General features: G+C 41.3%; 1 protein-coding gene across 3 annotated transcripts; it reads right to left on the minus strand.

Moving 5' to 3' along the window:
- Window positions 1-1779: 1779 nt before the first annotated feature.
- Window positions 1780-118831, minus strand: LOC145343918 (mitochondrial glutamate carrier 1-like). Of its 3 annotated transcripts, none has more exons than XM_080190449.1 (10): window positions 118754-118831; window positions 69954-70096; window positions 55660-55785; window positions 47029-47084; window positions 37196-37286; window positions 21422-21540; window positions 14553-14739; window positions 7392-7546; window positions 5324-5399; window positions 1780-2606 (listed from the first exon to the last, which is right to left on the minus strand). In XM_080190449.1, exons 2-10 carry the CDS (start codon window positions 69971-69973, stop codon window positions 2453-2455), a joined length of 984 nt encoding a protein of 327 aa, XP_080046575.1. In that variant the 5' UTR covers window positions 69974-70096; window positions 118754-118831; the 3' UTR covers window positions 1780-2452. The 3 variants fall into 3 exon arrangements, with proteins under 3 accessions (XP_080046575.1, XP_080046576.1, XP_080046577.1); XM_080190450.1 differs by lacking the exon at window positions 118754-118831 and adding an exon at window positions 113254-113308; XM_080190451.1 differs by lacking the exons at window positions 69954-70096; window positions 118754-118831 and adding an exon at window positions 48620-48666 and having other exon boundaries at window positions 55660-55782.
- Between the last annotated feature and the right edge of the window lie 15674 nt (window positions 118832-134505).

Consider the following 134505-nt stretch of genomic DNA (forward strand, 5'->3'; position numbering starts at 1 on the left):
ATTCGAATAGCACATTCATCGGGAAAACCTTTTGAGGTCTCAAGTACAAAATGTAATTTTTGCCAGAAATGAGTCCTTTAACGGATGGTCCTTAATAATTGTGCTCAATACTTCCAGACAATCAACACTGACTTCAAATCCCTGTTCAGCCTATAAGCATACAATTTAATTGATAATTAAAACACAAGTGCACAGCACCTCCAAAAAGGATGGGGACTATGATCTGCTTGAGCCAAGTGAATCAGAGGTCAAGTAATACTGACAATCTAGGTATAAGTAGTACTGTACTTTAAAAAAGCAAACTTTACATTGCAGCAGCCCCAAAGGATTGCATCAGGAATTTTTAAAACATGGTTGTGAAAGGAATTGGTGATTAGGGGTTTGAAGAAATGGTTTTCTTTACAAAAATATTACTCTGTTCTTTTAAGAAAAACAAAACACTCCCAAGCTAAACCTATATGTTTTGTACCCGTGTTTTTTTCCTTTCCATTGGATACGAGCAGCACATATGACAACATGTATATCCAAAAGCCCCCTCTCTAGTTCCAGTCTACAGCAGCATCTTTTTAAACGTATCAGCCCCCAGACATTTAAATAAATGCACAGAAGGCTTGACAGACAGAAGATCAGATATTGGGACAGTGGATTACCTGGAGTAAAATCAATCATAGATTTCAGATATTGTCAAAAACATTTGGAACAAAGTTTCAGTCACTTGCCAGCTGCTAAACACCTGGAATCACTGCCTCATTGGTGCCAGCATTTTAAAATAAAATGGTGGACCTCTTAAAATTCTTACACCATGTCCACTTGAACTGTGCAAATAAAGGTTGCGCTGGAAAAAGTATTTTGAACAATATCGCACATGAATAATCTACTGGTGACTGCTAGTCAGACACTGTAGTATTGGGAGCAATTTGATTACATGAATTAAGTGTCTTAATGAAGTTTAAAAGTATATTGGTTTCTGTGGAATTTTAAAAATATTTTGTAACCATATGTTAATTAATTCTAATGGCAATACAGCTGCCTATAATCCCAAGGCAGATATCCTGTGTTTTGTACATAGATTCTGTTAGTATTGAATTGATGGAGGCTGCTTGTTCTTATATCACAAGCAAGTTAAAGTAACCAAATGAGACAGGTCCTCTCAAGCCATGCAACAGCAGACCCTATAATATTGGATTATTTTTGAGATTGAAACACAAGGGGAATGATCGGTTGTCAAAACAGGAGCACAAGGGCACTGAAGATGGTCTTTGGGAGCCAGCGATAAGAGGACATTGGCTCAAAGTGTGTCAGTGCAGTCTAGCAGGAAACCCCATCAACTCCCTATGCAGCTTCAGCACAGACAGCATACATTTGCAGTCAACACAATTCTAGAGCCACTTAGAAGTAAAATGGTGTGCTTCCAATGGTTAATTTAAGCTCAAAAGCTTTCAAGATAATTTCAAATTATTCATTGCTTGGCTTTTCTGAGCCATCTTGGGTGTCTCAATCTCCTTTTCCAGCTTTGGTGGCCAAAAAGCACATACAAACAAATGTCAGTCCCTAGCCACCGGCGACTATCTTGGCTCTCCACATTGTTTTATATAGATGCAAATTTTGCAATGCCAATTTCACTTCAAATTTACTTTGTTTGAAGTTACATTTTTAGAGCTGCAATGCAGATACCCAGACTCTTGGCGGGGTTGGGGGAGGGGGGGGGGGCATGGGGGGCTTGAAACTTGCCTTGGGTAAGGAACACAAAGCAGGTACTATCATCAGCTGGCTGTTCAATTCTATTGACATCAAGAAAACAGAACAGGAGGCAAATCACTTAACAGGATGTCACTGTCCATCTGTGTGCCCTCCCCCAAATAAAATTTTGTCCCAAGGTGCAAGAAGACCAAATGAACTGTTATCCCAGCAATACTATGTTCAAGGCAGCACCATAAAGGACAGACTCCATATAGTGTTTTTCAAAAAAAATACAAAGTCACCCAGCACCTGGACACAGAATTCCAACAAAAAACCTACTATTAACAAGACAGTTAACCATTCTTCTCCTATTGGAACTCCACCCAGGCACCTGCATTGTTCCATCTACATCCTACACAGGAACAACTAGATGAAGGGGTCTCCCACTTTCTGTGGAGCATTTCTGTTGTACTGATCAACGTATGGGTTACATAATTACAATAATTCTTATATCAGCTGGTGCTGGTTGACTGACCCCAGACACATTTTCATCTTAGTGTTAACAAATTAAATAAAAACAACAAAAAAAAATACTGATGGTCTTTAGGAATGATTGGGAGAATAAAGTTTTGTTTCTGTGATGAAGGTGTGGATAGGGGCAAGAAGGAAAAGGACGGTGATTTGAATTTTAGTCTCCAAAAACTGTGCTCTTCAAATGACATACTTAATCCTGTGAAACCAGGCCGGATATCTTGCAAAGGGGCTCCATGGATCAATATCGTCTGCTCTGAAGCATCTCAAACATGTTCTCTGCTATTCCCAGGAAGTAAACGACTTGTGCAATGCCAAAGAGAGGGGCAATAACCAGGGCTCTGCAGTATGCTCCCTTCAGGAAAGCTTTTGCTCCTTCATTCCTCCAGATTTTCCTATATGAGCAAAGACAATATAAAAATCAGAAGTGTCCCAAGATTTCAAACACCAATATGATTGTTGAAAAGCACTGCTCCTTGGGGACCAAGGTAGCCATTAAGCAAAATCAGCACATTGGCTGAGCGAGGGAGTTATAGCACATTCCAAGTTTCTAATCTCAGTCAGGTATCTGAATGACTAACCTGAGGCCTGGTACTTCCCTACAAAGAGTGGGAGTAATACTGGAAGGAGAGAGTCACATTCAACACAACTTATGCACTGAATACTTCCCAGTATTTCACCCAAAGACCCATTCTTCACATTTAAGATTACACTTTGTCAGTAAACTATTCAGCAATGGAGGCATTAGAGCAAAGCCAGAACAAGTCCTTGCCTCCACAGAACTTTTTCCAGTACTAGCTGTTGGATAACAATCAGAAGGCAAAATCTTTGCATCTATTCCCTCTGCCCAACTCAAAATGCTGAAGCTAGTTACTTTAAAAAAACACACACAAATGATATTTAATATTCCTCTTTACCAAGATGGAGTCTAAATCAAAAATATTTTTATTAAACTCTCATTTTATCTATGTATCAGAAGTTATTATATAGAGTACAGTAATACAGTGGTATTACTGGACTGGTAATGCAGAAGCCTAAATTAGTAAGCTGGAGAGATGAGTTCAAATCCTACAATGGCAACTGGGGAATTTAAAACCAGACAATTAAATACATCTGCAATAAAAAGGGAATACCAGCATTAGCCACCACATTGCGGTAAATCCCATCAAGAGGAATTCTACCCCGCGCATCAATGGATGGTGCAAGTCAGTAAAAATCACACAAGGGCTGAGAAGTTGGGATCATGCCTGATTTCTCAACTCTCATGGTCTTACGAAAGTCAGATTTCCAGCGAGGTCAGCTTCTTGTCGGAAATGGGCGAGAGGCTGAATAAATTATTTAAACATATTACGATGTTAATTTACATGTTTAGTGAGTCCGGCGCTCAATCTTTCCGGCTCACTTATCTTTATGGCTCCACCGGAGAGGAAAACACATGCTCCCCATGAACGGGGAAAAGTCCTGTTGGCCTTGCCAGTGGAACGGGAAGCCAGAGAGGCCAAAGACAAGGTAGGCATGCCCCTTGGGCAGTGCCAGCCTGGCACCTTGGCGAGGAGGACGTGGTCAGTCTAGGCAGTGGGATGGGGGCTAGATGCCTTGTGTTGTGGGGCTCACTTTCAGCTGCAGGCCCTTGCGATTGCAAAGTGGCGGGGGGGGGGGTCATGGTTCAGGCTGGCTCCAGCAGGAGGGGGCCTGATAGCTGTCTGTCAGACCCCTGCTGCTGAAATTGCACATGTGCAACATCAGAGGTCTGCACGTGCACAGTAGCTCCCTCTACAGACTGGCTGGCGAATTAAGCGCAGCCAACTGCCTGCGACAGCTAGAAACAGTCTACACCACTTTTTCAATGACTAAGTACATAAGAGTGGGTGTGAACTCTCAAACAGCACTGTGGGTATACCTACACCATGTGAACTGAAGCACTTCAAAACAGTGGTTCATCATCACCATTCCAAGAGCAATTAGACATGGGAAATATATGATATGATAAGGAGGAGGGGGGCTTTAGGTTCCTGGGACATTGCAACCAATTCTGGGGACAATGAAACATAATAAACTGCACATGGACAGTGATGGTTTAAGGGAGTGGGGAACAAGTGGTAAAATTAGATCAAACAAGATGCACAAAGTGGGGGAGACAAATAGCACTAAAGTCAGGAATAAGATGGGATCAGGGTAAAAGGAAATGCAATAAGGTCTATGTCAAGTTTACTGTGTACATGTGTGAATGCACAAAGTGTGGTAAATAAGGTTGATGAATGGTAGGACAGACAACCACACAGAAATGCCTGGCTCAAAAAGGGGCAGACTGGCAATAAATGTTTCTGTCCACAAGATGTTCAGGAAAGATAAGAAAGAAGCAGGGATAACAGTATTAAGGAGATTACATTGCTGAAAAAAGAGGTTATTCCAGAGAAATCAAGGCCAGAAATCTATTTGGTTAGAGCAAAGAAGCAATAGAAGTGCCATTGAACTACTGGGTGTATTCTGCATGCCACCAGGTAGTGGGAAATATATTAAAAAGTAATTTTTAAAATATATTTTTTCATGGGATGTGTACATCGCTGGCTAGGCCAATACCAACTTTATTCAGCTGAGAATTTGAAACTTTCAGACCGGAATATGCCAATAGTCTCCTTGCTGGCCTCCAAATTCCATAAACTTCAGTTCATCCAATCTCTGCAGCATACTGTGTTTGACTCACTGATTATCTCTCGTCACTGACCTACATCTCAGTCCCACAATACTTTAAATTTGAAATTCTTCTTAAATTATTTCTTGGTCCCAATTGCTCCTCATTTTTTACTTGCTATAACCCTAAAACCCTCACCCAACCTCCATTTCCAAGTTTTATAATTCCGACATCTTAAGCATTCCCTTTGACACCTCTGCCTTCAACAACATAGGTTGCAGTCTAAATTCCCTCTCCTCCTTTAAGATCCTCCATAATGTCCACCATCGAGCAAGCTTTTTGTCATCCATCCTGATTCCTCCTTTGCTTTGGCAGCGGTTTCTTCCTCACATCCTCGCATTATGCTGTGGACCTTATTCTATGTTAAACATATGATAGAAATGAAAAATGCTGTGATTAGGAAAATACACAACTTAGTACCTGGTGCAGTCTATTATTCCTGAGTACGAGTCTTCGTGAATTCCTCTTTGAAGAGATTGAAGTCTTGTCTTTATTACTGATGAGGAAGAAAAGAGGATGTCTCTTATTGTACACAGGAAAAGAAAGAATTTAGTGTACCAAAGTAGTTTCAGCCTCTTCTATCAGTATGCTGCCGGTGGCTGGTCTACACCCATGTTGGCCTGCTTTTCATCAATCAAAATCTTGGGCCTCTCCTGCCTACTCTGTTTTGCCAGGTTTTACGTCCACCCACCTTCATTGACTGAACAATTCATACATTCTCTGGGTCTCATAAACATATTTTATTTCTACATTTTCTCTTATCATGCCTCCTTTTATCTTACACCATCATGTCTGAAAGTCAAACATCTACTTTAGTAACCTCTGTGCGACTCATTCTCTCTTTTACATGCGTTTTTGCTCCTGCACCCTTAATCTGTTTTTTTTTGTAGCATCTCATTTGTAACATTTTCACATTCTGGTCAAGGGCTATGTCTGAAAGGAAAATTCCCATTTGTCCAAGGAAACAGGGGATGTTGGCTTGAATGTAAACCACAATTTATAATGATGTGGAGTTGCCAGCGCTGAACTGGGGTAGGCACAGTAAGTAGTCTCACAACACCAGGTTAAAGTCCAACAGGTTTATTTGGTAGCACGAGCTTTCACAGCGTTGCCTCTTCATCAGCTGAGTTCTGTTGGACTTTAACTGGCGTTGAGAGACTTACAATTTACAATGGCTAGTGCTCACACTGTCCACAACATTCTAAACTTCCTAGCATTACCTATCAAAAGCTTGAACCCACTCTGTGCTCAGGGCTCACTGCAGCATCCTTATTCTCTAGGGACATACAACACATCAGGCTGCATTTTCTCTGGTTTTCAAGCAAGATAATGTAATGGAGCAGTGCTTTAAGCTTTTCCCACATCCCAAACCCATTGCACTCAGAATGGAGGCAGGGCGTTGGTTTCAACTCTGATACTTCCTTTGCCATCCCAAGTTACTGAATGAAGTGAACTCCTCACTCTTCAAATTAGGTTTTTGTGAGGAAAATGTCCAGAAGAGAAAAGAGACCATTTACTTGGAAAATGAATGACAGCTCCAATAAGGGAGGGAAGAGCTAATGAGCATCTTCAAAAACCTCAAAGTTTGATTAAAAGCTGAAAACTCAAACACCAGTATATACTCTCTGTTCATAGTAGAACAGAATTTAACATGGTAGGTTACAACTTCATTACATATGACAAATTCTATCCATGCAGTAATTGTGTTTAAAAGCAGAACAGCTGTTTTTAATGTTATGAGGTTTTTAAAAACATACATAGAATTTCCAGTAATTCTGCCCTCAAGGAACGAATGACAATTGTGACAATGGAACAAATGATTCTTGAACCTCAGAAGCAGCACTTCTTGACAGACCAGGCACAGTCCTAAGAACTTTTAACACCCAAGTCAAACTGTGTAACGCATGCTGAAAGACCAGAGTTTTTATTGGGTACAAGCAATTAGGCAGGAGTTAGGACATCATTGTGGGTTAGCACACTGTTTTGCATCTCTTGAACACAGGTTCAATGTAGTCCAGATCAACAAAACAAGAATTATTATCCTTTAAGTACTTTCAAAACTTTTTTAATGCTGAGTGAAAATATAGGCACACTAGTCAACACAAGTCCATTGGTATCATTTCATAGGGTAGGTATGGAAGGAAAGTGGAGTAGATATTGGGACAAACAGATATACATCCACAGATAAATTTGAGTTTTCAAAGCTGATTGCTAGACTTGTTTGGTAAGAGTATCAAAGGAGATGGTGCAAAATTGGGTAAATGGAATTAAGGTGCAGATCAATCATGATCTACCTAACTGAATAGCAGAATAAGCTGGAGGGGCTGAATAGTCTACTCCAATTCCTATATTTTAGAGAGGTGAAAAGAGGGATTAATGGACGAAGGCAGATGGTTAGACTCATGGAAAGTGACGAGGCAGTTAGATATGAAAAAGTAGGTAGGTTTTCCTGCAACATTTCACAAAAAAAATGAAAATAGCACCTTACCATCACAAGGATTCACTGCTACAGCAGCTGTGCTGCCTGCAATACAGCCACTTATGAAGGATACATAAAATGGAGCTTTCTCGTCCGAACTCTTCTGCCCCAGCTTGTTAAGGTTAGCAAACAATGGGAAATAGACGATGGAGAAAGGAACATCCCTTTAAATAAACAGAATAACATTAAATAGAGTGTATTACACACAACAGCACTCCCACTTTTCATTTTAACGTATTCTTCAACTTACGGCTTATTTAAGTAATTTAAAAAGAGCCAAGCACCTAATCTAATTAAAACGGAAAACTGGAGAGTTCATGGAAGCATTTTGAACCCAATTTAAAATCTTGCTCATATAACAAGCAACGCAATTGTGACGATAGAGGACATGACAGCATGGTTAACATTTAAAAGATCTGGCAGGATGAAGCAACTGAGAGCTATAAATAACCTCCAACATCTACTGTAGTAAATCAAAATCAACGTAAAAAGCCACCAATAATAACAATAGTATTTATAGAGCACTTTTAATGTAATAAAACATCCCAAAGCACTTCACAGAAGCATGAAAACTCAAAGATGTAGGAGTTATAGCGGGCAGGGGAGCGGACCATGCAAAGGTACACTGACCTCAGGCAGGATTCTCCGGTTTTGAGGTAAGCCCGGCCGGAGAATCCACTCTTGACATCAAGCCACAATGAGATATTAGGGCAAATGACCAAACACTTGGACAACAAGGCATGTTTTAAGGAGTGTCTTAAAGGAGGTAAATAAGATAGAAAGCCTGAGAGACGTAGGGAATGATCAGTGTGTCAAGTCAAGAGTAGAAAATGCACGGATGAGGGTTTCATTAGCAGATGGGCTGAGGCAGGGGAGAAGTTGGCTGATGCAAGGAGATACAAATAGGTGATCTTAGTGATGGTAGGAATATGTGGTCAGAAATTCATCTAGGGGTTAAATATAGACACAAGGTAACAAACAGTTTGGTTTAGCCTCAGATGGTTGCCAGGGAGCAGAACAGAATTGGTAACCAAGGGAAGGGCGGGGGGGAATCTTACCAAAAAAATTCTACATCTAAGATGGGTGGGAAAACGAGAGAATTTTTCACCCGTTTTTTGGGTGAGTTCAAGTCCAGTGTCTTGTCCACTCAGTGCAGGAAAAAGTAGGCTAAACCATTCCTCATCTGTAAGAGATGGGGACGGGGCTTATGTTGCCAGCAAGCCTGCTGTAGCAGGAGAAGGTGCCATTGTGCATGTGCAGACTTCTGTGGCTCCACATGCACAATGGCAACCAGCAGAGACTCGACAGGTCTGAGAGAGACTCGCTTCTACAGCTGGCCTCAACCCTGCCCTCCCATCAGTGATTGTAGGGGCCAATGGCTGATCACAAGCCCCACCCTACCCAGAAAAATTGCCCTTCGTGCTCTCTCACCCCAGGTCCCAGGCTTGTTAATTACTTGCAAAAGCAGATTTAAACATACCTAACTAATTTATTCAGGCTCACGTCTCATGCCAGATATCCCACTCTAAGATTGCGAGAAGCGAGAAATCGGACTCGAACATAATTTCTCAGCTCTTGCGCAATCTTACCGACTCACCCCACCCATCAGCTGTTGGGGCACAACAGTAAACTCACCCCCAATGACTTCAGTTTTTATAGTAGAGAAAATTTCTGCTCACTCATTTATTGAATGCTGGATAAGCAGTCTGATAATTTAGCAACCTTGCAGGAGCTGAGAAAGATAGTGGCAATTTAGAGCTGGATGCCATCCACAACCATGTGGATACTAATAGTGCACTTTTGGCTGTCAACATGGTTTTATGAAAGGTAAATCAGGTTTGGAAAATTTGCTCAAATTGTTTGAGGATGTAACAGGAAGAGTAGATAGAGGGGAACCTGTAGATGTAGTATATTTAGATTTCCAAAAGGCATTTGACAAGGTACCACACAAGAGGCTGGTACATAAAGTAAAAGCTCACAGACTCGGACAAAGTTTGTTAGGATGGTTTGAAAACTGGCTGTTAGATAGAATGATGTGGGTATGCCGGCGTTGGACTGGCGTAAACACAGTAAAAAGTCTGACAACACCAGGTTTTAGTCCAACCGATTTATTTGATATTATCAAATAAATCGGTTGGACTAAAACCTGGTGTTGTCAGACTTTTTACTGTGTCAGATAGAAAACAGAGGAATAAATAGATCCTTTGCAGAATGGAAACTTGTAACCAGTGGAGTACCAGCAGAATCAGTTCTTGGCCTGCAATTGTTCACTATTTACATTAATGACCTGGAGGAAGGAACAGAATATAAGGTTTCCAAATTAGCTGATGATACGAAGATAGGTGGAAGGGCATGTTGTGATGAGGATATTGAAATTCTGCAATGCAATATAGATAGATTGGCTGAAAGGGTAAAAACCTAGCAAATGGAGTTTAATGTAGGGAAGCATGAGGTAGTGCACTTTATAGGAGGAATCAAAAGACAGATTATTATCTAAATGGAGTGAAACTGCAGGTGAGTGACGTACAAAGGGATCCAGGTGTTCTAGTGCATGAATCACAAAAAGCTAGCAGGTAGGTCCAACAAGTAGTTAAGAAGTCAAAAGGCATTTTAGCCAATATTGCAAAGGGGATTGGGCTTTAAAAATAGGGGGCTTTTGTTGCCATTGTGCAGGGTGTTGGTGAGGCCCCAGAATAGTCCCCACAGGATGAACATTTAGAGGAAGTTTGGCTAGTGGAAGTGGCAGATTGGAATGTCTCAATCCTAGTGATAAAAAGTCCATGAGCTCCTCATGTTGTTGGAGACAAACTGGAGTAGACAGTGGAAAGGGGTTTGCAGTAGAGAAAAAAAGCCAGGCATTATTTTTGCATTGCAGGTTGATCCTGGAATAAGATGAGCAGCTTTAGCAGATCAGTAGGACCTGACACATTATGTAGTTCAGCCAGTTGAATAACTAAACTAACTGCCTACCATTTCCTTTCATGACTGTGTACCTTGGGCTTAGAGTGAGAATGAGGGCTGTGCCAGGGTAGGACAGAGTAATTGCTTTATTGGAAACAAGGCTGAAACTCTACCACCTCGGTCTCCCCAGAATCGGGCGAGCGAGGTTCTCAGAAGGGAAATCTCCATTGGCCTCAGGCAGGATTTTACGATCTTGCCTGAGCAAGGACGTAAAATCCCACCTAAGGGCATCAAAGATGAAACAGTGTCAAGGGATGGTTCCAATGGCATTTACATGAGTCAGACTGCTCAATGCATTGTTACACTCCTAAATCTCTCTTCAGAAATGTTTTCCACTGACATGAAGTGCAGCAAGCTGTCATGGAGTGCCATGGATGACTCCACAATTTGGCACAGATATCTTTCTACATTTGGGGGGGGATGTAATCATTCCCCCTCCCCTCCCTACTCAGCCCTACATCAAGTAACTCAATTAGTGAACTCATTCACATGATGCCTAAATATATAACTGACAGACTCCTCTCCCACAAGTGAATTGACCAGTAACTAAGAAGCTCTTTAATCACTGAATTATAAGAAAACAGCACTCTTGGTCAACATACTGTATTAAAGATATTTTATTTCACTACCCTTTCGACCAAGATCTTGCTCCCAGGCCTTATCAAACATCATTCTGCAGCCAGGCAACAAGAGTAGTTTGGCAGCATTTGTCCAGACACTACATACACCCTTTGTAGGAAAAATCCCTCTCAAAAAAAATCTTTGTTTCCACTCAGTGCAACCCCAACCAGCTGGCTGAGAGTAGGCAATGTTTGAGACTAACTGACCCATCCTAAGTATTTTTAATGGATGGCAATGGATGAGCTCTGAACAGGTTTCCTCTGTGCTTGTTGTGTTGGCTATTTCAAAAAATAGCCCCGTTGCCTCAAAATAACACTTCATTGAAGCACGCGCATAATACTACAGCAGAAAACAACACTTACGCTACACTGCATCATCAAAATTATATACAGGCAACAATTCAATTTGTTAAATCAGACATGGTGTAATCTTTTAATTTGATTTATTATTGTCACATGTATTAACAGTGAAAAGTATTGTTTCTTGTGTACTTTACTGACAAAGCATACTATTCATAGAGAAGGAAACGAGAGTGTGCAGAATGTAGTGTTACAGTCATAACTAAGGTGTAGAGAAAGATCAACTTAATGCAAGGCCCATTCAAAAGTCTAACAGCAGCAGGGAAGAAGCTGTTCTTGAGTTGGTTGGTACATGACCTCAGACTTTTATATCTTTTTCTCGAAGGAAGAAGGTGGAAGAGAGAACGTCTGGGGTGCATGGGGCCCTTAATTATGCTGGCTGCTTTGCCAAGGCAGTAGGAAGTGTAGACAGAGTCAATGGATGGGAGGCTAGTTTGTGTGATGGATTGGGCTACATTCATGACTTTTTGTAGTTCCTTGCAGTCTTGGGCAGAACAGGGGCCATACCAAGCTGTGACACAACCAGAAAGAATGCTTTCTAGGGTGCATCTGTAAAAGTTGGTGAGAGTTATAGTTGACATACCAAATTTCCTTAATTTTCTGAGAAAGTAGAGGCATTGGTGGGCTTTCTTAACTATGGTGTCAACATGGAGGGACCAAGACTGGTTGTTGGTGATCTGGTCACTTGAAAACTTGAAGCTCTCGACCTTTTCTACTTTATACCCATTAATGTACACAGGGGAAGTTCTCCTTTACGCTTCCTGAAGTCGATGACAATCTCCTTCGTTTTGTTGACATCGAGGGAGACATTATTGTTGCCACACTCATTCTTGCACTCTGTCTTATCATTGTTTGAGATCCAACACACTGCGGTGGTGTCGTCAGCAAACTTGAAAATCGAATTGGAGGGGAATTTGGCCACACAGCGATAAGTTCTTCAACAATTTACTACAATCTTCAACGATTTATTACGAACAATTCAGCACTTAAAGAAAACACCCAGTTCCCTGTCTGCCTTGTGGGAAAATACCAAAAGTCACATACATTGGAAAGATCCGGTTTGATTACCAGTCTGTGTTAAATTTACTGTGTGCAGCCAGGGACATTCAGAACCCATGGTTGAAGCAATGGAAAAACTGGCAAGAGGTTCTACTCCTGGAGATGCTGAGCCTAAAAGAGCTCTCCTCTGGCATTCCCACCTTTCAGTCAGAAGGTGCAAGATTCAAACACTGTGGGTTGCCTATCTCCTTATCATACAGGCAGCAGGATGCCACAAAACCTTCCCACTCTATAAGACTGACCACCATATTGGCTGCTATAAAGAGCACTCATGTTAATCAGTCTGAAAATTCTTCCACTATTTCACACAACTCTCTAAGGAAATAAGAAAAACGATCAGGATCTGCTGGGATATTTCATACAGTCAAATAGCCAAACACCTGTCAGGGCTCATTTATCAAAAATGATCGTTTGAAGAAGAGAAGTTAGTATCCATGGGAACAATTCCAACAAGGAATCAGTGCTGCTGGGAAAATCAAGGAGAAAATAGGGGAGAATTAAAAGAAAAAGACAAATCTCCACAGTCACTTGCCATTTTAAAAATGAATCAGCTTCAAACTCAGGGCAGCACGGTGGCACAGTAGTTAGCACTGTTGCCTCACAGCGCCAGGGACCTGGGTTCGACTCCCGGCTTAGATCATGTCTGTGTGGAGTTTGCATGTTCTCCCCCGTGTCTGTGTGGGCTTCCTCTCTGCACTCCGGTTCCCTCCCACAGTCTGTAAGACGTACTGTTTAGGTGCACTGGCCATGCTAAATTCTCCCTCGGTGCACCCGAACAGCCGCCGGAGTGTGGTGGCTAGGGGATTTTCACAGTAACTTCATTGCAGTATTAATGTAAGCCTACTTGTGATACTAAATTTCTGCTGATAATTGAAAAATATTTTTGATTTAAACAGTGATTATTGATCAACACTGCTGGATGATGAGGGATTGTCTTGGGAAGCTTATTAAGTGCAATGCAAGGGTGTCTCATATTTGAAAAGTGGAGTTAACAGCTACATCTCAAGTGAATTCATTCTCCTCACACCATCCCAGCACTGACAGTTCATTGAAAGACATTTCTAATGCACCGTATTCATTTCACGTGTTCAGGTTTCAATGCTGATGAAATCTAAATGCTGGCGTGTACAACTCAGCCTTTTCATCAACTCTTTATTGAAAGAGTTTACTCATGGCACTGGTATCCAATGGCTGAAAAATAGAACTGTCAGTTGATCTTCAGCGTGACTGCATTTTATGAATCACTCAGTGAAGTATTTTGATGACCATCGTTGAACAGCAGCCATTTGGTGTACTGCTTACTGGCTATGCCTGCCAGGTTTTCATTGGCACAGCCAGGCTTTTGAAATTATTGCCAGTTGACTTACTGACCTACACTGTCACCTCAAATTTAACATTTTATCTTTGCGTTTAAACTCCTTCACTATTTCTGTAACTTCCTCAGTCTTATAGTCCCCTTTCCCCACCTTCCTTGGGCTTTGACTTACACTCCCTTCGCCCCACTTAAGCTGCAGGCTCTAGAATTTCCTCCTTCAATCTCTCCTAGTTTTAAAGCCCACTTCTATGGCTATACTTTGGGTCCCCCTGCCAACAGCTCTTCATTCTGTTCAGCCTGTATTTCTTTGATTACACTTCCATGTTTGCCTTGCAGCTCTTTTCTATGTTAAAGGAACGATATAAATGTCGGCACGGTGGCACAGTGGTTAGCACTGCTGCCTCACAACATCAGAGACCTGGGTTCAATTCTGGCCTTGAGTGTGGAGTTTGCACATTCTCCCCCTATCTGGTTGGGTTTCCTTCAGGTTCCTCCCACACTCCAAAGATGTGTAGTTTAGGTTGATTGGCCATGCTAAATTGCCCCTTAGTGCTGGGGGATTGGCATAGGGTTACGGGGATAGGGCATGGGTAGGATTGTTGTCGGTGCAGGCTTGATAGGCTGAATGACCTCATTCTGCACTCTAGGGATTCTATGATTCTCTTGTGAAATGCATCGCTGAATAAATCAGGACTAACCCAGTTGCTTTTGTTAACTCAATGATTGGTTGAGCTAAAACCTTGCAGTGTAAAAGTGTCACAGGCTTTGAACTGCAGTGATATTGGATGTCAATTTTTTGCATGTTGCAGTGATTAGTATGCACTATGTACATAAAATGTCACATGTTGCTGCTACCTTAGCAATGTTGCACCTAAGCCTTTGTAAAGACCAGCAATTCCTTTGCTCCTCAGCAGCTCTTTGGTGATCTGTGTAGCAGTCTGTTGGGATTTGTTGGTAGAGGTAGTGTGACTTGTGCTGGAGATGGGGCTCCCCATGGGGGAACTCGACACTGCCTCGGCTGCCATCAGCTTCTGTTGGGCTGCTGCATGAAATCAGATAGAGAAAGTAGGTCAGTTACAGCAAGCAGATTAAATAAGGCATATCATGCAGCATAGTGGAATACTTCAGTGTCAATGAAACAGGCCCAATTATTTAACCCTCCAATTTTCTTTTTGCTCCCCCTCTGACTTTCAAATCCCAGATACCAGTTTAAGTGGCCTGCAATATTAACAGGATGTTCAGAAGTTTCTTCCTTAATAAGTAACATTGAGACTGCTGTTATCTAAGACCGGAGGGGTCACACCTTGCAGATCTGGAGTGTTCGAAGTGTAAAAGATTTCTAGTGATTAATTATATTCTAGAAGAGGTAATATTAAGAGATCTGAGAAACAACTACCCCTATGGAGAAACTTTAAATATTAAAGTCCCAATACTTGTTATTCATTTTGGTAGTTTTTTTTATGTTGTTAAAATGAAGAGATAATTCTGCACATTTGATATTCATATGCAATGCTCTATGTTTGAAAGTTATAGTCTCAGTTTTGCTCAGCAGTAATTAGATGCACAGCAGGAAAGTTACTGGAGAAGTACAGGGCTCAAAGAGTTAGTTACAGTTGTGATGATCTTGGCAGTCTGCCATTATAAATACTTTATTCATTCACTCTTTGACCATCCACAATAAAAACTAGAAAGCAGCCCCCCACCTCAGCATCCCTGGTGGTATAGATTGCAAAGATCTCAGCTTTCATGGCCAGTCATGAGTTTATTATCTCAGCTAGGGCAATAGTGGCAGTTAGAGGAACAGCTATGGTTAGCTAACCCCATCCCAAACCAAAGGATCATTTCTGAGACAGCAAACGTTGTTGGAAAAACAAAACACTTTCATACCTATTATAATTTTTATCCCCAGTTGATTACAGCAATATCCAAGAGACTAATCTTCAATTTCAAGAGACTCTAGGACAACATTGGGACCTAGTTTTTTTAATTATTTGTGGGACATAGACATCACCGGCTGGTAGCCATGTGTCAATATGTGTGATTTTCTTGGTGATCCTCTCCACTTGGAGCCAGCTGGCCAACATTTATTAACCATGCCTTGTTGCCTTTGGCTAGGTCATTTCAGAGGGCACTGAGTCAACGACATTGTTATGGCTCTGGAGTCACATGTGGGCCAGACAGGCAAGCATGGCAGATTTCCTTCCCTAAAGGACATTAATGAACTAGATGGGTTTTTCCGACAATTGACAATGGTTTCATTTCTTAATTCCAGATATTTTTTATGAATTCAAATTCCACCACCTGTTGTGGCGGATTTCTAACGCTGGAATACGAGATAAGTTTCTGGATTAATATAATATAATTAATATAATATAAAAAAAACATAAAAAAGGACCACCTCCTCATTACTATTCTGTCAATTTCCCCACCCACCCTGTCCAGGCCTCACCCCATGCTGACATCATCACAGTCTGGCATGATCATGTCGCATGCAAACCAACCATTCTTAGTAATTCATTTTCTTTCCTTTAAAAAAACATGGTTTTTTGGTCAAAAATATTTCACTTTTCTGAAAACAGAAAAATAAAATAAACACCAAAAAAATTAAATACATTTATAATTTGTATGGGTGCCCCTAGAAACCTACCCTGTTGATCAACCTTTTGGTCACCTGTCTCTTTTTCTTTTTGGTTTGGTGTCAGTTTTTTTTCTCGATAAGTTTTAGTTGAAATATATAAAATGCAAATTCTTGGCATTGATTCATCCTCTTCCTATTCCAAAACATTGAAACTCTAAGTGAAATTAGGTATTGACATTGACTGATCGCACATGATCAGGTGCTATGTTGTATGTGATTGTTAAGCAGTCAAGTTACACTGAAGTAAGAAAAGGGGCAGACCAAATTTGTCTGCCACCTTTATTCAGAACAAACTTCCCTTCACTCGTACTCGTGAGACTGGCATCTCCACATCAGGTGGATCTGCAGACTTAACAGCATTTCAATACATTTTTGTTCACGGTTGCTGACAGCTAACAGAATACCTTACTGTGACCTGCATAATGCTTGCTGTGAATGTTAAAACGTTACCACTTCTGAAAAATTACTACTGCTGAATCCCGATGTTCATCCGTAGACTGGGCAGTCCCACTGATGGAGCGGGGCTGAGAAGCCATGTCCAGATTGGTGGAGCTTGTGGATGCGCCATGCTGTGATTGGTGAACTCAGCTGTCAGTCAGCGCTACATGAGGTCCTGAGTACTGGCAGGGCAGTGACATATCATCCTAGGATTGGTTTATCAAACTGTCAGTCAGGGGTTGGGTGTGGGCAGGAATTAATGAGTATATTTATCTCCTTCACGGCCTCTGCAGGGGCCCATGAGGAACGTCCCATTGAAAAGGCGCCACTTCTGAAAAACGTGCTCAGAGGGAGCAGTTGCTCCCCCTGCACAACCCTCAGTTACGCCACTGCCTGCAGGGTGTCCGGGTAGTGATCCCTGAACTGAGCAACTGCAGGCAGTGAAGATTGGCAGTTTTGGAGCAAAAGAAATCCTCTACATGCTAAAAAGAAAATAAACTAAGAAGCTTTTTAAAAAGAAGATAATTGTCTGGACTGCACAGCGTGGTAGCTACCAATGAAATTAACAGAAGAATTATTCCAGGAGAAAGAGAGATAAACAGACACTCCAGCCAGCCATAAGAAATAAGAAAGCTGCAGAACTCATTGTAGGAGTCTTCCACCTGCTAAAAAAAGAAGTTAAACAGTCTAATAAAAGTTCCAAAAAGAAGTTTTTGGCCTTGGAGGGAGTGCAGAGGAGGTTTACTAGGCTGATGCCGGAGTTGAGGGGGTTGAGCTATGAGGAGAGGCTGAATAAACTAGGCTTGTACTCGTTAGAGTTTCTGAGGGGAGATCTCATTGAGACGTATAAGATGATGAATGGGATGGATAGGATAGAGGTGGAGAGACTTTTCCCGCTCAGAAAGGATAATAGGACTAGGGGGCACAGCCTCAAGATAAAGGGGGGGGCGGTTTAGAACGGAGTTGAGGAGGAACTTCTTCACTCAAAGGGTGGTGAATCTCTGGAATTCTCTGCCCGTTGAAGTGGTGGAGGCTGCCTCGCTAAATATTTTTAAGATGCGGGTTGATGGGTTTTTGATAAGAGAGGGGATTAAGGGTTATGGGGAGAGGGCGGGAATGTGGAACTGAGCCACGACAGATCAGCCATGATCTTATTGAATGGCGGAGCAGGCTCGAAGCGCTAGATGGCCTACTCCTGCTCCTATTTCTTATGTTCTTATAAGTTAAACAGTCTAACAAAGGTTCCAAAAAGAAAAGGCCATAGTTTCCCACCAAAAGTCCAAAACTATGGGAAAAACTCAGGCACAGAAAGAAACAGCAGCTGTGGTAGTTAAAAAAAAAAGTTGGCAGTCTTAAAAGTTTGTGACCCTAGAAACGGCCCAGTTATATCAAAACGAAGGGGGAAAAAAACAAGTACTATGAAAAATGTGGAAGTTGCGAGGAAATCTGTTAGGGCCAGTAAGAAATTGCATCACATAAAGAGGACTGTAGACAGGGCTTTAAACTAATTGGGCGGGGGGGGGAGGGTGCGAGGGTAGGTGATGTTACGGGGTCTAAAGTTAAGGAGAGGGTACAGGTAAGGGAAGAGGCCGAGGATGTCCCAATAATAGAGGGAGTAAGGGGCGTGAGTATGGTTGGTGGCGTTACGGCAAATAGGTGAAGGCTGGGATGAAAGCGCTTTATCTGAATGCACGAAGCATTCGGAATAAAGTGGATGAGCTGGTGGCGCAGATCAACACAAATGGATATGATCTGGTGGCCATTACAGAGACGTGGCTGCAGGGTGACAGGGACTGGGAGCTGAATGTACAGGGCTATCAAGTGTTTAGGAAGGATAGGCAGGAGGGAAAGGAGGGGGGGGGAGCGTAGCTCTGCTGATTAAGGATAGCATCATGGTGGTAGCAAGGGATGATATTGGAGCCAAGGAGCAGAACGTGGAATCATTGTGGGTAGAGATTAGGAACAGCAAAGGGAGGAAGACGCTGGTGGGTGTCGTCTATAAGCCCCCGAATAATGATCTGGAGGTGGGGCGGGCTGTTAACGCGCAAATAAGTGCGGCGTGCAGGAATGGGACGGCCGTAGTTATGGGGGATTTCAATCTGCATATTGATTGGTCGACCCATGTTGGACGCGGTGGGCTCGAGGAGGAGTTCTTGGAATGCTGCCGGGATAGTTTCCTGGAACAGTGTGTGTTGGAGCTGACGAGGGAGCGAGCTATCTTGGATCTGGTGTTATGTAATGAGGCAGGTAGAATTAGGGACCTTGCGGTGAAGGATCCTCTTGGGGAGAGTGATCATTGTATGGTGGAGTTTCTGGTGCAGGTGGAGGAGGAGAAAGTGGGTTCCTGGACACGCGTACTTTGTTTGAATAGAGGGGAGTACGGTAGGATGAGAGAAGAACTGGCGAATGTGGACTGGGGGAGCGCGTTGGAGGGAGGGTCTGCTGAGGAGCAGTGGAGGATCTTTAAGGAGATCTTTCTTGGTGCTCAGCGGAAATTTATTCCGATGGTCAAAAAGGACCGTAGGAGGAGAGGTAATAAGCCGTGGATAACGAAGGAGGTGAAGGAAAGTGTTAAATTAAAAGCGGAGGAATTTAGAGTAGCTAAGAGTAGTGGGCGAGAAGAGGATTGGGAGAGGTTTAAATGTCAACAAAGATTGACAAAGAAGTTGATAAAGAAGGGTAAAAGAAACTATGAAGCTGGGCTAGCACTTAATATAAAAAAGGATAGCAAGAGTTTTTATAAATATATAAAAAGGAACAGGCTGGCTAGGGTGAACGTTGGTCCTTTAGAGGATGAGAAAGGGGACCTAGTGGTAGGGGATGGGGATATGGCTAAGGTATTGAATAACTTTTTTGTTTCTGTCTTCACGGAGGAGGACGTGAATAATTTGCCGGGTGTTAGCGATGGAAAGGTGGTAGGACTGGAGGGTCTTAATGACATTACTGTTACTAGAGAGGCGGTGCTCGACAGACTGGAGGGGCTGATTGTGGACAAGTCCCCAGGACCGGATGGAATGCATCCGAGGGTTCTGAAAGAAATGGCGGAGGTGATAGTGGATGCCTTGGCGGTTATTTTCCAGACGTCGCTGGATTCCGGGGAAGTGCCGGAGGATTGGAAAACGGCTAATGTTACGCCGTTGTTTAAGAAGGGTGCCAGGCAAAAGGCGGGGAATTATAGGCCGGTTAGTTTAACGTCTGTGGTAGGTAAAATGTTAGGATCTGTCATTAAGGAGGAAATTGCGAGGCATCTTGAAGGGAATTGCTTGATAGAGCAGACGCAGCACGGTTTCATTAAAGGGAAGTCGTGTCTGACAAATTTACTGGAGTTCTATGAGGATGTGTCTAGAGCAGTGGATAGAGGAGAGCCGGTGGATGTGGTCTTTCTAGATTTTCAGAAGGCATTTGACAAAGTACCTCACAAGAGGTTATTGCAGAAGGTCGAGGGACATGGAGTTGGGGGTAGGGTGTTAGCGTGGATAGAGGATTGGTTGTCAAATAGGAGGCAGAGAGTGGGGGTCAACGGGTGCTATTCGGATTGGCGGATGGTGACTAGTGGAGTGCCCCAGGGGTCGGTGCTGGGGCCTCAGCTTTTTACCATTTATATAGATGATCTGGAGGAGGGAACCGAGTGTAGGGTGTCGAAATTTGCTGATGACACCAAGACTGGGGGAACGGCAAATTGTGCGGAGGGTGTGGAGAGTCTGCAGAAGGATCTAGATAGGCTGGGCGAATGGGCCAGGAAATGGCAAATGGAATTTAATGTTGGCAAGTGTGAGGTGGTCCACTTTGGTAGGAAGAATGGTAGGAAGGATTATTACTTACGTGGCGAAAAACTGCAGCAGGCGACGGTGCAGAGGGACCTCGGGGTCCTTGTGCATGAGTTGCAAAAACCCAGCTTGCAGGTGCAGCAGGTGGTCAGGAAGGCAAATGGGATGCTGGCCTTCATAGCGAGGGGGATTGAATATAAAAGTAGGGAGGTCTTGCTGCAGCTGTATAGGGCATTGGTGAGGCTGCAGCTGGAGTACTGTGTGCAGTTTTGGGCGCCGCACCTGCGCAAAGATATTTTGGCCTTGGAGGGAGTGCAGAGGAGGTTTACTAGGCTGATACCGGAGTTGAGGGGGTTGAGCTATGAGGAGAGGCTGAATAAACTAGGCTTGTACTCGTTAGAGTTTAGAAGAATGAGGGGAGATCTCATTGAGACGTATAAGATGATGAATGGGATGGATAGGATAGAGGTGGAGAGACTCTTCCCGCTCAGAAAGGACAGTAGGACTAGGGGGCACAGCCTCAAGATAAAGGGGGGGCGGTTTAGAACGGAGTTGAGGAGGAACTTCTTCACTCAAAGGGTGGTGAATCTCTGGAATTCTCTGCCCGTTGAAGTGGTGGAGGCTGCCTCGCTAAATATTTTTAAGACGCGGGTTGATGGGTTTTTGATAAGAGAGGGGATTAAGGGTTATGGGGAGAGGGCGGGAAAGTGGAACTGAGCCACGACAGATCAGCCATGATCTTATTGAATGGCGGGGCAGGCTCGAAGGGCTAGATGGCCTACTCCTGCTCCTATTTCTTATGTTCTTATGTTCTTATTAATACCACTAGGCTATTGCCTCCCCATAGTACTATTACAAGCTACTGTTTTACAGCTACACACCAAGACGTCCTGCATCCTGCAATTGGATCTTCAGCATCTCCATGGGGGTGGTTACAATAACTTGACAGGTCCCAGCACCGCAACCTGCCAGCATCTCCTTGAGCAAGGTCAGCTTCTTCCTATGAAAGGAAGCAAAAGAACATAACAGTGAATCTCACATTAAGCACTGAAAATTGAGCCTCTCATGCTACATCAATAGCTTAAAAGGTGCAGTCAAAATCTAGCTCTATTTATGCTCTGCTAAAAGTATTTTTGAGAGGGGGAAGCAGATCGCTTACGCATTTCTATTTTTGTATTCAAGGGCACAAATATCAGATTCCACTTTGCCTACCTAGTGTTAGCTTCAAGCACAGGTACAGCAACAAGGGTTAAAATATTGAGTGTAAAGCCTTCCTGTATCATATCCTCCAGAACTTTTAATTCACTGTCAACAAGTGTTTCATTTTGCACAGTAGCTACATGCCTTATGATATTTGGTGCTGTTAAAAATGGTCACCTCACAATCCATCAGTCAAAGTTTGAATGTGTGCTAGGTTTCAGACCTGGCTGGACAGTGTCTCAATCCCTTTTACCAGCCATGCAACTTCTAAGAAGTTTTCAAAAAAAAAGTACAGCATCTCAGCCATGAAAGTATCTCCTTTGACAGTTTTGAAACACTGCTTTGTGTACATAAATTAAAACACCATCCTATCACAGCAACATCAGACACTTAAATCAAAAGAAGTGACTTTAGATTGGTTAAAGTATTTACATCTATTGGGACATATAAACCCAAGGTCACTCAAAAATACAGCAAAAATATTCAAACAATCCACAAAAAAGGCAAAAACAATTGCATGTCTACTATGGAATAGCCCAGTGACTTTTTTTTTAAACAAAGGCCAAATTCACAGGGGCAGCAAGACATTTTCTGTGATTTCCTTCAAGTGTTGTGTAAATCCCAGTTAATTTAGTTTTTATTTCCTACTCAGAAAATAATAAGTTTAGTCTTGATACCAATGCTATTACTGATGTATTCAACATGTGATTTTCAATTTCAGGACTTAAAAAATATTAGTTTCATGGGACGTGGGTGTCACTGGCTGAGACAGCATGCTGTCCATACCTAATGGCTCTTGAGCAAGGCGTTTGCTAGGCCATTTCACAGTCAACCACATTGCTGTGGGTCTGGAGTCACATGTGGACCAGACCAGATAAGGACAGATTTCCTTCCCTAAAGAGCATTAGTGAACCAGATGGGTTATATGACAATCAACCATAATTCCATGGTCACCATTACTTAGCTGAGCTATCAAACCCAGAAATTTTTTTTATTCTTAAAATTTCTGGGTTTGATAGCTCAGCTAAGTAATGGTGACCATGGAATTATGGTTGATTGTCATATAACCCATCTGGTTCACTAATGCTCTTTAGGGAAGGAAATCTGTCCTTATCTGGTCTGGTCCACATGTGACTCCAGACCCACAGCAATGTGGTTGACTGTGAAATGGCCTAGCAAACACCTTGTTCAAGAGCCATTAGGTATGGACAGCATGCTGTCTCAGCCAGTGACACCCACGTCCCATGAAACTAATATTTTTTAAGTCCTGAAATTGAAAATCACATGTTGAATACATCAGTAATAGCATTGGTATCAAGACTAAACTTATTATTTTCTGAGTAGGAAATAAAAACTAAATTAACTGGGATTTTCTAGTTTTACTCCTGCACAAAACATTGCAGTTTTGAATTTGTGCGGCAATGTTTGTCTGGAAAAGAACAGCCTATTACGCAGCAGTCTAAAGTCACCATTAAACTCAATTTGACGAAAATATTAGTTATTGCTAAGCATTGCTTGTAAGTGTAAAAATCGCATTTTAGTTAATTTGGATAAATATGCTCAAGGCAGCTCAGCTGCATGTGCAATGGCATATTCACTGTATCCAGTTGTGTTGATGGGTTTTTGATAAAAGAGGGGATTAAGGGTTATGGGGAGAGGGCGGGAAAGTGGAACTGAGCAGCGACAGGTCAGCCATGATCTTATTGAATGGCGGGGCAGGCTCGAAGGGCTAGATGGCCTACTCCTGCTCCTATTTCTTATGTTCTTATGTTCTTATGTTGTCCTTCAGTCTAAAGTTGGTAATCCAGACCCACGGTGGGTGTGGATAAAATTAAAAAGGTAAAAGGCACACTAGAGGAAGGAATGTTTATCTAAATCAATGTGAAGAATTGAGACCAATCTCACACAGAGTGTTACTGCTCTTCTGCTACTGTTCCCTTTACTTAAGGAATGTAAGATCTTCACTGGAATTTTCTGGCTGTTCATGCCAGTAAGATCTTCTGTTTCTGCTGACGCACATCTCCAGTGTGGGTTTCCTGGCGGCAAGGGGTGGAGTCGATGGGAAATCCCATCGATAGCAGCAAGACCAAAAGATTCCACTGCTGGTCAATGATATGCCACCTCCCACTACTGGGAACAATGCTGTGGGAAGGCCGGAAAATCCCCCACCCTTTTTGTCATGTCCCATGAGATCATTTGTAGCAGATGATGGGTCACACTTGGACTGATGTGTTAAAGGAGCTCTACGTTATCAATATAAACCTCTCCAACATGTTGAACCACAGCATTCGCTCCTCTCGATATCTAATACAGAGTTCAACAATCCCCAGATTCTGGGCTGACAGTATAAATCCCTTTATAAGTTAACAATTTATTCCCCTCCCATCTGATCGTCCAATACTCATGCAGAACTTTGCCTTATGGTCTGCATTGGTTTGTTTGCAATCTTCTTCCTCGTTTCTCATGTGCTAAACCCTTGTTGAAGTACAGTCCAACTGGCAAAGACATAATGCTTCTGGTAGAAGTTTAATAGTCCTCAGCTTATTTGACAATGGAAGGTAATAACGCTCAAACCTGAACATGCCTTCATTATTACTCAGACATATACCATTTCCAAAGTTTTGAAAGTTCATTTATTAGTGTCACAAGTAAGCTTTACATTAACACTGCAATAAAATTTCTGTGAAAATCCCTTGTTGCCATACTCTGGTGCCTGTTCAGGTACACTGAGGGGAAATTTAGCATGGCCAATGCATCTAACCAGCATGTCTTTCGAATTGTGGGAGGAAACTGGGAGTAGCCAGAGGAAACCCACGCAGACACGGAGAGAACATGCAGACTCCGCACAGACAGTGACTGGAGCCAGGAATCAAACCTGGGTCCTTGGTGCTGTGAGGCAGAAGTGCCAGCTACTGTGTCACCATACCACTGGATAGCAATCAGAGGCAGGAATGTTGGCTTATATCCCCATTCCTAACCCAGGCATACAGAGGCAAATTCTAGCACTCCGTTGGCAATCAAATAACTCAACAAGACTGAGATTTGAAGACAGGACCTTCTAGCTTTGTATTAATTTCAGACTAGATGCTGAATTTATCACATACGCATTTTGAGTTCAAAGTTTTGGTTATTGGGTTGCATCCAATTCATAGGATAGCCAAGCATGAAGATCTTCAGCTTTATTAACTACTACTCAATGGGAAGTAGTGGGATTGGTGAATGACCGAGGTATAGAAATGCAGCTTACATTTGGAAGTGGGATTTGGCGGTTGCTCCTATATAAATAACTCAGTCAGCTTGTTGAGGTAAATGCGGCCACTTGAGTCTGAACAGCTTCATTCATCTGAATACAGAAGAGTAGGAAAGACCATTTACTCAATTTCCCCAAAAGATAATATTAGTAACCTACTTATGAGAATGAGAATTGAATGTAGGGCCGACCCTAAAGGCTTGAGCTAGCACTGAGACAGAACTAAGAATGGTCATGACCCATTTGTTTCCAACTTGATCCCGTTTAGATATTACACTGCTACCCCGTTTGAGTCAAGAGTATTGACAGTGATACATTAACATTACCTTGAAGCAAATCCTGGAAACAGACAGCAAGATGCATTTGAAATCACCATGAACCATCCTCAAGACAATGAAGGCATGAATACAACAACAGCCAGCAGCACCCACATCCCAAGAAAGAATAAAGGAAACACAACTTTAATTTATATACTGTCTTTGATGGAGCACAACATACTCGAGTGGAGTTGAACATAACAATCAGCCAGCCAAAGGAGACAATAACCCAGGTGACAAAAAGTTTGGTCATTTTAAAGGTCCCCAATTGTAATGATTCAATTTCAGGCCTTAGGTTTGATTTAGGAGTATTCCCATTTCTCAGAAGTCATGTTTCTCCTAGAGGGCTGAGCAGTTTGATGGTTTAGTAAGTTTCTCTTTCAATTCCAATAGTTGGGTCTGATTCTATTCTGATTAGTAGCATAATAAAGTCCTTTCTTCACTAACTTTAAGGCTCTTATTGAATCCAATCCCAAAGTGAGTAACTTCACAAAGCCCAGACATCCATATTCACTCTTAATCAAAGTTTAGAAGTGGTAATATGTGTTGGTATAAATGGAGATGTTCTTCCAAGTCAAAGGATAAAATATATTAAAGACAAACAGATGGGTAGGCAAAACAGCTGGGTATCAGTTACCTGTTCTAAACCCTGGCTGATATTCAATTTCACTGATTTAGATAACACTGAATATCAAGTGCGTCGTATAATCCACAGAAAATTTAAATTCACCAATGTTCTGCCTTTTTCCACTTTCACCCCATCTGTCAGGGTAAAGCAGATAGCCTGGTACTCTTAACCAAGTCAAATTACATACTTGCATTGGGACTGTATAATGCTGACAATGGATGCCCCAAATTGCTCAATTCCCTAGCACTGACATCTCTCAGCTTGATGACACAAAAACATTAAATAGGAATTGCATTTTTTTCAACAGCTTGGGTCATGCACTTGAAGCTTCCAACAATTCAACTGGATGGACCACAAATCATCTTTACAGATTAATTAGACATAGTAAATTCCTTGGAGGCATCTGAAATTTGTCATGACAGATGATTTTGCAAATTGCATTGCAATTGGGTGTGAGAGAAAAGCTTCAAAAAAAACATAACCCAACAATAAGATGTCAGTCTTGGCTCAGTTGGTACTATACTTGTCTGATTAAAATATTTCAATCACCATTTGAATATTAGCAGGCCCGGAGACAGCCTCTCCCCAGTCACCAGGAGTGTTTCACTCCAGCGCCATTTACAACAGCTCCTCTCTAACAGGGTGCTGGCAGCCCGACCCCATTGGATTGAAGGAAGGCCAGCCCCACCCTAGGAAGTCAGGAGTAAGGGGGGGGGTGGGAGTGACTCCAGGCACTGCCAGCTCGGCCTCCTAGCCCAAGAGGCAAACTGGCAATACCAATGGGTACCTTGGCACTGCCCACTGAGCATCAGTGCTTGGAGCGGGGAAGGAGGGGGGGTGGCAGGAAGCGTGTGGAGGAGTTGCACGGCCAGTGATGTGAGTACTGACTAGTCATTGCTCTGGCCAGTGACCGGGAGGCCGGCAGCGTGGGGTCACCTGCGCATGCGCTGATCTCCGTCTGACAGATCAGCGCGTGTGCAGTAGCCTGCTCAGCGCTATGCTGCCGGCCTCTCCAGAGGGAACAGGCCCGATTTTCAAAGTGAACCTCTGTGATGCACTGAGTGTGGGAGATTCATTTTGGAAATCCCACTGATAAAAAAAAAGCAAATTTTTACATGAATTTGACACTTGGAAAATTTTTTTGGGAGAATCCTGGCTGTTGTCTTTTAAGTTCCACTCCAGGTACTTGAGCACATAATCTAAGCCAACACGTCAGTACTTGCTATTTGTGGAACCTACCTGCAAATCGTCATTTTTCTTCCATTACTTAGGATAATAAGAAATAGGAGCAGGAATGTGACATTCGTCCCCTGTGCCTGTTCCACCTTTCATTAAGATTATGGCTGATCTGATTGTGGCCTTAACTCCACTTTCCTTCCTGCCTCTCTCCTGCCCCGCTCCCTCCTCAAACTTAAACTCTCAACTTCACTGTAAATCAAAATTTCAATTCAACCTTTCAATGACCCTGCTTCCACAGGAAGAGAATTCCAAAGACTTAACTACCCTCACCTCAGTCTTTAATGGAAAACTGTGTCCCCTAGTTCTATATTCCCCAAGGAGGAAAACATTCTCTCAGCATTCATCTGATGGAAAAAACCTGCAGGATCTTGTATGTTTCATTAAGGTCACTTTTCTACTAAATTCCAATGTGGGCCAACCTGTTCCACCTTTCCTTCATCCCAGGAATCAGCTGAGTGAACCTACTCTAAGCAGCTTTCACTACAAAACATATCCGTCAAGTAAGGAGAATAAAACTCTGCACAATATTCTAGATGTGATCACAATAATGTCCTGTGCAATTGTTACAAACTTCCCTATTTTTTTTTCTCCACATCCCTTTCAGGTAAAGGCCATCTGCTATTTGCCTTCCTAATTACTTGCTATACCCACATACCAGCTTTTTGTCATTCATGCACCAGGGTACCTAGATCCCTCTGCTTTGCAGCATTCTGCTTTTCTATACTTCTTGCCAAAGTGGGCAAGCTTACATTATACTCCGTCTGTCACATTTTCCTCCACTCACTAACCTCTCTATATGCCTTTGCAGAATCTTTGTATTGCTTTCCTAATCTATGGACTGTCAGTGTCTGAGTCATTAATATGGACTGTAAATAGTTGCAGCTCACACAATGATCCCTACAGTACTCCACTGGTTATGCGTTGCCAACCTGAAAATGATCCATTCATCCTGATTCTTTATTTCTTGTTCACATATCAATCCTATATCTATGCTAACATAACACCCCCAAAACAAGAGTGAACACACTTCCAAGAGTGTTTTAAATACTTTGGGACACTTGAGGTTTGAAAGCCACTGTATAAAGGCAAGTCTTTCAGTTTAAACCAACTTGATAGGCTTTCTAGTGATCCAAGATAAATAATGAAAAACAAAACTGTAGCACAACATAGAGCACTTTTGGGCAATGACAATACAGATCTTGAATGTACTGGGAATGGGTAAGAAACCCTAAAGTTTTCTTCTAAGCAAGACATTGCTTTTTTATATCCATAACCTAAACTGGGAATTATATGCATCTATGTAGAAGAATTACATCCTTTGTGCTCCCTGGGCAGATTTTGTTGAACATTGCTCATTGCATTTTCAATTAGAATTTTTTTTACAAACCCCATAAGCTTGATAATACTTCTATTAGTCACTAATATCCATATAATCTAAGAACACATAGGCCATAAGATGCTACTTCAGGTCTTCCGCTACATACTAACTTTGATATAACTGCAGAATAAATTTATGGTGCTGCAGCATTAAGCGAGAAGCTCAAGTGTATGCATCAATAATGAGAGGAGATTATCCAGTCAACTGGCAAATGGAGTTTAATGTTGGCAAGTGCGAGGTGGTCCACTTTGGTAGGAATAATGGTAGGAAGGATTATTACTTACGTGGCGAAAAACTGCAGCAGGCGACGGTGCAGAGGGACCTCGGGGTCCTTGTGCATGAGTCGCAAAAACCCAGCTTGCAGGTGCAGCAGGTGGTCAGGAAGGCAAATGGGATACTGGCCTTCATCGCGAGGGGGATTGAATATAAAAGTAGGGAGGTCTTGCTGCGGCTGTATAGGGCATTGGTGAGGCCACAGCTGGAGTACTGTGTGCAGTTTTGGGCGCCGTACTTACACAAGGATATTTTAGCCTTGGAGGGAGTGCAGAGGAGGTTTACTAGGCTGATGCCGGAGTTGAGGGGGTTGAGCTATGAGGAGAGGCTGAATAGATTAGGCTTGTACTCGTCAGAGTTTAGAAGAATGAGGGGAGATCTCATTGAGGCGTATAAGATGATGAATGGGATGGATAGGATAGAGGTGGAGAGACTCTTCCCGCTCAGAAAGGATAGTAGGACTAGGGGGCATAGCCTCAAGATAAGGGGGGGGGGGGGGGGGGCGGTTTAGAACAGAGTTGAGGAGGAACTTCTTCACTCAAAGGGTGGTGAATCTCTGGAATTCTCTGCCCGTTGAAGTGGTGGAGGCTGCCTTGCTAAATATTTTTAAGATGCAGGTTGATGGGTTTTTGATGAGAGAGGGGATTAAGGGTTATGGGGAGAGGGCGGGAATGTGGACCTGAGCCACGACAGATCAGCCATGATCTTATTGAATGGCGGGGCAGGCTCGAAGGGCTAGTTGGCCTACTCCTGCTCCTATTTCTTATGTTCTTAATGCTCACCATGTTCGTTACCGCAGCCTGGAACTGCATGGCTATAGCATCAAAGAAATCCCTTAAGGCAATGAATATTCTCTTTAATTTTACAGGTATATTTTCCACTTTAGCATGGGTTACTGGCTAATAATCAAGATGCCAGCAAAGGATCCTGGCTGATGCCAATTTTAACACCCATACTGCTGGTCAGACCGAGATTAGAAAACTCATTATACATTCCTTTATCTAGCCAACCTACCAAAATAGATTGGTTCAACTCATCTCTGGGGCTTTCATCACTAAAGCCAGCCAAAATAAACCAGCTAATCCTCACAGTTATGATTTTGCAATCTAGTGACTTGCTACAGTAGTCATGTATTTAAAAAACATGCAGATAGCCTGTATTCCTTTGCTTGTCAATAATATGATTAACCATATTTCTCTTTTTGTAAGGATTATTACAAGATGGTTATTCTATGGAATTCTATTATTACAAACAAAGAAAGTGAACCTTGGCTATATGACAATGGAAAACTGAGTGATTTTGCAGCATGTTTTATTTCTTTCCTGATTTTATTTCAGCCAATCTCAAACCCCATGGTCCTTCTTCTATCAACTGCTTGTATTAACTACATTTTTCTCAATAAATGCTAGCATTTTTGCACCTTTCGCCAACATATACACATTCAGACTTAACAGTTACATAATTTGCATTAGATCAAATTATTCAATGCTTTACATTGTCAAGTTACAGCAGTAATCTATTTTTTAACTCAGATTGACTTTGCGGACTCTGAAGATTTGTATTTAGAATCAAGGTCCAGAATCCCCCATGACTGAATGCACCTGACAACACTATAAAACATTGGCAATACTTTTCTGGGTGATGGCATTACTCCAGTTTGGGTTTAAATCACAGATGGAATCTGATATCTGCCTGAGTTACTGACTGGAGGGTGCAGGGCTGGTGTGAATATCAACTCCTATTCATCATTCTGCGATTTCCCACTGGAACCTGTGCAAAGGAAATTGGAGTTGGCTGCATTGCAATCTAAAGCTAGACAGCTTACCAAAACATTAAGACTAGCCAGTGGTGAGGTGTAGGAGAATAGGTCATTCATCTCTTTGCATCTACTTCATTCAGTTAAATCATTTAAAACTCCATTTTCCCATCTCTGTTATGTATCCATGAACAACAATTTAATCTCAGTTCTGAAAACTTCAACACATTTTGGGAAAGAAGCGGGTGGGGGGAGGGGGGAGGCAGCGGCGGCTGGAAAATAAAGTTTCAGAGCTTCACCAGCTGTGTGTGAAATGGCACTTTCTGATTCATTTCTCAATGGCAGGGGTCTAACATAAAGATTGTACCCCTTTATTCCCGATTTCCTCCACAAGAGGAAATAACTCCTTTGCATCTATCCTATTACATCCTTTCATCATTTTAAATACCTTGGGTAGAGCATCTCTCAACCATCTAAACTCAAGCTAAAAATGATTTAACATGTGTCATCTATTCTACATTCCCTTCAAAGACAATATAACTTTGTTGAAATTTGTTGCCCAAAACTGAACACGGTATTCAAGATAGGATCTGACCAACTGAAGCATCACTCCCTCTCCTTTACATTACAGCTCCCATGAAAAAGGCCAAACTTCCATTCGCAATTTTGATGACATTTTGCATACAACCTGTACTTAAGTGTCAGTGCCTACAGAGCAGTAAGGTCAAAAAACTCATTAAAATAAGAAAACCAATTTTGGTTACATTTATTGGGGAAAGCAGGTTCAGGGAAATATGAGGTTTACCATGAAAACAAGCCCTGATTTGTGCCCAAAACAAATTAAGTAATTTTTTTAAAAATCTGAGCAAGTCCTTACTGTCACTATTTAATCTGGTCATATCATGTTTGGTAAAGTCATTACTCAAGTTTGGATCAGTCATGCGGAACAGCAAGTGTGACTCTTTCTTGCAACGTGTTAAATTTGTGATGCCAAACAATGTCTTCTGGGACCTTTTCATTGCACTTTAGTCCTGAAAGCCAGCATGACTTTAGTCACGATAAATGGACAGCGCCAGGGCTGTGCTCCCAAGATTCTTTTTTATATTAATATATGAAAACTAACAAATTAACAGAAATGATCAATATATGTAAAGGAGGATCCATTTCCGTCCTGTTAAATATTGGGCACATTTCCTGAGAATTTTGTTCAAAGGCTTTGCTCAAAAATTCATCGTAAGAAAATTAATTAATTCAGATTTGTTTTCTGTACAACACTCCATGGCTGCAACTGGAATGGAAAGGGCAAGATGACATTTAGATTTTTCCCAGTTATGCAATAACAATCTGGTACTGAAGGTTAACAATAAGCAAATAATGCAGATAAACCACAAGACATAGACCATTCCACAGACCAAGTCACATTGGAAGCTTAAGCAACAGGATTTTTAAGTGTGAGATTTGAGAGAGAGAGAGAGAGAGAGTGCTTCTTTGTGTTATTCTGTATCTCCCATCCCCCAGTCACCAGCTTCTCACATGTCGGAAACAACCAATGTGATTACGTGCAAGAGCATCTGCTAGCTTCTCCATAGGGATCTGAGTCAGCCAGAGCTGCAAATAACTTTGACTGTCTACAAGGTTAAAACAAGTTAATACCAAACAAAGCTAGATCCAGAAAAAGAATTGGGATTTAAAAAAAAATCAAAGCTAAAATAATTCAGCTTTTCATGATTCTTCAAATACTGCCCACGTTATCTGGAACAGTAAAATTGTGTAGTCCATAACAACAAACCACATCAAGGTTTTTAAGAATTTGGGAAAGACAGTATCCTCTACCCCTTATTTTACCATTGCTGCAATGGGCTTAAATGCCATTTTTTCCTGAACCAAGAGATACCATCACTTGAAATTCACCAAGTTATAATCATATGGGGTCACTCAGAAAAGCCACGTCTTCTGATATATTAAAAACTCTCCAAAATGAACGAATTAGAAATCTACACCCATTGTCAGGCTCAAAATTGAGTGCATTATCTTTCTCTCATAAGACATTTTCCAATTACTTAAGGTTAGGGAGAGAGTGTAAGCTAGCCCATGACTTCAGGTTTTCCCCAAGTTTACTGCTGCAATCTAACCAACTATTACCTGCGAGTAATGGTCGCACAATGGTTAGCACTGCTGCCTCATGACACCAGGGGATCTGGGTTCGATTTGCGGCTTGGGTCACTACCAATGTGGAGTCTGCAGATTTTCCCCATGTCTGCGTGAGTTTCCTCTGGGTGCTCTGGTTTCCTCCCATAGTCCAAAAGGTGTATCGACTGTGCTAAATTCTCCCTCAGTGTGCCCAAACAGGTGCTGGAGTGTGGCGATTAGGAGATTCTCTCAGTAACTTCAACACAGCCTACTTGCGACACTAATAAATAAATAAACTTAAACTTAGTATTGTCAGTTGTAGGTTTCCTAACCTTTCTTCAGCTAAGGCCATCTGATTCAGGATTAGGCCTGCAGGGTCAACTTCAAGTGAAAGGAAAGGATCCCACCTTCTAGAGACATGTTCGTCTTTCCAGCAGTGTGGCTCACTGATCATCAACAGTGCCTTGGGATGGTGTAGGACAGCATAGCTCCAATACTAGATTACTGAGTCTACCACAGAGATTTGGCTAGGTCCCTATCTTTGAAGCTGCTTTCAATGCTAAAGAAATCCCATTAACCTCCAGCTTCAAGGCAGACAGTCACAAGCTGGTTACTTGGCCACTGACGAGTCGAGGTTTTGAATCCTTGTGAAGTCGGTGACGGGTACCAGGTACCTTCTGTAGTGTCTTGCACAGCTCATCATTAAAATGCACGAGTGCATTACCATGATCATTCTGATTTCAGCATGGACATGTCCTATACTTCAACGTATGGTGACTCTACAGCAGCTATTTGATTCTCAACCCAAAAGCTGATGCTTCCAGGTGTTGAGTGAAAAGTCAGCGCAACTCCCTTCTTGCACTTATTTCACCTTCATGACAGGAATTTACCTCAATGTGAATCTAGCACATGGGCAGGTGTTAATCCTTCTGTTGCATGTTCAGAAATTTAGTAGCTGTTTAGCCATGTCTTTTATACAGTAAGTCTCACAACACCAAGTTAAACTCCCGACAAGTTTATTTGGTAGCAAAAGCCACCAGCTTTTGGAGCACTGCTCCTTTGTCAGTTAAGTGGGAGTTACCTAACAAAGCAGCAGCGCTCCAAAAGCTAGTAGCTTTTGTTACCAAATAAACCTGTTAGACTTTAACCTGGTGTTGTGAGATTTCTTATTGTGTTTACCCCAGTCCAACACCAGCATCTCCACATTATGTCTTTAATGCCATACGAATTGCAACTTTGCTAGCAGTTAAGACAGGCCAACCCTTTAACTCTGTGAAGCCCAGTACTAGAAAACCGCACCAGGCTGCAGTTGGCATCCACTCATTGAGGTTTTCATGAAAAAGTAGAGCAGGTTAAGTTGATGAAAATACATAAAGGCACACAAGGGATGGGATTTTCTGCTCCCCCCACAGCATGTTTTGCAGCAGGGGAGGGAGCCTGCCATTGTCCAGCAGTGGGATCTTTGGTCCCACTGCTATCAACGGGGCATCTGTGGCAGGAACTTGCCAGGAGCAGGAGATGATCCCGCTAGCATGAACGGCTGGAAAATCTCACCCAAGGCCTGTGCATGTTGGGAAATTAATTTGGCACTCTCACTCATGCTGTCAACCGGTAAGGTTTCAGGAACAGTTACATATCCACACTCAGTCCACAATGCGCTCATTGACACAAGTACAAATTCTACAATAAGATGGTGGATGCATGCATTTTGTTCCCATGCTAATTTAACGCTACAGGAAGGCCAGTTTAACACTGCACCTTAAACCATTAAATGACTCTTCTCCTTTGATTTATAGGAACAAGTTGAAAAGGCCTTATGCAAGGAATTCATACACAGTCAACTAGTTTGGTTGGTGGCCAATGGGACCCTTTATCCCAGGGCCATGGTTTTGAGCCCTATACTGGGTGATTATTTTGTCTCAAACATTTCATTCAAAATACATTTATATTGATTTTTTACTAATGATGAAACTCTGCAGTTACAAGAATATAGGTTTGGTTTGCAAGACTATCTCTCACCCAAACTAATTAGTTGCAGGCAGCTTCTACTCACTACTTGAGAAACAGCATTGCTTTCTTTTCCTAAAAAGCAGATATGCATTCTAGTACTGTTTTTTTCACCACTGGCTTCTTTTACTTTGCAAAACTTCTCACTGAACCCATGAACTTCATATTACCACCTTTTTCTCTTGTTGTTTATTTTTTTAAAACTCATCCAAACTTCAGGATTAGATAGGCGAGAGTTTTTACCTTTAAGATTGGAGGCAGCTGAGGGAAGATTTAATTGAAGCACATCAAAATTTGACGGGGTCTTGATAGAGTGGAAATGGAAGGACCTATTTCTAAAAGCAGAGGAATCACCAGACAGCATAGATTAAAAGTGATAGGCTGAAAGATTAAAGGGGAATTGAGAGGCAATTATTTTAACCAGAGAGTGAGGTTAGAAGCAGAAAGCTTCTAAAACATGCAGCATACGGTTATCCATTAAAAGTACCATACTTTACTAAGCTACTGCCAAGGGCTGAAAAATGAATCTCTCAGTTGGCAGACATCTGATGGGCTGAATTGCCACCTCCTCTGCTTTTTTTTTTCCTATACATCTAAAGTCAATCTCCTCACTTCATCCAGTATGACCATCAGATGGACTATTCATAATAATGAAATAAGACAACCAAATAATTCTGCCATTGACGTATGAGATGAGGATGTGGAATTGTGATTATTTGAACATTGGTTCTTAGAAGTTTCGCAAGTCTGACTTTTGTTGTGGTTACCTTAGATTTGAAATTGACCTTAGAGTTATGGCACTACCACACTTAACAAACATGCCAGATCCTACACGAGTAAACTGCTAACTAAAGCATCAAACTCTTCCTACACAATTTTGCTTTCTCCTCATCAGTGTTCACCTACTTACTGTTCATAATATTTCACTGTAACTCTTAAGCATTCAGATATGACAGGGTGCTGTGCAAGAATGCAAGTCTTTTTACGATGATTTTCTCATTATTTTCAGCATCTACAAGAAAGATGTTTGGACAGTTGGTCACAAGGGGTTATGCAAAGGCAAAAGGTATTGGGGTAATTCTTCCTCCCTATGTGGGGAGTGCTTGCCTTCCAATGATTAGGTGAGATTGGAAACCCGTGAGACTTTATATGCGCTAATCTGTATCTCTGCTTTATTGTATACAAGCTCAAAACCCTAGTGCACTGTGCCACCCTGATGTTCCTGTACTAGGTACAATTTCAGAATAACACCTCATCATATTATCATATGTATGTATGAAAGATTGAGATTGACATGCAGTTGTCATGGGAAAAACTGCAGGTCTGAATCAATTATAACACATGTTTTTCACGAACATTGCATGGAGCATCTAATTAGTCTTGTGATATACTAAATTTTTGGGGAGCAGTTCAGTTACTTAAATGATTTTTTTGGGGTTTTTGTTGCCATTGGGACTGTCAGAGGTAAAGCTACAGTTGTAACTCAAAAATATTGGTCTGAAAAGATCCAAGATGAAATGTTTCCAGCATTAATGTGAGACTGGGTTACTCTTCAAAGAAGGAAAAGCAGGATGTGTTCTTGTGTGTTAGCTGAGCAGCTGATCCCCAATTCGGGAGCCTCTGGCATGTTTGACTCGGCGTGATTCCTGCAAGGGCATTTCTTTCAGTTTTAAACTCACTGAATCCCCTCTAGTAGCGTTGCCATTGCCAACAGGAAACACACCGATTTTCCCACCGGCAGCAGTACTTAGATTCCATTTGGGACAATCATGGCCATGATAATAGAATGCACAGTTATTAAAGAAACAGCATTCAAGTTCTTCCACTAAAGTTCCTATTTCTAGCATTCACCGGGTAGATTTCCTCATTTTTGGCTAGGCAAGGGAACTCGGAACTGTCTAAAATCTAATGCTGACAAATTTTGAGGTGAAACAAATTATTGAAAACATTTACAATTTTTTTGCCATTTCAAGAACCTGGCTATTAAAATGATTGCTCTCAGGGTGCCTGCAATTTCTTTCCATTAACTGATTTTGTGGTAAAAGGAGACACTTACAGGTCACAAACTTTTTATAAAATGCATAATTCAGCAACAGAAAGCAAAACTGCCCTTAAAAGTATCTCCCACTTTGAACAGTCACAGGCTCTGACATTGAGCATGTGCAGAAGTGTTCCCCCTAGTACTGCAGCACAAATAAACACATGGCCCAGATACTTGGGGCACAGCTTCCAGGTGCAATTTCATAACATGGAGCGTTTGGGTGCAGTCTGAGCTAGCTTGAGATAACTCTATAATCTCCAATATTTTTAGTAGCAGACTTGGAATTGCATTTAGTGATGAAGTTAAAGTATAATTTCTGACGCAGTCAGTAGCATCAAATTTTGGCAGGGTTTAACTACATTTCAGGTGAAAAATCTAATTTTCTTCCCAGTATATTCACTTCTGTCTTTATTTGTTCAAATAAATTTCCACTCACCCATCTTTGGAGAGCATTTGGCGGAAGAAATCATTTGCAGCAAGCTTGATGGCCTTTTCAGGCGTAACTAGGGTAAGATTGACAGCAGCTCCTACAGTGACGTAGACAGAAAAGAACAAAGAAGCATATCCAGTTATGAAAAGTATTTTTTTTCTATCTAAAACTTCAACTTAGAATAGGTCAAACCAACGAGGCAAATACAACAGCAACATGTAAGCCAATATAAAGCAAAATCATAATCTAACAGAGTTATTTGCACTTAGGTGACTACATGGTCACAACTTTCAAATGTTGCATGAAAGCACTAATTGAAGGTAGCAAACTGCAGAGGATGGAAATAGCACAAGGATAATGTACAGTTAGTAAGGGAAAGCTTTGAAAGAGGCTGCAGTTCTTAAGTGAGGAGTTTAGTGCTAAAGTAATTCATGGAGGGACATGCAGCCAACTATGCATAATGACTTATTACTTTTACATGACAGTGCACACTTTCAGCTTCCTTCTTTTCAAAGACTGATTGCATGACATTAGCCAGCAAACATATACGCAGGAGCACCCAATCTGACGGGATTTCACTGTTATATGAACACATTATTAGACCAGTTTTAGAATCAAGTAAAAAATATGCACCTATAATTGTTAATAATTTTAGGTATTTTCCAGATGCAAAAAATATACGATGAAGGAGAAACAATAGCTCGGCTCTAAGCCAAACACAGCTTTTGAAAGCCAGGGCTGCCACCATTTAAACTCTGCATGCATGTCTCATTGTCAACTCTTTGCTAGGCACAGACATAGGAACAGAAATGATAGAGAAAGGGGAAACAATATTGTTCTTTGACTTCCCACCCTTCCTGGGTTCCCAAATTTTGCGAAGTCCAAAAACGAACACAAGGAACAGCTGCTTACATATACAAATTATTTGAACTATTGAATGGTCTCAATATTTAATATTTTTTCAGGTTTGTGCTTGACCCAAGTAAAACTAGGTACAACACTTAATTTCTGAATTTGGTTGCCACTCTTTTTGTTGGTGCTGCTGAACTTCATTACGAGGTTCTGATAGCTTTGTAGTCAAGGAACAATTTGAACAGGGCTGGTCCCATTATTTGATGACAAACTCAACATTTCCAGGTACACAGACAGATGGAACAAGCTGGGGCTGTTCTCCTTAGGAAAAAAGAAAGTTGGGAGGAGATTTAATAAAGATCATGAGGGGTCTGGACAGAGTAGATGGAATAAAACTGGTCCCACTGGCAGAAGAGCTGAGAACCAGAGGACATTGATACACGATGATTGGCAAAAGAAACAGTAGCAACACGAGGAAATTCTTTTTGCACAATGAGTGGTTAGGATCTGGAAATGCTCCGCCTGAGACTTAAATGGAGTCAGGTTCAACCATGGCTTTCTAAAGTGAATTGGTTAAATTATCTGAAGATAAAAAGAATTGCATAGCTAGAAGGAAAGGGCAGAGAAACAGTGCAATTTAATTTGCTCTTGCAGAGAGAATGGGCACGATGAGCTGAATGGCCTCCTTCAATGCAGTAACAATTCTATATTTATGAAAACCTTTCATTAAAGCTGCTGCAAAATAAAACTGAATATTTGTTGCTTGCTTATATTATTTACAATATCCTACATGGCTGAACCCAGGAACCTAAGAAATAGGAGCAGCCCCAGCAACTCTGTAGAGAAGTAAACTCACATCTGAATATTGCAATTTCAAGATGCTAAAGGCAGAGGGTTTCTTTAAAAAATATATACAGGCCCAGATAAAGAGAGAAGTAGCAATACTACACCCTTCATGTATCCTTAAGTTGCTCCCAGGTACTATACAGTAGCTATAAAATTTGTGAAGTTGGCAGCCTACTGCTCGGAGGGAATCTCTGAGCATACTGTAAAGATAGAAAAACCTGGACAAATGGGAAATAAAATCAGTCACAATTTAGTGAAAAAAATAGTAAACTTCCTTTTGCTACTAGACTCAGATTAGGAACCTGAAAATTATTTACAGTAAAGGAGGTGTACTTGGAGGGATAGTCATATGCAAACACATGCTGATAGCTGGACATGGGAGAAACATGGTAAAGACATCGATACTCAATCTCTCCTGCAACCCCTTAGACAGCGATGCATTCTGGTATAAAGAGGATGAAATATTTCACAGTTCAATTCATCTTTCATAATCAGATTTCAAATTGGGAAACTCTAAGCAGTTCCTGCTCTACTTCAGTTATACTTGTGCAAGTAGCAATGCTCTTAACTCAGAATGTAGACATTGTAATTGAATGGGGGATTCCCCCATTCACAAAAGGCAGAAAATGTTATGGTAAATAGGTTACCGAGTTCTTGGTCTCACAGATTAGTGTATGCAAAAAGGAAAATAAAAAGGTAGTCATCTCCACATGCCTCGGAGACAATTGGGAAAGCTGACGTGAACATCTCCCTCCTGTTCTCCTGATTGCCCCTTAGCCCATGTATGTCTGCAATCAGGTCAAATGGAATCTAGGGAGAGGAAAAGACTACTCTCATCATTAGTTATTTGGTCATTAGTGGAATAACGTAACCAAATCAAGCAAGTAATGGCTGAAGTCAAGTGATTTGCTGGCAGATTGCTGTTGGTTTTTTTTTCCCAACAGCCTCCAGGTGATTGGTGGCAATTTCAATACTTTTAGCAGTAGCTCATTGCACTAACAACCAAAAAGTGATATGAAGATATCTTCCGATCATAAACAATGACTCCCAACAGATGGATTACCAAATTGCTCATGTTTTCTTTGTTCAGTTTACAGCTGAAAAACTGGCCAATTAAATCAGAATTATGCAAAGGACAAATAAAAATGGGTGCTTCATTGATGTGGAAAGATAGGACCCAAGTTCAATTTCACATTTACCAAATTCGTGAATGCAGCTGCAATCAAGCAAAAGGCTGTTGCTTTCTTGTAGCAGGCATAAAAATTGAAAGGTTTTTAATGCATTGTTGGAGGTCTCTTAGCAACAAGTGCAACAAAGCAGCACCGGGAAGGTCTGAAAGCTAATTTTCAGACTGGCCACATGATAAGACAGGAAAGAAAGTGATTAAAAAGTGTGCATCATGATTCATGTAATGTGATGCACAATGTCAGATGATCAGCTCCATTATATTACATCTGATCTCTGATAAATTTTAAACCATCTGCCTTTCTTCATGACATTCTGATGCTTCGATCTTTAGCCATAATCTTTTTGGACTGAGGAAAATAAATTTGCAATGTAATTAAGCCAGAATAAAAACTAATGCTCTTCCAAAAGGCTGAATCATATCATGTGACCATTAGAAGACTAATTGCCCAGCTTCTGGATAATAGCTCCTATAAAAAAAATGTGCCTGCACTTCAACAATACAAGGATGTTAGTCAGTTAACTAATGAATGACATGTGACTTGAGATAGGAACTTGAAGCACTGTCATTTCCAAGTCATGTGCCATCCTGACACAGACATACATCACTGGCCCTTCAACATTACTGGGTCAATATCATGCTCTCCCTACCTAAAACTAGGGCAAGCTCACCACAAGGACGTTTTGAAGCAGTTCAACAAGAAGGCGGCCCACCACCTGAGCAAGACAACGCACAGCGTGCAATAAATGCAATCTTACCACTGAGGCCCACATTCGGAGAATGATTTTTTTTAAAGTATTAAAATAACCAAGTCAATGCAATGGTCCACAACGATGAACGTCTTTTTTAAAAAGAAAACAAATTAATTTTGTGTATAGGCTGAAAACATTTAAGACTATCAACTTGGATAAATGTGAGTGAGCTCCATGCATAACACCAGTTAGTACGAAAATGCACCCTTCTCCAAAATTGTCCCTTCACCACTCCGTACAAAAAGCATTTTATTCAACGTCCCCATTCTTCCCCCAAAAAAGGACATTGCAACAAGTTCTTTCATTTTATGCATTTGCCATACCATTAAAAGTGGCACTGGTCTTTTGAGTGCCCATATTTTCTCGTCCTCTGAAAGAAAACAAATAAGGTATTTTCACATCTACATTTTACGACTTCCTTTATAACAGCTCTGTATACATTTCCCACTCGCATATTCATATAAAAATCTCACAAGGACCTTCAAATAGCTCAACTACAAAAATAAAACAAATTTTAACCAAAAAAAGTGTAAGCAATGACGAGCTGCAAAAATGATTTCAAACAGAGATAAGTAGTTCTGCCTACATGCAATATGCATAAGGACATCACTCAATGTAATACTGAATTGTACAGACAGAGAAGGCTCTGGCTGGTCTGTGCTGAGTTAGCTGAGGTCAAGGGGAATAACAAAGGGAATACTACAATCAATATCAGTGTCTAGACTAGAAGCAAGTGGGGAGGAGAAAGCAGATGCTGGTGTGAGTCCTAATAGAAACAAGTATAAATTCAGCAGGCAAAGGTAGAAATGGGCTTATGTATGAAGTGTTCCATGCCCCCACAATCAAATGTATGGACTTGGAATCTTACATTAGGTGATAAAAGGAGCATTGATTTATTGTAACTGAGTCAATGCCTTTTGGAGAGAGTCCAAGTACATTTTTGTGCATAAAGGCCACATATTTATATTAAATTGAATTCAATCATATCACAGTAAAGTCAGAAAGACGTACTGGTTAGGTGCACTGGCCATGCTAAATTCTTCCTCAGTGTACCTGAACAGGCACCGGAGTACGGCGACTAAGGAATTTTCACAGTAAATTCATTGCAACTTTAATGTAAGCCTACTTGTTACACTAATAAATAAACCTTAAAACAAAACTTTAAAAAGCTGCCTCCAAGAACCTCGATTTCCTCTTTTATTTTCCTTGATATGGAGGCAAAAAACATAATTTGATAGACAAGCCCTTTAACTTCTAACCTTTCTCATTGCTGCAGCCTTTCTTGCTTTAAACTTACCCTATAATTATATAGTGGTCAGTACTTCACTGAACTTTCTATCCACTTCCTTCCATGCTCCAAATGCACCAGGCTATCAAAATCCGAGCTGAACATCACCCAATCACAAAACTTCACCTTTTATTTCTATTTGGGCATGTTCCTATACAATCCTTGCCACAGTGTGCTTGTTGCATTGTCACAATCACAGATATGGAATTGTAGTGGTAATGATACCAACCAGCACAGTTCAAACTGAAACACTGCAAGCTGTGAATTTGAATGCAGTCTCTTAATTTGCAGGTGAGTACTGCAAAATGAATGCAATGTAATGGTGTGATTGTGGCAAAATATAAAACTAACTGCTTCACTGTTGTCTTCCAGGGCAAGAACCTGCTAATCCTACATTAACATAGTTGTCTCTTCTGTCTAGGCACTTTCAGGGCAGCACAGAGACAGTGGCTAGCCTCAAAGCACCAGGGCCAGATTCAATTCCGGCCTCAGGCCACCATGTGGAGTTTACACGTTTTCATCAGGTCTGTGTGGATTTCCTCTCGATGCTCCAGTTTCCTCCAACAGTGCAAAGATGGGTAAGTTAGGTTGATTAGCCCTGATAAATTGCCCCTTAGTGTCAGGAGAATCGATAGGGTAAATATGTCAGGTTATGTGGATAGGGCTGGGTGGGATTGTTGTAGGTGCAGGTTCAACGAGCCAAATGGCTTTCTTCTGCATTGTAGAGATTCTATGTTGTATTCTTCCACAGAACAAACCAAAACAGTCGTTGGGTTCAACATTAGATGTAGCTATGTGAACAGACATCGGATAAATAAACGAATGTGAACAAGGCCTCTCCAATACAAAATTTGCTTAACGTTCACCGTTTTAAATAGGCAGTGAATTCCATCCAGACTACCAGCTGGAGCTGCTGAGTTGGAACAAAAATATTTCCATACAATCTACAAACTATACAGTATTGCGGTGCAGTGGCCAGCTCTTTTTCAGAATGTTCAAGAGCTTCATTTTCCAAGGAAATTTAATACAAATGAGTTGCTACTGTAAATGTGCTGAAATGTCTTATTGAGATGTGATGCTTTAAAGTTGCACTATTCTGTTTGCTGCAAAATCCACTGCAAGCTTTGAGAATTGCTTCTAGTGCTTCATTTTTACAGGATTTCAGAGTACCAAGAGCAACAAATGTGAAAACTAAAGATATCAGATGGCACAAATATTACTGATCACAAGTTATTTTGCTGCTAATCATTTCAAAAGGCCCTCATAGAATTACACAGCAATGGTGGAGGATAACTGCTTCCACAGGTTTTGGTTCAGCAGGATGGTAGATGTGAATCTGAGCCATCTGTTTCATCCATATTCCTTTGGTCACCTTCTCCTCAAAAAGAGTCACAGTTCTTCACTAATAGGCCCATGTTTCATTCTTCAGTTTCCCAGTACCTCATTATCCCATCAAGTTGGCAAGCTTTCTGTATACCTACTGAAGCCCAGCTACATTCTTTCTATGACTGATTCTCAAGACTGCACAAAATACATTAAATGAGACCTGATTAATGCTCAGTGGTAACTTCCTGATGTACACTCCATTTTTCTTTGTGAGCAACATGATAGGTTTTTCCAATAAAGCTAGATATTGTGTTGATGTTTTTAGGTGTCTTTATGATTCTCAGATTCACTTGGTCAGTATTCCTTTGTTTATTCTCTGCATCTCCAAATGCATGGTTTTAGATTTTTCTACATTTAACTGCACCTGACTTTTATTTTAATTCTTTTGTGGGAAATGGGCCTCTCTGGCAACCAGCATTTGTTCCTCATCTTGGCTTGCTAACCCATTTCAGAGGATAGTTCAGAGTCAACCACATTATTCTGGATCTGGAGTCACATGGAGGAAAGCACAGTGGTTAACACTGCTGCCTCACAGCACCAGAGACCTGGTTCAATTCTAACCCAGGTGACTGTGTGGAGTTTGCACATGCTCCCTCTGCCTCCATGGGTTTTTTCCTGGTGCTCCATTTTCCTCCCACAATCCAAAGGTGATTTGCTTAGGTGGATTGGTCATGTTAAATTTCCCCTTGGTGTCCCAAGATGTGCAGGATAGGTGGATTAGCTATGTAAACGCATGGGATTTCAGGGAAAGGGTGGGGGTGTGTGTGGGCCTGATAAGATATGCTTTGGAGAGTTGTTGTAGACCCAACGGGCTGAATGGTCTCCTTCTAGACTATGGGATTCTCTCTTCTATAAAGTAGGCCAGCCCAGGCAAAGTTGGAAGATTTCCTTCTCTGAAAGGGCATTAGTGAAACAGATGTGTTTTTACATAATTGAACTAGTGCTCAATACCTGGTTTTTGTTAACTGTTATTAATTTAATAATTTAAATTCCCCCAGCTGCTGTGATAGGATTTGAACCTCCTTTGGAGAATTAGCCTGGGCCTCTGGATTACTAGTCCAGTGACATTATCACTACACCATCATCTCCTCACACACTCTCCATCCTCCACTGGATTAAATACCTAGATTTTATGGATGGTACCAAAATAGGAAAAGCCACCAACATTCCCTTTCCAGGCTTATTTACAAAAATATGTTGAACACTAAATCCCACAAATCTTCACTCACCATACTCCTCTGCCCTTTAGACAGACCTTGGTTTCTGAGCATACAATCACAGTTCAGTCCATCTCAGCCATGCTGACATAAATATCAAATGCGTTACTTTTCAAAATTTTCTGTGAGACACAAATACTATTTCTGGCACAAGGGAACAGGTGTGCACTGTCTTGCAGGACTGCAGCCTCAGCTACTTCAGCCATATAGCCAATGCTAAGCATGTTCACAACTCAGCATGTTCTTGACACGAGAGGAAGCAGAGAGGAGTCTTCAGGCAGAGATCCACAAATGGTGTGCCAGTGGTCTGATACTCCAGAACAGGGAAGTCACAACAAAAACTAAAACCAGGCAACAGTGTGGACATTCAAAAGAAACTCTCCCATTGTATTTGCCAGCAGTTCACCAGAGGTCTGACTGCAAATTCCAATAGAGTTGGTTCAGGTCATTCCAGTAAAGCCTTCCTCCCACAGTACTGCCCACTTCTAGACATACCTTGCAGGGTCTCTTACAGAATGACAATTGAGTTTTGTGGACAATCTTATTCAAAGAGTACCCAACCTTTTGTAAGCAGTCCTTGAGGGGCCCACACCCGCAAAATGTGCATTAGTGGAAGGAATTGAGCTGCAGTTACATCTAGCAACCTCCTGCTCCTTCTCTGCTACCACCTTACATATTCACTAGCTGGGCTGGTACTTGGAACATAATGCAGTGGTTTGTTCCTGCCTGCTGGGACCAATGGCAGACTGTTCACCAGGTCCACAAAAGAAATAACAGAATATATATTACAAGCAACCCATGAATGTAGTCACCATGTGACAATATGCTTCATGTCTTTTCACTTGTATGCATCAGTGAGCGAGTGAAAGAAGGCAGCATCATAAGCACTAGCCCAAAATTGATGGAGACTTCCAATGTCACCATTTCACATTTCCACTCTGCAACATGGTCCTCCCAAGGATATTGAGAATTTAAAATTATAAGGCATTCTTCCAATATAAATCAGTTCTGTTTGTGTTATGCTCCATGTTGCTGTGTTAGCAGAGTCGTCGTTTTAGATAACGCAAATTTCAACCATACATGTCATGATACACAAGCACCTATCGTAGAAACGAGGGTGTGTTTGAAGAACATAGGTTCTATGAATTCTTAAATGATTGAAATGCAACAACAGTTTCAATTACTATTTGTGCATCTGTTTTTCATCCATTGGTAAACATTCAAAAGTCTGGAATGTAATACTGAAGGAGACTACAGAGAAGACAGACACAATGAAATGTTTTAGGCACAAGAAATAAAACTTTTAATTTGTGGCACTTGGGGGATTAGCAGGTCGTCGAGGTTGGGAAAGAAAGGGGTGCTGAAAGAGTCAAACTTGATGCAAATTAGGATATGGACAGCAGATTGTGGGATCAGAAACCCAGCTTGGGATTTAACAACAAGGTCAGAGGCTGGGAATTCTGTGGAGAATAGCTCACTTCCTGACCCCGTAAAGCCTGTCCTTCTCCGCAAGGTACAAGTCAGGCGTGTGATGGAATACACGTGGAGTATATTCCTGGATGAACACAGCTCCAGCAACACTCAAGAACCTTGACACAATCCAGGTTGAATCAACCCACTTAATTGGCACCATATACATCTTGTTAGGTTGTCAGAAGTTTAATTTTTTTTTGTCTACACCCATGGCTTTCACATGGCTCTTGAGGACTGTACATAGTGGATACTGTTGGAGTGGCTATGCAGCATAAATAGCAGGGGCATGAGGAGTATAAGGGGGCATGGGCAAGTGAAGGATGATGCTTCGTGGACACATGAACACTTTTGGGAGCTGGGCTACTCCCCCTCAGGAACTGAGGTAGACCCTCTAACCAACCCACTACCACATCCACACTCCACCTGTGAGCACTGCTGCTCAGGAACAATATCTGGATGCCACGTTTTGCTTGGGAAAACAAAAATCTTGGCCAAAGTCAGTCACGAGTTGGGTGTGACTTCCAAAAGCTGCAAAAAGGGCTTGTCTCATGTTTCCTGAGCCAGAGAGGAAAATCTGAGCCAGTGTTTCAGCTTATGATCTTTTGTCAGTACTTGGGAAATTACATTGGATCACACTCCTGTGAAGCACATTTGGACATTTTATTACTTTAGAGATACTATATAAAAATAAGTTGGTCACTGACCTCAAAGTACAACGTAATCCCTTACTACTTTGGCTAAACACTGAGGGATAGGGAGTTAAAATGTTTCACTAGATATGAATTGCACTGCAAACTAATAACGGAACAACATGACAACAGAAAATTTAAAACACCTACCTCGATACATCCCAAAATAGCCATCTGATCGGATTGTCTTAATAAGGCAGTCAGACCTGAAATTAAAAAAAAAGAGAATTTCAACTCTCTTCAGCAAGTTTAGAAAAAAAACATATTTTAAGCAATATCTACAGCACCTTCTAGAGTTACTCACATAATCAACAACAGGAAGAGATAGACATGGGAAGATTTCCTCAAATTGTTATTTTGTGATGAAATTGAAAACATGTTCTCCATTCCCACATTAACAATTTCACAACAGATCATGCACAGATAAAAGCTAGTTCCACAATGCAAAGTCTAATTGCCAATAAATTTAAATCATTGGACAAGGAGAGCTCGAAGTATGTGATTTACTTCAAATACCAAGGCAGGTTAAGAAGTCAACAGATCATTATGACTTCCTCATCTTTTAATTATTTTTAAGTTATTTTCTCTTATTTGTCACACACTCTGTGGTTGACTGACTGCAATCAATCTTTTTCTTTGTGATCATAGGAATTGCTCTATTTCCCTTTCCCCCGCCAGGATGTATCCCCTTAGTTCACCAAAAAGTCATTTTTTGGGGCAGCCTATTGACCTATCTCACCTTCAGCTTTTCCAATTAAAAAAAGCTGGGCAGCTTTTCTTCTTATTTCCTTCAGCTTCTGGGGAACAGTTTTCAAATTTGGGTTACACAACTCTATCGCACATGCACAGCCAAAATTACAAACTCATAGGCTACCATTCTATGGCACCATCATTTTCAGGTCAGCCAGGACTTATGCTTTTTTCTAAAAAAAAACACTGCAGCTCAGTCTTGTCCACTTTTGGTGACTGATGGCAAGTTGAACAGCTTCCTATTGGAATTATATATTGTCTACAATATTTTGGTACTACAGCTAGCAATCAAGCACCAGTAAAGCCAATTAACATTTCCTCTCTCAGGGGCTCAAGCAGTGAGGCTTCTTTCTACTTGGATGATCTTTACTTTGCCATTTAGGATTGTGTTACAGGTACATAGCGTGAGGGTTCTCCTTGGCTCTTCTCCTTTCCCTTCTCCTAGTTCATGATGGTGTTCCTAATCCCTTCTCCAATCTCTGCTGCTGTTCTTCAAGTGGTGTATGATTCTCCCTACTATTCACCCCAGCACACTTATACTCCAACTTATTCCTCAGTGTCCTTCCCACAATGTATCTGTTGCTGCTTCTCTCAAAGCTCAAACCCACGTACATACTGAGGCAGGCAATTCCCAACTTATGAGATCAAGATTTCTCCAGTTCACAATTTGTGATCAATTGACAATGTTTATTACCAGTCAATGGCTTTCATTCAGCATCACTTCCTGTCATTAACCTTTCCTTCAAGGGAACATGCATAGTTTGATCCATAGACCAAGCAGCACAAGCATAAGGTAGGAAGAGGCCGGTAGCTTTGTAGCTGATAGCAGAGTTGGTAAAATTGATCACATGGGGTCACTTCGATGAAATGCAGAAAGCTTTCAATGTACAGACTTTTATTAGTAAATGCAAACAGATGGACATTGGCTCTAAAACGCTAATTGTGCATGTAATGCAGCCATCATGTATCTGCACAGCACAACTGTACTAACTTAGATCTTGCAGAAGGTGTAGAGGCATGGATCTTGGAGCTGGTTACCTACACAGAGGAACAAAACAGAACGATGGGAGACCAAAAACTGGGATAAAAGAACGCAAATTTGAAACTAAACATCTACTAGAGAAGAAAATTAACAAAAACACACTTTACATACTGACAGGCAAAGCAGATAATGCAACCCAAACATCAGTGTTGGATCTAGTGCCAACACAACCATCTCCTGTTTCTCCTTATCACAGTACGTCACGAATAACATTCATATTGAAAAGGTCCTTCAACTTTAAAATGAGGAACAAAACCTTTGGAACTTGCACATGTTTCCACTCTCACGAAGTTCAGGAACTGAATGCAATATTTATCTACTTCAAACAGGATCAATGTGACAGACACAGTTACTGCCAGCTGGCATAACCTGGTAGCTCACAACTTGGAAAAGTTTCATAGGTTAAGGACTGAAAAAACTGCACCTGCTCTTGCTGAAAAGAACCATCAATGTCTGTGTCTTGGTGTTTTCTGGCTTTCTTCCTTATGCTGTTTCCCCTTTACTGCAGCTATTCTGTTTGCCTCAACTACACATTGTGGTAACTGGTTTCACATTATTACTCTTCTTTGGGTAATGTTTTTTCCCCAAATTCTCTACTGGATTTATTGTGGATTTTATTTTTATTTCCTAGTTTGAATCCCCACAAGAAGAAATATCTTCTCCAAATTTACCCCATCAAACCTCAAGATTGCAATCTGGTCACCACTCAGCTCTCTCTTTTCAATAGAAAAGAGTTGCAGCTTGATTAAGCTTTCCTGAAAAAAAAACTTGCACTTATAAAACACATTTCACAACCTCAGGACCACCCAAAGCACTTTTACAGCCGATAAAATTTTTCCTAAATGCAGTCATTGCTGTAATGTATATCTTCACAGGTCTGGTATCATCCTTGTGAAATTTTATCAAACCCTCTCCTCTTCTTCATATACTAAGACCACCAAAACTGTGTACATTACTCATGGTCTAACTGAGGTTGTATATAAATGCAACATAACTTCACAGCATTTTAATACTTTTTGTAACAAAAGTCAAATTTACCTCAACGCTGAGAGCGGAGGTTAAGAAGTTCAACTTCAGACAAATCTCGGTCTTTACGCACATTCACAGATCAGAAGCAGGCTGCACATACACAGTTAGGTAGTTCATGTTCTTTGGGCAAAAGAGGCCCAACACACTGGTGCAGAAATGAAAAGTGGACAAAAAACTGAATCATGTGGCTGGGAGAAGAGCACCACTGCCAGCAAGTGTCACAAGCAGGGGACAGGAAGAGTTCCTAAAAGTAGATACCCAGACAGGGGACAGGGACAGAAACAGTCCCAGTTCAGTTAAAAAGAGAGAAGAGCACAGAAAGAATTTCCAAAAAAAAAGGTCTGCAGATAGCGGACTAAATGGACAGGGCTCAGGAGAAGCCCTGGTAAGAGATCCAAGGAGGCAGCAGAAGGTTGGTGATTCTATGCTGCAGGGTAACAGTACCCCTCTTGGAGTAATAATATTCTGTTTGGTGTAGGTGAAGAGATAAATTTGCGCTTATGAATTGATGATCGAGTGCATACCTGGGAATCCAAGGCAACGGAATCTCTACAGACAAGACTGAAACCCTATGAGGAGGGTTATCGTTGATACCATTAAGTTAAGAGTGACTTTTGGAGAGAATTTCCAGATTAAATCTTCAAAAGTGATAGCTGAAAATCTTGGAGAGAAAGCCAAGAATTTTTGAAATTGGTTGACTCTCAGTGTTTGCTGTCATCTGGGTGTGTTGTCTAGTCATCTTTGGACTCTGTCTTGGTGGTACCTGTCACTTATGGGATTGTGTGGTGTGTTTGAGCAGAACTTACTTGTTGATTAACATATGTCTCATCAAATCAGACATGACAGTATATAAATATTGTAAATTGTTTCATCTTTCTGACTTTGGTGAGTAAAATTTATTTCTGTTTGTGCAAGATCATGAAAGCTTGTGACTTTATTCCAATAGTAAGTGTCTTGAATCTCAAAACGTTATTGGTCCATAACAGAATCTTTTCAATAACTTGGAGACTAGTCCTTCTTGAAATAAGCTTGAGCATTTTGTTCTGTCTTTACAGCCTTGTTAGCTTGCAAATTTACTTTTAATAATTTGTGCACCCGCACCTCAGATCTTTTTGCTCCTCTCTAGTCACTGGTTTATGTCCAAATCCAGAAACATGCAAACAGTTATCACAACTGGATAAAGTGCAGGAGGAGAGCCACAAACCAAATTTAACATGGGTTCAATTCAATTTAAATCAAGGTAACTGAAATAGAATTTAATGTCAATGATTTAGATTCTAACTCTGGCTCCAGGATAGGATTAGAGCAGATTGGACAAAGGATTATGGCTCGCATTCTGACTTTTCTTTGATGGTGATTAAAATCTAAGAAAAACGTGTTCAAAAAAACCTCAATTTATAACACACAAGACTTTTGGTTTCTAGTTTACATGACAGAAACTTCCAGATCACTAAAGGCCAGACAGATGGCAATTCTTGGATAGTACGCTTGGGCGGCATTAAGATAATCCCCAACCAGGCCACATAACAAATTTAATCTTTCCCCCTTCCTGGAACTGGATTCATATTCTATTTGTCAGAACCTACACACAGGCTACATGGAAGGAAATTGTTTGCAGATTACAGAACAAGTAATTCACTGCTCCTGTGCAATGTTTTACCTCATTAGAGCATCATGATTTAAAAAAGAATGTTGACCACAGCAGCTAAATTTGCAAGGATTTTTTTTTTAAGCAGAGTTGAAAAAGGAGGAATATAGTAGTTGAGGGTGGTACGAGAAATGTCAGGGGCTCAAGTACAAAAATCTCCGCCTTTCTTTTAAGAAGGAAACAATGGTGGCAATTTTTACCTTTGCTGTTGGGTCGTAAACTAGTGAGATAAATTGCCCGCCAGTTGTAGAACCTGCCCAATCTTTGTTTCAATGGAAATGACAAGAAACTGAAATCAAATTGTTTGCATTTGATAGCAAGGAAAATAACTTGAGCTAAAATTGTTCATCCTTTTGTTTGCCATCCAATGATTGGGATCATTTCACCATTGCTAATTGAAGCATTGAAGAATATCTAGACAACATGATCGAAAAGATCATTCTTGACCAACCTCCCCGAATCTCAAGGAAGTGACATTCCAAGTTGATTGATAAATCCTCAAACAGATACTAGGCAATCAAAGTACCAAAAGGCAGTTGATAAAAGTTTCACATAACATATACTAATTAGATTCATAAGTGTGGGGTTTCTGGCAACACTTGGATTTGGAAAATAAATTGGAAGCAAAGCATAGGTAAGAACATGTAATGAGGGGTAATGCCAGGATTGAGGGGGCGGAAATTAGGGGCAGTATGAAATAGGGTTTTCCAGGACGAATACTGAGACAACTGCTGTCTATAAAACTTACATTAATAACTTAGTTTGAAATTTAATACTAATTGGTCAAATTGGCAGATGATACCAAACTCCAAAGGGCAGTTGATCGAAAGAATCCAGTCAGAAATTCCAGATTGAGTTAACAAAAATGTGATGGGTCAAACAGTGGAAGGAGAAATGGGCATGCAATTGACTCTGAATGGCATTTAAATAGCTATGGTGGGACACATGGGGGTCTGATTGGGATGACTGATCAATACGCCCAACCAGTGCAAACCATGCCAAAACAATAGCATACAAATCCGAGAAAGCTGTGACAAACTACTGCATTTTGGTCAGACAGCACCATATGTGTGATTAGCAGTTGTAGATGTTGCTGAGAACTATAAAATTCAGCCTGATTTCAGAGATTTGAATGAAGAAGAAAGACTGGCAGGGGGGTGGAGCTGAGGCCAATCATCTCAGCTCCAGGCATTGCACCAAAAGTTCCTTGGGGTAATGTCCTCAACCCAACCACTTGCTGCTTCAGCAACAGCATTCCAACCATCAGTGAGGAACTGGCACATCTACTGATGATTTTACAGCATTCAATTCTATCTATAGCTCCTCAAATAATGAAGCTGTACAGAAAGGCCTGGAAGTATTCATATTTGGCTAATAATCAGTAAGTAACATTCATGCCACACAAATTCCAGATAACGACTATCTTCAACAAGAGAATATCTAATAGCCTAGCCTACCCTCGACATTAGCATTGTCAAATTGACGACAGTTAATATTCTGGGGTCACCACTGGCCAGAAATTGAACTGGACCAGTAATGTAAATACTGTGTTTAAAAAAGCAGATCAGAGGCTGGGAAATCTGCTGTAGGTGATTCTCCTAACTCCCCAAGGCACATCCACTACATTTACAAGGCACAAGTAAGCATGGTGATGCAATACTCACCATTTGCCTGGAGAACACGCCAGAACTCAACACCATTCAAGACAAAGCAGTCTGCCTGATTGGTGCCCCATCCATCATCATAAACACTTTTCCTCCATTAATAGTACATCCTGCTGTCAGTGTGCTATCTACAAAATTAATTGTAGCAACTTGCCATGACTTTCTTGGCAACACATCTCAAACCCAAGGGGTGTGTGTTGTTACAGTAACTTGCATTTTTACATGCATGATGTAGCCTGGAGCAATGGATAATGACAGTAGAAGCTCCAATTGCTTTCCATCACATGGCTGACCAGGAATCTCTCCCACTCTTACCATCTGCCATTAAAATTTGCAAGCTGAGACTCAACCTGTTTGGCCACATTATGAATGCACTTCCCTGGACCATCAACTCCTGGACTGGGACTTGAACCCAGAGTTTCTGGCTTAGAGGCAGGAACGCTACCCAGTGTGCTAGATCACGAGTACTATCAACGCCAATGAAGTATATACACAGATATTCCAACTGCACTCCTGCAGATGCTCAATATCCCAAAAACCTTGGGAGGTAAAATAAATAGAAGCAAAGTAATATCATTCGCTCCTCGTTCCAATCTTTGCAACAAAGCTCCTACACAGGATTGTAATCAGTCTCACGCTATGCGCTTCTGAAGACTGAAGCCTTGGAGTGAAGGAAAGCGTCAGTCACCAGTCCTTTCACAGCAAGGAAATTACAAAGGAAATTTTATTAATCTTTCCACACAGAATGTAGGCTAAGTAAGAACAGTGGAAACTGTAAGTTCAATCCAGGTTCAGTCAACAGTGGATTTAATCAGTATTACCAACAGTGGAGGCTATTTGCCTTTTTATATTCAAAGGGCAGCTACAATTGGAGGCCAAAGATTCACCAACATCATGGTTAATGGCACTTTCACTGTGGTATAATAAGTTTGCAGCCTGAATGACAAACAATATTCCACAAGGCCAACATCACAACATCCTTACTTGCATTTTCTTACACACCGTAATGCTTATTGCTCAAGCTCAATAAGAAAGTCTGTATAATTTTTAAAATGTCTATTTGTGATATAGTTGGTCTGTTGGCCTAAATTTGACTCACTCCAAGCATAGAGTTGTTAGGTTGAGCTAGCATTCATATTCTGTTGACGAAACAACGAACGCCATACAAAGAAAATTAGATCCACGCAAAATGTGGCTAATTATAGCTATCATAACACATGGTGATCTGGACAGGTGAATAATGGTTAACACAAACATTTTAGAGATTCTAATTTTGGATGGTAGTACAAAATTTGCAATATCAATTCAATATTCGATTACCCATTGTAAAGCTCTCCCAGACATTAGATTGGTCAAGAAATATGCAACACACGGTACCTATCTCTATTAGTGTTAAAACGCATTATAAAAATTTCATGAAATTCGCCCACCTCTGCAAAGTAAGAGGTAGCAAACTTAATTATTACCGAATAAGGACAGATGACTGCTTGGACGCAAATGCAAATTAAATTCTACCATTTATTCTCAAATAACCAAGTAACAAAGATCAAAGAACAGTACAGCACAGGAACAAGCCTGTGTTGATGATGATGCCCTAACTACACTAAAATAAAACCTTTGGCCCTTACGCTCCGTATCCCTCTATTTCCCTTTCGATTCATGTACTTATCCAGATGCCTATTAAATGTGGTTAACGTGCCTGCTTCTACCACATTGGGTAGAGTCTATTACATGCAAGAACCGAATGGATGACTCTCTCCCCATTATGTTTTATTTCATTCATTCATGTGACTTGGGTGTTGCTGGCTAGGCCAGCATTAATTGCCTATCTCTAGTTGCCCTAGAGAAGATGGTGGTGAGCTCCCTTCTTGAACTACTGCATTCCATGTGCTGCAGGAATACCCCAGTACTATTAGGAAGGGAGTTCTAGGATTTTGACCCAGTAATAGTGAACTAATGGCAATATTTTTCCAAGTTGACATAGTGAATAACTTAGAAGGGAAAGTAGAAGTGATGGTGGTGTTCCCATAGCCCTTGTCCTCCTAGAATGTAATGGTCATGCGTTTGAAAGATTCTATCTAAGAAGCTTTGGTGAGCTCCTGCAGTGCATCTTGTAGGTGGTACACACTGCTGCCATTGTGCATCGACGGTGGAGGGAGTGAATGTTTGTGGACATGGTGCTAATCAAGTAAGCCACTTTATCCTGGATAATGTAGAGCTCCTCCAGTGTTGTTGGAGCTGCACTCATACAGGCAAATGGAGTATTCCACTGCAGTCCTGATTTATGCCTTATAGATGATGGACAGGCTTTGGGAAGTCAGGAGGTAAATTGTTGTCTGCTCTTCTAGGCTTTGACCGGCTCTTATAACCAGTATTAATTTGGTTAGTCCAGTTCATTTTCTGGTCAATGATGACCCCAATGGGCAGTAACAAAATAGCAAAATAGCTCAAGAGTAGGAACTTATCATTAAAGAAAAGTGATCACTAATGATTGTGAATTTGGGCAATTTAATAGTTTATTTTCTTTCAAGTCAAGTGCATGATATGGGCAGAAGGAGAGATGGACATCAAGCACATATGACTCTCATTTTTACTACCAAGATCATGCTGAGTGGTGTGTTTGTGGGTAATGTTTGTGTTATACTCACATGCTGGAGTACATCCGCTGGCCATTTTGCTGGTTTTGAAGCCGTGTTTTGGCCAAGTCTATTGGGAACACACAGGTAACGCCAATTAAGCCTGCAATGCCTCCGTTGATCAGCTTGGCAGGTAAACTGCAAGAGAGAAAAGCAGAACTTTTAATTCATCAAAACATAAAAGGAGCAGGAGTAATCAAAATGGTCCAATGAGCCAGCTCTGTCATTAATATGAACATGGCTGACCTTTGGCTTCAAATCAACTTTCCCGTCCACTCCCATATCCCTTCATTCCAGAAGATCAAAAATCAATCTATTCCAGCCTTGAATTCACTCACTAGGCATTGCAGTAACCAGGTGAGGCTCACTTATATTCAAACATTGAGATGCTTCCTCCCTTTGGTACACACTGCACATGGTCTTTGATCAGGAAACAACAGCAACTTGTTTTCCACCTGGAAGCAATTTCCGTGACGTTGTGTAAACTGTGATTTGGCATTTCGCTGCCGTTTCAGGATTACTTAATTTTCCTTAATTGCAGGAGCATGCAGAGTACAACAACATGAATGAACTATATGCAGTGACGTAAATCAATCAATCATGCCTCCACCAAAACAACATGCTTCACACCATTCACTCAGGGGGTTAAACGCCTGCTTCAGTCATTTAATAGGTGCTAAGGAAACCAGAAAGTCAGGCATGGGTTCAAACATAACGCAATTTCCATAAACCCAAGAGACCTGCATGCTAGTTCCTTTCCTCTTCTACTGTTGTGATTTAGTGAAAAAAGGCTCTTTAATAAACAATACTTAAAAGTTAGAGCGTGCAAGATCATGCACAAAGGTTAAACTTACATACTCACAGGTAAAATACCAAAATTATTACTGTGGACCTACAGTGAGTAAATGGAGTTAAGGTACAGGTCAACTGTAATCTGAGTTACAAAGTTGGCTCAAGGGGTTGAACAGTCAACCCTTATCCCAGTAATCAGATAGCCACTTCTGCAGAATAAATAATCTTTCATATGTGGATCTCCATGGATTAAAAAAAAAGTACTTAATGCTAGGACTGGGGCAGTGTCTGAAAATTTGTATTGTAGGCTGGGATTTTCCGTACATTCGAAGGGCTGGTCAAAGTTCCACTGACTTTCGGTGACACTGGAAAATCCCAGCCTTTGACATTTCACACAAGAACTATGAAACATAACTGATTAAAAAAAAAATTCAGTTGGCGGCAAGAGAAAAAGTGCCACGAGCACAGCGGCTAGCATTGCTGCCTCACAGCGCCAGGGACGCAGGTTCAATTCTGGCCTTGGGTCAGTGTGTGTGTGTGTGTGTGTGTGTGTGTGTGTGTGTGTGTGTGTGTGTGTGTGTGTGTGTGTGTGGAGTTTGCACATTCTTCCTGTATCAGCGTGAGGAGGTGGGAAATGCATGCCTTGCCCACTAGTGTCCTAAAAGACTTAGCTTGTGCTTGCAGCAGCCATTTGGTCGAATTCCATCTTTTGAAAGATATTAATGTTTCAGGGGAAAGAAGACATTTTGCAGCGATATAAGGAAATACAAAAAAAACTGAATTTAATACAATAAGTTATGTGGCTCAATGATTCACAATTTCTCAGTTATTAAAACCAAATTTAATTTGCTGAGTATTTTTGTATGCTCTGGTGAAAGGACATCAGGTGCTGGGGGTGGCAGGAAGGAATAAAAAAGAGAAGGAAATATTTCAACTTGCAGCACAGGGTTACGACACGCTATAGTACAAAGCAAATCTCCTCAACATAGTCTTAGTGATGTACCCTAACTTCCATCCTCAGTTTAAGAGAGCAACTAGGTAGCATTTCTTCTTCACCTGGCAATCCACAGAGCCAGTAACTCAGAATTATATTTGTTTCTAAAGGTTTGGTCGGCAAGAAAAGCATTTGCGAGCCTTATGTGCCTGATCTGTGCTGACTCAGCTGGTCTCAACCGAGATAGCTAGAGGGATTCTAAATTTGGCTCCAATACCTCCTGGCTAAGGAGCAGTGAAAAAGGAAAGACGAGCTACTGTTCATAGCAAATACAAACTTGCATTTACACAGCACCTTTCAGAACAAATAAAGTGCTTTTGACACATAGTCACTACTGTAATGTAGGAAAGGCAGCAGGCAACTTACATGGAGCAAACCCCCATGAAAGGCAATGAGATAATGACCAGATAACTTATTTCAAAGATGTTAGTTGATGGATAAATGTTTGCCAGGAGAGAGTTTCCATGCTCTTCTTTGAAATTGTGCCATGGATTTTTTTTTATATATTCACCTGAGACAGCAGCTGGGGCATTATTTAACACCTCATTCCAAAGACAGCATCCACGACAGCACAGTACTCTCTCAGCCCTTGCCGTGGTGGAAAGACTAGAGCCTCCCATTGATTCCAAGGCAAAGTCACCCATGATGGTATGGTCAGAGGAGAGGAACCCACTTAAAGTGCAATCCAAAACAAGTCTTCAACAGCAGATCAGACAGGAGATACCCATGCGAGATCAAGGGCTGCGATGAAGGCAGATGAAGTCTGCAGCTAGAACAGGTTCCCCGCCACTGGAAGTGGACATCCAATCTGTTGAGGGACATGTATCTGCTGATGCCATTCCCACATTAAAAGAAGTCCCACACAAGGAGTCTACCTAGAGCAAACCAACATGCCCCCCACACAAACAGACCATGTGTGTGTGTGTGTGTGTGTGTGTGGGGGGGGGTGCAGGGTGGTCTGGAGTCACATGTCAGCCACACCACACAGGTTTCCAGTGGTTGGCACTGCTGCCTCACAGCGCCAGGACCTGGGCTCGATTCTGGCCTCGAGTCGTTATCTGTGAGGAGTCTGCACATTCTCCCTGTGTCTGCATGGGTTTCCTCACACAGTCCAAAGATATGCAGGTTAGGTGAATTGGCCATGTTAATTGCCCCTTTGTGTCAGGAGGATTAGCAGGTAAATGAGGGCTATGGGAATAGGGCCTGTGTGACATTGTGATCAGTACAGACTCAGATGGGCTGAATGGCCTCTTTCTGTCTTGTAGAGATTCTATGACGAAGTCCTGCAGCAACTGGTAGGTGACAGCGATGGGACCAAGACCATGAGACCTAGAAGTAGGCGGTGGAGTTTGATTCAGCTGTTTCGCTCTGAAATAAGGACAGGAGAGCAGCTTTCTTCATAACTGAGTAGCCCTCTTCAAGATATATTCTGCTCACCCTGCATGGAAGAGCGTTAGAAAAGGTGGTCTAAAAATAATCTGCTCCATCTCCAACCTGGCTGCAAATCTGCATCCAGTGGCCTCACCTACCTGCAGTCTAAAAAATCCAAGTTAAACTCAATCTCAGAATTTGGAATGTATAAACCCTCATGGCTAATATGGAGACCAATCAACTGAAATGGGGAACTGCCCTTGTTGCCTATGAACTCAAGCACTTAAACACTGACGTTACTGTCCAGTAAGAGACCCAAAGAGCAGGCAAAGTGCAGCTGAGGGAAGATGACAGTAGTTGCACCTTTTTCTGGAGAGGAAAACCTGAAGATCAGCCCAGGAGAATGAAACTGATTGAGTTTGCCATCAAGAACAAACTCATCAACCAACTCTCAAAGCTCCCTGTCGGCATCAACAAGAATCTCATGACTCTCCAGCTTCAACTTGCCAAGAACCAGCAGGCAGCAGTTGCAAGGCCAAACCTTGATGTCAATAAAGGCTTCCACATCACCTTGGACACCATACTCGCTAACATTCATAAAAAGATACGGTCATCCTCCTGGGAGATTTCAACACCAGCGTTGGAAAGAACTTCCAGCTCTGGAAAGGAACCACTAGAACGGAAGGAGGAGTTGGGAACTGCAACTCCAATGGCGTTCTCCTCTCCAGGAACCAAGAGCACCAACATTAAAGCCATTTTACAAGTGGGAACAGTTTCATCCTATCTACTCTGACCAGGCCCTCAGATTTAATAGAGGTGTTCAAAATCAAGTTAAGAGAAATGGGCAAAGGTGGCTTTATTGAGTTAGACCATAAGAGGCAGAATCGGAAGCAGACCATTAGGCCCATCAAGTCTGCTCTGGCATTGGTGAGGCCGCAGCTGGAGTACTGTGTGCAGTTTTGGGCGCCGCACCTGCGCAAGGATATTTTGGCCCTGGAGGGAGTGCAGAGGAGGTTTACTAGGCTGATACCGGAGTTGAGGGGATTGAGCTATGAGGAGAGGCTGAATAAACTAGGCTTGTACTCGTTAGAGTTTAGAAGAATGAGGGGAGATCTCATTGAGACGTATAAGATGATGAATGGGATGGATAGGATAGAGGTGGAGAGACTCTTCCCGCTCAAAAAAGACAGTAGGACTAGGGGGCACAGCCTCAAGATAAAGGGGAGGCGGTTTAGAACGGAGTTGAGGAGGAACTTCTTCACTCAAAGGGTGGTGAATCTCTGGAATTCTCTGCCCGTTGAAGTGGTGGAGGCTGCCTCGCTAAATATTTTTAAGAAGCGGGTTGATGGGTTCTTGATAAGAGAGGGGATTAAGGGTTATGGGGAGAGGGCGGGAAAGTGGAACTGAGCCACAACAGATCAGCCATGATCTTATTGAATGGCGGGGCAGGCTCGAAGGGCTAGATGGCCTACTCCTGCTCCTATTTCTTATGTTCTTATGTTCTTATGTACTCAATGAGATCATAACTGATCTAAGATAATAATCCCAGTTAGGTTGCAGATGAACCATAATCTCAATGAGATGCAGAATAGGCTCAAATGATGAAATGGCCAACTCCTTTTTTATGACAGTCTTCATACTTAACCAGAAGCTACATTGGAATGTGCGTGAACATCACATGGGGAGAGATTGTAGCTTTGTGTTCTTGCCCCTTTTCCGTCCGCTATCCCACAGTAAAAATTGCCCATTTCCACTTAATGTCAATCATCACATACGAAGAACCCACTTGGCTAAAGATCAAACACCAACACTGGCGATCCCAGAGAAAATTTTAAAAATTTTGCATTTCTCTAACGTCTTTCATGACTCCAGGACTCCCACAGTCAATTAAGTACTTATGAAGTGAAGTCAGTGTGGTAATGCAAGGCAATTTCTTTCAACCAACAGGACAGAAACTTGGTGGGGATGGGGAGTGGAGAAGGGGAAAGGGGAGAAAAGCATCAAATTACAGTCAAATCCAAAAGACACTGGGAAGCAGAGAGTCTGTGCAAATTGTCAGGTGACTATTCACCCCATTTATCTACGGGGGTGATAGCATGGTTGGAGGGGGAGGAAGGGTGGTTCTTGTTGAGGTAGGGGAAGTGAGCATGTGGTTAAATCTTCATACAAAAACTGAAAAGCCAGTTTCATAAGCTTTGAGAGGAAAGTTTTAAAAAATAGTCTTTCTTGCAACGTAATGATAATTCAAGTAATCATGGCCACGGGGGAATAGTGGTACTGACCATAACTAACTGAACAAAGCCAGACCCTACTGCTAAACAGAGTGACTCACTGCAACTAGTTATTCAAGACTTTTACACATAGGTTAAGGAAAGAATTTTGAGCGCATAAGAGGCAGGCCAAGACCCCTGATTCATAACTCAATAGACAAAAGCCAACAGATTTATATTAAAACCATCCTTTTTTCTCCCAAACATAAACCAATGCAGATTAATATTTGGTTTATAAACCTCATTTCTGTTTATTTAATTTTAATAAAAATTATATTACTGTATCTGAAAATACTTTACAAAACACTTACGAACATAAGAACAAGGGGACATAAGCCATTCAGCCCCTCAAGTCTGATCCACCATTTAATACAATCACAGCTGATCTAATAGTAACTTCAAATGTGCATCCTGCTACTCCCAATATCTTCCACCCTTTGCTTGTCAAGAATCTGTCCAACTCTGCCTTCAAAGTATTCAAAGACTCTGCTTCCATAACCTTATCAGAAAGAGAGTTCCAAAGACTGAATCAAAGAAAGATTTTGCCTTATTTCCATTTTATATGGTGATCCTTTATTTTAAACAGTGACCCTTAGATCAAGGCTCTCCCACAGGAGGAAACATTATCACTACCTTAACCCTGTCAAGACCCCTCAGGATTTTGTATGACATTACTGGTATTCTACAATATATATACGTTTTACAAAAACATCAAAATATGCAAAAATAACAGTAACATAGTCCCTTTTAGTCCTTGTCTTCTGTCATCAATTCTTTCTTCACCTTATCACGTTCGATAAGGTTCACCATGGTAGGCTTCTGCAGAAAATGCAGATGTATGGGATTGTGGGTAATCTAAGAAGTTGGATCAGGAATTGGCTATCAGATAGGAGACAGAGGGTGGTGGTTGATGGTAAATATTCATCATGGAGTTCGGTTACGAGTGGTGTGCCTCAGGGATCTGTTTTGGGGCCACTGTTGTTTGTAATCTTTATTAATGATCTGGATGAGGGTATAGTTGGGTGGATTAGTAAATTTGCTGATGACACCAAAGTCGGAGGTGTGGTAGATTGTGAGGAAGGGTGTCATAGTCTGCAGGGAGACTTAGATAGGTTGCAGAGCTGGGCCGAGAGGTGGCGGATGGAATTTAATGCAGAGAAGTGTGAGGTAATTCACTTTGGTAGGAGCAACAGATGTGTCGAGTATAGGGCTAACGGGAGGATTTTGAATAGTGTGGATGAGCAGAGGGATCTGGGTGTATGTGTACATAGATCCCTGAAAGTTGGCAATCAAGTAGATAAGGTTGTTAAGAAGTCGTACGGTGTCTTGGCGTTTATTGGTAGGGGGATTGAATTTAGGAGTCGCAGCGTCATGTTGCAACTGTACACTACTCTGGTGCGGCCGCACTTGGAGTACTGTGCGCAGTTCTGGTCCCCACATTACAAGAAGGATGTGGAGGCTTTGGAGAGGGTGCAGAGGAGGTTTACCAGGATGTTGCCTGGTATGGTGGGGAGGTCCTATGAGGAGAGACTGAGGGATTTAGGGTTGTTTTCGTTGGAAAGAAGGCGGCTAAGAGGGGATCTTATTGAAACATATAAGATGATTAGAGGTTTAGATAGGGTGGATAGTGATAGCCTTTTTCCTTGGATGGAGAAAGCTAGCACGAGGGGGCATGGCTTTAAATTAAGGGGGGGTAGCTACAGGATGGATGTCAGGGGTAGGTTCTTTACCCAGAGGGTGGTGAGGGATTGGAATGCCCTGCCTGCTGCAGTTGTAAATGCGCCTAGTTTGGGGGCGTTTAAGAGATCTGTGGATAGGTTTATGGACGAAAAGGGATTGGTATAGGCTAGTGGGTCATTGTTTTTGTAACTGGTCGGCGCAACATCATGGGCCGAAGGGCCTGTTCTGCGCTGTAATGTTCTATGTTCTATGCTTCAATCAAGTCAAATCTTACCTTCTATACTCTAAAGAATACAAGCCTAGCCTACTAAACCTTTCCTCAGAAGACAACCCACCCATTCCAGGTATTAGTCTGGCAAACCTTGTCTGAACTGCTTCCAACAGACTCATACTATTAAAATTAATACTAATATTAAAAATCTGATTGATAAGATAAATATTATGCTAAAGAAGGATCAGCTATTCCATCAAAGTAATAGGTTATAACACAGATAGAGGCCATTCTGCCCATGGTGTCTGTGCCAGATCTTTGGTAGAGCTTTCCCTGCTGTGTCCACATATTCTTGCCATTTTTTTTGCCTTCAAGTATTTAGTTCCCTTTCAAAGGTTACAACTGCAGATTTTTCCATCATTCTTTCAAGAAATATATTTCAAATCATGATCATAATTCCGGAAGGAGAAAAGAACCAAAAGATATGCTAATAAGGTTGGATGAAATAAAGTTAAAGGAGGCTTGTGTGGAACATAAACACCAGCAATGCATTTGCTGGGCTGAAGACTGAGTAATTGTGTATATGTTTAAGTGAATGAACGAGATTGCATGTATGAGTGAATGAGTGAGAGTGAATGATTCAGTACATGTGTGTGAGTGTATGTGTGAATATGTGCTTAGGTCAGTGAGTGATTGTGTGAGCAGGTGATTGAGAATAAGTAGGTGAAATCTGAATGAGGACAGGATCAGTCTGGTGATGATGTTCCCCCATTAACAAATATTACCTACTGCAGCCTCACAAATGGCCAGTCAGGCGAGAACAGCTGATAGCCCCAAGATCTGACTCAATCTACAAAGAGAGACAGAGAGCAGGAAAGGATGGATCAAGGCAGTCAACCTATACAGGTCCAGTTGCAGCAAAGAGATGTTAAAGCAAGCTGGTCCAACCTTTTCGGTTAGGGGGTCCACATTTTGTCACTCGAAGGGATGAAGAGCAAATTTCAGCAAAGTTTGGCACAAAGATAAACTGAATTTCCAAAAAAAAGAAGTTTTAAGAAAAGAAAAAAGTTGCTGACGTACAGCAAAGTCTGAGCAATAAATTACATTACAAAAGAGCAAGAAACAAAAATAAACAGCATTTGAGAGTGTCAGTGTTGCGAGGATGGGTGAGTATAAGTAGGTGTGCATGTGTATGTTGGTGTATGATAGTGAGAGTGAATGAGTAAACTGAGAGCAACCTCCACCCCCCACTCCTTGCACCCACAGTCAAACACTGACCATGGCTGGACCCTGACTTGACCTTGGTCTCCATTTTTCACTCCCTCACTTGCTGCTGAAAGGGTCCCTAATTCGCTTATCAGAAACAAAAGTGGGAGGGAAGTGACCCATGATTGGAACAGCAGCTCCAAGAATAACCTTCCTTTAAAATTCATCTCTGACAGAGATTTTGAACACTTCTGCTGGGAGCCAAATAGAGGGGTTTTGCAGGCTGTGTCCAGCCTATGGGCTGTACTTTGGATGAAGCTGTGTCAAATACCGGTGTGTTCCCTACCTTTTTCAGGAATTGGTCCCTCCTAGATTGTGACATGAGCAGCTGGTCAAGGCTTCCTTTGCTTGAGCCATTCTGATCTACAATCCTGCAAGTTGTGCTCCACCAGCCTGAAGTTTCTGGAGTATTACCATGCCAATTGGGTTCTGAAGAAGACCCAAAGCCTGGGCAGTGAAAAGAAAGGGACACTAACCCTTTAGGAAGCCCCCCAGGCCTTGAATGAAAAACAACCATTATGCACTACCCCCTGTTTCCTGTCACTCAGGAAATATCCATGTTGTCACTGTCCTTTATATTCCATGAGCTAAACTTTTCTCAAGTCCATTATGTGGCACTATAACAAACATCTTTTGGAAATCCATCTACACCAGATCATTAGCCTCATCAACCCTCTCTGTTAACTCTTCAAAAAACTCCAGCAAGTTAGCTAAACATGTTTTTCCCTTAAGAAATCTATGTTTGCTTTCCTTAATTAACCCACATTTTTCCAAATGACTATTAATTGAGCCCAGGGAAGACTGAAAAATTACAGACAGCGGCTCTGCAATTTCCACTCTCACTTCCCTCTGCATCCTTCAATGCATCTCATTGAATCCTGGTGCCTTGTCAACTCCAAGTACAGGTGACCTAACCAATCCCACTACCTTTTCAATTTTAAATCCATCAAGTGTTTGAATTAGCTGGTCTTTTACCATGGAATCCTCTTCCTCCATAACAGATGCAAATGTTGCAACTGCCAAGCTTTTATTTAATTCTTCCAAATTTAACTCAGGAAATTACAACAGTAAGAATGGAGCAAGATAAAAGTGGGAAATGACAATCTGTAGACTAACTGAATAGGACTTTATCCCTAGCTAATCCCTCCTGTCTTGTCCTATTAACTCAGGCTATACTGGATTGATTGAAACTGGTTATAGCAGTAAGCACATAATTAATTGGGAAAAAAATCAACTCATTTTCATTTTGCACAGGATGCAGACTTGAGGCAACTGGGTCAGAATTGACGTTTCTCTGCCAAGGAATAAAGAACTTGCTTGCTCCCGTTAAAGTTTCAATGCGAAGCTTCAAGGTTTTTCACATTAGTAAGGGAAGCTCAGCATAGACCCACAGCACAGTAAACACTGGAAGGTTTTTACGTGCTTTTACAAACCAATAACAAAGCTCTGCCTCCCAACAATGACCTATAATTACTGCATAAGTGGGTATGATAACTAGAAAAGAGGGAGATCACTGAAACAGATGACTCCAGACACAGCTGTGAACGTGGGTTGAGGAGTTATAGAGAAAGGGATTCAGTGTAGGAGCTTAATGATCTTGAGAGGAGACAGAACACAGGAACTCAAATAGGTCATTTAACCCCCTTTAGCCTGTTCCATTTCTGGCTAATCTGCGACTGAACTGTATGTACCTACCTTCATCCCATATGCCTCAATATTTTTAGCTAAAAAGGATTTATCAATCTCAAATTTAAGTTTATCAATTGACTCGCTACCAATTGGTATTTGCGTAAGAGATTGAAAACTTTCACCACCCTTCCTTTCTAGAAGGGTTTCTTAATTTCACTCCTGAAAGGTCTGGTTCTAATTTTTAAACTATGCTCCCCAACAAGCAGAAATAGCTTCTCTCTATCTACCTTAAAAATGTTTGCCTTAGTATATGGAAAACTTCAATCAAATCACCTCTTAACTGTCTAAATTCCAGAGAATACAATCCTACTTGTGCAGGAGGGAAGATACAAAGGGAAGTGAGAGAATGGAAATTGCAAAGACACTGGCCATTGTTTTTCAATCTTCCTTAGACTCAGGGGGCTGGTCCCAGAGATCTGGTGAATTGTAAATGTTACATATTTGTTAAAAATGGATGTAAAGATACACCAAAAACAATAGGCCAGTCAGTTTAACTTAGGTGGCAGAAAAATTTCTAGAAGCACTAATTTAGGACAAAATTAATCTCTCCTTGTAATTTAAAGAACAGGGTGAATTGAGGTGGAAGTTGAAATCACTACTAGTTTTTAAGATACTTGGATGGACAGTATTTTACAGGATTTTAAATGACAGATGAGTGGGGTGGAACAAGACGAGATGCCCAAAAGGAAGAGAGAGTGCCAGAGGAGCAAGAGGACCTGCAAGGCCACTTTTGGGCTGCAGACCAACTGATTCGAAACACTCGTTTGGACAGGCACAGGATTAATGATGAAGTGAGGGAAATAGTCATGCTGCCAAGAGCTTTAATTATCTCTCATTACTATTCTCCTCAGTGATCTGGCCACACAGCAAGAACAGATGCAAACTGTGGTGTTGCCAAATGAGTTCAGAACTCACTAAAAACCGGAAACACAAAGAAGAGTTAGTATGAACAACAGTTCATGTTAGAGAAGAGTGAAAGTGTGTGGGAAAATAAAGATTAAAGGAACTGGTTTGGTGAGGTATACTGAGTGACAGACTAATGGTGCATTTGTGTGAATTCTTTTGATTTGACCCACAATTTACAACAGGAGCAGATAAGCACAATTCAAATTGCTGCTGATTTTCTCCAAAGCATATTGATTTGTCTTTATATTAAGTAGTGATACCAAATTAACATCACTATTGTTCCTACTCTAACCCATTCTTTTCCATGACCTCAAAGCTGTGTCATTAGTTCTTTCCGCTTTACTCATTGTTTCTCGATTTACCTCACATATAGGAACTTTGCTCTATCTAGCTTCTTCTACTATCCTAGTACTCACATTGTAGAGATGTCCTTTGCATTTGTGAGCAAGACCAGAACAAGGGATCCATATAGGTAAGATTACAGTCACTAACAAATCTAAAATAGAATTTAAGAGGAACTTATTTTCCTCAAGAAAGTTTAGAACATGTAACACACTACAACAGAGTTGTTCAGGCAAATAGCATAGATGCATTCAAGGCAAACATTAGGATATGTTAACAGACGAAGAGGTGCAGAAGGAGGTTCACAAAGAGTATAATCACCAACATGGTACAACCAACATACTTTGTAGTGATACTGTGATAATGGAGTTAGGGAAGGACAATCTCCAATGGTGGACATGAACCAAAATCACCATTTTCCTTGGAAAAATGCCACCTTATCCCACCCACAACGCATCTCAAAACACTCTTACACTGTGTCCTAAAATAATATGTTCTGAAAGAAATCTAATTTGCATTTGAATTAATTAATACTAACCGCTTCCATTGTCTCCATAGGGAGTCTGCTCCACAGATTGGTCACGTGCCCACTGAGATCTTCTATCTAACTTATCAGCCCTGGTAGTATCCTGCACTTGCAGGCCTTGACCTTTCACCTGGGTTTTGCAACAAAGAAAAGTACATTCTAGCTGACGTCAAGGTCTACTAAAAATCAGATATCATGATGTTCAGCCCTTTAACATTGAATTTATGAAGAGTTCTGTTTCACAATCCCATTTGCTTTCAGCAATCACTCATTTGAAACAAATTCAAAGCTGATCCAAACCAGCTACAAAGCTCAGTATCTGAATTTAGCACCAGACTGGATTTAATGCTGTGCTTTCACAAAGGTCATCTCATTGTCAGCAAAATGGGAACAGTAATTTATCAAAAGCATATTCTTGCAGATGGTTACACAATGGAAACTGGACAAAGCAGAGCTCTGGGGGTTAAACACTAGTCTGAGTTCTGGGAACTGGGTTTGAATATAATAGATTATAGAACCATAAAATGGTTAAAGCAAAGGAGGAGGCCATTTAGTCCATGCCTGACCGCTGCAAGAGCAGTTATTCCCACTCCTCCACACTTTGCCTAATCCCTGCAAATTTGCTCTTTAGGTACTTCTCAATTCCCTTTTGAAAGATGCAGTTGAATCCTTTGAGGTAACTTTGCAATGCTATGATCACTGCTCCTTGATATTCCTCTACTGATACCTGATCCACCTCACTTCCCAAAACCAGATCAACAATGCCCCTTTTCTCATTGGGCTGGAAAGATACTGATTGAGATAATTTTCCTAAACACACAAGTTTTTTTTCCCTCTCTATGCCCTTTACCCTACGGTTTATCCCTATCCCAATTAATAGCCGGTTACTTAAAGTCCCCCATTATCACAGGTCCAGAGTTTTCACATCTCTCTGTAATATCCCTGCCAAGTTCTCCTCCATCTTTCCCACTAATTGGTGGCCTATGGAATATACCTAGTAGTGTAATGTCACTCTGCTGTTTAATTCTAACCAAATAGATTCTTTCCTTGAGTCCTCCAAGACATTCTCTCTCATTCTGGTACTATTCTTCTTAATCATTAAAGCCACCACTCCTGCTTTTTCTCCTCTACCTTTCACGAATATCTTATATCCGGGAATATTTTAGTACCCAATCCTGCCCTTTTCTGAGCTGGGTTTCTGATATCACCACAACACCATATCCCTATCAATTATGCTGGAAAGGGTAATGTCACACAAGTCCAGTAAGGAGAGTTGAAGGGGAGCTCAATTCTATGTTCAATTGTGACTAGAAATAAGTCTTGCTGATAAAGGTCATTTTAAATGTGAACTATTCCATTTCTCAGCACAAACATGCAGAATACAAAAATTCAATGCAGGAGAAAAAGTTGAGAGAATCCAATAGGTATTTTTTCCAACCTGCAAACAACATTTTGTATATAAAGAAAGCTATGCAAAATCCTCTCCAGAAAGTAGTCAGGTGAATCTTGCTGGAGATAAAATCATCAGTGTAACATTTTTCTTTTGATGCAGTGCTGAGTTGTATCAGAAAGCTAGTAAATTAGAGTCTACCTTTCAAAGTCACTTGCAAGTAAAACAATTAATGCTTGAACATCTGCTCTCTCAATATTTTTTAAGGAGATGAGCATATTATGTTTTATTATACTGACCAGGTACATTTGCGATTTACTTTCTTAAGCCGTGCCAAGTTATAATAGACAACTATTACTTTGAAGTCAACTTTCTTCCTTAAAAGGGAAGTGATATAAATTAATTTTATTAGTGGACCAGGCTTATTTCCTGCATAACTTTAATATAAATTAGCAGAAATTCAAATCAAATGATTTTGAATTAATTGCAGCAAACTGTAAATAATCCAAGGTGCCACAGCTAGTTCATTGTTCTTGGGTTAAAGATGTAGATGTAGGGAGGAAAGGAAAACAAAATGTGATGACCTCCACAGAGGAATAAGCATGGTTAACCAATGTCACTGTAACTGTACCCTGGTGTACCACTGTGACGAGGAGAGATAAGTGGAACGATGAAAAGAAAGGAGTGCTCCCTGGAGTTAAAACAGATTCGTCAGGCAGGATTTAAACTTCCAATCATTCATGCTATAGTGCTCTCAGATGTAGAGATAAGTTATTTAATTCTGGATTTCAGATAGAATTTATCTTACACACACGACAATCATTTGCGAAAAGGGTTTTCAATGATGAAAATAATATCAATGCAAATACCTGATTTGTTTATCAGCCATTTAATTCAAAACACAAGTCTTCTACGGAAAGAAGAGGTTCCTCAGTTTGATGTTAAATCCACAATATAACCTCAGAGATTTGTGCAACCAGATGGAGTCAGGCTATTTGCTTAACTCGGCCACCTGTAAATAGAATGGAACCAAATTAGAAACCTCACCATCCATAAACTAAAGCAATAAGGAAGTCTAAATATTTACTAAACATTAAATAGATAAAATGCTCAGATTTATATATCTCCTCTCACATATACACTAACAACCTTTCACAGTGTTATTTCTGTAAGGTGGCGGTATAGTGGCATTATCACTACACTGGTAATCCATAAGTCCAGGGTAATGCTCTGAGGTCTTGGGTTCAAATCCCACTATGGCAGACGGTGAAGTTTGAATCCGATAAGAAAAAATAGTGGAATTAAAAGCATAACGATGACCAAGAAATATTTGTCAATTATCGTAAAAACCCATCTGGTTCACTAATGTCAATAGGGAAGGAAATCTGTCACTCTTTCCTGATCCATTGTAATCTGTTCTATTTCTTAAAATATATGATATGCTTTGTATATAAATGCTGGTGGATCTTTGCACTCCCCTGATCAGTGAGCCAAATCCTAACGTGTACCTAAGAATTTTACTAATTCAGAGTACTCAATACCAATGCAGAATCCCCATTTCAATTATGTCAAACTCCAGGACTATCGCTTCAGTGCCTCTGAGGCATCCTAGCACTGGTAAATATGGCAATCCCTTTTCCCATGCAGCTGAAATGTCAGATATCTACTTTCAATTTGGTATAACTTATACATCCTCTTCTTATTTTAAATGGTAACCAAAAAAACACCAAAATATTCGTTAAGTGTATATATGAGCAAACAGTCATTCAATTTTCACAGAACAGAGTGCTGAATTTAATTCCAGAACTACCAGTAAGATTGTCAATCACACATGTAACAGTGATGGAAATGGATTGATTCAGTCACCATGAATCAGCACTGTTGTAGACGTGGCATGTCATTAGGGCTGTTATAAAATGCCATATTCACTGTTGGTAATGCCAATTGGTTTAATACAGCAAGCATTAAAATACATATGCCCCATGCAAATGAACTGCACCTGGATTTATTTGGATATGAACTGATAAAATGACCACTATCTGGCAAGTTAATCAAGCTTGGTTGCCACAGCTGGAACTTATAATACAAAGAATGAGGGCTCAAATGATAAAGGCTGAATTCCAATTAGGTTTTCAAACAAAAAAAAATGGGAGTTAAATATAACCATGAATCTGCCAGCTTGTCATTAAAAACAGTTCACAAATGTCCTTTTGAGCAATGATTCTCAAACTGGGGTTGGCTGACCTCTGCAGTACGTAGGGCAAATGCAGCACCACATGTGCAGTGCTGAGGGGCGTGGCTGTCTTACACAGGAGGGGAGCATGCATGGATCAGCACCAAGTGAAATGAAAATAAACACCTAATTTCTTGAAGGCATTATTTGATATTCTTTCATGGAGCACTTTCATATTGTACATTATAAAGCATTATTTGGATAGGAGGCATGGTTACTATTCCATCTGAAAAGGATCTTTCAGCCAAAAAAATTAAGATTCAATGTTTGACGGCGCTCCGTCAATCTGGCATATGTGTGACTCCAGTGCCATATTGATGTGATCGATTTTTAAGTGCCCTCTGAAGTGGCCTAATGAGTCACTTGTTGTTTTAAACTGTTACAAAACCCTGGAACACACTACTCAGTGTTGTGGGAGCATCCTCACCACATACACATAAAAGTAGGAGTTCAAGTAGACACACCCTTCAGCAATGGGCAATATATGCTAGCCTAGTCAGCGAAGCCCACATTCCAAGCATGAATAAAATAGAAGCTTCAAGCAGAATTCGAGGTCTTGCGTCGCTGAGGAGGAAGAGAAAAGAAAAAGTGTTGGAGAATCAATCCCTGTGACTTCTAATGCACCCATCATCAGGTTACAGATGATACCACAGTCTGGGGACAAATCAGCTCTAGGGAATGAAGCCTCCAAACAAGTGGCATGCTCCTGGTCTGTGCTTTATCTCACAGATTCTGGAAACAGCACGAGTGTCTTGGCCAAAATCACGTGCAGTTTTTTTCTTTCTCCCTCTTGAGGGGCAGCACAGCAGTTCAGGAGGTCAACTCTGGTTGGTTGTGTGAGCCCAGTTCCCAGTGCTCTACCACACAGTGTTTTTGCAGCTCTACTACTCGGTGCTGGCTGGCTGCCAATATGATTCTAATTTGATATTTCAACATTGTCCTTTTATCTTTACAGTTAATCCAACCTCATCATGAGACAAGCTGCAGAAGGTTCTGCTGCCTTGGTTTCTGTAGACAGCTGCCCGTTTTGATGGCTGCGTGATACGCTGGTTCTTTCATCTCTAGGTTTGAATCCAATCCGGGAAACCAACAAAATATTATTACGATGGGTGAGGAGGAATGAGTTGGCTCTCCTTTTTATTCAACTTGCTCAGCTGGTAGCAACAAAGCTTTGTTTAAACTTCTTATGGGGTACCTTTCTCAATCCAAATGTATTTACTTTTGATAAGGAGCCAATTTAAACAAGCTTTCCTGAGTCAAAGAAAGAGCAAGACCATTGGTTGCTAAAACCGGAGGAAAATAAAGGTGCCACATGCACATATACACAAAGGTCAGAAATGAAAAACAGTCCAAATCAAATTTAAAAGAATATACAAATTAGTCCTTGACTTATCTGTAAGGTGTAGATGGTGGTACATTGAGGCCGTTAGGTTATATGATTCTTTCATGGAGCTGTCCTTACTGATTCTGCAGTTTTTGGAGACACCTGTTGGCTTGCCCCAGAGGGTAGGATGACCTGGTTGTCTCTGTAAGATTAACTGACGAGGTTATCTTGTCTCTTGCCTCTTGCTAAAACACAATTGCTTCCAGAATGATAGAAAGGGCTTTTGTTCTTTTGCTCTAGTTGGTCTTCAAGCCAGTTTTAACCCATTTTCTGTGTGTATTGCTGGGAGAGTGAAATTGGTCTGTCTTGCATCCACAGTCCATTTCACTTTCAAGTCAGAACACTTTACACATTGAGATATCAATCAATAAGAGTTTTGGATCTTCTAATGAAATGTATGAAAGCCTCCACAAACACAGGAGAATAAAGTCCAACCTTCGGCATTTTCCATACTTTCCTCTCAGGTTTGAAACAGACCTTGACACTTTCAGATGTAGCATTCCATGTTCTCAGGACTGGTCTACCTACATATTTCACGTTGGAATTTTCTAGAGAAAATGATCAGTTTACAGTATGCTTTTGACCAGTGTCTTTACTTGTACTTCTTTAAAAAAATACAGATCTTCCTTAAAATGTTCAATACTCTCATAGATAGTTGGTGAAGCTGTTGTCCACCTCTGTGATAAAATCCCTTCCTCTGACTGAGACCTGAATTGGTGTAGTTTTAATCAAAGACCCAGAAAATTAGCCTAATAAGGCACTTCTTTGTAGTTATCTGACTCAGAGAGGCAATACAGACGGCTAGTGCAAAGAATAAAAAGTCATATTGGTGTAGGAGGTAGTACTTTTGAGTTGAGATTAAGGCAGCTTTGATGGGATACAGTCCAGTGAGTTTGTATCAAATTCTTGGCGACCGCCTAACTTGGAGTTGGTTAGGTATTGGGTAACGAAAATGAATTACGCTGCTCAAAAATGTAATTTTATAGACTCCATTTCACTCAATCTTTCAGTTGCAAATTTGGTTTCACCATGAAGTTTATTTTTAAATGCAAAAATCTCCATTTTTTTCTATGGATGTTTGTTTGATTAATAGTCATTTCATTTAAGCACATGATGCGATGGTCTATACACAACCCTGACTTAAGAAAAACGAGTTATCTCCATTAATTAGGTTTGCAATAACTAGTGTGAGCCAAGCTATTCACTTCAGCGTGATTTTCTAACAGTTGGCAAATGGCCAGAATGACCCACGGTTACACTACAAATGGAAATCTGTTTAGTGCAAAATCAAAAAAGAAGCATCTGATGAAACATTAACCAAATGAAATGGATCACTGCATCTTTTGTTGGATGTGGGTCAGCATACTGCACCTCCATCAGGATACTCAAGTACCATGACCTGTTCGTGTGAAATTCAAGTGTACAATATTTTGACATTTGCAACTGAACAGGTTAATGGTTGCATGAACAAATTTACACAAACCTATTAACTTTTGAAAAGTAACCCTCTGCGAATTGCAGAATTAAAGTTGGATTGAAATATTAAAAATGTCATCCCTCAATGACTCTGAGTTTTATCTGGTGAGTACTTCTGTCACAGGAGGGTTCAGAATTGGATCTAGTTGGTGTGATCTTTGTTTAGATAGAGATAGAAAGACACCATAGTTTGTGCCCTTGTTTTGGAGGTGGTGGGGGGGGAGGGGTGGTTTGCTGCTAACACTCAAATTAAAGTTTACGTATGAATGATAGTCACTGACTGAGGTGCTAGAGGACCCTGGGGGGAAAAATTACATTAATGTAGCACCTTTAACATCACAAAACGTCCTAAGGTGTTATAGGGTTAGAGGAGGAAAGAGAGGAACGAGGGTGGAGAGGTTTATCAAGGGAATTCCAGAGATTACAGCCATGACAGCTGAAGGCACTATTGCCAATGGTGCAGCAATGGAAATCGAGAGGTGCACAAGGGTAAAAGTTAGAGGACTACAGATATTACAGAGGGATGTGGGGCCGAAGGAAATTACAAATAAAGGACAAGCAGGTGAATTTGATTCACAACAGCTTACGTCTTCAATTCTATGCATTTTAACCACAAAATAATTACATGTTACAGTTATATATCATCATCATCATAGAAGTTTGCTGGAATGGCCAGCACTCATTTGTGATCGATGAACTGCCTGAGGATAAAACTAGACAGTGCTCCAGGATTGTACATCTTGGTGGACTGTGATTTATAATGCCCAGCCATAGGAAAATGACTCATGCATCTTCAATTAACATGGCGTGCAAGACAGGCTAAACATGCATAAACATTCACTTTAAATTACACATCATTCACTACTGAATTTGCGAACAATGTTCATAATCATTTGGTTACTTATTTCAATTTGGATTTGGAGAAGTTTTTAAAGAGTTTCTAAAAATGATCATGAAGTTTCTATTTTGAATGCAGCCCAAAGATGTGACAGAACTGCTCCACATTTAGGTTACTGTAATTGATCTATGGACATCTATAAAGACTGATTAGGAGTGAGGCAGAGCCAACAACACAGAAACAATGGAACTTGAAGATTTGCGTTTAAAAATCTGAATTGTGGCTTAGAAAATGGCTTTTTTCCTGATAGGTTGGTTGTCTTTATAATGATGAGGTAGTTATAATTTTGGGTGAGGAGAAGAGAGAATGAAGAATTTAGTTAGAGCAGTGAGGAACTGAATAGCTTGCAATGCACACCAGAATCTGACTTTCATTAACAGAGCCCTGTTATCTTGGACACACGCAGTCAAATTTATCATGGACAAGACAGACTCAACATATGATTTTACAGTAAAGATCCATCTCACACTGGGTACTTTGTGGGAAAAATGTTATTTTTAAGTTTGCTGCATCACACTGTGCGAGTCATGGTGACACACAACCAGGTCTTTGCCAATTCTGCTGTGCAACCATCTGCTCACAGATGTGAATGCCCCCAAGGTGGACTGCATACAGATTGCTTTTTCTGGACGTGAACAGCTTGCCTTGAATAAGTGTGTTTTTCACTCTGAATACCCACCTCCCCCATCTGACATCTGAGGGCATCCGAGATTAGGAACTCCTTAGGGGCCAGAAACAAATCTGCTTTCCAACTGAAAAAGGAGATTTGCATTTATACAATGTCTTTCAGGACCACCAGACATCTCAAAGCACTTTACAGCCAACAAGGTACTTTTGAAGTGCATTTACTGTGTCATGTAGGAACAGATTCACCCTAGCAAGCAACAGTAAACAGAGATCAATCACTGCTTTCTCCTATTTCATACAGTAATCCTCCAGTACTATCTGAAAATTCAACATGGGATCAGCCTTTCTTCCATGCAAATATTATACAATTATGCATCTTTAGATTAATAAATTATATTACAAAATAAATTCTAGTTGTAAACAACTGCCACATCTTCTGAACAATTCTTTCTAAGCAGCCTTTTACTTAATGACACCTCCCTAAATGCCTGTACCAATTTTCTCCTTTAAGATATTTCTTAAAACATTCCTATTTAATAAATCTGTTGATCACCTGTCTTAACTTCACTTTATATGGCTCAGATTTAAATGTATTTTTATAATGTTCATCCAAACTAGCTTTAACTATCACCTCTGTGGAAATACAGGTTATTGTTTCAAGACATTCCACAGGCATCTAGAGATGCAAAGACTGATTGGGAATGTCAGCATGGCTTTGGAGTGGAAAACCATGCCTCACAAATTTGATTGAGTTTTTTGAAGGGGCAACCAAGAAGGTAGATGAGGGCAGTGCAGTTGACGTTGTCTACACGGACTTTAGCAAAGCCTCTGACAAAGTACCACATGGCAGATTGTTGCCTAAGGTTAAATCTCACCTGATCCAGAGTGAGGTAGCCAATTGGATACAAAATTGGCTTGGTGACAGAATGAAAAACCCATCAACCCACGTCTTAAAAATATTAAGTGAGGCAGCCTCCACCACCTCAACGGGCAGAGAATTCCAGAGATTCACCACCCTTTGAGTGAAAAAGTTCCTCCTCAACTCCATTCTAAACCGCCCCCCCTTTATCTTGAGGCTGTGCCCCCTAGTCCTACTGTCCTTTCTGAGCGGGAAGAGTCTCTCCACCTCTATCCTATCCATCCCATTCATCATCTTATACGTCTCAATGAGATCTCCCCTCATTCTTCTAAACTCTAACGAGTACAAGCCTAGTTTATTCAGCCTCTCCTCATAGCTCAACCCCCTCAACTCCGGTATCAGTCTAGTAAACCTCCTCTGCACTCCCTCCAAGGCCAAAATATCCTTGCGTAAGTGTGGCGACCAAAACTGCACACAGTACTCCAGCTGCTGCCTTCCTATTTCTTATGTTCTTATGCCAGCGTTGGACTGGGGTAAACACAGCAAGAAGTCTGACAACACCAGGTTTAAGTCCAACCGATTTATTTGATAGTAAACTCGCAAGCTAGAAAATAGCAAACTTGAAAGCTTGCGAGTTTACTATCAAATAAATTGGTTGGACTTAAACCTGGTGTTGTCAGACTTCTTACTTGGTGACAGAAGACAGAGGATGATTAAAGAGGGTTGTTTTTTAAAAACTGGAGGCCTGTGACTGGTGGTGTGTCCACCGTTATTTGTTATTTATATTAATGATTTGGTTGAGAATTTAGGAGGTATGGTTAGTACGTTTGCAGATGATACCAAGATTGGTGGCATAGTGCAATGGGATCTTGGTCAACTGGGCCAGTGGACCAATGAAGGGCAGATTGAGTTTAACTTAGAAAATTTGCAGTGATGCATTTTGGTAGATCGAATCAGGGCAGAACCTACTCAGTTAATGGGAGGGCGCTGGGGAGAGTTATAAAACAAAGAAATCTATGAATACAGGTCCACAGCTCTTGGAAGTCTAAACACAGATGAACAGGGTGGTGGAGAAGGCATTTGTCATGCTTGGTTTCATTGGTCAGAACACTGAATACAGGATTTGGGATGTCTTGTTGAAGTTGAACAGGACATTAGTAAGACCACACTTGGAACACTGTGTACAAATCTGGTCACCGTATTTATTATAAAAAGAATATTATTAAACTAGAAAGAGTGCAGAAATGATTTACTAGGATGCTACCGACTTGATGGTTTCAGTTATAAGGAGAGTCTGGATAGACTGGGACTGTTTTCCCTGGAGCGTAGGAGACTTAGGGGTGATCTTATAGAGGTCTATTAAATAATAAGGGGCATAGATAAGGTAGTTAGTTAACATCTTTTTCCAAAGTTGGGCAATTTAAAATTAGAGGGTATAAATTTAAGGTGAGGGATACAAAAAGGACCAGAAGGGCAATTTTTTCACTCAGGTGGTGAGCGTCTGTAACGAGCTGCCAAAGGCAGTTGCAGAGATGGGTACAATTTTGTCTTTTAAAAAGCATTTAGACAGTTTCATGGGTAAGATGGATCTGCAGGGATATGGACTAAATGTGGGCAATGGGAACTTGTTTAGTGGTAGAAACTTGGCAGTATGGACAAGTTGGGCTGAAGGGCCTGTTTCCATGCTGTAAACGTTGATAACACTGACTGCTTCACATTGTTTAAAAACTGGCTCTCAATTCAATGGCCAAAGCATGACCAGTTTAGCTCAGCTGCCATCATTCTCATGAAAAGAACATTAAAGGAAGACTAAAAAGGAAAAACAAAATGGAAATCTAAAATAAAAGTATTAATTGCATACAAAGTCAATCTGCATCTGGATCAAAAAGAGGGATTAGAGTTGCAGAACTCTTACTTCTGAGGGATCCCGCCTCAACAATCCATTTTTCCTCTTTCAGTTGTTGCACTTTGAGTCATGCTGTTCTGTTAGAAAACAGCATTAAGCAGTCTTCTCTTCATGACTCTCTCAAAGTATCTCAATACTTTTCAAGGAGACATTTTTTAAATGCCGCATTAAAAAGGGAAGGTATTAGGAGAAAGAATGAAATGTTTAATCAAAGAAGTGAATTTTCAGGAGATTCTTGAAGGAACGGAGGCAGAGCTGAAGAAATTTAGGGATAAAATTTTAGAGTACATAGTAGCTGACAAAGGGAGATGCATTAAAGACCAGAGTTAGAAAAACAGAGTTTTTGTGGAGGGTTTTGATGGTGCTGGAGAAGGGTATAGTGAAAAGGAGAAATTAAATTTCTAGAATGGCAAGAAGACTAGGTACATATCTGAACAGTCAAGTCGATAACAATTTCACTGTCGAGGATTTCAGTAGAAGATGAGCTGAGATACTGGCAGAGGGTGGAAGCTGACTGCCTTTGTGATGCAGAGATTTGGGATCATGTTGTTGGGAGCTGAACTCAGAAGCAAAATTGCTTACTTCCAGATTTAACTCAAGGGTGTGGCCTCAAAGAGGGTTGGAATCAATGCTAAAGGGATAGGTATGTAGAGAGGACCGAAAATACTTGCAACTCCTTCAATTTGGTTGACTGTAATCTCTGCTCCCAGTGCAGTCTTCTCTACACAGGGGAGACTGAACACAGACTAGGTGACCGTTTTATGGAACACCTTTGCTCAGTCCTCAAGCATGACCCTGCCCTTCCTGTCACTTGCCATTTCAACTCACCAACTTGTTCTCATGCTCACACATCCATTGATGGCCAGTTGGAATGTTCCAGTGAAGCACAATGCAAACTGCAATAACAGCATCTCCTCTTCCAATTAGGCACTTCACTGCCTTCTGGACTCAACAATGAGTTCAATAATTTCAGACTGTGATATCTCTGCTTCATCATGAGGCTTTTTCTTTGTGCCAATGCATCCACCCCATCTTGCCATCTGTCACTTATTCTTTGCTTTCACTGAGTGCTAACCTTTGTTCCACCTTACCTTAAAAGAGACCACTATGAGCACTTTCTTCAGTCCTTAACACTAACATTTCCTTTGTTTTGTGCCCAAAACATCCAAGTCCAATCTCTCCCAGCTCCTGCCTATCCCTGACTTTGTACTTTGCTCACCCCTCTTAAACAGTATACACAATCCATCATATTTCTCCCTCTCTTTAGCTCTTTAGAGTCGTACAGACTTGAAACGTTAACTCTGTTTCTCTCTCCACAGATGCTCCATGACCTGCTGAGTTTTTCCAACATTTTCTGTTTCTATTTCTGAAAACAATAGCTTCGGTTTTTCAAAATGGTGGAGGATATGCAGTTCATCCGAGACTGAATGTCGGCCAAATACGCGTGACAGCAGAGGCAGCAAGGGGATTGAGATGTGATGTAAATGTAGAATTTGAAACTGTATCTGCAGATGAAGTTGCCAAGGGGAAAAGGCATCAATGAGGAAGAAGAGGGATCCAGGGATAGTTCCTGATGACATCAGTGCAAAGGAAGAGCAGCCTTCAACTTCGATTGGAATTTTAAGTGTGAAATAATCCCGAATAGACTTTACAGGGGAGGATGTTCTGTTGAACTAAATAAACAACTGCAGTGAGGGGAAGACGTGTAATGCTTCACCTGTCATAAAACATTTCTGAATTAGGAGAAATGCAGAAACTTGACTGGAGGAAGTCAAACAGCACAGAAACCGATCAACTCTAACTCAGTTGGATACGCAAGTTAAAGTTTGCAAAATTGACATAACAGTTATAAATATGTGGTTGAAATCATATTACTCAATTCCAAAGTTGTACTGAGAAATCTGCAGAGGTTGTTTCAGCAAATAGATCTTTCGAGCAACTGAAATGCAAGAAGTAAACCCATACAAAACCATCTTTGTCATTTTACTTTTAGTGCTGATGATTTCTATCTGATTCTTAATTATCATATTTCTGGAGAAAATTAGTTTAGCTTGATCCATCAGTTGATTGGGAGTGACTGTTTTGCAAAATGCAATAGAATGTTTTGACATTCCACAGAATCTCCAGTCCAAACAACTTATATTTGACACTGAATAACACAAGGAAATATGAAGACAACGAGATAGGTTTTAGAGAGGGACTTAAATGAGGAAAGTGGTGGGGGGGTGGGCGGTGAATTTTAAGGAAGGAGCCACCAATTTAAACCAAGGATGTTCAAAAAGCCAGAATTACAAGAATCCAAATATCTCTAAGGGTTGTAGGCATGGAGGAGATTTCTGAGATAAGGAGGCCAGGGGTAATAAACAAAGTGCTGGGGAAAAAAAAACAAATCTAGCAGCATCTGAGGGGAACGAAAGAGTTAACATTGAGTTCCAATATAACTCTTCTTCAGAGCCCTGACCCGCTGCATTTTTCCAGCACTTTCTTAATTTCAGATTTCCAGCACCCACAATATTTTGTTTTTATTTCAGGGGCTGTCGGTAGTTGTTATTCTTTCAGCAAGCGACCCTACTCTCAGTAAAATATGTAATAGTGCAAGATTCAGTCCACAGGAGCTATTTCCTCACTCATATTAAGCAATTCTGAATATTCTGAATGTGTTTTTCAAACTTTTTTCCCAGTGACAATTTTTACCAAATAGCCACCCCTTGTGACACACATCACATGGAATGTATAATGAAATACAATCTTTCCACTTTATATGAACATCATGCACTATATTAAACATCAGTGGGTCAGCTTCAGATCCATTCTTCAATTTATTCCGGCCATATTCCAGCACAAAGAATACTGGTGTCAGTACTTTGCAAACTTCTCTCATCAACACATACATTCAAAATAAATATCTGAAATTGACAGTAGACTCACTTACTGTGCGTCAGCAACCACAGAAAATTGACTGCCATTTATTTGTGACAGATCTCTCGTTTAAGATGCGTGTTTGGAATGCAGAGCTCACCAGATCATTGCGCTGCTTTTAACTGGAAACTTAATACGGCAATCACCAATTATCTCTATCTGCTACCATTTCCATCAATAAACCTCCCTGGTAGGTGGGATATGTCACATCAAGAACTACACTTTGCTGCATCTATTGAAGTCTGCGGTTAATGTGTCAATTATCTGTTCTCGCATAAAGCCATTATTTTAAAAAAGGTCTCAATGGTTTCCTGCTTTTTTTTTAGATGTCATCGCATTTTGAAATTGATTCAATAGCAAAATATTTTTATGCACATGGGAAAATTTAATGATTTGGACCATGTAATATTTGTCAAATTCTGAAGCTGTAGCTTTTGAGACTCAGGCAGAGCCCAGTGACCAAGCAAGCTACAGTAGTGAGGCGACAATCGTTATCTAAATGGGATTTCCTAATTCTTACCTTTTCCTTTCATAAAGTGTAGATAACTTGAACTGTATCAAGTAATACTAAACTTTTCCTTCACATCAAAAGTCCTCTGGCTACGTTATCATCTGAGAGATCGTCACTGTGATTCCAGCTTCTTCAAAACATACTTAATAAAGAGAACACCTGTGTTTTTTTTTTGACAGGATCACTTTATAGGGCAGCAAGAATTTACTCGGTGACCCAAGTTCAACATCCTGTGACCAATTTGTAGGTCGCTACTGCACCTCCCAGTTGGAAACATCGGTTCTAAACGCTTTGAGATCGCTCTCTGAGAATCCATTCATTACTTCAACAACTGGAGTGATGCACTCTGCATCTTCAGAAATAGAGGCATAAAGATATATAACACTGAAGTGAGTGAGCAATCATTACATCCTGGTGATGGTACCTATGTGTAAATGCACCAGATATACTGTAATAAAGCAAGAACGACTGGCATAAGCTTGTTTGCCTTTTCTAAGAATCTGCAGTGCACAAAGAGTGAATAATTGATCAACAATAATGTTTTCAAGTCAACCATTGCAGTGTTCAGTGTGAATCCCTACAATGCAGAAGGAGGCCATTCGAGTCTGCACTGACCACAATCCCACCCCAGGCCCTACCCCCATAACCCTCTTTTTTACCCTCCAGGTCCCCTGACACTAAGGGACAATTTAGCTTAGTCAATCATTCTAAGCTGCACATCTTTGGAGCATGGGAGGAAACTGGAATATCCAGAGGAAACCCATACAGACACAGGAAGAATGTGCAAACTCCACACAGACGATGATCCAGGGCTGGAACTGAACCCAGGTCCCTGGCGCTGTGAGGCAACAGTACCAACCTCTGTGCCAATTCAACCATTTCAACTTTTTCTCAGAGTAACAGAATAAAAATTGTTGACTCTGAGAATGCTGCTCAAATTGAAGGTGTTTTTAATTTCTCAATATGAAAATGTGATAGAAAAAAAAACTTCCCTTTTGCTACAATTTACCTGACAATTCATATGACTGCATAGATGTCAAAGAGAAACACCAGGAAGGACATGAAGACTTTTCACTGATGGAAATCGTGGCCACATTGTGTCAAATAGCAGCCTAATCTGAAGATGGTTGTTAAGGAGCCTGCTTTTGTATTTCATCATTAAATCCTAGCCACTGAGAAAAGAAAAAGAAAAAGAGCTCACAAGGCATTGAATATTAAATATGTGTGCATCAAAACTACACACGGGTAGATACTTTAATTTGCAAACAAAGCAGTAGCAGGGTGTGTTTCCCTTATTTTACAAGCAGTCATAAGGAAAACAGACTGGGCGGTGGAGGGGGCATGGGGGGGTGTCTCTTTCTGAGTGGTGAAGTGCTCAGCTATGAGTAGGTGGCAGGGTGTAAGTTGGCTGCAGCAGCAGAGGGCTGACAGATCTCATTCTCTCTCGGTTAAGCCTCTGCTGTTGCAACTGTATGGGTGCAGACACAGAGGTGTGCACCTGTGCAATAACTCCCTCTGCTGCCTGATCAAGCTGGCTGTGAGTATAGCCCCACCCACTACCTCAAGTAGCTAGAAACAGTGTTGCTCATTTTCTCACGTGCATAATGTTGCAAGTAAAAACTCACCCAAAAAACAGATCTGCAGCCCTCCCATTTTCACCCTAGCTGGACACTTAGAATTTTTCTCGTAAAATTGTGTCCTTAGTCTTCTTAACGTAATAGTAACACCTCAGTATTTTTGCACAACTAACTGGCTGCTGCATCTGTTTTACTACAACTCCTTCAATTACTCAATTAGTTGTGAAGCACTTTGGGACAGCCTGGCACCATGAAAGGTACTATTCATGCACAGTTTCTTTCCCCGTTGTTGGGAGACTTGCACTGGCCATTTTCCACCTTCCCTGCCTTGCAATCAAGCTCAGTACAAGACACACCAAACATCCTCCACGGCTGCTGCCATTTTGCTTCTCAAATTCAGCTGCATAAGATCTGGATTTCCTAAACCAGTAACTAAGCAGGAACAATATACAGAGCTGTGTCAACCACTGCTGAACTTGGAAGTCAATCGCCCCTCATGATTAGTATCTAGAACTAGAAAGAACAGTAAGCATCATGGTCTCTATGGCAACAACTGATCAGTGAATTCATAGCTGCCAACAGTTGAGCAGTTGAATGCCAAGGTTGAATCCCAGGGTGATTCTTTTTTCATGGCATATTTTCAATGTGTCACATGAGAAAGTCTCCCCTTACGTTTAGTCTTTTAAAGTTTGCCTTTTTATGAACACTGGACTGAGAAGTAGGCCATTTAGCCCTTTCAGCCTTCTCTGCAATTCAAAACGGTGAAGCAGATCTAATTGTGGTCTTCACTATTCTGTCTGTTCACCCATAACTCTAGATCCTGCTGTCTACCACAAATCTATCTGATTCAGATCTGTTCTTTCCTTCCTCCTGCAGGTAGTTTTGAGCCTCCTGGCCCTAGGCCTCTGATTTCCAGACCCCTCTCCCTCTGCTCATTCCCGCTGTAGTTCTAGCAGTCAAATTAGGGAAACAGCAGCAGAACAGCCTAGGAAAGAGCAACACACTTTCTTCAGCTGCAATAGGATGCAGGTTTTCCCAATGTCCTTCCAACAAGTCATACGTGTCTATCTGATTCAGTCTTGATTAAATTCAAAGACCCAGCTTCCAAATTTTTCTGGGGAAGAGAATACCACAGACGAACAACCCTTGGAAGACATTTCTCTTTATCACCACCTTAAAAGGGAGGCCTCCTATTTTTAAATTGCACCTCCCTCACCTATTTCTAGTCACTGATATATATTGCAAATAGTTGAGGTTCCAGCATTGATCTGCAAAGCATTGCACTGATTAGTTTGCCAATCTGAAAAAGACCCATGTATCCCTACTCTCTGCAGAGAGGAATTGTCAGTCTTTAGATCTTATAGTTTTCCTAGTATGTGCCTTTTCCCTGGTGATGGTAATTCTTTTAAACACTTCCCTCTCTTTCACCTCTTGATTTTCAAGTAGTTATTGGAAGTTTTCTATGTATTCTCCAATGAAGACAGACACTAAATACCCCTTTAAAACTTCCACCATTGCCTTGTTGTCCAAAACACCGCAATGTGGAACATTTCACTCTCTGAAAGCACCCTGAAGTTGAACTAAACTACAGAACCAACAGGACCTGTTCAGCTTCCACTACCTGCAGGCTAGATCCAAGGTCATCCCACCACTGTCAGTAAACTACAATATGCAGACGATGCTTGCACTTATGTTTACTGAGGCCAAACTCTGAGCCATCACCAGCATCTCCACTGAGGGGTACAAGAGCATAGGTCTGACACTAATTATCCCTAAGACACAAGTCCTCTACCAACCTGCTCCCACCACAAAGTACTGTTCCCGGTTGTCAAAATTCACAACGAGACCTTGGACAGTATGGGCCGATTTCCATCTCTTGAGCCTAATATCAAAAAGGGGCAGACACCTACAATGGGGTTCAACACCTCCTTCGGTGTGCCAGCACAGCCTTTAGTCACCTGAGGAGGATTGTTTGAAGACCCGGACCCAACACCAAGTTCACGGTCTACAGAGCAGTGGCAATATCGGCCTTCCTTTATGGTTCAGAAATATGGACTGTATACAGCAAGGAACCTCAAACTCTGGAGAAGTACCACCAGCACTTTCTTCACAAGATGCTACAAATCCATTGGCAGGACAAGTGCACCAATGTAAGTGTTCTTGCTTACACCAACACCCCAGCATTGACCACTCTCAATCAGTTCTACTGGGCAGGCCACATCATCCACATGCTTGACACAAGACTTCCAAACAAGTGCTCTACTTGTATCTTTAACACAGCAAGTGAGCCCAGGAGGGCAAAGGAAAGTCTTCAAGGACACCTAAAGCAGGAAGAATCTCTCTACCTCTACCCTATCTATCCCCTTCATTATCTTATATGTCTCTATAAGATTCCCCCCTCATCCTTCTAAACTCCAACAAGTACAGACCCAGTCTAATCAATCTCTCCTCATAGGCTAACCCCCTCATCTCTGGTATCAGCCTAGTGAACCTTCTCTGCACTCCCAAGGCCAATATATCCTTTTGCAAATGCGGCAACCAAAACGGCACACAGTACTCCAGCTGCAGCCTCACCAGTGCCCTGTACAGTTGCAGCAAGACCTCCTTGCTTTTATATTCTATCCCCCTCGCTATAAAGGCCAACATTCCATTCGCCTTCTTGATCACCTGCTGCACCTGCAGACTGGGTTTTTGTGATTTATGCACAAGGACCCCCAGGTCCCTCTGCACCTTAGCATGCTGTAGCTTTTCGCCCTTTAAATAATAATCCCTCCTACTATTATTTCTACCAAAGTGGATAACCTCACAGTTGCTAACATTATACTCCATCTGCCAGGTCCTCGCCCATTCATTCAGCCTTTCCAGACCTCTCTGCAGACTTTCCATGCAATTTGCTTTTCCACCTCATCACAGTGTCATCAGCAAATTTCGTTACCTACACTCAGCTCCCTCCTCCAGATCATCTATGTAAGTTGTAAACAGTTGAGGCCCCAGCACCGATCCCTGCGGCACTCCACTAGTCACCAACTGCCAACCAGAATAGCACCCATTGATTCCAACTCTCTGCTTCCTATTAGACAACCAATCCTCCATCCACGCTAACACCTTACCCCCAACTCCGTGCACCCTAACCTTTTGCAGCAGCCTTTTGTGAGGCACCTTATCAAATGCCTTCTGGAAATCTGAAAACACCACATCCACCGGTTCCCCTCTGTCTACTGCACTAGTCACATCCTTATAGAAATCCAATAACTTTGTTAAACACGACTTCCCCTTCACAAATCTGTGCTGTGTCTGCTTGATCAAACCGTTCTTTTCTAGGTGTCTCGCTATTTCTTCTTTGATGACGGATTCTAGCATTTTTCCAACTATGGACATTAAACTAACTGGCCTGTAATTCCCTGCCTTTTGTCTGCTACCTTTTTCAAACAGCCGTGTAACATTAGTCATTTTCCAATCTTCCGGCACTTCCCCAGAGTCCAGCAAACCCAGGCACCCTACATCTACATCTTCCTTATTTAATCAAGGATGATTCACCCATCTCAAAATGTCCTTCTTTGTCACTGGAATAAATCTTTGCTTTGAATTATTAAATATCTCCTTAAATATCTCCTTAAATGTCCGTTACTGCATTTTACCTGTTAAGCTAGTTTCCCAATTCACTTTGGCCAATTCTCCCTTCATACCTTATGATAATCTTGATTTATATTTAAAACAATTGCCTTAGACCTACATTTCTCACCTTTAAACTGAATGTGGAATTTCATTATGCTATGACCACTGTTGCCTTGGGGGTCCGCTAACATGAGGTTATTTATTAACCCTGTATAATTGAACAGTACCAGACTTATGATAGCCAGGTTGAAGCTAGAATGCACTGTTCTAAGAAACTTTTCCAGCTACCTTTGCCAATCTGATTTGCCCAAACTACATGTAGATTAAAGCCACCAGTGATTATTGCAGTATCTTTCTTAGACACTCCATTTATTTCTTCTTGTATACTCTATCCTATAGCGTTTCATGCAGGTGGGTGACAAAAGTCACTGTCTGCAGGCTATCTGCCGTGGGGAGTGACAGACTTAGGATCAGAAGTGGCAGTCCTTGCCCAGATTAACTGAAGGACCTCAGTTTCAGCTCAATTCAACTAACTCAAGCACAAAGCTGAAACCAAAGCTGGGGCTCCGTACGAGATCACATACAGTACTGATTTATTCAGACTCTTTGAAGGAGCTCAGATTTACCTTCTTCTGTCTCTTTGGTTTAAGACCTGTCACCATCAAGGGTGATTTCTTATTCCTCCTTTCTGGTGCTTCTTTCTTTTAGATAGGATATCCAAACAATCAGTGTGTTCTCACATGGTTAAAGTTCTACAAACTATAATATTTGCCTTTGCAATTGTTACCTCGAGATGTAACACTTTCAATATTTGTTCATCTTACACACCCAAATATTTTCCCTGCTGCTCATTATTTGAATTATATCTTTTATTGTGCAATCAAAGAAAGCCACAATATTTAGCACTAACATACGCAACTTTAGCTTTTCATTATTAAAGGCAAACTGCCCACTTGCATTTTACATGAGAGCACAACGACTTTTTATTATGAGAGCTAGTGGTTCCTTGAAGACATAATGCAAACTAGTTACACTAGCAGTAAACACAAAGTTAATGAATTAGCAATTAAAAGGATAGGTGGGGGTGGGAAAGAGATAGAACACATCTCTGCATTACAGAATATTACCCATTAGATCTGTTTCTAGGCATGTACACTTAAGAGCTCTGTGCTCTAAAATGGCTGGAAGGATGTACGAAGATATATGAAGAACGAAGAGAGCTTTAAGAAATGAAACAGCACAAAACATTACTATTAAATTTATTTAGGGTTTGATTTTAACTTTCCATAGCTGGTTTGTCGAGATACAGAGGCAATTGGAACAAAGGAGAAGGCTTACTCATTCCTTTCTCACACCAACTTGACTAACCACAACTTAGGACTGGCACAGTGGTTCCAGGCGACCTTTGCCAATCTGATTCGCCCAAACTACATGTAGATTAAAGCCACCAGTGATTATTGCAGTATCTTTCTTAGACACTCCATTTATTTCTTCTTGTATACTCTATCCTACAGCATTTCATGCAGGTGGGTGACAATAGTCACTGTCTACAGGCTATCTGTCGTGGGAGTGACAGACTTAGGATCAGAAGTGGCAGTCCTTGCCCAGATTAACTGAAGCACCTCAGTTTCAGCTCAATTCAACTAACTCAAGCACAAAGCTGAAAACAAAGCTGGGGCTCAGTACAAGATCACATGTAGTACTGATTTATTGAGTAGTTAGCACAGCTGCCTCACAGCACCAGGAACGTTCGACTCCCAGCCTGGGTCACTGCCTATGCGGAATCCACACGTTCTCCCCATGTCTGCGTGCATTTGCTCCGGAAGTCCAAAAGATGTGCTGGTTAGGTGCATTGGCCATGCTAAAATCTCCCTTAGTTAACCGAACAGGCGTTGGAGCATGGCGACTAGGGCATTTTCACAGTAACTTCATTGCAGTGTTAATATAAGCCTACTTGTGACACTAATAATCTTTAAATTAAAAGGCATGGACAACTGTTCCAAGCCAGAGGGCTCCTCTTTAAATATGTAGATAACATCAGCAGAGTTTAATCTGCCATTTTAATCTTAGGCCCAAGTACAGATAGCCTTGGCAAATACTGTCAGGAACAGCAGCCAAAACTACCTTTGTCTCTTAGCCAAGAGCAGCAAGAGTGCTCTCATGGACCCTCTTGGCCTTCCTCACCCCTTCTCTCATAGGATTCCCTTTCTGGAGTTGGGATTAGGTGGTGTTTTCCTGATACCCAAAGTTAATGGCCTAGTCATATTCCTGCAGGAGAGTTAACAATCGAGCTCTAGAGTCAATGCAGAATTCCCAGCTCAACCACATCAAAGAGCATCTTCCTCTACTGTTCCTTAACAAGGTACTTTCAGTCCAAACTTCAGAAAAGGTTTGATTAACTGTGCCAGCATAACATTTTCACTTTCAGCTAAACTTGCAGTTTCTCTGGAGTCAGACCTTCAATTGTCCTCGGAGTTGGACAGTTTTCACAAAAATCAGAATCAGGTTGAATCTGTCCAACATCATATATTGCCAATATCAGTCAGTTTCCACTGCTAACGCTCTTTCTAGTGTTGTATAGACAGGCCTAGGGAAGTATGGAGAGGTATCGGAACTCTTCACAACTTCTCACCAGCAATATAAATGCTGATGATGTATTTACATTTTGAGCTCTGTGTACAACAGACGTCATTTCTTAATCTTGAATCTTGTTGGTTGAGTCTTTTGATCAGAGAGGACTTCACTTTTTTTTTAAAAAATCCCTGAAATCATAATCAAAAATGATTTTTAGTGGGATGGTGAGACATGACAATATGGAACAAGCCATCAGCAAGCTGCAGTCCTGAGCAGTCAGCAGGAGCCATTTCTGTCAGGGAGGAGTCCAAATAAAAAGGCCAACAGCCAAGACTGGATTTATGCAAGGCAAAAAAAATGTACACGCATATAACTTTCAGCATCAACCAACAGTGACTTTGTGGCTCCACACTGAGTGAAGAATCCGGATATTAAGATTCCACTGACATGATTAACTAATCATACGTAGTGTAGTGCTCCACATATGAAGCAATACAGGAAGGGAAGAGGATGAAGGCATTGTTGACTAGATGATTTTTGGGGAGTGGGGGAGGCGGGGTGTTGCTTCTGAAGGTTGTAAAGGGCAATAGCAAGGGTAATAATTTCGTTGAAAGCAGTTCAGAGAAGATTTACCAGGCTACTACTTGGAAGGGCAAGTGTTTTCAGAGAAAAGGTTAGGTAGACAAGGTTTGTATCCACTGGAGGTTAGAAGTGTAAGAGGCGAGTTGAACGAAGGCTGACTCGCCTCTAAAAGATCTTGAAGAGTTTTGACAGGATCGAATGGAGGGGATGTTTCCTCCTGAGGGAGAATCTAGAATTTAGGGTCACTTTAGAAATAAGAGGTTGTCTATTTTCAGAGAAGAGGCTATTTGCTCCTCTCAGAATTTACCTTTTAAGTCTTTGGGACTCTTTTCCTGAAAAGGTGATAGAAACAGAATTGTTGAATATTTTTAAGGTAGAGGCAGATTGCTTACCAAGAATCTAGGGGGTGATAACATTGGAATAGGCGGGATGCAGATTTAAGGTTACATAAGGTCAACCACAATCTTACTGAATGGTGGAGCAGCTTGAGGGGTTGAATGGGCTGCTCGTATTCCATGTTGGTAGTAGGAAGAATAATTCCAATTGGTTTTAGGAAAACAAATTCCAAGACGTGGCACTGACTATAGACTATAAATTATAAACTGACCTTTCACAGTTCCTGTTTAAAATGAGCATGTAATGCACACAAATGCAATAATGAATAGAGGAAACCATTTAAAAATGATGACAATTGCCACCTTTAAAGAAAGCTGCAGATGGATTGTAGCAATATAATTTCAAACAGTTAAATGCTGATATTACCAGGAGAAGCTAGTCTGAAGTTATTAAGGATAACATGGTGCAGTCATATCAGTCAGGTAAAAAGACTTGAGACACTTTAACCTGCTTCCTCACACTGCCTTTCACAAAGCTAGTTCTGCTAATGTTATCAGCATTAGCTCAAAATTTCTGATCTTTTCTTGATCTGTACAGAACATTAAATAACAGAATGAAACACTGGAAGTAAAAATGAGATTGTTAATATTTACAAGTTATCTTTTGATGGACTTAAAATCTGATAAGAACTGTATGTTGTGATTTGTACACGTAATGAGCCGAGGACTGACAATTAGCGTCTTGTGTGCGTGTTGACATTTTATACTTCTTTCTGTCTATCATTTTTGCAAAAGCATTACCCCATACTAATTGAGATCGCGCCTGCGTTAAATCATCAGGCAGTGGAACACCAGAAAGCGTTTGGCATCCTCCATTCATGTCCAGTTATTTCTTGCTGGTGACCAAAGTCAATTTAAGAGAAATTGATCAAAATAAACATTTCACATTTTTCACTATTTTCTATGGGATTATTCACAAATTGAAAATTGTTCATGTTTTTCATTTACACACATTTGCAATTAACACATTTAAAAAAAAATTAAAATCAGGAGATACAGCTCCATCAGTGGCTACACTGTTAAGTGTCCTAAACTGTGTCGATTAATAAATCTCAAGTGTTTGGGTCAGGATTAATTAACCAATGAGGCAGTGGTGTTAAAAACAACCCTTTCGAAACTCCAAGAATGCAAACCAGCAGCTAAGAAATATACCACAAATTAGATACAGTTGACTTGGCTTTGAGAGCTGGAATGTCAGGGCTTGGAGGACACAAGGTGGATACATAAGTTCATCTTATCACGAAAATTTAGGTCCACTTCAGCCCAACATGACGGATTTAAATTCCTAATTTTTGGTGTTTGCAAATAAGTTTTGTTCAGATTTTTTAAAAGTACGCTGACCCAAAACACAAAGTACATAGAATGTGGTTCCAATAATCAACTGCAGTCAAAGATGTCATTTAAATGACTGAGTTAATTGAAATTTTCAATACTAAAACCAATAGGTTGGCATTAGCACAGGATATGAGACCATATTAAGAAAGCTCAGGCATGTCAATCTGAGGTCCAGATCAGCATGATCTCATTGATCTTAAAGGGCTGAATGGTCCACTCCTGTTCCTAAAGCATATGTGAATAACAAGCGAAGGCTTGATCAGATAGCACAAGGTATGAGAACATAAGAAGAAAAATCAGGCAAGTTGATGTAATAATCTTATTTAATAGTTGTCTTAAAGGGGTGAATAGTCTATTCCTGTTACTAAAGCACCTATGTATGGATAAGAAATGAAGACTTGATCAGGTGACACAGGGTTAGAGAACATAAGAAGAAAAATCAGGCAAGTTGATGTGAGATACAGATCAGCATGATCTCATTTAATAATTGTCCCAAGGGGTTGAATGGTATATTCCTGTTACTAAAGCACGTGCATTTGAGTAAGGAGTGAAGACATGATCAGGTTTGGCTGCAATCAACTATCTCTTCAAGTCAAGTAAGTTGCTAACCTTCTGCCTAAAAACTGATAGATTTATTAAATTAGGTACTGAAGGGAGAACCATAGGGGCTGAATGGTATATTCCTGTTACTAAAGCATGTGCATTTGAGTCCGAACACAGGTGATAGTCCTTCAGATGGAAAATAAGATGCCAGCAGGTTCCAGTGACATGGGCACAAAAAAGGAAAGACTAGTCCAAACATGCAACCCCATCAGTTTGATCACCAAATTACCATGATGCATTAAGTCATTATAGAAATCTAGCTATCTGCTGGGTATAACTGGGAGCTAAATATTCCATGCTACAGGACCTTCAGAATGAACAGAGAAGTTGAGAAGGAATTTTAGTAGCAAATACATTACAGCACTAAACTGACAGATTTTGTTAAGTGATTAAATCAGACAAAACACTACATGTGGACCTAAGGAGCAGGCAAGGATGTAATATTCCAGTGGGAATTCTCTACAGATTCGATTGCAATGATTTAGTGGATGGGGGTGAGGGGACCAGGCAGCAGGCATTGTACAAACATGGACATCAGAGAAGCATGCAGTAGAAACCAACAGCAGTTACAGTTGAAAGCATTTTTCACAACTGTGCGAAGTAGAACAGTTCAAATAGTAAAAGCACTCTAATTTCTGAGGTGTACTCTTAATCGTTTAAGAACCAAAGGATAAGGTAATACTGGATTTAGTGCTCAGCAACAAACCAGAATGAAATAACAATCCAACAGTAAAGGGCCAACTTGCAATCATAACGTGACTGGATTTGGTACTAAGTTTGAGAGGCAGAAACAAAAGTCACAGATTAAAGTAATGCATCTTCCAAGGGGCGATAAACACATCCCACCATTGTAAACTAGAATATTAATGAGTAACTGCACACAATCAGAAGATTTAAATAAGTTTTTAATGCATTGCAAAGCCAGTTCATTCCCCAAAAAGACAAAAAACTTCACTTATGCAGTTTGTAACCACAATAAAAGGAAAAGCTAAACTGCAGCAGATCAGAAGTTACATAAGACAGAGATACAAAGTATGTGATAAGTGGTGCAAAACGGAATATTAAAAAAAAGGAATATCAAAGCTATCAGAAAATGTTTCTTATGAATGTGACATAATTAAGGACAGATGCAGCTCAGACAAGAAATGGAAGACTTGTGAAATGAACAACCTTGTTACAGTAAGAAAGAGAACAAAATGCGATTGGAATGGGAACATAGGAGAAGAAAAGGAATGGCAAGATACGCTGAAATAAAAGATTTTTGTGTAATACATAACACCAGAACAGACTAGTTGGACCCAATAGCCTGTGTCAGCGCTGTACATCCTGTGTTTAAAAAAAACCATACACAATTGGAATGTACCTCATGACACAGGTTGATAAACCTTGGAAGGTAGAATAGAGATAGTAGCGATAAAAGGAATGCACTTTGGTAATAAGGAACATCACTTAGGCCTCTGCTTCATCCAAGTCATTAATAATGATGATGTAAAGCTACCAAAAACTATATTGTAAGAGACCAAGACCTCACTCTATATTTTTCTAAAGTATACATAGATCTGTTCATGGCCATTCCTAAAACTTTTAAGACTGCACAAAGACCTCTAAAATGGCTAAAATTGTGTCTGTGAACTAGGAACAAAAGCTACTTCATAGTTTTAGGAAAACCCACAATTCATTATCTCTCGGAGCCACTAACAACCCCCTCTGAACTGTACAGCCCAACTTCAAAGACAGCTATATAAAGGCCATCTGCATTTAATAACCCAGGCTGGCCAGAAGGAGATGGATCACCTGCTAAGACAAAGACCTCACAATCTTCCTTTCGATTTTTAGAATCAGAGCACAGGAAGAGACCCTTTGGCCCATCATATCAGTGCTGATTATCAAGCACCTTTCCATTCTAGTCCAATTTTCCAGCATTTAGTCCGTAGCCTTGTATGTTATGGACATTTCACGTGCTCATCTCATGCTTTCTAAATGTTGTGAGTTCCAAATTTCATCTGGGTGAAAATGTTATTCCTCAAATACCTTCTAAATCTCCCGCCCCATACCTTAAATCTACAAATCTGGTTATTCACCCTTCTACTAAAGGGAAAATTTTTTTCCTATCTACCCTATCCATGTCTCTCATAATTTTGTACATATCAATCAGTTCTCCTCTCAGCCTATTCCGCTCCAAGGAAAATACCACCAACTGACCAGCCTCTCTTCAAATCTGAAACAGAGCTGAATGCTACAGAGTATGGAGATTAAGGGGAGGAATGGCAGCAGTGGTGTCCAAGCCAGGCCTCTCCACCCCTCCACAGTCCCGGTCTCTCCACCAGCCCTTCTCTCCTTGGCTTCTCTTTCTAGTCCTGGCCTCCCTCTCAATGGTTAAATCTCATTGGAATCTAGATGAAGAATATTCACCTTTATCAAAGGTGATTATAGAGTCACAGAGGTTTACAGCATGGAAACAGGCCGTTCTACCCACCCTGTCCATGACACCTTTTTTTTAAACCCCTAAGCTAATCCCAATTGCCCACATTTGGCCCATATCCCTCTATACCCATCTTATTCATATAATTATCTAAATGTATTTTAAAAGACAAAATTGTACCCACCTCTACTACTACCTCTGGCAGCTTGTTCCAGACACTCAACACCCTGTGTGAAAAAATTGCCCCTCTGGACACTTTTGTATCTCTCCCTTCTCACCTTAAATTATGCCCTCTAACTTTAGATTTCCCTACCTTTGGGAAAAGATATTGACTATCTAGCTAGTCTGTGGCCTCTCATTATTTTATAGATGTCGATAGGATCACCTCTCAACCTTCTACGCTCCAGAGAACAAAGTCCCAGTCTATCCACCCTCCTTATACCTCAAACCATCAAGTCCCAGTAGCATTCTTTTCTGCATTCTTTCTAGTTTAATAATAGCCTTTCTATAAAAGGGTGACCAGAATCACACACAGTATTCCAAGTGTGGCCTTACCAATGTCTTGTACAACTTCAACAATATGTCCCAACTCCTGTATGCTATGTTTTGACCAAAGAAATCAAGCATGCCAAATGCCTTCTTCATCACTCTGTCCACCTGTGACTCCACATTCAAGGAGCTATGAACATGTATCCCTAGATCTCTTTGTTCTGTAAGTCTCCCCAATGCCCTACCATTAACTGAGCAAGTCCTGCCCATGTTCAATCTATCAAAATGTATCACCTTGCATTTGACTAAACTCCATCTGCCATTTGTCAGCCCTCTGGCCCAATTGATCAAGAGGTGGAGAGGTGGTAGTCATGTGACATTGTCCTCTGACTTGCAGAGGAAGTAATATTGCCTTACTAAACCGAAAAACTGTCACTTTCCACCTGACATGAAGCCTCACAGAAAAGGAGCTCTGCCCAGATTGAACACCTGGCCCCATCTAACCTCCTTCTTTCGTAAATCCTGAACCACTGCATACAAGATCTATTCAGCTCTGTGTACCCATCTCATCATGTGAAATCAATGTCATGGGAAAAGTGAATTCTACAATACTGGCTTTCAGCTTTGTGACTCCCTGAAGGAATACCTTATTGGAATTGGATTCAGGGCTCTGGAACTCAAACAAAAATTCATTTTCTGTGGTCTCTGTACTGTAAATCTTTCTTTTCTCTATCCATCTCTTTACTTTGAGTGTGGAGGTGACATTGCAACACTCCTTTCACATTTTGAATGTGTGAAAATAAACTAACTCTTCGAGATCACCCTGTCTCAAGCTTGCTGTGGGGTTATTAATAGAAAATTGGATCGCATATGGGTTGGACAATACGCTACCGCTTACAAAAGGGAAATAAACTAATGTTTACAGTCAGGTGGTAGGAACAGGAATAGTGGCACAATGGTTAGCACTACTGCCTCACAGCCCAGGGACCTGGGCTCAAGTCCAGCCTCGGGTGACTGTGGATGTGGATTTGCATATTTTCCCTGGGTGAGGATTGCAGATCCTCTGAGTGCACTGGTTTCCTCCCACAGTGCAAAGATGTGCGGGTTAGGTTGATTGGCCATGCTAAATTTCCCTTTAGTGTCAGGAGGATTAGCAGGGTAAATAAATGGGTTATGGGAATACGGCCTGAGGGGGATTGCTGTATGTGCAGGTTTGATGTGCCAAATGGCTTCCTCCTGCACTATAGGGATTCGATGATTAAATTAACCCCCTTCCTGTCCATAACAAAAGAACATAAGAAATAGGAGCAGGAGTAGGCCATATAGCCCTTCGAGCCTGCCCCGCCATTCAATAAGATGCTGGCCTTCATAGCGAGGGGGATTGAATATAAAAGTAGGGAGGTCTTGCTGCAGCTGTATAGGGCATTGGTGAGGCCACAGCTGGAGTACTGTGTGCAGTTTTGGGCGCCGCACCTGCGCAAAGATATTTTGGCCTTGGAGGGAGTGCAGAGGAGGTTTACTGGGCTGATACCGGAGTTGAGGGGGTTGAGCTATGAGGAGAGGCTGAATAAACTGGGCTTGTACTCGTTAGAGTTTAGAAGAATGAGGGGAGATCTCATTGAGACGTATAAGATGATGAATGGGATGGATAGGATAGAGGTGGAGAGACTCTTCCCGCTCAAAAAAGACAGTAGGACTAGGGGGAACAGCCTCAAGATAAAAGGGGGGCGGTTTAGAACGGAGTTGAGGAGGAACTTCTTCACTCAAAGGGTGGTGAATCTCTGGAATTCTCTGCCCGTTGAAGTGGTGGAGGCTGCCTCGCTAAATATTTTTAAGACGCGGGTTGATGGGTTTTTGATAAGAGAGGGGATTAAGGGTTATGGGGAGAAAGCGGGAAAGTGGAACTGAGCAGCGACAGATCAGCCATGATCTTATTGAATGGCGGGGCAGGCTCTATCTAAGTTTGTAGTTGATAACAAGCTAGAACACATCGAAAGTTGTGTAGGTAAGAGCAGGAAGGTGCAAAGGAACATAGACAAATAAGGTTCAATGTGAGGAAGCATGAAATCATCCATCATGGATATAAGAATTACAAAAAGTTTGTAAGTGGTAACAGACCAGGAACTGTGAAGCAAAGCAATTTCAGTGTCCATGTAAAATAATCACAGGTACAATATGCAATCAAAAGTAGTTCTTGGACTATTATCCTTCATCACAAAGGGACTGGACTAAAAAGGGAAGAAAGTGTTGCTTCAGCTGTATAAAGCCTAGGTTACATCCCACCTAGAGTTACTATAGTTTCAAAAATTGAACCTTAGGAAAGATTTACTGACTTTGAAAGAGGTGCAGTGCAGAATCAGCAGAATTATACTGGAAATTGAAGGCTTAAATTATGAGGAGAGGTTGCATGAACTTGAAGAAAGGGTGCAGAAAGATATCCAAAAGTACAGGAGTATGGTGAATGAATATTTCATCAACAATACAGGAATGAAGAGGTGGAGTGGGGGGAGGAGAGTAGTGCCATATGTAACAGATCACAGTCAAGAGTACAGGTTACAAGCTTGGCAGAGATTGCAGAAGTACATGTAGCAAGTCGACAGAGGAATTTGTAAATGAAAATTGGCAAACTTGTACATGTAAGGGGACCATTTGGACTGTCAATGTCTCTAGCACCTTATCCAACAAGAGTCATCTTTGTCAGGTGGTGGCGGTGGTGAGAGGGGAGAAAGACACAAAATTGTGGGTGACGTGTAATTAAACACAAAAGTGACATTGAAAAATGCACCAGACTGCAGATCCAAGTGTACTTTTGCCTCAGATCCCGCAGGATATAATTCTGCAATGCCGACTCCCAAACAACTGAAGTGAAGGCAGCAAGGTGAAAAACACTTCTGGCAAATTCCCAACCCCACCACTCCACAAAGTATTCAGTTGAGATATTGCACACCTTAAGTTTTAAAAGCTTACAAAATTGTTGATGTGACTAGATAGTGGGATTTTTTTAAAAAATAGAATACAAATTAGACCAAACTACAGTACATGAGAAGCAGATATTCCATGCAGAGGCCAGGGTAGACCTTGCAGCCAAGGTATTCAATGTTTAATGTTAGCAGGAAAAAACTGGCAATGTGTCCGTCACTAATTCAGAATATCTTTAGCACAGAGAGAAAAAGAGAAATAATCTGAAACAAACAGAAAGAGGTATCATATGAATCATTGATTGCAACCACAAATGTAAAGTTGGTCTAACAGGTACTTTTTTCCCCCCAGATGATGGTCTGGCAACTGCTACAGTTGGGCAGTCAGAACATAACTCCAACAACAAATTTATATATCATCAGAATGACTGCAGTTGCAGACAATACAATTTCTAGTTCAATTTTTCTCTTTTAAATAAGCAGGCTTGAGGGTGTCAGTAAAGCATTGAGCTTGGATATATCGATGCATTTGTTTACCGAGAGAAAAAAAAGTGACCTAATCTCTTCACCCGAGAGTAAATAGAATACTTGATAATTTTGAGGTTGTGCCCATTTCTAATGGAAATCAGATTTTATTCAGCAGAGCGAGCAATGAACCTTTTAGAGTCTTTTCACATTTGGATGCAACTATGTAAGTACTTTGAAACTTATATCAAAGGAAATCTTCACTCTTAGGTATTAAAAAAACCATCCTCAAGGGCCACATTTTAGACTCCCTGATCATCTGTCCAAGAACTTTTCAGAGGATTTCAATTGGAGTAATTGTAAAATGCAGCTAAGCTCATTTTGAAAATAGGTCAGTTTCTCAGTGCAGTGCCAATCAGACAAAAAGTGGGCAATATGAAGTTGTTTCCCTTAGCGATGAAACAATTAGTGGTTCAATAGTGTATCCAGGTAATCAGAAAATTGCTTTTCACCACTGCATTGAACCTGTCATTCTACGAAATAAATGGGAGGGCGAAAGGGTTTGTGTCACAGAAGTTTTAAACCTGGATTAGAAATGAAATAGGAGGAAGCCAGTAAAATGCTGCAGGCTTAAGAAAAGATAGGAATCTGCAGAGGGAGAGTGTAGAACAAAATGCAGAGGAGTTAAATCAAACACGACAACTGAATGAAAAGGAAGTGTGTGGCTTGTTCAGGATTCTTCAATCACATGGTTATCATAACCAATGCTCCAGTTGCTCCCTATACCAGGACAAATAGAACATAGAACATAGAACACTACAGCACAAACAGGCCCTTCGGCCCACAAGTTGCGCCGATCACATCAACACCTATCTATAACCCCCAATCCCATAAAACCCCATATACTCATCCAGAAGTCTTTTAAAAGACCCCAGCGAGTTCGCCTCCACCACCATTGATGGCAGCCGATTCCACTCACTCACCACCCTCTGAGTGAAAAACTTACCCCCAACATCACTTCTGTACTTTCCTCCCCGCACCTTAAATCTGTGTCCTCTCGTAGCGACCATTTCAACCCGGGGAGATAGCCTCTGAGAATCCACCCTATCCATTCCTCTCAACATTTTATAAACCTCTATCAGGTCGCCTCTCAACCTTCGTCTCTCCAGGGAAAAGAGACCCAGCTCCCTCAACCTAACTTCATAAGGCATGCCTCCCAGTCCAGGCAACATCCTTGTAAATCTCCTCTGTACCCTTTCAATAGCTTCTACGTCTTTCCTATAGTGAGGCGACCAGAACTGCGCACAGTACTCCAAATGAGGCCTGACAAGGGTCTTATAAAGTTGCAGCATTACCTCCCAACTCCTAAACTCAATCCCTCGATTAATGAAGGCCAGTACACCATACGCCTTCTTGACCACCTCTTCCACCTGCGAGGCCGATTTAAGAGTCCTGTGGACCCGGACCCCAAGATCCTTCTGCTCTTCAACACTACTAAGACTCCTGCCCTTGATAGTGTACTTGTTCATCCCGTTGGTTCTGCCAAAATGGACGACTACACATTTATCCGCGTTGAAGTCCACCTGCCACTTCTCCGCCCAGTCCTGCATCCTATTTATGTCCTGCTGCAACTTTTGACATCCTTCCAGACCATCCACAACACCACCGACCTTCGTGTCATCAGCGAACTTACTTACCCATCCCTCCACTTCCTCATCCAGGTCATTTATGAAAATGACAAACAGCAAGGGTCCTAGAACAGATCCTTGGGGCACTCCACTGGTGACTGACCTCCATTCAGAAAAAGACCCATCCACAACCACTCTCTGCCTTCTGCAGGCAAGCCAGTTCTGGATCCACAAGGCCAAAGGCCCTTGGATCCCATGCCCTCTCAGTGCTTTCACGCTAAACTTCATCACACCTTGGGTTAACTTAAAAGCAAAACATTGCAGATGCTGAAAATCTGAAATAAACACAGAAAATGCTGGAAATATTCAGCAAGTTAGGCAGTATCTATGGAGAGAAAAAGAGACAGAATTAACATTTCAGGCTAAAAGAAAAGCATCCATAAAAGACATATATCTAAGTAAATCCCAAGGTCCCAGTACTATATGAAGAGACAAAATAGGGTTTGAGACAACTGCCATAAATGTAAGGCACACAGGCCATTTTTGGGTGCAGCTGAAGCCATTGAATGCAGGAAGGTCTCCCTAAGCAAAGAGATTAATTAGCAGATCCAAGTTACCTAGATCCAAAGGAGAATACAACTCATGGCCCCGTTATACTGCAGTTCTAGGTTTGAGAAGAATACCTGCTAAACGTGGTGCAGAGACAGCAGCTGTGAGTTTCGTAGCTGGGGTCTGCAACATTCTCCAATGAGGCACACTTGCTCATTGTTCCTGAGGAGCAGCATCGAGAGGCAGCGATTTTTGGGCGTGTGAGGAGGCAGCAAGATAGGTACATTTTCTGTTTGTATTTTTTAACTTTTTATTTCTAGTGTAAAGTCGCGAGTTTCGGCGTTTTTTTTAAAATTAGTTAGAAACTGGAAGTCGTCACTAGGACGCTTACCGGTAGTTGTAGTTTTTTTTTCTTGGGTCCCTGACCCTATAAATTAGAGCAGAGGGGATACCCGATCCTCTACACTGGTAGAGAATCCCACCCTCCCACCTCCTCTAACCTAAATTATAAGTGTGTGGGAAGTTTTTTTTTGTTTTTTTCTGCTGGTAATTGTTTCAGGGATGGCAGTTCAGGCAGTAAGCTGCATCTCATGTGGGATGTATGTGGTGAGGGACTCCAGTAGTGTTTCTGGTGATTTTACTTGTAGGAAGTGTGTTCGATTGCAGCTTCTGGAGGAGCGTGTAAAGGAGCTGGAGGTGGAATTAGAGGAACTCCGCATAATTCGGGAGGCGGAAGCAGACATCAATAGGAGTTATAAGGAGATAGTCACTCCTAGAAATGAGTCTTGGGTAAATGCCAGGAAGAGGGGAAAGAAGCAATTGGGGGGACAATCCCCTGGGGCTGTTCCCCTCCAAAATAGGTTTTCGGTCCTGGAGGCTACAGTTGAGGAGGAATCAACTGGGGATAGCCAAAGGGAGCAGGTCTCTGGAGGTGAGCCTATCGTGAAAGCTCAGGTGGTTAGGGGATGTAAAAGATTGGGCCTAGTGATTGGGGACTCCACAGTTAGAGGGACGGATAGGAGAGTCGGAAGTAATGGAAGGGACTCAGGGCTGGTGTGTTGCCTACCAGGGACTGGGGTCCGGGGTCCGGGATGTATCGGAAAGGGTATTCAGGACTCTTAGGGGAGAGGGAGATCAACCCCAAGTTATAGTTCATGTGGGGACGCATGACATTGGGAGGTTAAGGGAAGGGGATATTAAGCAGAGATTTATGGAATTGGGGTGGAAACTAAAGGCCAAGTCAGAAAGCGTGGTTATCTCTGGACTCTTGCCTGTGCCAAGGGATAGTTTAGAGAGGAATAGGGAGAGGGAAAGTTTGAACTCGTGGCTGAGGGGATGGTGCAGGAGGGAGGGGTTCAGGAACTTGAGAAATTGGGGCTCATTTTGGGGAAGGTGGGACCTCTATAAGAGTGATGGGCTGCACCTGAATAGGAGGGGAACCAATATCCTGGGGGGTAAATTTGCAAAGGCTATGCAGGGAGGTTTAAACTGATTCGGATGGGGGGGTGGGATCCTGAGTAGAGGGGGTGAAAGTGAGGGAGGCATAGATGGGGACTGCAATGCACGGCATCGTGGGGGTGGGGCGGAGCAGGGTTTGAAATGCATATACTTTAATGCGAGGAGTATTCGCAATAAAGTAGATGAACTTGCAGCGTGGATCAGTACCTGGGACTTTGATGTTGTGGCCATTTCAGAGACGTGGATAGAGCAGGGTCAGGAATGGTTGTTGCAGGTTCTGGGGTTCAAATACTTTAGTCGGAGTAGAGGAGGAGGTAGAAGGGGGGGAGGGGTAGCATTATTAGTCAAGGACTGTGTCACAGTGTCAGAGAGGAAGTTTGATGAGGACTTGTCTGTTGAGGTAGTATGGGCGGAGATTAGAAATAGGAGAGGAGAGGTCACCCTGTTGGGAGTCTTTTATAGACCTCCAAAAAGTTCTAGAGAGGTTGAGGAAAGGATTGCAGAGACGATCCTGGTTAGGAGTGAAAGTAATAGGGTAATTGTTATGGGGACTTTAACTTTACTAATATTGATTGGAATTGCTATAGCTCTAGCTCGTTAGAGGGGGCAGTTTTTGTACAAAGCGTGCAGGAAGGTTTTTTGACTCAGTATGTTGATAGGCCAACTAGAGGTGAGGCTATATTGGATTTGGTGCTGGGAAATGAGCCAGACCAGGTGCTAGACTTGGAAGTTGGGGTGCATTTTGGTGATAGTGACCACAATTCGGTTACATTCACCTTAGTGATGGAAAGGGATACGCATGAACCTTGGGTCAGTAGTTTTAGCTGAGGGAAGGGTAATTATGAGGCTATTAGGAGAGAATTAGGAAGCATAGGTTGGACTAGGAGACTACAGGGACTGGGAACGTCCGAAATGTGGAGTTTTTTCAAGGAGCACCTACTGCGAGTCCTTGATATGTATGTCCCTGTCAGGCAAGGAGGAATTGGTAGAGCTAGGGAACCGTGGTGCACTAAAAAAGTTGATTCGTTGGTTAAAAAGAAAAAGGAGGCTCATGTCCGGATGAGACTTGAGGGCTCAGGTAGTGCACTAGAAAGCTTTAGATTGGCTAGGAGGGAGTTGAAGAGTGAATTAAGAAGGGCTAAAAGAGGACATGAGAAGACTTTGGCTGATAGGATTAAGGAGAATCCGAAGGCGTTCTATAGGTATGTTAAGAACAGAAGGTTGGTTAGGGCAAGATTAGGGCCAGTTACAGACAGCAGAGGGAAGTTGTGTGTGGAACCGGAAGAGATTGGTGAGGCATTGAACCAATATTTCTCTTCGGTGTTCACACAGGGGGAACATGAATGTAGCTGAGGAGAACACTGGGTTGCAGGGGTGTAAACTAGACAGTATTGCAGTTGATAAGGGGGATGTGCTGGATATTCTTGAGGGTTTGAAAATAGATAAGTCCCCTGGTCCGGACGGGATTTACCCTAGGATTCTCTGGGAGACAAGAGAGGTGATTGCAGAGACTCTGGCTCTGATCTTCAGGTCGTCGTTGGTCTCAGGTATAGTACCGGAAGATTGGAGGATAGCGAATGTTGTCCCATTGTTTAAGAAGGGGAACAGAGACTTCTCCGGGAATTATAGACCGGTGAGTCTTACTTCTGTTGTGGGCAAGATTTTAGAAAAAATTATTAGGGATAGGATTTATAGTTATTTGGAGAGTAATGAATTGATTGGAGATAGTCAGCATGGTTTTGTAGCAGGTAGGTCGTGCCTTACTAACCTTATTGAGTTTTTTGAGAAAGTGACCAAAGAGGTGGATGGGGGAAAGGCAGTTGACGTGGTATATATGGATTTTAGTAAGGCGTTTGATAAGGTTCACCATGGTAGGCTTCTGCAGAAAATGCAGATGTATGGGATTGAGGGTAATCTAGGAAATTGGATCAGGAATTGGCTAGCAGATAGGAGACAGAGGGTGGTGGTTGATGGTAAATATTCGTCATAGAGTTCAGTTACGAGTGGTGTGCCTCAGGGATCTGTTTTGGGGCCACTGCTGTTTGTAATTTTTATTAATGATCTGGATGAGGGTATAGTTGGGTGGATTAGTAAATTTGCTGATGACAAAGTCGGAGGTGTGGTAGATTGTGAGGAAGGGTGTCGTAGTTTGCAGGGTGACTTAGACAGGTTGCAGAGCTGGGCCGTGAGGTGGCGGATGGAGTTTAATGTGGAAAAGTGTGAGGTAATTCACTTTGGCAGGAATAACAGATGTGTCGAGTACAGGGCTAATGGGAGGACTCTGAACAGAGGGATCTAGGTGTATGTGTACATAGATCCCTGAAAGTTGGGAATCAAGTAGATAAGGTTGTTAAGAAGGCATACGGTGTCTTGGCGTTTATTGGTAGGGGGATTGAATTTAGGAATCGCAGCGTCATGTTGCAACTGTACACAACTCTGGTGCGGCCGCACTTGGAGTACTGTGTGCAGTTCTGGTCCCCACATTATAGGAAGGATGTGGAGGCTTTGGAGAGGGTGCAGAGGAGGTTTACTAGGATGTTGCCTGGTAAGGAGGGGAGGTCCTATGAGGAGAGACTGAGGGATTTGGGGTTGTTTTCGCTAGAAAGAAGGTGGCGAAGAGGGGATCTTATTGAAACATATAAGATGATTAGAGGTTCAGATAGGGTGGATAGTGATAGCCTTTTCCCTCGGATGGAGAAAGCTAGCACGAGGGGGCATGGCTTTAAATTAAGGGGGGGTAGTTATAGGACGGATGTCAGGGGTAAGTTCTTTACCCAGAGGGTGGTGAGGGATTGGAATGCCCTGCCTACTGCAGTTGTAAATGCGCCCAGTTTGGGGGTGTTTAAGAGATCCGTGGATAGGTTTATGGATGAAAAGGGATTGGTTTAGGTTAGAGGGTCATTGTTTTTTTTGAACTGGTCGGCGCAACATCGTGGGCCGAAGGGCCTGTTCTGCGCTGTAGTGTTCTATGTTCACTCTGCCATCAAAACCTGGATTTAATGCTAGATTGCTGAGGAATCGAGGAAGAGTCTGCTCTTTCCCAACGTTAAAAATGAAAAATTTAAATATAAAAAGCTTGTTCTTTTTGATTGCAATGATATTACATTTGTGATGCTGATCTTAAATTGTGGATAATAGGTGTCACAAATCTTGATTGTGTAAAGGGTTTCCTCCTGTTCAGGAGTCAGTCTCCCAATTAGAATTATTTTGCAAATTATGGAATCTGAAGACACAAATAATTGAGTAACTTCTTTGCATTGTGGTCTCGGATTTGCTCCATACAATTAATTACTTTCACTCATAGTTCAGTCTGGGAACAATGTGCCCTATCAGAATCAATATTCCATTTTATAGACATTTGGTGGTACAAAAATTCAGTTTTGCTGAAAAGCCTTGACAAAATGTTTTTTTTCCAGCAATAATCCATAATATGAGAAACCAATCACAAGCTTCGCAGTTGAGAGATGTTGACCAAGTGTGACTTTAGTGTTGTTGTCTCTCATAGAATCCCTCGATTAGCCCATTGAGTTTGCACCAACCACAATCCCACTCAGGCCCTATTCCCATAACCCCACATATTTACCCTGCTAATCCCCCTGACGCTAGGGTCAATTTAGCATAGCAAATCAATCTAATATGCACACCCTTGGACTGTGGGAGGAAATCACACAGACAAGGGGAGAATGTGCAAACTCCACACAGACAGTGACCCAAGGCTGGAATTGAACTTGGGTACCTGGTGTTGTGAGGCAGCAGTGCAAACCACTATGCCATCATGTCACTTCTTATCCTTGCTCTCCAGTAAGAAGTGCCAAAGCTATTAGGAAGCAGTATGATCAGGGACTCCTTATCACAAAAGAAATGGCCCAATTAAAATAACTAATTCAGTTTGTAATTCAGTGACTATAAGGTAGTCAAAATTAAGAATGTATTGAACTGAATATTTACTTGTCGTGTTGTTTACATAAATTCATTTTTGGAAATGGGCATCACTGCCCAGGCCAACATTTACTGCCCATCCCTAATTGCTGTTAAGGCGATGCCAAGCTGTCATCTTGAGCCACTTCAGCCCACAGTGCTGTTCAAGAGGCATTTCTGGGATTTTGACCCAGTGAAGTGAAGGAACAGTGAGAAAGATCCAAGTCAAGATGATTTATGCTTTGGTGGGGAACTTTCAGTTGGTAATGTTCCCATGTGCCAGCTGCTCTTGCCCTTCTAAATAACAGTGGTTGTGGGTTTGGAAGGTGCTGCCCAAGGGGTATTGGTGGGTCCCTGAGTGCATCTTGTAGTTGATACACACTGCTGCCACATTTGTTGGTGGTATTTGTGGAACGGGTGCCAATCAAGTGGACTGCTTTTTCTCAAGTGTTGTGGGAGCTGCACTCATCCAGGCAAATTCCATCATATACCTGACTTGAGCCTAATAGGTAGTGGACAAGCTTATGAAAGTCAAGATGTATGTTATTCACTGCAGGATCCCTAGCCTCTGACCTGCTCTTGTAGGCACAGTATTTATATGGCTTGTCCAATTTGGTTTCTAGTCAATGGTAACCTCCCGCTGTGTTGATAGTGGGGGATTCATAATAGCAATGCCATTGAACGTCAAAGGGTGAAGATTAGACTCTTCCTAGTTGGAGGTGGTCATTGTCCGGCACTTGCGTGGCATGAATGTTACTTGCCACTTGTCAGCCCAAGGCTGGATTTTGTTCAGATCTTGCTACATTTGGACATAGGCTGCTTCAGTATTTGAGGAGTCACTGCTGTGGGAAAGTGCCCATCCTCCATCTGCCAAACAAGAATAGTGAAGTAAGAAGTTCACTGTACGGGGAACAGCAGGTGCAGCCCATGTTCCATCACTCTGAGGTTCAGTACAACATGTTGTAGCATGCCTGAAAACAGTCCTTGAGCAAGATACGGGTTTGTGTCATGACGCTCATCAAATGTTAGTAAGCATCATAGCTTGAAATCATTAAACTGTAATTGAACCTATTGCTCTCTACATTTGGTCAGCCTTGTATTTTGCTAATTAATGAGCAGTCTGTTGCTAATATTGGAAACGGCTGTTCCGAAACGAGATCACATTCTGAAGGGCTACGCTGTACCAGTTTCCATTGTGTTCACTCAAGCATATAATCAAAAGACACACACTGATACATTAGCTGAAAGATAATGGGTTGGAAATTATAATTGTGGAAAAAAAAAGGTCCCAGAACACATTCTGTCGTGTTCCAACTGCAATCTAACAAAACTATATTGATATGATTGCCTGTAAAGGACTTAAAGAGTCAATTATATCCTAAAAAACAAGATATCCTATGGTACAGCTTTCTTTCCAAATACGAGTCCATTGGAAACAACAAGTTACAATGAAAGTAACTGAGGGCTACAGGGTTGGGCCATAACAGTATGTGGAGCTTGCACACAGCCAAAGTCTTCTTGCAATCATTTTAAATATTGTAAAATCAGCCTTACAGATTATACTTCTATTGAACAAACAGCCTTTCAACAGGTAAGTTCTTGAACTATGTATACCAGAAACAAGCTGCAAAATGATAATGTAGCTTATACTGCTACCTCGAGTTTGAGAACAATACTTGCTAAAAGTGGTACAGATTCAGCAAATGTGTCCTTATATGGGTCTGCATCTTTCCCCAGTCAGAAAAAACTCTGCACTCTGCCATCCAAATACTGAATTTGTGATGATCCTAAATCATAAGGGTAATACATTACTCTTGGTTTGCAACTAAATTTCTATATTTGAAGCAAAAACAATGAGACACAGGGGACTGACATTCAGGTTGTATAATTATGGTATTTTCTGAGTATAAATCTTTTGTCCTTCAGAGCCACTTTACAAAAATGTAGTAAAACTGAGTTAAACCAAACAGGTAGAAGAGAAAAGGAAGCACCTTCAGTCATACTTGCATTACAAACAATCAGCTAAAACATTCTACAATGTGACGAACTTGCTAGTGGGATAAATTATACCCTGTTTATGATTGGTATCAGTTAGCTAGCACCCCACAATGTAATACAGGAAACAAACATAATGCACATGACTATGGAAAGGTTCTACTATCAACTTTTAAGTTTCTGACCATTAAGTTCTCTGTTGTTGGCGGGGAGGGGTTCTATACAGACCTACAAATGTGAAAATCAGAGGTGTCAGCACCCATTGTTATAATAAGCCACCGTTTATATTCACCTTTTGTCTCAGGAGGCTTCTTAAGAAACACATCTCCTGAAATCTTTTCCTTAGAGACCTCCAAAAGTACTAGCATCAACTCATTTACAGTACTAATGGGATGCCTCTGTAGGTACAATAATACCTGATTATTGTAGATTAAAAAACCGTAAAAGTATTCCCTTAATCCACAGCCTATTACATTAAATTCCATGTTAAAACCATGATCATGGAACTAACATTTGATTCTCAAACTTTTAGAAATAAAGGTATGTAACAGAACATAGCAATTTATAGTTGTAATGCTTTTGAAGAAAGTCAGGTTATAGGTTTGTATCCTTCAATTTCATGTTTTAAAATGGGATCTCATCCATCTAAACAATATATTATACAGACATAAACACAGAGGTGTCGAAGTCATAAAATTTGTGACTAATGCAACAATGTCCCATTTAACCAACAGCCAGCTTGCCACATTACCTGACCTTAGCTAGGACACTACAGTTGGCCACCTAGCTTGTGCAGGATAAAGCAGCCAGAGTTCCAGCTGTTATTCACTGCTTAGAGGTCCTGCTCAAGTCCAAGTGGGGAGCAGAATCAGGTTCACCTGTGACATCTTCCAGAGTCAGAGAGACTGTTACCAATCACTGCTAGGCATTATGAAATCTAAACTGACCTCAATGATGAGCATGGAGTTCAGAAACTCAAAGTATCAACTAACCCCTGACTTCCCACAATGCAGTCTGGGAGCAGGCAGCACATGCACAATTCATCAGAACTGCATCTTTGATTTTTTCAGGTGCCTGCACAGAAAAAGAGAGGAAAAAGTGCAAAAGCTGGATCAGAGAACCATGAAAGACTAGTGTTATAGTCAAGGACAAGGAGGGAGTCAGGGAGAGGTCCCAAAAAGGGGAGGAGGACAAGAAGAAACCCCAAAGGAAGTCCCAGGTAGTGGACAAAGAGAGGAGACAGAAACAGGTCCCAGTTAAGTTGAGAAAAGAGAGTGGAGAAACAGGCTCCAGACAGGAAAAAAGGACTGTGGAAAACAGAGTTTAGAAGAATGAGAGGTAATTTTATTGAAACATACAAGATCCTAAAGAAACTTGATAGGGAGGATACCCTGGAAGATATTTCCTACTGTGGGAAAGATTAGAACTTGGGGACACAGTTGAAAAATATGAGATCTCTCTTTTAAGACAGAGATAAAATCATAGAATTCCTACAGTGCACAGAAGGAGGCCATTTATTTTGAGAGGTGTACATTTTGGAAGTGTCATGTTACAATCTTTCTGCAGATTCATCCCAAGAATATCATAGATGCGCTCCAAAAGATCTTTTGCTGGTGAAAGCCTAATGCAATGATCAGTGCTCTAGACCTTAGATGCTTGACAGGTCACTCAACTGTCCTGTTCCAGCATCCGTCACAGTTATAGCCAAAGTTTCCAAAAGAACGCCAGCCTTTAATTCTTTCTCTTGATGTTGGATGATCAGTCAGTAGTCAAGTAAGGAAAAGCTCAAAAAAATCCTCACCTCCTGGCTTTCTCCATCACAGGAGGTAAAAGCAAAACTTGCTTTTGAGAAAGCATTCCATCATTCTGCATTCAGGGTCAGCCCTCTTTCTGAGAGGGGGTCACAGTAACATACAATAAAAAAAAAGTGATTTCCCAACTTTCCCTGCCCCTTCCTGTCACAGCTCCAGGCTGAAGGTATATGTGAAGACACCTACTCCACCCCACTTCCAAACACTGTCTCATCGTCTCCTTCCCCCATCTGAAAAAAATGAATCAAATACTCCAAGGCTTATATGAAGTAAGAGATCAGGTCACATTGGAAACCCTTCATGTCTGTATGTCAGGGCATTGGAGATCTCTTAAAAGGGAAATTACTCATCTGTGAATTTTTTTCAGAAACATGACTCGCTTATCAGCTCATGCCAGCAATAATGGTGAAAACCCCACTGAAAGTAAGCCACCTCATTTCTTACACTTAAGATAAGCAACTTAACATGATAATATTTGCAATGTATGATATATGTGGGCTAGACTTGAGTAGGGAGGTGAACTTTCAACTGTGAGAATGTTAATAGGCAGTACAGGCCTAAATCCGTATCCCTGCAGAAACAGTTATGTACCAAAATTGATGATTCAGCAATACATGCTATTCAAAGATTAATGTGAATTACGTGATGCTCTACAATTCTTAAGGAACAGAAAGCATGTTGAGTTCAGTGAAATGTTGAAGCTTGTTAATGCTGTGATGGGAATGGGAGAATACCTGAGCACTGAAATTAATTCAGTAGTTGTTCTTCATTATTGTTTTTGTGGCGTGCAACTACAAAATGGAGAAACCCGATTGTCGAGGTGCATAAATATTTATGGAACAAATTTCCGTAAGAATGGTCTCGCTGCTTTTACAACTCTGTAAGCTTAAGTTCCCACTATCGTTTAATTGCCTTTTTGTAACTAGTACACACCAGGAAGATTTAGCCTCCACTTCCCTGTTTATGCTAGTCAGCAAATTTTAGCTTTGGAGGAAGTTAGTGGTGCCACTGTAAACATCAAAGTCCTAAACAGGCAGAATCGCGGGTGTTGAGGCCAGGAGTTATCACCACCGTCTTCTGAAGGGCAACTTGGGATGGGCAATAAATGCTGGCCTACCCAGCAATACCCACATCCCGTAAATGAACCGATAAAGATTGATATCTGGTGACTCTTGCTGGACAAATGTGCATGCCAAGATCTCAGATAAACACAAGATTAGTTGGGGAGGAGCAGAAACAGCAATGATGCTCGGCAACACCATATGACCCAAGCTTAACATTTAGGCCATTAAATAGCTAATTAAATGAACCTTCAATTGGAACAGTTACGCTCATTTCTGTGAGTTTTGCACTGCATCTGATTTAAAATAAAAATGACAATGTTTTTTATTTATTCCTTCAATGTTTCTTATTTACCTGGCTTCCAGAATTTTCTTAAGTTTAGTTAGGGCATCATGACCTGCATGGGTTTGAGGGGCCGAAGGGCCTCTTCCTGTGCAGTTCTTTCCTTCATTCTTCTTGGAAGATCAATAATGGGATTGTGATTCACTAGTATGATGGTTAATGTATTTATATATATACACACACACACACACACACACGAATGATCTTTTTATTTTGCACAAGTCATCTTAAAAGAATTTCTAAAATTGAGTTTAAAAAAAAGTATCCTGTACAAGAAAATCAACAATTCAGGTCAATGTTTAATCTGTCCCCACAACCACCATTCTAGTAGATCACAATTCCACTACTCACTGTCACATATGGACAAGTCTGAGTGAGGGTATTTGGAATCTACAAAGCCTTGTGGAAGCACAGTCCAGCAGAAAGTTATACCTTTAAGAAACAGAGAATAATGGAAGGTATATTGAATGAACACCACCGCAGTGATTGTCTTGGTTCTAGTTTCAAGTGGAACAAATGTTCCATCTGAAAATTATAAATCTCCACCCAGTGAAAGTTCTGCAACTTTGGAAATGAGCACGCTGATGAATTCCAGTTATTTTAAGAAAAAGAATTGTTTTACAAAGCAGTGGTCTGGTTATGTGCTTGGATAGTTGTTCTAAATCGAGAGATCTCTTTTTTAAAAATGGTTTTTTGCACAATGAAAAGGAAAGCCAGCTCCAGATTGAATAAACAGCATGTTGCTATTCTATGTAGAATCTCACTGAAACTAAATCATATCACAAACCAAACACTGCCCCAATTGTGTGTTATTTTCTCTTCCCAAATTGATTTGGGCTTTTTTCTAGTCGTGTTTGGGAGAATTGTTTTCCAGATGACTTGTAATAGATAAAGACAGCTTTTGTACATAATTAAACAAGTAGAATCCCAGTGAATCACAATCCCAGCATTTTTCAACTCAAAAAGGAGCACTGTCATTTTCATTTTAAACATAACTGAATTTAGTTAATGCAGTGTGACTGTCCCAATCAAAAGGTCGGTTAATCAGGTTGGACTACCATTAACTAATTAATATTGTATACACTGAATCATATATCGTATGACACAATCAACAAAACCAGCTAGCTCCCTGTCATCCAGGTCAATGACATTTTCAAACATTGTTACAACTTCTTCTCCTCAAAAGCCAAAAATAGCAGAATCTTCGCCTGTCATCCATACTAGCCCCTGCTCAGCCATTCTTACCCCAAATCCTTTCTCATACGATGGTCAACAATCTTCCCTTAATGAATTCTCTGCTGCATTCTCAGCTCCCTACTGTATGCTGTCAACCTTTATTCCACTCATCCCCAGCCCTCAAGGTTTCTTTTATTCCCGTTGCATAAATGTATAACACCCTATCACAATCACACATACCTCGCATTCCTAACAAACCACATCAACCAGCAAAACAACATAAATTCACTGAGGTTTAAAATTGTTACTTTCGCCCCCAACTCCAGTGATAAAATATATTTAATTTATTTTGTCCTCACAACCAGTTAAAAGGACAATTCAATACATGATAATTTCATTATAAATATATGCATGCACATATACACAAACGTAAACATCTAACCTGCTACTGCTCTGGCTTGAATTTGAATCCAGACCAAGATAACCTCATGCCTAGATACCTTAGTATATGCAATGGACTAAAAGAAAGCTAAGCGAGCGAACACCGGTGGGACGATTCATTTCATCCCATGCAGCCTCTGTTGTATCACCACTGGAATTATCGTTTCCTTCTGTGGTTGGAGTTAAGTGACATTGCGGAGCTAAGCTGTCTGTATCCAGTAATCAGCTACGCTGCATGTGAGCTCCAAGACTGGTGCCTGTCACATTTCTGCAGGTAGCTTGCCTCTTTTTGAAAAATGTCAGGCCACTTGTCTCAGCTGTAGCAGCCCAAAGGCAAGTCCTGGGGAGCCAAGGGTGGAGTGATGCCAGAAACAAGCAAGTTTATTGCAACTGTTATGAAGTTCTAGGAGTACTTCTGTTCATCCTATGTCTACACAATTTCTGAAGTGATAAGGCTGTCAGAAAAATCTCTAGCAGAGCAGGTCTGACTCTGCACATTGCCAACTAATTCCAAAAAGGGAACCTAAACAGGCATTGGATAGTTCAATTGCATTCTAGGATCTGAAGGCGTGTTTTAGGCAGCCACATGCTGCAGTTTCTAAAGGGGAGGTAGCATCTCTTGCAAACTCCTCAAATATTTAAGAAATAACTTTACAGGTTCAGTTAAGATGACTGTTTACTTTCAACAGAGGATAAGACTAAGACTGTCAAAAATAGCAACAAAGGAGTAAGAAATTATGGCCATCAAGGATAAATGATCTCTTTCACCATCAGAGACCCTCACTGTTCTGCAGGAAGGTGTAGCATACAAACTGCAACTGGTGCAGTTAAGAGTAAATGTTAAATTGAACTAAAAATATTAAATTGCCAACAAGAACAATACAAATTTTTATTCGGATCAGTTCCTTATTACCATCACAATTGGCTGTTTTTTATATCCTATCATTTCTCTTTACCAGAATGCCGCAAAATGAGTAGGAGCTGGAGCAATGAATGGTCTGTAATGACCAGTGAAATTGTTTCAATCCTTTGTACTTCATTGGTTGTGAGGTGCTATGGGACATCTTGAGGTATATAAATTCTTCCACCGTGCATTGAAGAAATCTCATCAACATGGCATGTAAGAAAGTTTCTCTATTCTAGCACCTTGAACCTGTGAAACAAAACTAAACTTTGTATCTCTGATCTTAACACTTGGGAGTTGCATTGTGGAATGAGATCTAATTTGGCCTCCCCCTCACATTCTGTCCAGAAGAGTGTGAACATACTTCCGTCTCTCCCATATGCCAGCTTTCACGGCATCCACTCAGGGCATGGATACAGAATCGTACTTGTAGTACACAACAGCAAATCCACTTGACAATTTTTTGTGATGTTTGCTGCATCAGATCTGAGGAGTTACATTTTCATAGCAGGAAATTTAACAAATGTCAACAATGCTGTGATAAATCAATTTGCCCTGCAATATGAAGATTCTGCCTAAATCAGATATAAATTGGATTATAATGGGGTGACAGCATCACACTTGCATGGCTAATAATGCAGTTTAACCTCTGTGTTTTTCAGACTTCATCTCTCTGCATTCTTATTCAAAATAATGTATGCTGAAGGCATTACTTCCCAGTAATCTATCAAGTGATAAGTTTGCACTGATTATCACATTTGCTAATCTTGTCAAAATGGAGGTCATTGCACATCAATAACAGCGAGCAGTAGACATTGACAGTTGCCATGGAATCTGCTGAAATCTAAAAGGCACACACAACGAAACATAATTATGCAAACATTTTAATAGTATATACTATTATTGGAGAAATAATAAGCCTGTATAGTCTATTACATGTTGATGACTAAACCTGGTTTGATTCTTCCTTTATGTCAATGTCAGACAAAGCAATACCTGAGGCATCTCAATCAGCCTCAATTAAATTCGTTCCTGATCACTATGCAGTGAACTCTGGGGTGGGTATGCAGAGTGCAGAACAGTGGTTACAAATCCAGACTGCCTATGTAGGCCTCTAGGATAACATAGTCAACCAATATTACCATATGGTCATACATCAAAATTAATCTCTTGGATGAGATAGAGCATTGGAAGGCATGTAGCATATGTTGAACATCACCAGTGATTTTAGGAACCAGGTGGCATTTTGTTGAAGGCGCAGTGGTAGGCTGGAGGTAAAATGATACACGGTAATAACTACCATAAATACAATGTTGAGGTTAATCTAATCTATACTCAATGACTGTGATAAATTGAGTGAGCTTTACTCTGATGTTTTAAACTGGATTTTGAACCAGAGTAAGATTACAACCCTTCAGTGCAGGAGGGCATGCCAAGAGTGGGACTAGGTATAACTAAAATGCTGTGTCAACTTGGCAAAGTTGCAACTCAGGACTACTTGCATGCCAAAAAGCATAAGCAACAAGTGATAAGACAGAGCTAAGTGGGCCCACAACCAACAGATCAGATCTAAATTCTGCAGTCCTGCCACACCTAGCTATGAATAGTGGTGGTAGATTAAATGACTCGCTGGAGGAGGAGGCTCCACAAATATCCTCATCCACAATGATGGGGTGCCCTATACATCAGAAGACAAGGCTGAAGCATTCATAACAATCTTCTGCTAGAAGTTCCGAGGGGATGATCTATCTTGGCCTTCTCCAGACGTACCCAGCATCATACATCTCAGTCTTCAACCAACTTGATTCATTCCACATAATAACAAGAAATGGTTAAAAAGGTACTGGATACTGCAAAGGCTATGGGCCTTGACACACTGAAGACTTGTGCTCCAGAACTTGCCACCCCCTAGCTAAATTACAATACTGAAATCTACCCGACAATGTAGAAAATTGCCCATGTATGTCTTGTACATAAAAAGCAGGACAGATCAAATCCAGTCAATTAGTATTGCCACATCAGCGTACTGTTGATTATCAGTAAATGCTGGAAGATGTTATCAACAGCACTATTAAGTGGCATCCGCTTAACAATAACCTGCTCAGTGACACTCAGTTTGGGATCCACCAGGGCCACACAGCTCCTGACCTCATTTCAGCCTTGGCTCAAACATGGACAGAAGAGCCAAGCTCCAGAAATGAGGCGAGAATGACTGCCCTTGACCTCAAGGGCAGTCATTTGATTTGAAAGTTTATCTTCACAACATTCCTTCACTGTCACTAAGTCAAAATCCTGGAACTCAGTTCTGTTAGAAATAAAGGGTGTACCTGGAGCAGATGAACCGCAGCAGTTTAAGAAAGCAGCTCACCACCACTTTCTCAAGGACAATTATGATTGGGCAAGAAAACACTGCCTTGCCAACAATGCACACATCCCAGGAAAGAATTTAAAAAATCTTAAGCAGCTCAAAGAAAAGAGACAACCAAGTACATCCTGAGAAAAGATTCCTGATATCTGCTGTTGCTAACCTATGTCTCCAATTAATTGGATGAAAGATAATTTTTTTTTAATTATGCACACTGCCACCATGTAACTGCAGAATTGTTACTATCACATCCTTCCAGTTCGTCAGTTATAGGGATATAAGATATACTTAGTATGGTGGGGTTTTACATAGGTGAGCTTTTTGAACACCTCTGATAAAAAATAAAAAAGATCTATTTACTAATAGACAAATTTCAAATATTTTGGCTCTTACCTCCCAAGCTCTATCATTTTGCTTTTATTAAAATATGATCAGCATTCTTGTGAACTTCTCTCTTGTTTCTTTCTGTGTTTCAAGCACTCGATTTGGCCTTTGTTCACCTACATTCTCAATAAGTTCAGAACCAAGGCTATTGATTTTCATGTTTTAACAAGGATAGCCCAAGTCACAGAATCTAATTCTAAAACAGGTTACATAAACACCGTACTGAAAGCAGAATCTAACATCTTTGACTGTGAGAAACCAGCATCCATGGTCAAGATCAGACCAATACCACCATACCCTGATTTGCCTTTCTCCAGGATCTCAAAACTATTCTCCTTGCATTCCTCGGTTTCATCCTTCTCTGACAGACTGCAGACAATTAAAGCACAAGGTTCACACCACCTCACCGCTCCTCTCACTCGTGTGGCTGAAGTCTCACACTCATGGTCTCTCAAGAAGCAATCTCAGCCAGAAAAACACAAATCAACCACTCCAAAATGATGTTGGATCATAACTTTGCTCTAAAAAAAACCACAGAATATGATGGCTGCAAACACCACAGACATGTGAGAGTTAAGCCATCTGTAAATAATGTGTCAAATATTAGCACAGAAATTTCAATAAGTAGAACGTACCTGAGCAAGGTTCATAGATATAAACCTTTCCCTTCAAAATTTCACTAAATCTGAAACACTCGTAATAGGACCAGTGAACAAAATCAGTTTGCCTTTAAGTATCTCAACGTGAAAGTTCCACTATATAAAGCTGAGAAATATTTCACAAGATATAATAAAAGCTAATTTTATCAGCCTCCATCAGATTATCGCTATTGACCTATGTTGCACGGTTCAGTGAGGTGAGCAAAGTTTAATGGGTCGCAAGAAGAGTTAAAAAAAACTGCATGCTCATCATTCCGTTTTATTTCATCATCCTTGTAAGGCTATTACTAGTGTGAAGGTAGGAACACGTTTGTTGACTTAGAGTGAAATTCCAAACTATGCCCAAATGCAAAGCCTAGTTCCCGGAGTTCTCGAGATTTCACACTGCCTCCTCCAACCAACCCTACGTCAACAAAGCAGTTTAATTAAAAAATAAACGGACCCATCAGTTTTAAATGGGGGGGGACAAATACTGTCTCACAAAATGACCGGAATCAAAGTCTAAATGCAGGACACTCTTTTTCCTTCACATAATACGGTGCAATCTGTGGACACAATCAGGAATATTTCTCAGTCTTGTTTCAGCAGCCATTGTTACTGTCCTCACTCATTCATTGCCAACTCGGTTAGCAAGAGATTACTTGAAGCACTGTGAACCCACAAGTGGAGAGAAAAAAATAGGTGAAGTAAAATAGGCTGACACGTCTGCTACTGGATAAAATGAGGGGGATTTGTGGTTCCTTCCACAGTTAGTCTGTGTGTGTCTCTCTCTCTCTCTCTCTCACTGCAGCTTTCCACTATCCCGTAATAAAAAAAATCCACCTTTAATCGCCTCAGGATTGCTGGGCTGCCGTTACATTAAATGTTAACGGGGAATGAAAAAAAAAAGCGGTGGGGGAAAACAAACCAATGCATTTACAGAAAATATACAGGCATCGGTTCCCACAAGGTGGACTGGGTTACTTCAATATGTGTGAGCCTGCTGATGTATCAATCCCTCACTCGGGATTGTGTGTGTAACTGTGTTGCAACCAAATTACGACTCGATTCATAAAACCGCTAGGTGAGCGCACAAGAGGCAACCTAAACAACAAATAGACTATATAATTATAAATGAGCTCCGCCTTCCTCCCCTTATTGCATTATTCTGCTGTCATTAACCATTGCATTTCGCCCAGGCGTTTCTTACCTCAGCCAGCCTGCCTGCTCCCTCACTCTGCAAAAAATATACCATCTGGACACAGGATTTGCTATGGCTGCTCCCGACGTCCACACACCCAGGCTGGCAGCGCGCACCCGTCCCCCGGTGCGTGTGTAAATGTGAGTGCGCGCGCGCAAGTCAAAGGACAGCGAGCGCCCGCTCCCCGCGCGCGCATGAGTGCGAGTGCGCGCTCGCAAGCCAGAGGGGCGTGCACGCGCGCATCTCAGTCCGCTCGGTTGGCTCTGCAGGAAAGTAGCGCGAGACTGCGCGAGCTACAGGGTCAGGCGCCAGAGCAACATTGGACAGTCAGACTGTGTGTGTAGAGCTTCCAGCGAGTCTTCCAAGCAGCAATGCTTTGTGCTGCTGTTACAGCAGGCAAACCCTTCTTACTGTGTCCTCCCAATCTGTTACATTTGAGTTTAGTCTATTTGTCAATGTCACGTATAGGCTTACATTAACACTGCAATGAAGTTACTGTGAAAAATCGAATACACCGAGGGAGAATTTAGCACGGCCAATGCACCTAACCAGCATGTCTTTCGGGTTGTGCGAGGAAACCAGAGGAAACACACAGACGGGGTGGGGGAGGAAAGAACATAACAGGCTCCACACAGTGACCCAAGCCAGGAATCAAATCTGGGTCCCTGGTGCTGTGAGGCAGACGTGCTAACCACGATGCTAGCGTGTCCCTCCCTCCCCAATGTATCACCATGCCCGCCCCCCTCCTTACAGTGTCTATGTGCCGCCTCCCTCAACACGGTGGGTCACATCCCCTCCCCCTGCAATGAACATGAATACCGTACTGAAATTGTGCTGAGGCACTTTTTATCACCTTAAAATAACTTACATTCTATTGCACTCTCTTAAGTTTCAATTGGAGATGTTAGTCCCTCCTCTCCCTCTCTCCAGGCTGCATGCCTGACATTGGAATGTATATTGTAAATATCAAAGGAATTACACTCGCACAGAGGAGTGGGCAAGTCAAATTTTTATGGCACTTCCTGGCATTTTCAAATTGAAATGTAGGTTGAAATATTTTGTAAGGTACTTCTATAAATTTTTATGAATAAAGTATATTTTTGAAAAAATAAAGTCTCTCCCCCACTCTCCTGTCGTGCATTTTTAGTGGGGGTGGGGGAGGGAAATGATAATTGGTCTGGCAAGTACAAATTTGCATTGATCAGACTGATATGTAATTTTTAAACCTTTATCTTCAGGAACGTGTATGAAAGTTTAATACAATAATGTAAATGTTTTACATTGCATGAACTTACTCATTGCCCCATCTTAAACAACCTTTGCATTAAAAAAGAGAACATACATTCAGTGGCAAATCCTTTGAGTTTTGTATTTCCCATTACCAAAAACAAAAAGTTCTGTTAATCATCCAACAGCAATGCAGGTTTCAGATAAACGCTGGGAATGGTTCACTCCTGCTGTTCATTGTAACATCTGAGCAGGAGATTAGCTTCCCACCACACCAACTGATCTGCTGCTCTTTTGGGGGTAAGTACTAATTTGGCAAATCAATTGCAAATATGTCAGAAATCACATTAAATGTGAATCACTACTACTAGAACAAAATGTTAAAAGAATGCAAACAGGCAATGTGACCTGAAATCCCTCTCAATTAGTTTGTAACATTGTTTTCTGATGCCAGCAAACTTACTGTTTTACACTAATAACAGATCCAGTAAAGGTGACTGCAACCCATCTGAACCAAAATTGTGAGGAGAGACATGGCGATAAGTTCATATGTGAATAATAAATTACTTCACCTTCCTCTAATCCAAAATACAATAATTGACCCTGACTCACTGCTTTCTGTGGTTAAGCCAATTTTATCTAATTGGACACTGGCCCTTGTATTCATACAAAATAGGTGTAGGAAAAGGTAACTTCGCCCTTCAAGCCTGCTCCGCCATTCACCAAGATCATGGCTGATCATCCAACTCAATCACCTAATCCTGCTTTTTCCCCACAATCTTTGATCACATTTGCCTCAAGTGCCATATCCAGCCACCTCTTGAACGCATTCAATGTTTTGGCATCAACTACTTCCTGTGATAATGAATTCCACAGGCTCATCACTCTTTGGGTGAAGAAATATCTCCTCATCTCCATCCTAAATGGTCTACCCTGAATCCTCAGACTGTGACCCCTGGTTCTAGTCTCCCCCACCATCTCTGCATCTATCCTGTCTGGAACTGTTAGAATTTTATAAGTCTCATTCATCTGGACTCCAGTGAAAATAATCCTAACGTAGTCAATCTCTCCTCATACATCAGTCCTGCCATCCCCGGAATCAGCCCGGCAAACCTTTGCTCACTCCCTTGAGAGTGAGAACACCCTTCCTCAGAAAAAGAGACCAAAAATGCATAAAATATTTTAAGTGTGGCCTCACCAAGGCCCTTAATAGTTGCAACAACACATCCCTGCTCCTGTATTCGAAACCTCTCTCAATGAAGGCCAACATGCCATTTGTCTTCTTTACTGCCTGCTGCACCTGCATGCTTACCTTCAGTGACTGGTGCACAAGGACATCCAGGTCCGGCTGCACACTTCCCTCTCCCAATTTACAGCCATGAGCTTAGACTTTGTTAACCAGCCTATTATGCGGTAAAGGCAAAATATTGCAGATGCTGGAATCTGAAACAAAAACATAAAATTCTGGAAAATCTGAGCAGGACTGGCAACATCTATGAAGAGAATAGAGCCAAAAGATTTTGACTTTAAATGACACTTCATCAAACATTGGCTCTATTCTCTTTTATGTTGCACTTGTTGAATGCTTTCTTAAAATCCATATAACAACATCCACCCCATTTTCATTATCAACCCTCTCAGTTAGTCAAGAACAATCTGTCTTTTACAAATCTGTGCTGGCTCCCCCTAATTCACTCAAAACTTGTCTGTTGATTTTTCCTACCTATCATAGATTCCAAAACCTTACCCATCATTGATGTTAAACTAACTGGCCTTTTGTTGCAGGACTGTTCTTATACACTTTCCAGGGAAGATCGAAAGAAAGGCCCGCACTTTGCTATCTCCATCCCCACTTCTTTTGGCAACGTGTTTTGCAAACCATCCAGAATGGGCGATTTACCTGCCCAAAACATAGCCAACATTTCCAGTAACTCCTCCCTGACAATTTTCACACTATCCATTGTCTCCATTGTCGCTGCATTGACTGATATTTAGTCAGAGACCTCATCATTGATAAACCCAATACAAAGAACTCATTTTGTATTCTAGGCTTGTCCTGCAGCTTTAGGTATACATATTCTTTGTCACCACCAGGACCAGCTCCACCTCATAGAACTCTCTATTTACACGCTAGAATTTTTTGGGCTTCCATTTTTCTTCTATCAATTCATTCTCTTACTCTGTTTGTCAGACTTACTTTACTCATCACCTCGCCTCTCAAACTGTGGTGTATGACCTGGTTCCCACTTATGGACTTGCCTGAAATGCGTCATATATCCTTTTGATGTTTTATCATAACCTCCATCTCTCTAAGGAACTGTGTTTTTTGGCATCCTTACTGTTTGTCCTTATTGGGATGTTCCTAGCCTGCACTTGAGCATGAAAGTGAAAAATCACCTATTGTTCCATTAGTTTTTTCTGTCAGTTTCTTCCCCACCACAGCCACCTTGAGGGAAATGTGCAGAGGGAGTTGGACAGCAGGCACACTGGACGGGTCTGACAGGAAGGCTCTTCTCACCACCTGCCAAGTTAAATCTTGGCATTTGTTTGAAAATTCTGGTGATGAAGTACTCTATCAAATGAATTTGACAGTCTGCTCAGGGAACTAAACAACAGGATCCACTATCTCCTTATCTCACAAGTCCTTGAAGAAGTTACAGGTGGACCACTACCTAATAGACTCATGGTCAAAGGTGTCTTTCTGCATAAACTTCTCCATGATGGTCAGGTGGGATGGCACGGCCCAACTAGCTTAAGCATTTCATGGCAACATGGCTGGACTCATCCTTAAGAACACAGAGACAGATAGGACCTGTGACATAGTGACTAATGATTTGTTTTTGCTTGTGTACTTAGATCCATTTGCTCTTCCGCCCCACCTAGGGTGTAGGTGATGTCTCTATTATTCCTACCAAAGTTTATCATCTAAAATTTGTCTGTGGAGCAGAAAGATATAGGTGAGGTATTAAGTGAATATTTTGCATCTGTGTTCACTTAGGAGAAGGATGATGCAGGGATAGAAAACAGGGACAAGGACTGAGATAATTGAACAGATTAGCATTTGGAGGGAGCAGGTGTTAATGATTTTAGTGGTCCCAAAAGTGGATAAATTCCCAGGTCCAGATTCGATGTATCTTAGGCTGCTGTGTGAGGCAAGGGAGAAGACTGAAGGGATCCTGATACTAATTTTCAAATCTTCTCTGGCCTCAGGAGAGGTGCCAGAGGACTGGGGGACAGCTAATGTGGCACCATTATTCAAGAAGGGAATTAGGAATAAAAAGCAGGTAATAACAGGCCAGTGAATGTAACATCAGTGTTGAAAAATGATTAGAAAAAAAATCTGAGGAAACATATTCATCTCCATTAGAGAGATAAAGATTAATCAAGGATATTTCAACATGGCTTTTTTGGGGAGATTTGATGGGATTTTTCAAGGAGGTGACTAGGTGTGTAGATGAGAGCCATGCAGTTGATGTAGCATAAATGGATTTCAGTAAGGTTTTTGACAAGGGAGAGTGATTAAGAAGGTAAGAGCCCATGAGATCCAGGGCATTTTGGCAAATTGGATCCAAAATTGGCTTATTGGCTGGAGGCAGAGGGTGATAATTTAAGATTGTTTTTGTGATTGGAAGTCTGTGTCCTGTGATGTACTGTAGGGATTGGTGCTGGGTCTTTTGCTAAATGAAGTGTGCAAAATTTTGAGGGGCATAGATAGAAAGAAACATTTCCCTGTAGTAGAGTGATTCATGACCAGAGGGAATAGATTTAATGTAAGGGAAAGGAGATTTAGAAGGGATTCAAGGAAAAGCATTTCACCCAGAAGGAGTTGGGAATTTGGAACGCACTGTCTGAAAGGGTGGTAGAGGCAGGAACCCTTGCAAGGTTTAAGTAGCACACAAAGCTACGGATCAACTGCTGAAAAATGGGTTTAGGAAAGGTGTTTGATGACCAGCATAGACATGACGGGCTGAAGGGTCTCTTTCTCTTTGATTCTAAGAAAAGTTCATTTCCCATTTGACTTCCCAGTCTGCAAGGTTTTCTCAATGTCTTATTGTAGTATATTATCCTCACTAGCAGTTTGGTATCATCTGCAAACTTTGAAATCAAAGTTACTTGTTTCTAAATCCAAAGCATTAATGTAAATTTTGAATAACAGCAGTCCAGACATTGACCTTGTGGAACACCACTCTTTACGTGCCTCCAACTTTAAGCAAGTGCTTTTTATCCAGACTTTGTTTTCTATTTTTTTTAGCTAATTTACCATATATTAGCCCTGTCTCGACATGCTCCACATCTGTGTCATAAGTCTATTGTGTTATTGATAGTCTTTTGAAAATCTTTTGAAAGTATATGGCTACATTATCACAGCTTAGTCTTCCTATTACCTCTTCAAAGAATTGTTTGCTAAGCATGACTTAGCTTTTGAAATGTGCACTGACTACTTTTAATTATGTTTTCAATCTCATAAGGCTGCAGGAGTAATGGTCAGAAAACTAAACAAGGCAACTTGAAGAAAGAAGCAGTCCAAGGAGGTACAAATGACACAGGAAGGAACTGTATAGCTGGGATCTAAAGTTCCAAGTGGAAAAGAACTAGTAGTGCCAGTGAAAGGACTTTAAACCAGTAAAGTGAAGGGAGTGGGTGGCTGGTGGAACAATGCTATCCGAAAGATAACATCAGAACAAAGGTCAGAGTGCAAAAAATGATAATGGTGTCATAAATGGTGCAGGAACAAAAAAGGTTATGAAAAGTAATAACACAGACTGCACAGCGGCAAAGTGGTTAGCATTGCTGCCTCACTGTGCCAGGGCCCCAGGTTCGGTTCCAGCCCCAGGTCATTGTCTGCGTGGAGTTTGCATGTTCTCCCCGTGTCTGTGTGGGTTTCCTCCAGATGCTCCAGTTTCGTCCCACAGTCCAAAGATGTGCAGGTTAGCTTGATTGGCCATGCTAAATTGCCACTTAATGTCAAGGGAATTGGCAGGGTGACATGGGTTATGGGCATAGAGCCTGGGTGGGATTGTTGTCAGTGCAGGCTCCATGGGCCAAATGGTCTCCTTCTGCACTGTAGGGATTCTATGAAAATACTTGTTAAAGAAAACTTAATTAAATGGGAATGATGAAAATAGGGAAATGTTACATTCCCTGTGCAGCAATGTAGAAAATATCAGCAAGAAAATGGACACTTTCCCACATTATACTCCATCTGTCAAATTTGTTGCCTATTCACATAACCTATCTATATACTTTTGTGTCCTCCTCAGTTTAAGTTTATTTATTAATTTTACAGACTATCACCAACCATTCTTCAATTTATTAGCACTAGGTGTACTGTGCATCTTCAATCTATTTGTACAGCTTGTATAATGCTGTCTGAGATCCAGGGTGTCTGGTATGTTCTCAAATTACGCTTATGCACTTATTTAAGACTTTCTTCCCCCTCAGAACATAAAACACAACATTCTGCAGGCAATTCACTATCTCATGCAGTCACAGATGGCTTAAAGTAAAATTCACACATGCTCTCAAAGGAGGGTCCAGTCCAGATAACACAGACAGGTTTCTGCTGCAACATTTCTTGAACACCAAAAACTTTTAACGTGTGGTGAGTATCAATTAATAGCCTGAAGTAAATAACAAACTGAATGCTATTTCAATGGTTATAGTTTGTACAGAATCAAGAAATGTGACAGGATTATTGATCATTCCTTGTAATTTATTCTCTCCTTATTTTGTACATCTTCCATGCTAGATACTGAGTATTAATATTCTAAACAACCCATTAATTAAGAATAGAAGCAAAAATTGTTCTAAGAACTGAAGTCTGTCAGCATCTGTGGAGAGAAAAACAAAGTTAACCTCTCAGGTTAATGAATTTTCATCAGTAAAGGTCAGATTTTATTTTAATCATTCATGGAATGTGAGCATTACTGGCTAGGTCAGCATTTATTGTCTATCCTAACTGCCCTTGAGAAGGTGATGGAAATCCTCAATGGTGCAGTCCATATGGTATTGGTACACCCAGAGTGCTATTAGAGAGGATTAGAAATTCCAGGACTTTGATCTAGCTACAGTGAAGGGCTGACAATATAGTTTGAAGTCAGTATATTATGTGACTTGCAGAGGAACTTGCAGGTACTGGTGTTCCCATGCATTTGCTGTGCTTGTTCCTCTGGGTGGTAGAGGTTTTGAGTTTGAAGATAGTGTTGGAGCTTGGCAAGTGCATCTTGTTGATGGGGCACAGGCTGCTATGGTTTAGAGGGAGTGAATGCTTAAAGTGGTGAATAGGGTGTGAATCAAATGGTCTGCTTTTTTAGGATGGTGTCAAGCTTTTGACTAGTGTTGGAGCTGCACTTTTCTGCACAATTGGAAAGTATTCCATCACAATCCTGACTTAACCTGGCTTTGGGGAGTCAGGAGGTGAATTAGTCATCACAGAATTCCCAGCCTGATTATCTGCTTTTGTAGCCACAATATTTATGTGGCTGGTCCAGTTAAGTTCTTGATCAGTAATAACCTAAGGTTGCGGTTTGGCATTGGGTGCTAGGTCGAGATGGTTAGGTACTCATTTGCTAGAAATGGTCACCAACCGAAGCTTGAATATCATGTAGGTGTGGATGGCTTCATTATCTGAGGCATTGTGAACGATACTGAACACTGCAATTATCAGCAAACACACCCACCTCTGCCCTTAGGTAAAAGGAAAGGCACTTAATGAAGCAGCTGAAAATGGCTGGGCCTAGTGACTATTCTGAGGAACTCCTGTAGTGACATCCTGCAGCTGAGATGATTGACCTCCAACCACCATAACCATATTCTCCTTGAATCCCATTCACTTCAATTTCGCTGTCTTGATGTCAAGGGCAGTCATTTTTAGCTCATCTCTGGATTCAACCCATGTCCATGTCTGATTTTAAGCAAGGACAAAGGCAGGGAAAGGAGCTGGAGAAGTGTGAAAGAAGAACAAGGAAGGTCCATAACTGATTAATGATATGATGATGGTGCAAGAAAATGTGTTGGAGGACCAATTATGAATTAAAAAGTAGGTCTAGAGGAGCCATAATGGCAACAGCCGAATCATTAGCAAAATCTGTTGTCCGATACAGTGCGCATGATGTGGAGATTGGACTGGGGTAAGCACAGTAAGAAGTCTCTCAACACCAAGTTAAAGTCCAATAGGTTTAGTGCAAGCTTTTGAGTGTTGCTCCTTCCTCAGGTGAGTGAATAGTTGTGTTCACAAACAGGGCATACAGAGACACAAACTCAATTTGCAAGACAATGGTTGGAATACGAGTCTTTACAGGTGCAGAAAATGAGTGGAGAGAAGGTTAAGCAGAAGTTAAAGAGGTGTGAATTGTCTCCAGCCAGGACAGTTAGTGAGATTTTGCAAGCCCAGGCAAGTCATGGGGGTTATAGATAGTATACCATGAACCCAAGATTCTGGTTGAGGTCGTCCTCATGTGTCTGTACCTGTAAAGACTCACATTCCAACTATTATCTTGTAATTTGAGTCTGGGTCTATGTATGCCCTGTTTGTGAACACAACTCTTCACTCACCTGCAGAAGGAGCAATACTCTGAAAGCTTGTTGGACTTTAACTTGGTGTTGAGAAACAGTGGGCTCAGTGATCAAGATTGGAAATTGTTCAATTCAATGTTATGTGTTAATTTAGAGACTGATTTCACAATAATCTGCTGTAGGGGCCATTACAGACAGTTGTTCTTTAAAGATGTCGCATTTCCTTCCCCATCTTAATTCAGACTGTAGGTTCAGGCTTAAAAACTAGAAAAGGTGCTGGACTTTTCAGCCTTGAGAAATGTACGTTACACGATTTTATGGAGATGCACAAAGAATATTTAAGGCAGCTCTGCATGTCCCTTAGAACATTACAGTCAAGGAAGCACTTTTCTGAAGTGCAATCACTTCTGTATTTTTGGAAAACAACAATTTATGTACAGTCAACTTCCACAGCAGCAATCAGATAAATAACTCATTCAATGGTTTAACTGTATGGGTTGAAGGGTAAATGTTGGCTAGGTCATTGAGAGGACTCCTCTGCTTTCCTTTAAGTAGCAGCATTGGCCAGTCCATCACGCAAACCAGCTTCCCATCCATTAACTCCATCTACACTTCCACTGCCTTGGAAAAGCAGCCAGCATAATCAAGGACCCCAGAGATACATGGAGCAATTCTCCCATCTCACTGTGCTGCTTTTTTCACGCAGTGGGCCAGGAGATTTAGGTGGCACCTGATCCGTGGGATTCACCTGGTCGTCCAGCCCTGAGCATGTCTCCCAGCGCCGTCAGTTCTGTGCCAGAAATTGGCTTGGAGCTGCATTAGAAACAATTGGGACAATCTGAATGTAATTTAAATGGCATTAGCAGGCTTAGACTGAAGTCTCCTGGCATGCTAGCCTCTCCCTCCCATGCCAGGAGTATTTCACTCCAGGGAGGGTTTACAGTAGCTCCTCACTTGCAGGGAGCTGGCAACCTGATCCTGTTGGACTGAAGGTGGGGGGGAGGGGGACAAGCAAGCCCCCCTCCAGAAGGTCAGGCACAGGGGGGTGCCCCATGAGCATTGGCACCTTGGCAGTGCCAGCTTGAGCTGCCAGCACTGCCCAAAAGGCAAAGTGCCAATGTCGAGGGGACATCTTGGCACTGTTCATTGGACAGTGCCAAGGGGCTGGGACCTAATGGGGGCAGGGGAGTCCCACTGCCACTCTGCAGTCAGGGTTGGTGGGGGAGGGAGGCCAGCAACGTCCAGGTCACTGAGGGATGGGGTGGCTAGCGCTGTCTGGGTCACTGGGGGTTGGGGAGGCCAGCAATGTCCGGGTCAAATTACAAATTTACATCCACTAGCACAGTTTGCGCTTCAGTTTAGCCAATGGCAACTGACATTGCAGCATCCCTCAGTACTGCTTAGATCTCAAGCAGACCTCAATGTACTTACTCTAAATGTCTGAAGCCTTTATAACAAGCAGGCAAGAATATATAAGGGGAGAAAGTTTCACTATAGCTTTACAATCCTTGTTTTGGACCACATTATAATTCTAGGAAGTGTAGCTTAGAAAGGACACACTGGTCCTGGAAAGGGTGCAGTATAGATTCAGCAGAATGTTATCAGGGTTCCAAAGATTAGATTATGATGACAGTGTACATAAACTAGGCTTGTACTTCCAGGAATATAGAGAGTTAAGGGGTAACTTGCTTGAGATTTTTAGAAATTTGAAAGGAATTGATAGGGTGGAGAGAAACTTTTTCACTTGTGGTGGAGATTAGAATGAGTGGACATAATCTTAAAATCACAGAATTGTTACGGCACAGGAGGCCATTCAGCCCCTCATTTCTACACTGGCTTTCCTAATGAGCATTGTAACTTAGTGTCATTCTTCTGTCTCTTCCCAAAGCCCGACACTGTGTTTCTATTTAACTAATCATTTAAAACAAAGTTGAATGCCTCAACTGAACCTGCCTCTACCACACTTTCAGGCAGTGCATTCCAGACCTGAACCACTCACTTTTCCTCACGTCACATTGTTTCTTTTGCAAATCATTTTCAATCTGTGCCCTCTCATTCTTGATCCTTTCACAGTGGGTCAGATCAAGCCTTTCAGAAGAGAAGTTTGGAGATAATTCTTCATGGAAACTGTTAAAAGTACAAAACTCCTCTGTACAACAAAAACAAAGCTGCTAACTCAATTAATAATTTATTTGATAAATTATTACTGGCCCAGGCAGATGGGTAGTCCAGCTCCACCATCACAATGATCTCATTGAATAACAAAACAGACTCAAGTGGTTGAACAGCCCATTCATGCTCCAATGAATGGTAATTGTGTAAGGAGCACCTCAGTCTGTATGTCCATGATCTCAGGAAGACCACAGCATCCTCAGCCTAATGTCTAAGTTCACTGGAGGACCTCAGAGTGCTCACTCTACATGACCATGATCACAGAAGGACACATTTTATACATTTCCTTTCACATTTTACTGTTAAACAGTTTTATAAATAGAATTTTCAACTTAGCCAACAGGGCATGTAACTTCAGCAGCTTAATTTTACATGAACAATTTAACTTCGTTTTTATTTTGAATGCTTAACACAATCTTAAAACACAATGTTTCTAATTCCAAATTATATTCATAATTTATAATTGATGTAATTAAGGAAATATCCAAGTCACTAAGTACTTTAGATGACACTATCATCTACATTTTTTTTTGCTGCAGCTGTTGATTAAAAACAATAGACATATGAGTATTGGGAGTCAGTGCAGTGGTGGCTCAGGGGTACACAATCAGGAGGGAATGGTTCTGGGAGTCTTCAACATTAACACAGGATTCCATGAAGTCTGATGGCATCAGGTTAAACATGGGTAAGGAACTATCCTGCTGATTAATCTACCATCCTCTCTCATCTAATGAATTAGTACTCCTCCATGTTTAACACCACTTGGAAGAAATACTGATGGTATCAAGGACACAAAATGTACTTGGGGTCTAACTAAAAATGAAGTGCAAAACTGATGAATCTACTACATCAGACTATTTGCATGCTAATCAGTTGATGTACCAGGCAATAGACAGCTAAGTGATTCCATGACCAATGGATCGGATCAGATCAAGATCAAGCTACAGATCAAGTGCTTGAAAATGGGTTTAGAATAAATAGATACTTGATGGCTGACACAGACACGATGGACTGAAGGGCCTCTTATTGTGTTGTAAAATTCTGACTCTTATGACAAGGATCTGCAGTCCTGCCACATCCAGTTGTGTAAGGTGGTGGAAAAAATTACAGATATCCCAATCCTTAATGGCGCTGGAGTCTTGAATGAGCCCAAAAGATAAGGTTGAAGCATTTGAAATTACATTTAGCCATAAGTGCCAAGGTGATGTTCTATCTTGGTTTCCTCCTGATGTCCCCAACACTACAGATGCCAGTCTTCAGCCAATTTGATTCATTCTAAATGATATCAAGAAACAGCTGAGCACGCTGGATACAGCAAAGGCTAAGGGCATGACAACATTCCAGCTTTTGAGCTGAAGATTTGTTCCACAGAAGTATCTGAGATTCCAGCCAAACTGTTACAGTACAGTTCCAGTGCTGACATCTACATGACAATGTGGAAAATTGCCCAAATAAAACCAGTTCACAGAAAACAGGACAATTACAACCCTGTTAATTATGGCCCCGTCAGTCTACTCTTGATCATTGACCACTGTCGACAATGTCATTGACAGTGCTATCAAGTGCTATTTACTCACCAATAACCTACTGGCTGATGGCAGTTTGGGTTCCACTAAGAATTCTCAGTTTCAGTCCTCATTAAAGCCTTGTTCCAAACATGGACAATAAAGCTGAATTCTAGAAGAGTGGTGAGATTAACTACACTTGATGTCAAGACAGCATTTGAGCAAATGTGGCATCAAAGAACTGTAACTGGGAAGATCTCCACTGGATGGAGTCAGTCATTTCAGCCCTGAAAGAGTTCCTCAGGAAGGTGTTCTAGGCCTAACATCCTGTAGCTGCTTTATGAATAATGTTCCCTTCGTTATAAATCCAAAGACATGTGGGAACACGACCACCTCAAAGGTCCCTTCCAACACACTCACCATCCTGACTTGAAAATATATCACCGTGCCTTCATTGTCGCTAGGTCAAAATCCTATAACTCCAGCACTGTGCGTGTATCTATACCCCAGTGACTGCAAGTGGTTGAAGAAGGCAGCTCACCATCACCTTCTCAAGGATAGTTAGGGGCGGACAATAAATGTTGAACCAGCCAACAACGCTCACATCCTGTAAATGAATTTTTTTAAAAGTTGGGACATTCACTGAAATTGCGCAAGGTTCAGTTCCATTTGGAACACCTCATAACACTGAAATCGTCTGAAGTTGCATGTTATAAAATTGGAAAATATTCAGAATTTGGCTAATAAGTGCCAAGAAACATACATACTAGGCAACGACCATCTCCAATATGGCAAAATCCAATCTCAAAGCAGACATTCAACAACATTATCTCCACTGAATTCCTCAACATCAACATCCTGGTCGCAAAACCCCAGTCTGCAGGTGCAGCAGGTGATCAAGAAGGCGAATGGAATGTTGGCCTTTATAGCGAGGGGGATAGAATATAAAAGCAGGGAGGTCTTGCTGCAACTGTACAGGGCACTGGTGAGGCCGCAGCTGGAGTACTGTGTGCAGTTTTGGTCGCCACACTTGCGCAAGGATATATTGGCCTTGGAGGGAGTGCAGAGGAGGTTCTCTAGGCTGATACCGGAGATGAGGGGGTTGGACTATGAAGAGAGACTAAATAGACTGGGTCTGTACTCGTTGGAGTTTAGAAGGATGAGGGGGGATCTTATAGAGATGTATAAGATGATGAAGGGGATGGATAGGGTAGAGGTAGAGAGATTCTTCCTGCTTAGAAAGGATAGCAGGACTAGAGGATGCAGCCTCAAGATAAGGGGGGGGGGGGCAGTTTAAATCAGAGTTGAGGAGGAACTTCTTCACTCAGAGGGTGGTGAATCTCTGGAATTCTCTGCCCGTTGAAGTGGCGGAGGCTACCTCGCTAAATATATTTAAGTCACGGGTGGATAGGCTTCTGATAGACAAGGGAATTAAGGGTTATGGGGAGAAAGCGGGAAAGTGGAACTGAGCCACTTCAGATCAGCCATGATCTTATTGAATGGTGGGGCAGGCTCGAGGGGCTAGATGGCCTACTCCTGCTCTTATTTCTTATGTTCTTATGGAGGTCATTGTTGACCAGAAACATAATTAGACAAGTTACATAAATACTGTGGCTACAAGAACGTGTCAGATGTTTAACATTCTGCAATAAGCGACTCACCGTCTGACTCCCCAAAGCCTTTGCACTAACTACAAGGAAAGTGTCAGGAGTGATATAATATTCTCCATTCACCTGGATGAGTGCAGCTCCAGCAACACTCAAGAAGACTGACACCCTTCAGGACACAGTATCCCATGTGTCTGGTATCATGTCCATCACCTTAAATATTGGCTTCTTCCACTACCAGCATGCTATATCTACAATGTGTTCCATCTAGAAGATGCTCTGTAGAAACGAGCCAAGGCTCTTTTTGCAGCACTTTCAAAATCTGTGACCTCCACTGTTCGGAATGATAAGGGCAGCCGGCAAATGGGTTGACCTCCAAGTCACACACTATTCTGACTTTAAAATATATTGCTGTTCTTTTACTGTCGTTGGGTCAAAATCCTGGCACTCCCTCCCTAAAAGCACAGAGTGTGTACCTTCACTACCCTGTCTGCAGCCATTAATGGTGGTGGCTCACCACCATCTCTTCTAGGGCAGTTATGGATGGGCAATAAATGCTGGCCTTGTCAGCAATTCCCACATCCTGTGAATGAAAAAATAAAAAAAGGGGGTGCAAGTGAGGCAAATGGAATGCTTTAAGGTCAAAATCTATGGGTGAGGGAGGGTTAATCCCCAGGAAAACAAATCTCCTCCCTCAACATATGAGTGAAGGAATGACAGACATATCCACAACTTGTTAAAAGCCTGTGACCCACCACGTTATCAGTGTTATTGCAAGGATAAATGTTTCTCTTTGTTTAATTGTGTTAAATGACTATTGAGAAGTGAAAATCCTTGCAATATTTGGATTATTTCACAATGAATGTATTAAGGTAGCCTGAATGCGCATGCTCGTCTTTATATATTTTATGGTGTTGTTAAACTATCATCTGAAATGTAAATAAGCATTAGAACAGTGGCAGATAATTTAGTAAGATAAATGCCTAAAGCACATACCAATTGTGAAAAAAGTCATATCTTCAGAGGTAACATATTATTGCACTGGACTGACCCAACCAGCCTACATTTCATTTTCAGAGACTGGTAAAAACAGAACAAATCCCTGGGATGCAGTGTCCTCTTAGATATGTCATTCATTTATTGATTCGACCTAGACAACTGATAGTTTATACTTGTGGGTGGCTGCATCAGATTACTCACATGTTAAAGACTGACTCTATGGCTGGAATTTTACACTTCACCCACCACAGGAATTGGAGCGGGTGAAGGGCAGACAATGGGAAAGTCCATTGACCTTAAGGTTGTGGGACGAGTGAGACTGTAAAACCCTGTCCTATTTTTCTTAGGATGCAATTTTCTCATAAGATGCATAAGTTATTACCAATTTTCCATATGTGTTGAAAACTAAAGGCAATCCATATTTCTCCTGTGTACTCATTTTAGAATAAATGAATTCCTAAGTATACACTGTTTATGACTCACATGCAACTCCTCTAAGTTTGATGTTACATTAAAATGAAGTAGCTGCAATATTTGAGGAGAACAAATTTACAAATTAGGCTCTTAAATTCAGTGCAATCCTGAATGAAAACATTAAAGATTAGTGCAAAAAAAAGCCAACATAAACATAATACCCACATTCATATTTGCACACACAGCTAAATAAATAGAAACATTTAAATACATCCAGAAACCATTACGCTTACTTGGCTTCAGCTTGGTGGAGTAAGTATGA

This window comes from Carcharhinus amblyrhynchos, chromosome 6, assembly GCF_965287045.1.
Source record: "Carcharhinus amblyrhynchos chromosome 6, sCarAmb.v2.hapA, whole genome shotgun sequence".
Lineage (NCBI taxonomy): Eukaryota > Metazoa > Chordata > Chondrichthyes > Carcharhiniformes > Carcharhinidae > Carcharhinus > Carcharhinus amblyrhynchos.

Coding starts and splice junctions, on each gene's coding strand:
- LOC145343918 (XM_080190449.1), bottom strand. CDS start 69,973: ATGGCTGATAAACAAATCAG. Junction 55,786..69,953: donor ATGGCTGATAAACAAATCAG/GTATTTGCATTG, acceptor TCTCTCTTGCAG/TTTACCTGCCAAGCTGATCA. Junction 21,541..37,195: donor CAAATGCTCTCCAAAGATGG/GTGAGTGGAAAT, acceptor TTCCTTTCATAG/GAAGAAGCTGACCTTGCTCA.